The 108,373-nt window shown below is 51.7% G+C and overlaps 1 pseudogene; it reads left to right on the forward strand.

The window, feature by feature from the left end:
* Positions 1–759: 759 nt before the first annotated feature.
* Positions 760–83,256, forward strand: LOC143692434 (uncharacterized; annotated as a pseudogene).
* The last annotated feature ends 25,117 nt before the right edge of the window (positions 83,257–108,373 follow it).

Here is a 108,373-nt window from a genome sequence, read left to right on the forward strand (position 1 = left end):
GCAGGACTGATCAAATTCCATCCTCCCATTGTGGGATGCTCCGCCCAGGGGGAGGATCCAAGCATTCCTACCTGCATATAAGCTGAGCCTTGCAACAGCAGGAGCAGCTTGCCTACTGGATTCCCAGAGGACAAGAGCTCCAGAACCACCACTGGACCTTCAGAGGAAGACCAGACCCTTCTACAGGATCACTGCTTGGACAGAATCACGTTCATCCCTCCAACAGGACTGCAGCCACCATTTAATGGGACTGCAGCCACCAGCCTGACCAGCAGGGTGTCAGGTTGTATCCTGACTCTGTCAGTTTAAGGCAGTGTTTCTGTAGCATTGCCTTGATCTTCATTTTCTTCTTAAATTGTAATTCTGGTTTAGACCCTCCCCAGGTTTGCCTTGAAACAAGTACAAAATTGAATGTACATATCCCTTCTTTTCTTCCCGAAACAGGATTTTCCATCCCCAAAACATGGCCGGAGGGAGGAGGAGACTGTGAGGAAGAAGAAGATGCCCCAGGAGCCCCAGGCAGGTGAGGAGGAATTCAGTGGCCCTTTCCCCCTCTCTCCTGCTCCATCTCCCAGCCCAGCACAGCCCCCGGCTGCAGGACAACCCTGCTGCCAACCCCGTCCTGCTGGGGATGCACTGGGGGGATCTCCTTCCCCTTCCCTCTGCCACAGAGGCAAATTCCATCCTCTCCTTGTCCTTCCTCCAGACAAGGAGCTGAGGATGGAGACCAGAGAGGACAAATCTCTATAACAGAACCTCATGGAAGAGGCTGTTTTGAGTGACTCCAGGGCACAACGGGGAGGAAAGTCCCAGAGATCCCACAGGAGGAGGAGCTCCAAACCCAGCCCAGGGTGCTCTGAGGAGGAAAGACCCACCCTGAGCCAGGAAGGTGGACAGAGCTTCAGCCAGAGCTCAGAGGTGGTGGTCCCTGAGCAGCTTCATGATGGGGAGAAGCCCCACAAGTGCTTGGAGTGTGGGAAGAGCTTCAGGCAGAGCAGCACCCTGATCAGCCACCAGATGATCCACACCGGGGAATGGCCCTACGAGTGTGGGGAGTGTAGGAAGGGCTTCAGCTGCAGTTCCCACCTCATCATCCACACTGGGGAGAGGCCCTACGAGTGTCCCCAGTGTCAGAAGAGGTTTTACACCAGCTCTGATCTCCTCCTGCATGAGCGGATTCACACAGATCAGAGGCCCTTCCACTGCCCTGACTGCGGGATGGGCTTCAAGCACAACTCCAACCTCATCACCCACCAGCAGATCCACAGCCAGGAGAGGCCCTACGAGTGTCTGGAATGTGGGAAGAGCTTCAGCTGCAGCTCCAGCCTGATCCACCACCAGAGAATCCACACTGGGGAAAGGCCATAGAAGTGTGGGGAATATGGGATGACCTTCAGTCAGAGGTCCCAGCTGATCATCCACCAAATGATCCACACTGGAGAGAGGCCCTACGAGTGTCCCGAGTGTCAGAAGAGGTTTCAGACCAGCTCCCATCTCCTCAAGCACCAGTGGATTCACACCAAGGAGAGGCCCTTCCGCTGCCCTGACTGTGGGAAGGGCTTCAAGCAAAACTCCAACCTTGTCACCCACCAGAGCATCCATACCAGGGAGAGGCCCTACGAGTGCCCCCAGTGTGGGAAGAGCTTCACCCAGAGCTCTCACTTGACCAAACACCAACAGAGGCACTGGTAAGGGAAGCCCTGCAAATGCCCCAAGTGCCAAAGAGCTTCGTGCACCGCTCCAGCTTCATCCCCCTTGGGAGGATCCACATTGGGCAGAGCCTTGGTGACCCACATTCCCTGTGATCTGTGTTGGGAAGAGACCTGGCTGCTTATCTTTTTGCTTTGGCCCCAATTTCTTATTGATTTTTCTTTATCATTTAAAAACACCTGAAATAGGACTAAAAAAAAAGAAATTTATCTAATAAATCTAAAGTTCCATCAGTTAACAGTTCCTTGAGCAGGAATTTATGGTTTTGGGACATATTCTGGAAGATTTGGGGGATCTAGGGGGATTTCAGGAAGTGTTCTGCTTAACTTTGCACTCCAAAAGTAAAGATGGATTGACCTGTCACCTCAAAATGACTCAGTCCGACTGAAAACAAGTCAATCTTACCCTCAAGGGGCTCAATCCCACTTCAAATTGCCTGAATCCCACCTCAAAAAACACAGTCCCATGCCAAAATTACTGAATTCTCCAGCCTCCAGTGTGAGATAGCATTGGATAGAGATTGCGAGAAGTGGGATCCAAATTTGAGGGTGTGGGATTGGGATTGTGGAGGGCTGGGTGTGTGGGATGTATTTTGATAGTAAATAAAACTCTCAGAACTATTGGTTTCTGTCCCATTCATTTTCCATCAGTTCTGGTTTGTTTTTCAGAGTGCCACCTTCTCAGCTCATTGTGTTTGTGTCCTCCTTTCTCTCCTGCCTTTCTTTGCCTGCTCTGTTTCTCTCTCAGTGTCTCCCTTGACCCAGGGCAGCTCCCACCAAAGACCCTGCCCTGATTTAATTCCCCATCCAGGAGCTACAACAACCATGGGTGAAGTTATGAAGGCTGGCAGTGAAATGTCACTGTAAGATCTTGCTCCACTTGGCTTTTGGCTCCTTCTTAAGAGCTTTGCTTTCCAGGGCAGGAACATCTTTTCCTGTCTGGGAACTGGAATTCCAGCCCCTGGCAGTGTGTGCCATGGATCCCAGAGGGGCATTCCCGAGGCTCCCAGGGTGCTGCTCCTGCCGTGCCTCCCAAGGAGCTGTGCAGGGCCAGGGGACAAGGTCCAGCAGCTCTGTTGGTGCTGCAGTGCCACAAGGGCCCCTGGTTCCATGAGTTTCCCTACTGCCAGCAGCGGTTCCTTGGTTCCCGTGATGCCCTGCTGTGTCACCATGGATATTTGGTGCCATGAAGTTCTTCAGTGTCACAATGGCCTCCTTGGATGGGCAGTGTCACCATGGACCATTGGCTCCATGCAGCCCCGCTGGGTCACCGTGGACTCCTTGGTTCCATGAGACTCTGGGGGTGTCTCCATGGTCTCCTTGGATCCACAGGGTCACAATGGACCACTGGATCCATGTGGCCCTGCTGTGTCACCATGGCCCCTTGGTTCCATGGCACCCCAGGGTCACAATTGACTCCTTGCTTCCACGTCACCCCAAAATGGCCCCTTCATTCCATGAAAAATACAAAAGTTTTGTAGAAACATTGAGAAGATCCTGCTTAACACACCTGGGAACACCTGTTTGCATTCCAAAGAGAGGTTAAAGGTGAGGATGGCACCAGCAGCTTCCATCTGCAACAGAGATCCAGGGAAAGGACAGGGACAGAGAATTCAGCTGCAAGACTCAGAGAATTCTGCTCCCAGAGATCATTTCTGCTCACACTGTCCCTTGGAGAAAGGTGACACCATTCAAGGCAGCCTGGACTGAGCAGGTGGTTCCTGAGTGGGGTTTGTTGCTCAGGAAACCTGCTCAGGCTTTTCCTTTCTTTCCTCACCAACAGGAAAACTTCTCCTGGGCCTGTGTGCAGGCAGAGCCCTGAGGAGAGCAGGTGGGACACAGTGCAATGGGCTGGGACATGGAGCTGCAGAGCTCAGGGACAAGGTTCTGCTGCAGGGCACAGGGATGTCAGTGCCAGGTGGGCCATGTCAGACATGGTGAGGCTGGGGGTGAGGAGCAGCTGGTCCAAACAGGGTCAGCCCTCAAGGGGCTCATTCTTCTTTGTGTCCAGACCTCTTAAGGAGACATTCAGCATCAAGATCACCTGGGGAATGCTTCTATCTGCTCTTCTCTGACCTGTAAAATAAAAAAATACACACTTGATTAATAAAAATATCATGAGGTGCACTTTGAAATCTTCCTCCTTAACAGAACAACAAACTGAGTCCAATCAGCTGCACAAGCCCTGGAGACTTGAAGATCACTGAAGGAACAGAAAGAGCTTTTGAGGACTTTCTGCATTTTCATGATCCCCACAAGGGATTTGGGGCTGAGTCCAGGACCCTCAGGCACTGAGAGAAGACTGAAGAAGCTGCTCAAGGAGTCAGAAGCAAAACTCCAAGTCCCTTGGAGCATCACTGGGCCCCACTGAGGGCAGGGACTGCCAAAGGCTCCCCAGGGACTGCAGAGAGCAGGTCCTTGAGGCCAGGATTGCAGGGAGCCACAGGCTCTGAGCAGGGAACTGCAATGCTGAGCAAGGCCTGGGCTGCCTGGGGGAAGCAGAAAGGCCAAGCCCTGAGCCCAGCCTGGGACAGCAGGGCCTGTCCCTCACGGGTGGCTCGGGGCTCTTTGTGGAGCAGTGGGATGTGAGGGGCAGCAAGGACAAATGTCATAAACCTGTGTGACACTGCAGACCCTCATGGAACCAAGGGGCCAGTGGGACACTGTGGGAAGTTGTGGAACCAAGGGGATTATTGTGGCACTGTTGGGGCCATGGAACCAAGGGGCCAGTGGGACACTGTGGGGCCTCATGGAAACAAGAGGCCATTGTGAGCCTGCAGGGCTGGAACACCTGAGAACACTGAAATGCTGGGGGTAACCAAAGGTTCCTCTCCTTGAGTTTGGTGCACAGGAGAAACATCAACCAGATATTCTCAACATGGCCAGATGCAAAGATTATCATTGGTAGGAAGGGACCCACAATGATTATTCAGTCCAGCTCTTAAGTGAATGGCCCACACAGGGATTGAACCCACAGCCTCGGTGATACCAGCACCATGCTCTGAGCAACTGAGCTAACAGGTCAAAATGACACCAAATTTTACTAGCAAAATATAGATAATCAAGGAACTTGGGCAAAGCATTTAATACAACATCCACTTCAACATAACACTCTTATCAAATCATTAACTTCATTAACTTAGCCCATTTAACCTAAAAACCTGCACCCTTCAGATGTTAAGTTACCCAAAAATGGTTCCAGGTAAGTAGGATTAGAAGGAGAAGAAGTAGAGAACAGAAAGACAGAAGATCTATAGAAAGACAGAAGATCTATAGAAAGACACCCACATAGGTACCAACTGCTCGGGTTCCAGCATCACCAACATACCAACTCCAGGAGAAAGCAGGACCCAGACCCTAGGCTGGCCTCATGCTCCTGCTTTTAACCCCCTGGGGGTGGGATTGCCAGTTGCTTGCCCAATCAGAGTCAGAGTAGCCCCAGCTGTGCCTTTGTATTATTGATTGGCAGCTCTGCCAATCAGCAGAAAGTTAGCACCGCCCCTGCTGTGTGATTGACAGCTCAGCCAGGCCAGGGCTGGGGGCGGGGCTCTGTCCCACCACAAACCAAGGCCTGACCCGGCCCTGGCCCCACACGGGCATTCCGAGCATCCTAAGGTGTCTCGGGACATGGATCTCATCCAGCCTCTGACAGAGACCACTGTGACACTGTGGAATCTCATGGAGCCATGGGTCAGTTGTGACAATGCGGGTCCAAGGACACCACGGTGACACTACAGAACCTCTTGGAACCAAGGGTCAGTTGTGACCCCGTGGTGCCTCATGGAATCAAGGAGACCGTTGTGTTGCTCACGGGCCCTATGGATGCAAGGGTCAGTAATCAAACATTGGGGCCCATAGAAACAAGGAGCCATTGTGACACATCAGGGCTGCATGGAGCCAAGGGAACCCTGTGACTCTGTTGGCTCTCATGAAACCAAGAAGCCATTGTGACATTGCCAGACCTCATGGAATCAAGGAGACCATTGTGACAGTGTGGGGATCCATGAAATCAAGGGAACATGGAACAGGTCTGCCTGGCTTGGCCTCCTGGGGGCTGTCTGACAGGTCCCACTGAATTTGACATGCCAAGGGCCACTCCCATCTGACCGTGAAGCACTGGGGCTCTGTGCTTTACTTCCTATGGGAAAGAACTGTCTTTCTTGTCTAGGCTCACATGGCTGAAATTAGGATTCCACCTCTAAAATTCCGTATATTCAAGGGTTACTCTCCAAAAAAATCTACCAACACAGTCAAGTCTGGCCAACCTTGGCCTCTGGTGACTGCCTCTCATCTGACCTTGCACCACTGGGGCTTGCTTGTTTCCCTCCTATGGAGACCATTGTGACACTGCAGAGCATTGTGGAACCAAAGGGCCATGGTGACACTGCAGGCCCTTGTGGAACCTGTTACACTGGAACTTGTGGAACCAAGGGGAGCATTGTGACACTGCAGAGCACCATGGATCCAAGGGACCATTGTGACACTGTGGAGCCTCATGGAACCAAGGACATCTTTCTGGCTCTGTTGGGCCGCATGGTCCCAAGGGGCCAGAGCAAAGCAGAAATGTGGGAGTTAGCCCAGCTGTAACTCAGACAGATTTTACTCCGAAAGAATTGGGCATGAGTTTCAAGCCCTGGGAATCATTTGTTTAACTTAGGGTGAGCTTGAGTGCTCCCCCATAAGCCTTTAGTGTTGCTATGCTAAGTTGTCCAAGTTCCAGACCCATACTGGTTACTTGTTTCCCCTATATGGTTATTGTTCTAGAGTGTTCTACCCCCAAGTGTACATGTTGTTTCCTTTGGATCCTGCCCCTCATACTGTTCTCGACTATTCCACGTTTATTGTTTTTCACCCTGTTATTAAAGTTCCTTCTAAACAACTCCATCGATCCTGCTCCTTTTCATTTTTGCCACCCTCGCCCTGAAGTCAGGGAACCAGAGAGGTTTGTCGCAGCCACCCTCATTGTGACCTTTGGTGCCCGAACAGGGACCATGACACTCAGGGCTCCCTGTGTCAGTCACGTCAGCTGGGGTTAGCTGATGGATAGGCCAGTGCTCCCCGGGATTTTGGATTGTGCCGGGCCCGGCGGATTTATCGTTGCTTTGAGGGACCTTGCCCAGGATCAGCAGGAACAACAATGGTTTCACCTGCATAGGATTGCAGGTGGGTTTGGGGAAATGCAAGACATTTATTGCCCATTCTGCCACTATGTTTTTATAATATGCACCCATGTCCCATAATTGATTTGTGGTGTTCCAGTGGCTCTTCCCCATAAGGCAGAGAAAAATGGGCAGCCAGATGTCCAAAGTAGAAAGGAGCGTATATGGATGCTTTAATTCTCACTGATCATGACATAATATTTTCAAAGAATGAATTAAAATCAATCCTGACATGGATCATTAAAAATTTTCCAGACACCTCTGACGATAAAATCCATACCACTGAAGCTTGGGACTCAGTGGGAGTTAAATTGTACAACCTTTCGATCAAAAGGGACCCCATTGCACCCTGCATGCTCCCCATCTTCCACACCATCCTTGAGACCCTTCACCAGCAAGCAGTGTGTTGAAAACTCAATCTGTTGATCACTCCTAACTCGGGACCTCCCCTCAAACCTGCCTTTCTCAGACCTTCCACGATGGTCCAAGATGGCAATGGCCACGCTGTCTTGGAGCATCATGCCCTGGAGACTCAAGATGGAAGGAGCCTGAATGTGGCTCGGGAGCCCAACCATCCTCCCTCCATCTTGGCTCCTCCACTTCCTGCTACCACAACCTTCTCTTCCGCCCTGAACGAACCTCCAGACTCCACCCCCACAACTGTGGGTCACGCCCCCACTGTCAATCATTCCACCTCCACCCTGGGCCATGCCTCCGGAAGGCCAGCCTGGAAGTCCGCCATCCTAAATCAAGGCCCGGAACACCTGACAAAATGGCAGCGCCCTTTGCCTCACCCTCCAGCAACAATATAACCCCATGATCAAAGATACTAAGCCCAACTGTCACACTATTTCTAATCCAAATGTTTCTCCCCCAAGTTATTCTTCCTCCCCAGAAGACAGTTTGGATTCCCCAGAGCCACCTTGCCCCTCAACCCCAGAAGATCCCTAGGAAAGGATCCGGAAAGAAGCAGTTAAGGAAGGAGACTGGCAAATAACCTCGAAACTCCTCGTTGCCCCTGTATGTTATGAAAGAAGGGGGCAGAATCCCAGGTATCAGCCATTGGTTTATGGGGAATTCAAGGATCTGTGTAGGGCAGCTAAAGAACATAGGAAGAACATAAAACATACCTTGTTTTAATGGCCTAATAAGGGCCATGTTTACAGCACATGTCTTAACCCCCTATAATGTAAAATATATTATGACCACGATGTTGTCACCTACAGAACACACCCTGTGGGAAGGGGGATGGAAGTGTTTACTAAATCAATTAATGGCAGACTATGCTAATAATGAGGCAAGGGTGGAATTGACAATCAACCATCTAGCTGGAGAAGGACAACACAGCCTACCAGATGATCAAGCAGCAGGTATCCCCAGAGAAGTATAGGATGATATCAAAGAGATGGCTCTGAAAGCTTTAATCCAGGTATTGGATGGTAGCACCCCCAATTTGGACTACCTTGGGTGGCTGCAGCTAAAGCTTTAGGACAATCAGACCATCCTGGGTGCCTGTTATGTAAGCAAACCAATGCTGCCTCCCTCACATTGAGTGGCTGCTCTCAGACACAGAGACCATCAGACACACCACCTTGCAGAACAGCGATAGAGTTTTTACTCTGGGCACACGGGCATGGCTGTGTAGACTCTGAGGGCATGTGCTGCATGAACCTCTCCAGCCACAGCGAGTCAATCCACAAGAGCATTCAGGTACTGAAGGAAGGGTGCAAGAAGCTTCAAGTGGAAAACAAAGACTGGGTCAATAAACTCTTCCAATCCAAGGGACTAAAGGGTTGGATGATGTCTAGCTAAAACAGGACTATTAATTCTCTTAGTGGTTGTTGTTGTATTGTTAATTGTCCCGTGTTTGTTTGGATGCTTTTAGAAAGTCTTACAAAATTCTTTCAGTTCCATCTTTCTTGTAAAACAGAAAGGGGGAAGATACCCAACACAGGCTCCTCATGGACTCCTTGGAGGAGAGATTTGAAGGCTAGGATGGCACAAAAACCTCTCAGAGACTCAGTGTGGGAAGGAAAATCCTTGAACGTACCTAAAAGTATTCTTAATACATAAAGTACCTAGGAACTTTGAGTATCTCAAGGCATTAATGAGCCCCACTGAGTGTCAGTACAAAGCTCTCCAGGGACTCATTAAAGCAGATAATTGGGGCCATGATTGCACAAAACTCTCAGAGTCTGTATCAAAAATGAAACACCAAGTACCTTCAAGTAACTGAAGTACCCTGAAGCATTGATGAGCCCCACTGAGTGTTGTTACTGACAAAGCCTCTCCAGGGACTAATTAGAGCAGATAATTGGAGGCCATGATTGCAGAGACCTCTCAGAGACTCCAAGGCAAAAGCCAAAGCCAAAGTCCTTTGAAAAACCTGCAGTCCCTGCAGGGAGCATGAAGGAGCCCCCAGGGCCATTGCTGAGCAAGGCTCCCCAGGGACTCCTTGCAGCAGATCCTTGAGGCCACTGGGATGTGGGCTAGGGGGGGATGCTGAGGGCAGCACAAGGGGCTGCCAGTGCCCAGCCTGGCTGGGGCTGTGCCAGGAGGCCCCAGGGCCTCAGCACAAGGTGTCTCCTCCCAGCCCTTGCTGGCACAGACCCTGCTGTGCCCCAGGGCACCAAGACTTGGCTTCTCTTGGTCCCCACCTGTCAGCACTGCCTGCAGTTCTCTGCTCTGCTTGGGGCCTGGGGACACTTGCTCAGTCATGTCCCTCTCTGGGACCCATTAAAAGTCCAAGAAACTTTGGAGTTGGATTCTGCCTTGGAGTTCTGCAGAGGTTTCTTCAGCTCCCTCTCAGGGCCTGATGTTCAGGGCCTGAGCACAAAGGCCCAGAGGCTGATTAAAGTCCTTGTGCTGTGTCTGTGCTGCTGAGCTGGGCTGGGCTCCTGGCACAGAGGCAGCTCCTGCTCACCAAGAAGAGCTTCAAAAGCACATTTCTCTGGATGAGCAGCTCTTGTGCCAGCCCAGCAGGGCTGGGGCACTGCCTGCAGCCAGCCCGGGCACAGCCCAGAGGCACAGAGAGCTTCAATCAGTCAGGGCTGGGAAGGGGCTGAGAAGTGCCTGGGGCACAATCACTGCCAGCCCTTGGCACAGGAACCTCTGGCTGCAGGACAATGCAGCTGCAGCTCCTGGAGCCATCTCCTCAAGCTGCAACATCCCAATGCCTGCAGAGCCTGTGAGTGCATTCTCTGCTTGTCTCTTGTGCAGAGCAGCCAGGGGTGCCCAGGGCTGTCCTGCAGAGCAGGGTCCTGCAGCGCTGTGCTGGGGCAGGGACTCTGCTGCCTGCCAGGGACAGCTCTCAGCCAGCCCTGGCAGCTGCTCCCAGCACTGGGGGACAAGATCTGGCTGGGAGGAGACAGCTGGTGAGGCTTGGGAGTGTTCTCCTTGTGTGGGGAGGATGCTGCATTGTTCAGGGCTGCTCCCAGCATGGCATTGAACTGCAGAACATTTCCAAGTAGATTATACAGGGAGCACAGAAAGGCAGGGGCTGCATAAAATCCAGCTTTTAAATCTTCTGTTCTGGGTTTCTGGGATGAGAATCTGCATGTATATTTCCATCTCTAAGTTCAGGTAGAATAAAATAAATTTTCCCTGAGATCTGCATAAACCAGGGAGTGACAGAAATCAGCAGAGGGCCCCATAGAGCCAGCATCAGTGTTGCTTTTCCAGCCTCCTCAGGGTTGCTCTGACGTTGCCATCAGAGCCTGCAGAGCCAGAGCTGCCCCTGGGCAGTGCCTGAGCTGGGAGGGCTCTGCAGGGCAGAGCTGAGCCCCCAGGGCTGGGCTGGGCTCTGGCAGCACTGGCAGGGCCCAGCCCTGGGCACAGGGAAGCAGCTGCTGGCAGGGACAGCTCCAGGCAGCAGAGCCCTGGGCAGGCAGTGGGGGGAAAGTGCTGGGATATTTCAAGTCCTCTCCAAACCCAACTATTCCATGATTACTTTTTTTATTACAGATCCCCATGTGCAGCCCCAGCAAATGTCCAACAGGAGCTGCATCAGGCACTTCCTGCTGCTGGCATTGGCAGACACGCGGCAGCTGCAGCTCCTGCACTTCTGCCTCTTGCTGGGCATCTCCCTGGCTGCCCTCCTGGGCAACGGCCTCATCATCAGCGCCGTAGCCTGCGGCCACCACCTGCACACGCCCATGTTCTTCTTCCTGCTCAACCTGGCCCTTGCTGACCTGGGCTCCATCTGCACCACTGTCCCCAAAGCCATGCACAATTCCCTCTGGGACACCAGCAACATCTCCTACACTGCATGTGCTGCTCAGCTCTTTTTCTTTGTGTTCTTCATCTCAGCAGAGTTTTCCTTCCTGACCATCATGTGCTACGACCGCTACGTGTCCATCTGCAAACCCCTGCACTACGGGACCCTCCTGGGCAGCAGAGCTTGTGCCCACATGGCAGCAGCTGCCTGGGCCAGTGCCTTTCTCTATTCACTGCTGCACACAGCCAATACATTTTCCCTGCCCCTGTGCCATGGCAATGCCCTGGGCCAGTTCTTCTGTGAAATCCCACAGATCCTCAAGCTCTCCTGCTCCAAATCCTATATTAGGGAACTCGGTCCTCTTATGGGTAGTGGTTTTCTGTTTTTTGCCTGTTTTGTGTTCATTGTTTTCTCCTATGTGCAGATCTTCAGGGCTGTGCTGAGAATCCCCTCTGAGCAGGGACGGCACAAAGCCTTTTCCACCTGCCTCCCTCACCTGGCCGTGCTCTCCCTGTTCAGCAGCACCTCATTTTTTACCTACCTGAAGCCACTTTCAATGTCCTCCCCATCCCTGGATCTGGCCCTGTCAGTTCTGTACTCAGTGGTGCCTCCAGCCCTGAACCCCCTCATCTACAGCCTGAGGAACCAGGAGCTCAAGGCTGCACTGTGGAGACTGATGACTGGATGGTTTCAGAAATATTAATCTGCTGGCCAATTTCTGCAAATCACTTGTAATAAAAGTTATCCTTTATCCTTCTTATTGATTTAATTTTGGAGGTTCTTTTCCTTTGTTTTAGCATTTTCATATTGTCAACAAAGAAATGTCAATCTTTGTTCCATTTCTCATTTTGTTTCTCTCCACCTTCTCTGTGGCCACAGACTGTGTCAATGAGGGGTTGTGCTCTCAGTGGCTTTAAAGGAACTAAAGGATCTCCCAGCAGAGTTTTCTGCAGAGATGCCCTTGTGTTGCCTTCTGTGGAGCTGCAGCAGCAATGTCTGTGTGCAGAGCTGGGGGCAGATCAGTGCTGGCCCAGCAACTGTGCCCAGCAGCAGCAGCACTTGGTGTTGCCAGTGCTGCTGCCGTGGCCCTGCCCCGCTGCCCTGGTGGCCCTGGTGTTGCTGCAGGGCCTGAGTGCTCTCGGGGCCGGGCACAGCCCTGGGGGTGGCAGTGCTGGGGCTGCAGCAGGGACAGGCCATGGGCACTGCTGGGGCAGCGCTGACGCCTCAGGCCAGGCCCTGGGGGCTCCAGGCTCCTTGCCCAGGCTCTCTCCAGAACACGGCCAGGCCAATGCTCAGCACAGAAACCCCCGTCAGCAGCCCCAGGCTGGCCGTGGGCAGGCTGGGGGCAAACAGCATGGCTGGGGCTCTGCAAGGGCCCTGGGGCAGACGGGAAGGAGCAGCAGAGCAGGGGCTGATCCATGCCCAGTGCGCTGCACAGCCCAGGGCAGCGTCCCAGAGCGTCCTCATGCAGCTGCCAACAACATCCCCCCTCTGCAGCCCTGGCCTCTCCCCCAGCTCACACTTGTGCCCCATCCTTGCAGGCACAGACATGGCAGCACTGCCTCAGCAGCCCCTGTTTGCATTGCACACAGCAGGGCCAGCACCCCCATGCTGTTGCTGTGGGGACATGAACCTGAGGGAGCACAAATGCCATCAGCCCCTGGGGCCAGCCAGGGCTGGGGGACACCAGGGAAACCACTCAGCTTTGTCCTGGCCTCTGCACTCAGCCAGAAAGTTTGTTCCCATCAGCTGGGAGTTTCCTGTGCCACTGCAGACGCTGTTGCTCAGAGCCAGGGCTGCCTGGCAGCCACCCCCAAACTGCCCTGAGCATTTCCTTGGCTTCTCCTTTGCTTTCTTTACTCTTTCCTCATACAAATTTCTTCTAATTGCCCACCTCTGTTCCGTCCTTCTGAAGAGGAGGACCAGGGCTCATTCTGCAACTGCTCCAAGGGTGGTTTCAGAGAATCCCAGAATCAGCAAGGATGGAAAAGACCGTGGAGATCATCAAGTCCAACCTGTGCCCTAACACTGCCTTTTCCCCCCTGAGCCTCCTCTTCTCCAGGATAAACAACCCCAGCTCCCTCAGCCAATCCTCACAGGACTTGTGCTCCAGACCCCTCCCCAGCCTTGTTGCCCTTCTCTGGACACGCTCCAGCCCCTCCATGGCCTTCCTAAATTGGGGAGCCCAGAAATGGATACAGCATTTGAGGTGCTGCCCAGACAGTGCCGAGCACAGGGGAAGAATCCCTGCCCTGCTCCTGCTGGCCACACCATTCTTGATCCAGGCCAGGAACCATTGGCCTTCTTGGCCACCTGGGCACACTGCTGCCTCATGTCCAGCCTGCTGTCCATCAGTCCCTGCAGGTCCCTTTCTGCCTGGCTGCTCTCCAGCCACTCTGTCCCCAGCCTGTGGTGCTGCAGAGGTTGTTGTGGCCAAAGTGCAGGGCCTGGCACTGGGACTTGTTAAACCTCACCTTGTTGGATTTGGGCCCTGGATCCAGCCTGACCAGGGTCCTGTGCAGAGCCCTCCTACCCTCCAGCAGATCCACACTCCCAGACAACTTTATGTCACCATGGTTCCATGTGTCCCCAGTGTGTCACAAAGGTCTCCATGATTCCATGAGGCCTCCTCCCAGTGTCACAATATCCCTTTAATTCCATGGGACCCCTTGGAGTCACCAAGTCCCTTGGATCCTTGGGCCCTGCAGTGTCACAATGGCACCATAGTCCCCCATGGCCCTGCAGTGTCACAATGGATCCTTGGTTCCATGAGGTCTGGCAGTGCAGCAATGCTCTCCTTGGTTCCACTGTGTCACAATGGCCTCTTGGTCCCAAGGGCCACCACGGTGTCAAACATGTTTCCTTCATTCCAGGAGTCCCTGAGGAGCAGCACTGGCCCCTTGGATCCATGGGGCCCTGCAGTGTCACAATGGCCATCGTGACACCAGGTCCTGCTCTGTCACAATGCTCTGCATGGTTCCACAGGGCCCTGCAGGGTCACAGTGGCCTCTGTGGTTCCAGCAGGACCCAGACTGTCACCATGGACTCCTTGCTTCCATCCAGCCCCACAGTGTCACCATGGCCCCTTGGCTCTGTGCTGCCATGTTGTACACAGTGTCACCATGGTCCTCTGAGTGCCACCAGGCCCCGCAGTGTCACAATGGCCCCTTGCTTCCCCAGGGCCCTGCAGTGTCACAATCATCAGAGAATCAGCCAGGCTGCAAAAGACCTTGGAGAGCATCAAGTCCAACCTGGGACCCAACACCACCTTGTCACCCAGACCATGGCGCTGAGTGCCACATCCAGTGTTTCCTGAAACACGTCCAAGGATGGCGACTCACCCACCTCCCTGGGCAGCCCATTCCAATGCCCAATCACCCTTTGTGTGGAGAATATTTCCTAATGTCCAGCCTAAATGTCCCCTGGTGCAGCTGAAGGCTGTGTCCTCTTGTCCTGTCACTGTTCCCTGGGAAAAGAGCCCGACCCCCACCTGGCTGCACCCTCCTGTCAGGGAGTTGTAGAGAGTGATGAGGTCTCCCCTGAGCCTCCTCTTCTCCAGGATAAACAACCCCAGCTCCCTCAGCTGCTCCTCACAGGACTTGTGCTCCAGACCCCTCCCCAGCCTGGTTTCTCTTCTCTGGACTCACTCCAGCTCCTCCATGTCCTTCCTAAATTGGGGGGCCCAAAACTGGAAACAGCACATGAGGTGCTGCAGAACCAATGCCAAGCACAGAGGAAGAATCACAGCCCTGCCCCTGCTGGCCACACCATTCCTGATCCATTGGAATTCCAGGGGCTGGATGAGGGAAATGGTGGGGAGGGAGGGGGGACAAAGTCTGATTGATTATCAGCCAGGAGGGGTCTTGATTATCATATCTGTTCACACCGGATTAGAAGGTGCTGGGGGTCAATATCAATTGGACATTGATTATACCAAACCATAAACAGGAAAAGAAAACTTAACATGACAAAACACTTCTTTCTGCATTGTTTTCAATACAGTGTATTCACTTAGAATACACTTCTGAAATCTGTCTAATTATTCACAGAATAAATAAATACGTAGAATATTCCCTGTGGCTATTGTTGTTCTGGAGTTTTTGCACAAATATTTATGAGCTTTTCTCACTGAATTCCTCAACTGAAGAGCTCAAGAAAGAAGAGGCCTCTGGAGTAGCAAAATTCATCATTAACTCCAAGTGGCTGAAGATCCACCTCCATCAGAGCAGTAACGAACAGAAATGGGCACAGCTTTGTGTCTGCCCCAGCTTTGGCATGGGCCCTGGGCCTGGAGCAGGAGCAGCTCTTGAGGGCCCCAAGGCCGGGGCTCTTGTGCTGCCCTGGGCAGATGGGATGGCAGCAGGGGCTGCAGAGCTCTCAGCACCTCAGCCCCAGGGGAGCAGGGCAGCCAGGGAGCCTCCTTTGGCCTTGGCCCAGCACCTTCCCCCATGGCTGGGGCTGAGTCCTGTGGCAGCTGCAGCTGCTGCTGTGGCCTTGGCAGGGGCTGAGGCCGTGGGGCCAGTGCCCAGAGCAGCCTGGCCTGAGCAGAGCTGTGGGGCCAGAGCCGGCTGGGCTGGGCTGGGCTCAGAGAGGCCCTTGGTGCTGCCCAGAGCTCAAGGCAGCTGGCAGAGCTTGCAGGGAGCTGAGCTGGGCTCCAAGATCCTGGCCCAGAAACCATCAGTGTCCATCTCAGCCTGGCTGAGCGTGCAGGGGCCAAGAAGAGACACCTTTGCCTTGCTTGTCCCCACCTGTCATCACTGCCTCCTGTGTTCTGCTCTACCTGGAACCTGGGGACACTTTGTCTCTCTTGTGCCTCACAGGAATCTATTTAAAGTACAAGAAACTTCAGTGTTTCAGTCTAAGTTTGAGTTCCCGAGAAATTTTTGACCCCTCTCTCGGGGACTGACTCTGATGAAAAGAGCACCAAAGCCTGAGGGGGCACCTCTGTGGCCATGTCATGGAGGCACAGAGCAGCTGTGATGTCAGCAAGGGGCTGTGTGACAGCACAGAGTGGGCTGTGTGAGGTCACAGATTGGGCTATGACATCACAGAGTTTGTTGTGAGAGGTCACTGAGCAGCTACAGCATCATAGAGGGGATTCTGTGACATCACAGAGCAGGCTGTGACATCATGGCATGGCTGTATGACATCATAGAGTGGGATGTGAGGTCAAAGTGTGTGCTGTGACATAACAGAGTGTCAGTATGACATCCCAGAGAGGGTTTTGTGACATCACTGAGGGGGTTGTGACATCACACAACTGTCTGTGACATCATAGTGTGAGGCCATAGAGCAGACCTTGCCATCATAGAGGGTGGCTCTGTTACATGAGGGAGTGGGTTGTGACATCACCGAGTGGCTGTGAAACATCACAGAGCAGATTCTGACATCAAATGGTGGCTTTCTGACATCCCTGGGTCTTTTGCGACAACAGTGCAGCTGCATGACATTCCAGGGTGAAATACCAGAGTTTGCTCCGTGACATCACAAGGGTGGGTTGTGATGTCCCAGAGTGAGCTGTGGCATCACAGGCGATGTGTGACAACACAGGAAGTCTGTGTGACATCACAGGGGCTGCGTGACATCCCAGGGGCTGTGTGAGGTCCCTGGGGAGGTCACTCTGCCCCGGCCCCCCTCACAGTTCCCCCCAGAGCAGTCCAACCCTGCTCGTGCACAGCGGGGTCCCCTGTCCCCCCGGGTCCCCACGCCCCTGGCGCCGCAGCCTCCCCCAGAGGATGTTCCACGAGATCGACCCCAGAGCCTGACACGGGGACGGGGGGCCAGGGCCCTGGGGGTGGCACAGGGGGACAGGGACCCCCCGGCAGCGTCCCCGTGTCCCCCAGGGCCAGAGCCTGGGCCAGGGCTCCTTCACCCTGGTACCAACGAGGCCTTGAGAGTGCTGAAAAAATCCCCAGCAAGGGTTCAGCAAAAACCAGATTGAATATTAAGGGACAGCCCCACAAAGTTCCTTGGCAGGAGTCACTCTGCTCCTGACTGGACACTTCAGGCACACCAAGAAAACAAAGCAACAACAAAACCAAACCAAATCCAGGCAATCGAACCAGAAATGAGCCGAGAACTGTCCCTGTGTGTGTGTGTGACACAAGGACTATGAGGGCAAGGATAACAGGAATACAGCCCAAAAGGTTAACTGAGGTGAAATTTAAAAGGACTTAACCTTAACTGATACCGTCAACTTCACAATTTAGCAAAAGAACAGCACTTAACAGTACTTAACCTAACTTAAAACCAATGACTCAATAATTTTACACAGGAATAACACTTAACAAAACTTAGCTAATAACTAGAATTAAACTTAACAAGTTAAATAAAGAACAACTCTTAGCAGCATTTAACTTAGCTTAGATCTCCTGACTTAACCTTACCTACTGATATCTGACTGACTCAGCTGTCCAAGGCACTCAAACCCCTCAGAGAGCAGCATTTCTGCCACATTTCCCCAGCACAGGCACTCCTGTGTGCAAACAGACACAAAGAGTCAGTGCAAGGCACCTGGGAGAAATTCCCCTGAGGGCAGGAAAAGCTCCCTGTGCATCCTTTGGCATCTCCCCAGAGGGTGAAGGGTTGAGCCTGGAGGAGTGGGGGGGTCGGCCCAGGCTCCGTCGTTGTTGGGGATCCCCGAGTGCAGCAAACGGGAGAGTTCCCGGCTGGGAGAGGCCCCACTCAGAGGGAGTCGCTGGCCCAGGAGAGCTCCAAGGGCTCCTTTTGGAGCGCTGTTTGCAGGGCCCCAAGAGAGGGGCTTCAGTCCCAGCAATGGCTCATCCTGGCCGCACTTGGCACCAACAGCTTTCTTTGGCAGTGTGAGAACAGGGATGTTGTGCCACTGAGGGAACAAAACCAGTTCCCAGGGCAGCTCCTCCAGAAAGCAGGAGCTGGTTGGGCAGCAGTGCCTGGAGCAGACAGTGTTTGTGATGAGCTGCAGAGGAGCTGAGCCCAGGGGCTGTTGGCCAAGGCCGAGCCCCAAGGAGCATTTCTCAGCTGGCAGGGCAGCCTGAGAAGGGGAGGGGGGAATGCAGCAGCACAGGGTCCATGGAACCAAGGGAGCATTGTGATACTGTGGGGCCCTGTGAGACCAAGGGACCATTGTGACACTGTGGGGCCTCATGGAACCAGTGAGACCATTGTGGCCCTGGGAGTCCCCACAGAAACAAGAGGACCATTGTGATACTGTGGGGCCTCCTGAAACCAAGAGGCCTTTGTGACACTGCAGGGCTGCATGGAACCAAAGGTCCATTGTGACAATGCAGGGCTCATGGAATAGAGGAGTCATGTGACACTGTGGGGCCTGGGGAACACTGGAGACCATTGTGACACTGCAAGGCCCCATGGAATCATTGGGACCATTGGGACACTGCAGGACCTTCTGGAACCTAGGGGCCATTGTGACCCTGTGGGACCCCATGGAAACAAGTCACCATTAGTGTACTGTGGGGCCTCATGGATCCAAGGCATCATTGTGACACTATGGGGGTCCCACAAAACCAATGGAACACAGAACAGCTCTGGCTGGTTTGGCCCCCCAGGGGCCACCTGACTGGTTCAGCTGACCTTGGCATGTTGAGGGTCTCTTCTCATCTGCTTCTGAAACACTGGGCCTCTGTGCTTTCCTTCCTATGGAAAAGAACTGTCCCTCTTCTCCAGGCATCCTGGCCAGATTTGAGATTTTACGTCCAAATTTCCTTCTATCCAGGGATTATTCCAATAGGAATATTGTCAGGACAGGTCTGGCTGGCAACGGTTTCACAATGGTCACCTCTCATCTGTCCCCAAAACATTGGGGAAGGCTCCGTGCTTTCCTTCCTATGGGAAAGAATTGTCCTGCTTCTCCAGGTGCCCATGGCTGAGACTGGGTTTCCACTTTCAAAATTCCCTTAATTGAAAGACTGATCCCAGACAAAATCTGCAATTCTCGAGAAGTCTGTCTGGCCGTGGCCTACTTAGGCTCTCACCTGCCTTCCAAACACTGGGGCTCTGTGCTTTCCTTACCATGGAAAAGAACTGTCCTTCTTGTGGCGCCCATGGCAAGAATGGAATTCCACCTCCAACATTGCCTTACTGTGAGAGACGGGAGGAGATGTTGGCTCAAAACATTTCATGTGTGGGGGGAGGAAGGGGCAGGTCCAGCCTTGCCCTGCCCTGGAACCCCAGCCCTGCCCTGCCCTGGAACCCCAATCCCCCCAGAGCCTCTATCCCAGCCCAGCAGTGGCTGCCAGTCCCTGGCACAGCACAGGCAATGCTCCACAGCCACCTCTGCAGCCCCAGCCCAGCTCCTGAGGGACCAAATGAGCCCAAGCCCCACCTGGGGGAAGGGCCCAGGGAGACCAAGGGGTATTGAAGGCTGACCACAAGGCAAGCACACATCTTGACCCTAGATCCTCTTGGAATTTCCATCTGAACAATGCTGGAATGCAGGAGTTGGTAGCTGTGTCTGTGTGCTTCTCTATATCACATTTTTTCTCTCTTCCTGTGTCTTCTTCTATTTTTGTCCCCTTGCAAATTTTGATTAATTTAAAATTGAACAAGCTATGAGTTTGTGAAGTTGAATGGGCCAAGGTAATGCTTTGAGAAGTGTTTTGTGTTGATTGAATGTTGTATTAAACCTTTTGCCAAAGTTTCTCTGATTTTCTAAATTTGCCAGTAAAGTCTGTTTTGTTGCTTGGAGCTCCTGACAGTCCCTTGTTGGTATTTCTCCAGTGCATCCAACTCAGAGGACACAAACAACTGTAAATTCCTTTTAAATGTCTCATTGAGAGAGTTGTTTGGGGGATGGGAGTCAGGGCTTGTGTGTGCTGCTTGGCCCAGCCCAGGCAGGGCTTTCCCAGCCACATTCCACACTCCATTGCCCAGCTGGAGCCGCTGGTGCCTCTGAGTTGTGCTGCCCCAGCCCCAGGGACGCTCTCCTTGTCTGCCCATTCCCCCACGGTCTCTGGGCAGGGATGGCCTCACTGGGGGCTGCTGACATCCTCAGCAACTTGGAGGCTGCTGCTGAATTTCACTGCTCCAGAGGCTTGTTCAGCCTTCAGCTCTTGAGTGCAGGAATTCAGTGTCCCAGGGCTCATGAACATTCAGAACACCTGAACAAGCCAAGCCTCTGGGAATAATTTTGATTTTAATTTTCAAATCTTTTCTGGTTAATTAGAAAGATCTCAGTAGTATATCCACAGTGAATGCAATATATATTTAAAAAGACAGTGAGAAAAGATTTTTTATGTCCTGTTTAGGGTTTTTTTCCCTCTTAATTCATTGACATGTGCAATCTCCAATTGACACTGAATCCAAGTACCTCCTCATTCAGTTTGAATAGATATGAAAATCAAGACCCTTCATGGCTGACAATCAATCAGACTCTGTCCCTACCCCCAGCCCACCATTTCCCCCATCCAAGCCCTGGCACTCAGAGCAGCCTTGTGCAAATCTGAGCTCCCTCCAGCCCAGGCTGCACCTGCAGCTTTCAGCTCCTTGGCTCCAACTCCCACCTGCTTTCCTTGCAGAAGGAGCTGCCCGAGACACAGAGGGATGTTCATTTCTTGTCAGCCAACAAAGCCAAGGGAAGGCACAGCTCCATCAAATGCAAAAGCCATTCCTTTGCTGAATATTAAATCCACTTTACACAGCAGGCAGTGTCAGAGCAATGGAAAACACCTTCTGTGCCCAGCACAGATCCCAAGGTCCCCCCATTGGCCCAGGACAATTGGATGAGATTCACCAAGGCCAAGCGCCAGGTCCTGCCCTGGGCTCACAACCACCCCAAATCCCTGGCTCTGACCTGCCCCTGATCCCCACAGCCTGTCCTGTTTCCTTCATCCCTGCATTGCCAGGGACTCTCTGGGACAAGGGAGCTCTGCTCTGGGGATGGAGGGAGGTGCAAGTGCAGCCACTGGAGTGGGAACCACAACTCATCAGGTTTGTGTCCTTTGGGGGTCAGGAACTGGTGAGACTCAGAGGCACAGAAAGCTTCTCCTCATGGCCAACAGATCACAGTTGAACAGGACACAATTTAATAACAATCACGCTCTTCCCTGAGCCATGTGCAATGTCCCAGCAGCATCTGATGAGTCCACCATCCACAAGGGATTTCCATCCTAAAAGTATTTTTAGACAAGCATGGTTCTGTGATAGATATAAACACAATCAACTTCTTGTATCAGGATGCTCGTCCTGGAGTGGGGGAAAAACAGCTCCAACAATTCCTGATTTGCAAAGCCATCAGTGGTGGATGGAGAAGGGAGGTCAGGCTGCTCTTGGTGCTGAGGAAATGCTGAAACCAGCCTGACTCATTTCATCTCCTCCTGTCCTGGCTGATCTCCCCTCTTTCCCCTCCCACCCATTGGCTTTTGTCTCCCACCAGGCCCCCGGTGAAGAGCCTGGCTCTGTGTTCTCCATCCCCTCCTCGCTGGCACTGCCAGGCTGGGATGAGGAGCCCCTCAGCCTTCCCTGCTCTGGGCTGGACAAGCCCAGCTCCCTCAGCCTCTGCTCACAGCCCAAGGGCTCCAGCCCCACCTTGGAGGCCCTTCCCAGACCCTGCTCCAGCTGCCAGACATCTTTCCTGCCCTGGGCAACCCAACCCAGGCCACAGTGACCTGGGTAATCCCCATCCTTGATGTCCTGGTCACACAGCCCTGGCCCCTTGTCCCCATGTCAGGCTCTGGGGTGGATCCTGTGGAACATCCTTTGGTGGAGGCTGTGGCTCCAGGTGGGCCGGGGGGATCCCGGGGGACAGGGACCCCGCTGGGCATGGACAGCATTGGACTTGTTGGGAGAAACTGTGAGGGGGAGCTGGGGCCGAGTGACCAACCCAGTGACCTGACACAGCCCTGCTGGGATGGCACACAGCCCCTCTGGGATGTCACAGCCTGCTCTGGGATGTCACAGCCATTCTCTAATGTCACACAGCTGGTCTCTGATGCCACAGCCAATTCAGTGATGTCATAGTCTGCTCTGTGATGTCAGATGTCTGCCCTGTGATGTCACAACCTACTCTCTGACCTCATATTACCAGATGATCAATTGCCTACACCAGGTGAGCTGACACCTGGAGCTTGTTCTCCACATCCCCAGGCCTATGGAAACCACACAATGCCCATTGTGTGAGAAGGGGAACTGGAAGTTCACCAGCCTCAGGGTCCTGCCAGCTCAGCCAGGCCCACTGGAACATTGGGGTCCACGACCACCAGGGACCACCAGAGAGACCCCCAGGACAGAAGAACACATGCGTAAAGGGAAGGGGAAATATGTTAATGATTTTGGGAATTGATTATCATATGTATGTTTAGTCCAGGACAATCAATGAATATGTGTGCAAAATACAGAAAATAAACAGAAACTTCCCTGTACTCAGCATGCAGGGCTTTGGGAGGAGCTCTCCCCTGTGCATCCAGCTGAATAAAGAATGCTGCTTCTTAATGCTTCACTGGTGTTAAGAAGTTTTCTGTTTCACTGAATTTTTGGTAACACTCCCACTGCCAAGGAAAGCTCTGTCTGCTGCTGTTCACAGACAGAGAAGGGCTGGGGGCAGATGTGGGGCTCAGAGGCTGCCTGGGGCACAGTGACCATGAAATAATCAAGTTTTCAATGTTCTGTGAAAGAAGGAGAGGCAGCAACAAAACTTGTGCACTGGAATTAGGAAGGGCAGACTTTGGCCTATTTAGGATGCAGATTTGGGGAATATAAAATCAGGTACTTTTTTAAAGAGAAAGAGCCCTTTAAATCAAAGGGGTCCAGGAAGGATGGACACATTTCAAGAAAGTAATCTAAAGGAGGAAGGAGCAGCCTGTCCCAGTGTGGCAAAAGATGAGCTGGTGAGGAAAAGGACTGGCCTGGCTCCACATGGTGCTTTTCTGGGAACTCGGGAAAGAAAAGGATGCATGAACTTTTGACAGAATGTCAGGCAACATAGGAAGTGTTTAAGGATGTTGTCAGGTTATGCAGAAAGAAAAGTTGAGATGTGAAAGCTCAATTAGAGCTTAACCTGGCCACTTCTGTGAAAAACAATAGAAAATATTTCTATACATAAATTAATATCAAATGATAAGGTATGAAGAACCTCTACCCTTTTTTGAGTGCAGTGGGGAATACAGTAACTAAAGATAAGGAAAAGGCTAAGCTACTTTACACTTTTTTGTCACAATTTTCAATATAGGACAGATTTCCGTCAGGACAAGTGTTCTCCTGAGCTGGTAGATGGGCACAGGGAGCAGAACAGCCCCCTGGAATCCAGGAGGAAGCAGCTGGGGACCTGCTGAGCCACTCAGATGCTCACAGGTGTATGGGATCAGATGGGATCCATCCTAGGGTGATGTGGGAGCTGTGGATGAGCTCCCCAAGCTGCTCTCCATCATTTACCATCAGTCCTGGCTCAGCAGGGAGGTCCCAGAGCACTGGAGGTGCCAGTGTGAGCCCATCCCCAGGAAGGGCTGGAAGGAGGAGCTGGGGAACTCCAGGCCTGTCAGCCTGACCTGGGTGCCCGGCAAGGTTATGGAACAGATCACCTTGAGTGCCATCCCAGGGCACCCACAGGATGGCCCAGGGATCAGAGCCAGCCAGCATGGATTTAGGGGTGGCAGGTCCTGCCTGACCAACCTGGTCTCCTTTTATGCCCAGGTGACCCACCTGTGGATGGGGGAAAGGCTGTGGATGTTGTGTGCCTGGACTCCAGCAGAGCCTTTGACTCTGTCTCTGACAGCATTCCCTGGAAAAGCTGCAGCCCACGGCTTGGGCAGGTTCCCTCCTGGCTGGGAGATTTAAGAGCTGGCTGGAGGCTGGGCCCAGAGAGTGGTGGGGATGGTGCTGCACCCAGCTGGTGTCCAGGCACTGGTGCTGTCCCCAGGGATCTGTGCTGGGCCCAGCCCTGTTTAATATCTTCACTGATGGTCTGGGTGAGGGGATCGAGTGCAGCATTCACAAATTGCAGATGGCACCAAGCTGGGTGTGAGTGTGGATCTGCTGGAGGGCAGGACAAGAAGACCCAGCCTTAAGCTGCACCAGGGGAGGCTCAGGCTGGACAATAGGAAGGAGTTCTTCACAGAAAGGGTGAGTGGGAACTGGAATGGGCTGGCCAGGGGGGAGGTGGCAGAGTCACTGTCCCTCTCCAGTGGCATTCAGTGGCATGGTCTGGGTGACAAGGCAGTATTAGGGCATTGGTTGGACTTGATGATCCCAAAGGTCTTTTCCAGCCTATTTGATTCTGTCATTCTCTGATGATTGGGACACTCTGGGGCCGTTGTGACACTGCAGGGCCTCCTGGAACTAAGAGGACCAGGGTGACACCGTGCAGCCCCACAGAACCCGGGGTCCATGGTGGTGCTGTGGGGCCAAATGGAACCAGGGAGTGCCCCGTGACACTCTGGGCCCTCGTGGAACCACAGAGGCCATTGTGACACTGCAGGGCCTCGTGTAACCAAGGGGTTTCACCATTTTGACACTGCAAAACCAAGGGGACCATTGGGAGACTGCAGGGCCCAGTGGAACCAAGGGGCCATTCTGACACTGCGGGGCCTCATGGCACCAAGGGGACATTGTGACACTGCAGGATCCTGTGTAACCAAGGGGCCACTGTGACACAATGGGGCCTCAAGGGATCTGGAGTAATGCTGTGACACTGTGTGGCCTTGTGGAAACAAGGAGTCCATTGTGACACTGAGGGACTTGTGGAACCACAGAGACCATGGTGACAGTGTGGGACCTCATGTGACCATGGGGCCATTGTGACACCCTGGGGCCCCATGGAACCAAGGGGCCACTGTGAAACTGCAGCACCAATGAGAACATTGTGACACTGTGAAGCCCCATGGAACCAAGGAGAACACTGTCACATTTTGGGACCCATGGAACCAAGGAGACCAGTGTGACAGTGCAGGGCCTGGTGTAACCAAGAGGCCATTGTGACACTGAGGGGCCCCTTGGAACCAAGGACTTCTTTGTAGATGTCAGCAAGCTGGATGTGAGTTTTGACCTGAGAGAACATAGGAGTGGTCTGCACAGGGACCTTGATAGGCTGGATCCAGAGGATGAATCCAACAAGGTGAGGTTTAACAAATCCAAGTGCCAGGCCCTGCTATTTGGCCCCAGTGCTACAGGCTGGGGACAGAGTGGCTGGAGAGCAGCCAGGCAGAAAGGGACCTGCAGGGACTGATGGACAGCAGGCTGCACATGAGGCAGCAGTGTGCCCAGGTGGCCAAGAAGGCCAATGGCTCCTGGCCTGGATCAGGAATGGTGTGGCCAGCAGGAGCACAGCTGCTGTGCCAGCACTGATCTGCCCCAGCTCTGCACACAGACATTGCTGCTGCAGCTCCAGAGAAGGGAACACAAGGGGATCTCTGGAAAAAACTTTGCTGGGAGATCCTTTAGTTTCTTTAAAGCCACATGGAGTGCAGCCCCTCACCGACACAATCTGTGGCCTCAGGGAAGATGGAGAGAAACAAAATAAGAAATGGCAAAACCAATGGCTTTTCTTTGTGGACAATATTAAAAAACTGAAACATGGGGAAAAAAAGGAACAAACCCATAACCAAACCCAAAAGAATTATCAAAGGTGATTTATATTACATGGCCTGTCCCTGCTGCAGCCCCGGCACTGCCACCCCCAGGGCTGTGCCCGGCCCCGAGAGCACTCAGGCCCTGCAGCAACACCAGGGCCACCAGGGCAGCGGGGCAGGGCCACGGCAGCAGCACTGGCAACACCAAGTGCTGCTGCTGCTGCTGCTGCTGCTGGGCACAGCTGCTGGGCCAGCACTGATCTGCCCCAGCTCTGCACACAGACATTGCTGCTGCAGCTCCAGAGAAGGCAACAAAAGGGCATCTCTGCAGAAAACTCTGCTGGGAGGTCCTTTAGTTCATTTAAAGCCACCGAGAGCGCAGCCCCTCATTGACACAGTCTGTGGCCACAGGGAAGGTGGAGAGAAACAAAAGGGGAAATGGCAGAAACATTGACATTTCTCTGTGGACCATATAATCAGGCTTGACAGTTTGCTTACAAGCAAAGCTGAGTTAATAGATGAAATAACAATTGATGATTTTAGAGTGTATCCATCAAGAAAGAAGACAAGGCATTAGCATGGGAATAGACTAGAAAAGATACATGTAAATTTTTGTTAGGTAGACTAGAGGCATAAGTAAATGTGTATGCATAGCTTATAAACTTTCTGTAAAACTTTTGACAATTATATTGATACTAATAGCTTTGTTCTTATTAATATAATAAGTTATTGTGATCTAATTAATGACTTTAAATGATATTTTCTTAAAAGTATATAAACTAGAGAACATGAAATATAAAAACATTTACTTCTTTGACCCTAATCATGTGTGAGTAGGTCACATCCAATCTAACAGTATCCGACAAGATAAATAAAGTAAAACAAAGAAAAAGAACCTCCAAAATGAAACCAACAAGAAGTATCAAAACCAACTTTTATTACAAGTGATTGACAGAAATTGGTCAGCAGTTTAATGTTTCCAAAACCATCCAGTCATCAGTCTCCACACTGCAGCCTTGAGCTCCTGGTTCCTCAGGCTGTAGATGAGGGGGTTCAGGGCTGGAGGCACCACTGAGTACAGAACTGACAGAGACAGATCCAAAGATGGGGAGGACATGAAGGGGGGCTTCAGGTAGGCAAATGTGCCTGTGGTTACAAACAGGGAGACCACAGCCAGGTGAGGGAGGCAGGTGGAAAAGGCTTTGTGCTGTCCCTGCTCAGAGGGGATCCTCAGCACAGCCCTGAAGATCTGCACATAGGAGAAAACAATGAACACAAAACAGCCACATGATAAAAAAAGGCTAACCACAATGAGCCCAATTTTCCTGAGATTTGAGTGTGAGCAGGAGAGCTTGAGGATTTGTGGGATTTCACAGAAGAACTGGCCCAGGGCATTGCCATGGCACAGGGGCAGGGAAAATGTATTGGCTGTATAAAACAGAGCAATGAGAAAGGCACTGGCCCAGGCAGCTGCTGCCATGTGGGCACAAGCTCTGCTGCCCAGGAGGGTCCCGTAGTGCAGGGGTTTGCAGATGGACACGTAGCGGTCATAGCACATGATGGTCAGGAGGCAAAGCTCTGCTCCCATTAAGAATAGAAAGAAAAAGAGCTGAGCAGCACATCCAGTGTAGGAGATGTTGCTGGTGTCCCAGAGGGAATTGTGCATGGCTTTGGGGACAGTGGTGCAGATGGAGCCCAGGTCAGCGAGGGCCAGGTTGAGCAGGAAGAAGAACATGGGCGTGTGCAGGTGGTGGCCGCAGGCTACGGCGCTGATGATGAGGCCGTTGCCCAGGAGGGCAGCCAGGGAGATGCCCAGCAAGAGGCAGAAGTGCAGGAGCTGCAGCTGCCGCGTGTCTGCCAATGCCAGCAGGAGGAAGTGCCTGATGGAGCTGCTGTTGGACATTTGCTGCGGCTGCACATGGGCACCTGTTCATGGAGAAAGGACAGTGAAGAGTTAGAGGAGATACCAGTAAAGAAAATCAAAGCCTTTTCCCATACACCTACCCTGGAACACACATAGATACACTTCTGTTTTTAAGAATTCTGGTGTTTACTTTAAAGCTTCCCCATACCTCTGCTGGTGTTCTTGAATATCAGAAACCCTCACCATTTCTACTGCCCTTAGGGAATAGAGAGCATGTTCTGAGAGGCAAAGTGATAAGTGGAGAGCTAGTGGACATCGTCTGTCATTCTGACCTGTTCAGAATTTCGCTGGGGTTTAACCTTTGCCAGTTGGAGGGTGATCACCTCCCCATGTTTCCATTTAAAATTCCCCCAGGTACAGTTAGAGCAGATGTTTCCACCACAGCCCAGCTTCACATTTGTAGCCAAGGACTCACGTTGTTCATTTCACCAACCCAGCAGCATTTTCAGTCTCACAACACCTCTGCCTTTCCCCATCAATCTCATAACTCAGAGATGCTCTAGGACAGGTTTGCACCCTTGATTGAAGCTCCCAGCTTGGACTGAAATCTCAGGGAGACTTCCAAGTGTCCTTCTGATGGCATTGGATTGTGGGAGATGCAGCTCCTTCCCTGGCTGCCCTGACAGCATTGCCCAGAGCCGGGCACTGGGGACAGCGTCACCCTGAGCCAGCTGTGCCCCCTGCCAGAGCCCCCAGGGCCGGGCAGCTGCTCCCAGCCCTGTGCTCTGCAGAGGGAACTGGGCCCGGGGCTGCAGAGCTGCCCCACGGCTCTGCTGCAGCTCTGCCTGCACAGGAGGGGCTGCATGCCTTGGAGCCCCGGCCCTGAGGGCAGAGGCTTGGCTGGGGCACAGGAGGGAGGGGGCTTCTTCAGAGGGAGGGGCTGCACTGCAGGGGCTCCTGTGGGCATCTCTAAACTCTCCCTGCCACAGCATTGCTGGGCTTTGTTTTCTCTCATTGCCTGATCTTCTCTCTGCTTCCTGCAGATTTCCCTCCTGCAGGTGTTTCCCTGTGCCTGATCTCTCCCTGCCAGCACTCACAGACCCCAAATCTCTGTGCACTCTCCTTGGCCTGACAGAACCCTGCCTGTTTGCAGGGCACTGGCTGGGGGCAGGTTCTGTTTGCAGCTTGGAGAAAGGACAGCTCAGACTGAGCCTGATGGCTCCAGCAAAGGTGATGCTGCTGCTGTGCATGGGCAGAGTGGCTGAAAGCACATTAGGGATCTCCTGTGAACCTATTGGTCACTGAAAGGAACAGTTCAGATGTCTTAGACACTTGTAAAATATCATAACTAATAATTCATCATTAATCTTTAATAATAATCCCCGCACTCCCTGCCATGCTCCAATATTAGGAAACTGAATACAAAGTCTTTGGAAATGTCCTAATTTTTAATGAAATCCTTGTCTTGGAAATATTCCACGACTGATCAGCATCCTACAGCATGTCAGAGATTCATGAGCATTTCACCTCCCGTGCACCAGAAATACCCAGAGAATGTACTCACAGGCTCTGCAGGCATTGGGATGTTCCAGCTTGAGGAGATGGCTCCAGGAGCTGCAGCTGCATTGTCCTGCAGCCAGAGGTTCCTGTGCCAAAGGCTGGCAGTGATTGTGCCCCAGGCACTTCTCAGCCCCTTCCCAGCCCTGACTGATTGAAGCTCTCTGTGCCTCTGTGCTGTGCCCGGGCTGGCTGCAGGCAGTGCCCCAGCCCTGCTGGGCTGGCAGAAGAGCTGCTCATCCAGAGAAATGTGCTTTTGAAGCTCTTCTTGGTCACCAGGAGCTGCCTCTGTGCCAGGAGCCCAGCCCAGCTCAGCAACACAGACACAGCACAAGGACTTTAATCAGCCTCTGGGGCTTTGTGCTCAGGGCCTGGACATCAGTCCCTGAGAGGCAGCTGAAGAAACCTCTCCAGAACTCCACGGCAGAATCCAACTCCAAAGTTTCTTGGACTTTTAATGGGTCCCACTGAGGGACACGACTGAGCAAGTGTCCCCAGGCCTCAGGCAGAGCAGAGAACTGCAGGCAGTGATGACAGGTGGGGACAAAGAGAAGCCAAGTCTTGGTGCCCTGGGGCACAGCAGGGTCTGTGCCAGCAAGGGCTGGGAGGAGACACCTTGTGCTGAGGCCCTGGGGCCTCCTGGCACAGCCCCAGCCAGGTTGGGCACTGTCAGCCCCTTGTGCTGCCCTCAGCATCCCCCCCTAGCCCACATCCCAGTGGCCTCAAGGATCTGCTGCAAGGAGTCCCTGGGGAGCCTTGCTCAGCAATGGCCCTGGGGGCTCCTTCATGCTCCCTGCAGGGACTGCAGGTTTTTCAAAGGACTTGGGGTTTGGCTTTGGCCTTGGAGTCTCTGAGAGGTTTGTGCAATCATGGCCTCCAATTATCTGCTGTAATTAGTCCCTGGAGAGGCTTTGTCAGTAACAACACTCAGTGGGGCTCATCAATGCTTCAGGGTACTTCAGTTATTTGAAGGTACTTGGTGTTTCCCTTTTGATAGAGACTCTGTGAGAGGTTTGTGCAATCATGGCCCCAATTATCTGGTTTAACGAGTCCCTTGAGAGCTTTGTACTGACACTCAGTGGGGCTCATTAATGCCTTGAAATACTCAAGGTTTTTTAGGTACTTTATGGATTTAAGTATACTTTTAGGTACTTTTAAGGATTTTCCTTCCCACACTGAGTCTCTGGGAGGTTTTTGGGCCATCCTGGCCTCTAATTCTCTCCTCCAAGGAGTCCATGAGGATCCTGTGTTTGGTATCTTCCCCCTTTCTGTTTTAAAACAAAGACGGAACTGAAAGAATTTTGTAAGACTTTCTAAAAGCATGCAAACAAACATGAGACAATTAACAATACAACAACAACCAATAAGAGAATTATAAGTTCTGTTTCAGCTCGACATCATCCAACCCTTTAGTCCCTTGGATTGGAAGAGTTTATTGAACCAGTCTTTGTTTTCCACTTGAAGCTTCTTGAACCCTTCCTTCAGTACCTGAATGCTCCTGTGGATTGACTCGCTGTGGCTGGAGAGGTTCATGCAGCACATGCCCTCAGAGTCTACACAGCCATGCCCATGTGCCCAGAGGAAAAACTCTATTGCTGTTCTGCAAGGTGGCATGTCTGATGGTCTCTGTGTCTGAGAGCAGCCACTCAATGTGAGGGAGGCAGCATTGGTTTGCTTACTCAACAGGCACCCAGGATGGTCTGATTGTCCTAAAGCTTTAGCTGCAGCCACCCAAGGTAGTCCAAATTGGGGGTGCTACCATCTGATACCTGGATTAAAGCTTTCAAAGCCATCTCTTTGATGTCATCCAATCCTTCTCTGGGGATACCTGCTGCTTGATCATCTGGTAGGCTGTGTTGTCCTTCTCCAGCCAGATGGTTGATTGTCAATTCTGCCCTTGCCTCATTATTAGCATAGTCTGCTATTAATTGATTTAGTAAACACTTCCATCCCCCTTCCCACAGGGTGTATTCTGTAGGTGACAACAACATGGTCATAATATATTTTAAATCATAGGGGGTTAAAGCATGTGCTGTAAACATGGCCCTCATTAGGCCATTAAAATAAGATGAGTCCTTTCCATGGTCTTTAGCTGCCCTACACAGATCCTTGATTTCCCCATAAATCAATGGCTGACACCTGGGATTCTGCCCCCTTCTTTCATACAGGGGCAATGAGGAGTTTTGATGCTGTTTGCCAGTCTCCTTCCTTAACTGGAGGCATGGCCCAGGGTGGAGAGTATGATTGACAGTGGGGGAGTGACCCGCAGTCGTGGGGGTGGAGTCTGGAGGTTCGTTCAGGGCAGAAGAGAAGGCTGTGGTAGCAGGAAGTGGAGGAGCCAAGATGGAGGGAGGATGGTCGGGCTCCCGAGCCACATTCAGGCTCCTTCCATCTTGAGTCTCCAGGGCATGATGCTCCAAGACAGCGTGGCCATTGCCATCTTGGACCATCGTGGAAGGTCTGAGAAAGGCAGGTTTGAGGGGAGGTCCCGAGTTAGGAGTGACCAACGGATTGAGTTTTCAACACACTGCTTGCTGGTGAAGGGTCTCAAGGTTGGTGTGGAAGATGGGGAGCATGCGGGGTGCAATGGGGTCACGTTTAACTCCAACGGAGTTCCAAAATTCAGTGATATGGATTTCATCAGCAGAGGCATCTGGAAAATTTTTAATGATCCACCTCATGATTGATTTATTGATTTTAATTCGTTCTTTGAAAATATTATGTCATGATCAGTGAGAATTAAAACATCCATGTATGCTCCTTTCTACTTTGGACATCTGACTGCCCTTTTTTTTTTCTCTACCTTATGGGGAAGAGCCACCAGAACACCCCAAATCAATTATGGGATGTGGGTGCATATTGTAAAAACACAGTGGCAGAATGGGCAATAAATGTCTTGCGTTTCCCCAAACCCACCTGCAATCCTATGCAGGTGAAACCATCGTTGTCCCTGCTGATCCTGGGCAAGGTCCCTTGAAGCAACGATGAATCCACCGGGCCCGGCACAATCCAAAATCCCAGGGAGCACTGGCCTATCCATCAGCCAACCCCAGCTGACGTGACTGACACAGGGAGCCCTGAGTGTCATGGTCCCTGTTCGGGTGCCAAAGGTCACAATGAGGGTGGCTGTGACCAAACCTCTCTGGTTCCCTGACTTCAGGGCGAGGGCGGCAAAAATGAAAAGGAGCAGGATAAATGGAGTTGCTTAAAAGGAACTTTAATAACAGGGTGAAAAACAATAAACATGGAGAAGTCGAGCACAGTATGAGGGGCAGGTTCCAAAGACCCAAGACAAAGGGGAGCAACAACATGTACACCTGGGGGTAGCACACTCTAGAACAATAACCCTATAGGGGAAACAAGTAACCAATAGGGGAATAGAACTTGGACAAGTTAGCATAACAACACTAAAGGCTTTTTGGAGAACTTTCAAGCTCACCTTAATTTAAACAAATGATTCCCAGGGCTTGAAACTCATGCCCAGTACTTCTGGGGTAAAATCTGTCTGACTCTGAGTTACAGCCGGGCTAACTCCCACACCGCTGCTTTGCTCTGGCCCCTTGGGACCATGAGGCCCAACAGAGCCACAATGATGTCCTTGGTTCCACGAGGCCCCACAGTGTCACAATGGTCCCTTGGATCCATGGTGCTCTGCAGTGTCACAATGGCCCCTTCATTTCACAAGGCTCCCAAGTGTCGCATTGGTCTCCATAGGAAGGAAACCACGGAGCCCCCATGTTTCAGGAGCTGAATAACGGCAGCCACCAGAGGTTTTTCCAGGACTTTGAGACAGGTAAGAATTTACCGAAGTTTGAAATAGATTAGAGGGTAGTATAGCATTTCACTAGGGTGAGAAATTTAGGTTTTGGGATTTCTAGTATGGTGTAGATAGGAAGCAAGATGGAGGAATTGGGGTATAGTCCCTGTCTTCTTCTTCATCTACTCCATTTTCTGCAGTGTTGGTGGCACAGGGTGATTTGTCAAGGAAAGCACAGTGCAGAGGTTATGTGGACAGTCAAGGGATGAGTTATTGGTTGATAAGTAGAAATAACGTATGTTTTAAGAGTTGATTGGATGAGACAACTTTAAAAGACCTTAAAACCATACATTTTGGGGCCATTTTGCAGTGCTTTTCCAGCGTGCTGAGCCTGGTGTGCACAGCAATGCAGAACTTTAGATCAGATAACAATAAACAAGAAGCTGAAGACTGAAAAAGTCCCATGCATCTCCTTTTACTTGGCACAGAACTGCTACTGGAGGGTTTCTCCCCCCCCAGAAAGGCTCAACATGAAACAAACATCAATAACTGGTGCCCCAACAATGTTTGAAATAAGTTGGCTTCTTTACAGAAAGTTGTTTACTGAAGGGTGTTGTCTTAATTGGCCAATCATGTGAAATGTGTTGATTAAATGACCAATGAGGTCCACCAGTAGCAAACCAAGATATAAAAGAAGGGGATTGAAAAAATGGGTGACTTTTAGCCCTTAGCCTTCTGATCTCAGTCTGTGTCATCTCTGATTCAACAGTGAAATTTGGGAATCTGTGGGGGCTGCTGGGGATCCTTTCTGCACCTCATGACCCAACAGGAGCGTCTCTAATAAACTTTGCCTGAAGCTCCCACTGTGCCCATGACAGGAACCCCTGAGAGTGTCTGGGACATCCCGGCTCTTTGGCAGCCTGGGCACTCCTGGGATGTCACCGTGGAGCCCCCGTGAGTGCCTGTGACAGATGGGTGCCTTTGCAGCCCAAGGTGCCCTGGGATGTCACCATGGAATGGCTGTGACTGCCTCTGACCACAGGGCTCTTTACCATCCCCAGAAAGCCCTGGGAGGGCTCCATGGAGCCCCTGTCTCTGCCTGTAACATTGCAGCTCTGGAACAGCCTGGAGACTCTTGGAAAGTCCCCATGGAACCCCTCTGAGGGCCTGTGACAAATCTGATCCTTAGCAGGCAACCATCACCAGGACCCTGTTGCTTTGGTCAGTTTCCATGGCAACCATCACCAGCCCCCTGTTGCTATGGTCAGTTTCCATGGCAACCATCACCAGCCCCTGTTGCTATGCTCAGTCCCTTGGCAGCTCCATGGAGACCCCATGCCAGGGGTGGTTGGCATGGACACCAGCTCAGGCCTGCAGAAGCTCCTGTTGGGTCACGAGGTGCAGAAAGGATCCCCAATAGCCCCCACAGATCCCCAAATGTCACCTTTGACTCAGAGATGACACAGACTCAGATCAGAAGGCTAAGGACTAAAAGCCACTTGTTTTTTCAATCCTCTTCTTCTATGTCTTGTTTTGCTACAGGTGGACCTCACTGGTCATTTATTCAACACATTTGACATGATTGGTCTATTAAGACAACACCCTTCAATAAACAACTTTATGGAAAAAAGTCAACCTATTACAAACGTTGTAGGGGCACCAGTTATTGAGGTTTGTTCTATGTTGGGCCTTTTTGGGGGCTCCCTGGATGGGGGAAACCCTCCTGTAGCAGTTCTGTGCCAGGTAAAAGGAGATGCACTGGACTTTTTCAGTCTTCAGCTTCTTGCTTATTGTTATTTTATTGAAAGTTTTGCATTGCTGTCCACACCAGGCTCAGCATGCTGGAAAAGCACCGCAAAATGGCCCCAAAATGTACGGTTTCAAGGTCTTCTATAGTTGTCTCATCCAATTAACTCTTAAAACATACATTATTTCTACTTATCTACCAAAACCTCTCCCCTTGACTGTCCACATGACCTCTGCACTGTGCTTTCCTTGACCAATGACCCTGTGCCACCAACACTGCAGAAAATGGAGTAGATGAAGAAGACAGGGACTACACCCCAATTCCTCCATCTTGCTTCCTATCTACACCGTACTAAAAATCCCAAAAACTAAATTTCTCACCCAAGTGGCATGCTGTACTACCCTCTAATCTATTTCACACTTTGCTAAATTCTAATCTATCTCAAAGTCCTGGAAGTCCATTCCATTGGCAAAGGTTAATGGCAGTGTTTCTGTGGGGGTCCGGATTCCTCAGAGCAGACAGAGAAATATTCCCTGTACCCTGGATTCCCACACATTAAACCTAAAAAACTTGAAAGATTTTGGGTTACCCAAAAATGATCCAGGTGAGTAGGATTAGAAGGAGAAGAAATAGAGAAAAACAGCAAGACAGAAGATCATAGAAAGACACACACATGGGTACCAACTGCTCAGGTTCCAGCATCACCAACAGAGGAACCCCAGCAGAAGGCAGGATCCACACCCTGGGCTGGCCTCGTGCTCTGGCTTTTAACCCCCTGGGCCTTCATGGCCCCGCCCCTGGGGTGGGACTGCCAGTTGCTTGTCCAATCAGAGCCAGGGTAGCACCAGCTGCTGGTGTGTGATTGATTGACAGCTCAGCCAATCAGATCTGGGTTAACATCACTCCCTGCTGTGTGATTGACAGCTCTGCCAGGCCAGGGCTGGGGGTGGGGCTCTGTCCCACCACAAACCAAGGCCTGACCCGGCCCTGGCCCCACATGGAACAGGTCTGCCTGGTTTGGCCTCCTGGGGGCTGTCTGACAGGTCCCACTGAATTTGGCATGTCAAGGGCCACTTCCCATCTGACCATGAAGCACTGGGGCTCTGTGCTTTTATTCCTATGGAAAAGAACTGCCTTTCTTGTCTAGGCACCCATGGCCAAAATTGGGATTCTGCATCTAAAATTCCCTATATCCAAGGGTTACTCCCACACAAAATCTGCCCATACAGTCAAGTCTGGCCAGCCTTGGCCTCTGGTGACTGCCTCTCATCTGCCCCTGCACCACTGGGGCTCACTTGTTTCCTTCCTATGGAGACCATTGTGACACTGCGTGGTGTTGTGGAACCAATGGGCCATGGTGACACTGCAGGCCCTTGTGGAACCTGTTACACTGTAGGAACTTGTGGAATCAAGGGGAACATTGTGACCCTGCAGGGTACCATGGATCCAAGGGGCCACTGTGACACTGTGGAGCCTCGTGGAACCAAGGACATCCCTGTGGCTCTGCTGGGCCGCATGGTCCCAAGGGGCCAGTGTGAAGCAGCAGGGCTTTGTGGAACCAAGAGGCCACTGCTGCATTTCCGGGCCTCCTGGAGCCAAAGGGCCGCAGCGATCCTGCAGGGCACCTTGGATCCATGGAGAGCATTGTGGCATTGCAAGGCCCCATGGAATCATGGAGACCATTGTGACACTGTGGGGCCCCATGGAAGGAAGGGGCCATTGTGACACTATGGGAACTTGTGGAACCAAGGGAATCATTGTTGCATTACTGGGCCCCATTGTTGCACCAAGGGGCCATTGGACACAGCGAGGCTTCATGGAACCCAAAGGCCATTATTACACTGTGGGGCCTTGTGGAACTATGGCGACCATTAAGATCCTTAAGGACTTGTGTAATCAAGGGGCCATTATGACACCTGAGGGCCTCATGGGAGCAAGGAGCCATTGTGACACTGCAGGGCCATGTGGAACCAAGGGAACATGAAATAGGTGTGGCTGCCTTGACCTCCCAGGGGTCACATGAGAGGTCTGGCTGACCTTGGAATGTGGAAGGCCACTCCCATCTGCCCCTGAAACACTGGGGCTCTGTGCTTTCCTTTGTCTGGAAAAGAACTGTCCATCTTTTCCAGGTATCCATGGCCAAAATTAGGATTCCACCTCCAAATTTCTGTGTATGTAAAGATTGCTGCCAGACAAAAGCTGCAAGGACAGACAGGTCTGGCTGATCTTTAAATCCTGAGTGCCAGAACTCACCAGTTTTCTAAACACTGGAAAGGGCTCTCTGCTTTTCTTTTTATGGAAAAAATCATCCTTCTCCAGGCACAAATGTCTGATATTAGGACTCCACATTCATAATTTCAAATACCCAAGGGTTGCTCCAAGCAAAACTTCTAGGACAGACAGGTCAGGCTTGCCTTGGCCTCTGGTGGTTGCTGTTCATCAGCTCCTGAAACATGGGGGCTCCGTGGTTTCCTTCCTATGGAGACCAATGTGACATTTGGGAGCCTTGTGAAATGCAGGGGCCATTGTGGCACTGCAGAGCACCATGGATCCAAGGGACCATTGTGACACTGCGGAGCCTCATGGAACCCAGGACATCCCAATGGCTCTGTTGGGCCACATGGTCCCAAGGGACCAGTGCAAAGCAGTGGTGTGGGAGTTAGCCCGGCTGTAACTCAGTCAGCCAGATTTTACCCCAAAAGAATTGGGCATGATTTTCAAGCCCTGGGAATCATTTGTTTAACTTAGGGTGAGCTTGAGAGTTGCTCCATAAGCCTTTAGTGTTGCTGTGCTAAGTTGTCCAAGTTCTCCTCCCCTATTGGTTACTTGTTTCCCCTATAGGGTTATTGTTCTAGAGTGTTCTAGCCCCAAGTGTACATGTTGTTTCTTCCCCTTTGTCTCAGGTCTTTGGATCCTGCCCCTCATACTGTTCTCAACTTCTCCATGTTTATTGTTTTTCACCCTGTTATTAAAGTTCCTTTTAAACAACTCCATTGATCCTTCTCCTTTTCATTTTTGCCACACTTGCCCTGAAGTCAGGGAACCAGAGAGGTTTGTCACAACCACCCTCATTGTGACCTTGAGCACCCAAACAGGGACCATGACACTCAGGGCTCCCTGTGTCAGTCACGTCAGCTGGGGTTGGCTGATGGATAGGCCAGCGCTCCCTGGGATTTTGGATTGTGCTGGGCCCAGTGGATTCATCGTTGCTTCGAGGGACCTTGGCCAGGACCGGCAGGGACAATGACGGTTTCACCTGCATAGGATTGCAGGTGGGTTTGCGGAAATGCAAGACATTTATTGCCCATTTTGCCACTGTGTTTTTACAGTATGACCCCATGTCCCATAATTGATTTGGGGTCTTCAGTGGCTGTTCCCCCTCAGGTGGACACAGAGAAAAATGGGCAGCCTGATGTCCAAAGTAGAAAGGAACATATATGGATGCTTTAATTCTCACTGATCATGACAAAATATTTTCAAAGAACAAATTAAAATCAATTGTGAGGTGGATCATTAAAAATTTTTCAGATGCCCCTGCTGACGAAATCCATACCACTGAATTTTGGGACTCAGTGGGAGTTAAACTGTACAACCTTTCGATCAAAAGCGACCCCATTGCACCCCGCATGCTCCCCATCTTCCACACCAACCTTGAGACCCTTCACCAGCAATCAGCGTGTCGAAAACTCAATCTGTTGCTCACTCCTTACTCAGGACCACCCCTCAAACCTGCCTTTCTCAGACCTTCCACGATGGTCCAAGATGGCAATGGCCACGCTGTCTTGGAGCATCATGCCCTGGAGACTCAAGATGGAAGGAGCCTGAATGTGGCTCGGGAGCCCGACCATCCTCCCTCCATCTTGGCTCCTCCACTTCCTGCTACCACAGCCTTCTCTTCCGCCCTGAATGAACCTCCAGACTCCACCCCCGCGACTGCGGGTCACAGCCCCACTGTCAATCATTCCACCTTCACCCTGGGGCATGCCTCCAGTTAAGGAAGGAGACTGGCAAATAACCTCGAAACTCCTCGTTGCCCCCATATGTTATGAAAGAAGGGGGCAGAATCCCTGCTATCAGCCATTGGTTTATGGGAAAATCAAGGATCTGTGTAGGGCAGCTAAAGACCATAGGAAGGACTTACCTTGTTTAAATGGCCTAATGAGGGCCATGTTCACTGCACATGTCTTAACCCCCTATGATTTAAAATACATTATGACCCTGTTGTTGTCACCTACAGAATACACCCTGTGGGAAGGGGGATGAAAGTGTTTACTAAATCAATTAATAGCAGACTATGCTAATAATGAGGCAAGGGCGGAATTGACAATCAGCCATCTAGCTGCAGAAGGACAACACAGCCTACCAGATGATCAAGCAGCAGGTATCCCCAGAGAAGTATTGGATGATATCAAAGAGATGGCTTTGAAAGCTTTAATCTAGGTACTGGATGGTAGCACCCCCAATTTGGACTATGTAAACATAAGACAAAAACCTGGAGAGCCCTACATGAAATTTATTTATCACCTTAAACAGGCACTAGAGAAACAAGTCCAGGATAAAAAGCTCAAAATGAATTACCAAAATCATTGGGAGTTGTCAATGCCAACCTAGAATGTAAGAAAGTGCTGTGTGCCCTTCCACTAGAGCTGGAACCCACACTCCTGCAGATGACTGAGGCCTGTAATCGCCTCAGAACAACAGAACACACAGCAGCTGTACAAGCCCAGGCATCGGGCAAGGAGTTGCAGAAGCCCTAGGGGCCATGTATTTCCCCTTTAAGGGGCCCCAGCAACATCTACAGGGCCCAAAAATTTGTTTCCAGTGTTGTCAACAAGGACATTTTAGAAAAGATTGTCTCCAGAGGGGAAGGGACTATCCAGTCCCTAACAGAAATCAACATCAAATTAGGTGGAATTTCTCAAAAGGTAACTACATCAAGCAGCCATTAAAAAAACTACCACCAGAGCACAAGGCAGCCTCACACTCTGACACAAATGTTCAAATCAATGATGCCTACAACTGACGACGGTCAAGTAGCACAAACACCCATTACAGACCATGGAGCACTGAACTCCAGCACCTCGTCTCCCAGTTGCCAAACACCACCAGGGGCAAAATTTGTCTCGGGTCTTGGTGAGTGTGAAGTCTGTTGTTTTAACTGACTATTTTGCCCATGCAATATTGACAGGACAGCTGGGGTCTGAAGATTGGCCCTGTGAACTATTAATCTTAGGAAACTGCCAATTGAGGACTGAAGGATTTTTCGTATTGCCATCCGTACTATCAGTGGCCTCACAAAAAGAAATGACAGTGCTGGCCCTGTCTCCCAACCCACCTTGTTTTATACCCTAAGAAATAACAATTGCCCAAGCAGGATGCTAATGACACTTCACTAGGGATGTGGACCCAGGTGATAAATCACGATCAACCAAAAATCACCTGCACTCTGGAACTTAAGAATGAAAAGATTGTTTTGACAGGGCTTGTGGACATGGGAGCAGATGTGACAGGTATCTCACAATCCAAGTGGGCTCCTAACTGGGTGTTCACATCTACTGCAGGAATATTGTCAGAGATCAGAGGTGACAGTGACAGTCTCCAAAGTGCAGGACTTATTAGCATCAAAGGACCTGAAGACCGAATTGCCACAATGAGACCATTTGTGATAAAGGACCTTGGTGTATCCCGGATAAGAACATCAAGCCCTACCTGTAGCCACTGAATGTTGATTCTGCAAAGGAACCCCCAAGTCTACCCCAAGACAAAACCCACCAGACAGTGACTCTAGCACCTGGACTAGACAATTCTCTTGAAGATGACACATAAGAAGCTTCTACTCACATGCCTCAGCCTGTTTGCAACCATGCTCCTCACAAGTGGATGGGCAGCCCTCAAAAACACAAAGCACAGTGTACGGATAACTCTAGCAAAGCCATGAAACAAGACACCCTGTGCCTGTCTGTCACTAGCCCTGACGACCCCTTCTCCACCTGCCTACTGGGGTTGCCTACAGATGTCTGGCCAATACCTGAGGGTGCCATTTGCAGTATGCCAGGTGACAATCCTGACGGCAAATAGAAGTGCAACCCTGTCGGTGCTTGGGACTACTGGACCCAGAAGCTCCTGCATGCACCACTCGAACTCAGGGGTTAGAAATTCTCAGCTCTGTAAAAATGGACTTTTGTGTAAGGTTTTATTACTGTCTGAGATGGGAAGAGGGTGAAAGACACAAAATTACAAGAAAAAAAGAAACTATCAGGAGAGACATCTCCCCATACCATCCCACTTACAAAAACCAGACCTGATGGTGTAATTACACTTCTTCCATAATTTCTTGGTCCAGTAGCTACCCACTCAACTTGCTGCAGGGTGTGTTTCTTATTTGCAAGGATAGAGCATGGCCTGGTGTCCCTTCAGACATCAAAGGCAGGTCTTGTAACTTGGGGAGGCTTACCTTGCTGGCACCAAACACAAAAATGATTAATGGCCAGAGAAACAGAGCAAAAAGATCTACACACTACTTTGAATCTGATTGCAAAAATAATGTCATGTATTGGAGTCAAAACAAGAGAATAGCAGCCTCCATGTTACTACCTTGGGTGGTTGCAGCCAAAGCTTTAGGACAATCAGACCATCCTGGGTGCCTGTTGAGTAAGCAAACCAATGCTGCCTCCCTCACACTGAGTGGCTGCTCTCAGACACAGAGACCATCAGACACGCCACCTTGCAGAACAGCGATAGAGTTTTTACTTTGGGCACATGGGCATGGCTGTGTAGACTCTGAGGGCATGTGCTGCATGAACCTCTCCAGCCACAGCGAGTCAATCCACAAGAGCATTCAGGTACTGAAGGAAGGGTTCAAGAAGCTTCAAGTGGAAAACAAAGACTAGGTCAATAAATTCTTCCAATCCATAAGACTAAAGGGTTGCATGATGTCTAGCTAAAACAGGACTATTAATTCTCTTAGTTGTTGTTATAGTGTTGTTAATGGTCCCACGTTTGTTTGAATGTTTTTAGAAGGTCTTACAAAATTCTTTCAATTCCATCTTTGTTGTAAAACAGAAAGGGGGAAGATACCCAACACAGGATCCTCATGGACTCCTTGGAGAAGAGAATTGGAGGCCAGGATGGCACAAAAACCTCTCAGAGACTCAGTGTGGAAAGGAAAATCCTTAAAAGTACCTAAAAGTATCCTTAAATGCATAAAGTACCTTAAAAACCTTGAGTATTTCAAGGTATTGATGAGCCCCACTGAGTGTCAGCACAAAGCTCTCAAGGGACTCATTAAAGCAGATAATTGGGGCCATGATTGCACAAACCTCTCACAGAGTCTGTATCAAAATGGAAACACCAAGTACCTTCAAATAACTGAAGTACCCTGAAGTATTAATGAGCCCCACTGAGTGTTGTTACTGACAAAGCCTCTCCAGGGACTAATTACAGCAGATAATTGGAGGCCATGATTGCACAAACCTCTCAGAGACTCCAAGGCAAAAGCCAAACCCAAAGTCCTTTGAAAATCCTGCAGTCCCTGCAGGGAGCATGAAGGAGCCCCCAGGGCCATTGCTGAGCAAGGCTCCCCAGGGACTCCTTGCAGCAGATCCTTGAGGCCACTGGGATGTGGGCTAGGGGGGGATGCTGAGGGCAGCACAAGGGGCTGACAGTGCCCAGCCTGGCTGGGGCTGTGCCAGGAGGCCCCAGGGCCTCAGCACAAGGTGTCTCCTCCCAGCCCTTGCTGGCACAGACCCTGCTGTGCCCCAGGGCACCAAGACTTGGCTTCTCTTTGTCCCCACCTGTCATCACTGCCTGCAGTTCTCTGCTCTGCCTGGGGCCTGGGGACACTTGCTCAGTCGTGTCCCTCAGTGGGACCCATTAAAAGTCCAAGAAACTTTGGAGTTGGATTCTGCCGTGGAGTTCTGGAGAGGTTTCTTCAGCTGCCTCTCAGGGACTGATGTCCAGGCCCTGAGCACAAAGCCCCAGAGGCTGATTAAAGTCCTTGTGCTGTGTCTGTGCTGCTGAGCTGGGCTGGGCTCCTGGCACAGAGGCAGCTCCTGCTCACCAAGAAGAGCTTCAAAAGCACATTTCTCTTGAGGAGCAGCTCTTGTGCCAGCCCAGCAGGGCTGGGGCACTGCCTGCAGCCAGCGCGGGCACAGCCCAGAGGCACAGAGAGCTTCAATCAGTCAGGGCTGGGAAGGGGCTGAGAAGTGCCTGGGGCACAATCACTGCCAGCCCTTGGCACAGGAACCTCTGGCTGCAGGACAGTGCAGCTGCAGCTCCTGGAGCCATCTCCTCAAGCTGGAACATGCCAATGCCTGCAGAGCCTGTGAGTACAACTCTGAGTATTTCTGGGGCAGGGGAGGTGAAATGCTCATGAATCTCTGACATGCTGAGGGGTTCTGGTCAGTCACAGAATATTTCCAAGACAAGGACTTTGTAAAAAATGAGGAAACTTTCAAAGACGTTGTATTCAGTTTCTCACTATTGGAGCATGGCAGGGAGGGGGGGATAAGTATAAAGGTTGATTATGAATTATAATTATGAATTTTGACAAGTGCCTGAGACATCTGAACTGTTTCTTTTTAGTGATCAGTAGGAGATCCCTAATGTGCTTTCAGCCACTCTGCCCATGGACAGCAGCAGCATCACCTTTGCTGGAGCCATCAGGCTCAGTCTGAGCTCTCCTTTCTCCAAGCTGCAAACAGAACCTGCCCCCAGCCAGTGCCCTGCAAACAGGCAGGGTTCTGTAGGGCCAAGGAGAGTGCACAGAGATTTGGGGTCTGTGAGTGCTGGCAGGGAGAGATCAGGCACAGGGAAACACCTGCAGGAGGAAAATCTGCAGGAAGCAGAGAGAAGATCAGGCAATGAGAGAAAACAAACCCAGCAATGCTGTGGCAGGGAGAGTTTAGAGATGCCCACAGGAGCCCCTGCAGTGCAGCCCCTCGCTCTGAACAAGCCCCCTCCCTCCTGTGCCCCAGCCAAGCCTCTGCCCTCAGGGCCGGGGCTCCAAGGCGTGCAGCCCCTCCTGTGCAGGCAAAGCTGCAGCAGAGCCGTGGGGCAGCTCTGCAGCCCCGGGCCCAGTTCCCTCTGCAGAGCACAGGGCTGGGAGCAGCTGCCCGGCCCTGGGGGCTCTGGCAGGGGGCACAGTTGGCTCAGGGTGATGCTGTCCCCAGTGACCAGCTCTGGGCAATGCTGTCAGGGCAGCCAGGGAAGGAGCTGCATCTCCCTCAATCCAATGCCATCAGAAGGACACTTGGAAGTCTCCCTGAGATTTCAGTCCAAGCTGGGAGCTTCAATCCTGGGTGTAAACCTGTCCTAGAGCAGCTCTGAGTTACGAGATTGATGGGGAAAGACAGAGGTGTTGTGACACTGAAAATGCTGCTGGGTTGGTGAAATGAGCAATGTGAGTCCTTGGCTACAAATGTGGATCTGGGCTGTGGTGGAAACATCTGCTCTAACTGTACCTGGGGAATTTTAAAGGGAAACATGGGGAGGTGATCACACTCCAACTGACAAAGTTTAAAGCACAGAGATATTCTGAGCAGGTCAGAATGACAGACAATGTCCCCTAGCTCTCCACTTATCACTTTGCCTCTCAGAACATGCTCTCTATTCCCTAAGGGCAGCAGAAATGCTGAGGGTTTCTGATATTCAAGTACACCAGCAGAGGTATGGGGATGCTTTTAAAGAAAACACAAGAACTCTTAAAAATAGAAGTGTGTTTGTGTGTGTTCCAGGGTAGGTGTATTGGAAAAGGCTTTGGTTTTGTTTACAGGTATCTCCTCTAACTCTTCACTGTCCTTTCTCCATAAACAGGTGCCCATGTGCAGCCCCAGCAAATGTCCAACAGCAGCTCCATCAGGCACTTCCTGCTGCTGGCATTGGCAGACACGCGGCAGCTGCAGCTCCTGCACTTCTGCCTCTTGCTGGGCATCTCCCTGGCTGCCCTCCTGGGCAACGGCCTCATCATCAGCGCTGTAGCCTGCGGCCACCACCTGCACACGCCCATGTTCTTCTTCCTGCTCAACCGGGCCCTCGCTGACCTGGGCTCCATCTGCACCACTGTCCCCAAAGCCATGCACAATTCCCTCTTGGACACCAGCAACATCTCCTACACTGCATGTGCCACACAACTCTTTCTGATTTACTTCTTCCTTGGATCAGAGTTTTATCTGCTGACCATCATGTGCTACGACCGCTACGTGTCCATCTGCAAACCCCTGCACTACGGGACCTTCCTGGGCAGCAGAGCTTGTGCCCACATGGCAGCAGCTTCCTGGGCCAGTGCCTTTCTCACTGCTCTCATGCACACAGCCAATACATTTTCCCTGCCCCTGTGCCATGGCAATGCCCTGGGCCAGTTCTTCTGTGAAATCCCACAAATCCTTAAGCTCTCCTGCTCACACTCAAACCTCAGGGAACTGGGGCTCATTGCTGTTAGCTCCTGTTTATCATTTGGCTGTTTTGTGTTCATTGTTTTCTCCTATGTGCAGATCTTCAGGGCTGTGCTGAGGATCCCCTCTGAGCAGGGACGGCACAAAGCCTTTTCCACCTGCCTCCCTCACCTGGCTGTGGTCTCTCTGTTCATCAGCACGGTTATCTTTGCTCACCTGAAACCCCCCTCCATGTCCTCCCCATCCCTGGATTTGGCCCTGTCAGTTCTGTACTCGGTGGTGCCTCCAGCCCTGAACCCCCTCATCTACAGCCTGAGGAACCAGGAGCTCAAGGCTGCACTGTGGAGACTGATGACTGGATGCTTTCAGAAACACTAAACTGCTGGCGAATTTCTGCAAATCACTTGTAATAAAAGTCGTCTTTGATACTACTTGTTGGTTTCATTTTGGAGGTTCTTTTATTTGCATTATTTTTATTCATCTTGTCCACAAAGAAATGTCATTCTTTGTGCTATAATTAATTTAGTTTCTCTCCACCTTCCCCGTGGCCACAGACTGTTTCAATGAGGGGCTGCACTCTTGGTGGCTTTAAAGGAATAAAGGATCTCCCAGCAGAGTTTTCTGCAGAGATGCCCTTGTGTTCCCTTCTCTGGAGCTGCAGCAGCAATGTCTGTGTGCAGAGCTGGGGCAGATCAGTGCTGGCCCAGCAGCTGTGCCCAGCAGCAGCAGCAGCAGCAGCACTTGGTGTTGCCAGTGCTGCTGCCGTGGCCCTGCCCCGCTGCCCTGGTGGCCCTGGTGTTGCTGCAGGGCCTGAGTGCTCTCAGGGCCGGGCACAGCCCTGGGGGTGGCAGTGCCGGGGCTGACAGCAAGGCCAGGCACACACAAGCAATTGTTGAGCATGGCCTGCGCTGGCCAGGCCTGACTGTGCCAAAGGCAGAGCTCAGCTGTCCTTGGCGGCTGCAGCAACACTCCAGAGCCCAAAGAGCCTCCATGGCTGGGCTGGAGACCAAGGCTGCAGGAGGGAAATGCAGGGCTGCTGCGGGATGGGGAGGCCATTGAATTCCAGCACACACCTCAGCTCTCTGATGATCCCGGCACCATGCTGGACCCTTTTTCACACTGGAGCAGAGCAGATGTTTATGGGACAGGAGCCCTGTGGGGCTGTCAGGGACCTGCAGCTTGCAAGGTGCTCTGCCTCTCCCTCAGGTGTTCTCAGAGAGATCCAATCCCAGCTGGGCCACTCAGGGCACAAGTGGCACTGCCTGTAATGGGCACACAGCTGATGTCAGCCTGGATGGGGCACAGGTGTTAATGCATGTTAGTTTCATAATATACAAGAAAATCATTATTATCTAGGTAATCTGAGTTCTTTTGAGAAATGGCAAAGTTTTCCCATCAGGAACAGGAATTTTCTGGATCTACTGGATTGTTCTACTAAAGGCAGGAGAAGAAATGCTGGTGATTCCATCTACTTGTGTCACCAATATTCAGTCTATTATTTAATCTCCTTTTTTCATCAGGTGTTTTTAGCTCTCCTGTTGAAATGGCCATGTCTAAGTGGCCATCTCTTCACTAGACTTGCTGGATCTATGTCCTTTCCATTGCTCCCAGATTTCGTCCTCCAGATGCTCTCTGTCATTCAAGTGCCTCTCAACTGACTGGTTTCGTGCTTTAAGCTCCCGAAAGTTGCCCAGTCTTTCTGATGTTAAAATAAATACCATATTAGTCAACATCTTAATTGTGTTTATATCTATCACAAAATTGTGTTTTCTTATGTCCTTGTCTAGAACTTTTCCTTTTTGGAAATTCCCTGGGGATCTGGGCATGTCAGATGCTGCTGGGACATCCCGGAGAGCAGCTGAGGGAAGAGCTGTGATGGTTATTAAACTGTTCAAATGTTCAACTCGTGTTTGTTGGAAGGAAACCTTTCTGTGCCTCTGAGTGTCACAAGTCCCTGAGCCCAAAGGACACAAACCTGATGAGTTGTGGTTCCCACTGCAGGGGCTGCACTTGGACCTTGGCTCTGCACAGGAGAGCTCTTCATCCCCTTTCTCTCTTTTGCTCCCTCTGGGCATGGAGGGAGCTCCTGACTTCAGCCTGTGACTCGTGTGTGCAAAGAGCAAATCTGGGCAGAATCGGGGCAGGGAGGGTTTGGGGGGACCTTGGGATCTGTGCTGGGCACAGAAGGTGTTTTCCATTGCTCTGAGACTGTCTGCTGTGCAAAGTGGATTTAATATCCAGCAGAGGAATGACTTTGGCATTGGATGGAGCTGTGCCTTCCCTTGGCTTTGTTGGCTGACAAGAAATGAACATCCCTCTGTGTCTCAGGCAGCTCCTCCTCCAAGGAAAGCAGGTGGGAGTGGGAGCCAAGGAGCTGAAAACTGCAGGTGCAGCCTGGGTTGGAGGGAGCTCAGATTTGCACAAGGCTGCTCTGAGTGCCAGGGCTTGGATGGGGGAAATGGTGGGGTGGGGGTAGGGACAGAGTCTGATTGATTGTCAGCCGTGAAGGGTCTTGATTTTCATATCTATTCCAACTGCATGAGGAGGTACTTGGATTCAGTGTCAATTGGAGACTGCACATATCAATGTATTAACATGAAAAAACCACAACTAAAAAGGACCTAAAAATCTTTTCTCGCTGTCTTTTTAAATATCATGTATTCAGTTTCAATACACTACTGAGATCTACTTAACTACAAATGATTTGGAAACTGAAATCAAATGATTCCCAGAGGCTTGGCTTGTTCAGGTGTTCTGAATGTTCATGAGCCCTGGGACACTGAATTCCTGCACTGAAGAGCTGAAGGCTGAACAAGCCTCTGGAGCAGGGAAATTCAGCAGCAGCCTCCATGTTGCTGAGGATGTCAGCAGCCCCCACTGAGGCCGTCCCTGCCCAGAGACTGTGGGGGAATGGGCAGACAAGGAGAGCGTCCCTGGGGCAGCACAACTCAGAGGCACCAGCGGCTCCAGCTGGGCAATGGAGTGTGGAATGTGGCTGGGAAAGCCCTGCCTGGGCTGGGCCAAGCAGCACAGACAAGCCCTGAAACCCATCCCCCAAACAATTCTCTCAAGGAGATATTTAAAAGGAATTACAATTGTTTGTGTCCTCTGAGTTGGACTCACTGGAGAAATACCAACAAGAGATCATCAAGAGTTCACAAGAAAACAGCCTTTACTGGGAACATTAGAAAATCAGAGAAATGTTGGCAAAAGTTTTAATATGACATTCAATCAACAAAAAAACACTTCTCAAAGCATTAACTTGGCCTATTTGTCTTCACAAACTCTCAGCCAGCTCAGTTTTAAGTTACTCAAAATTTTGAAGAAGTGGGAATTGCAAGACTGCACAGAAAGCGAGAAAGACAAAAAAGATACAGAGGAGCACACACACAGCTACCAACTCCTGGATTCCAGCACTGTTCTCTGATGGAAATTCCAAGAGGAGGTAGGGGCAAGATGTGTGCTTGCCTTGTGGTCAGCCTTCAATACCCCTTGGTCTTGCTGGGCCCTTCCCCCAGGTGGGACTTGGGCTCAGCGCTCTCAAGGCCTCTTTGGTAAGGGGTGAAGGAGCCCTGGCCCAGGCTCTTGCCCTGGGGGACACGGGGACGCTGCCGGGGGGTCCCTGTGCCCCTGTGCCACCCCCAGGGCCCCGGCCCCCCGTCCCCGTGTCAGGCTCTGGGGTCGATCTCGTGGAACATCCTCTGGGGGAGGCTGCGGGGCCGGGGGCGGGGGGACCCGGGGGGACAGGGGACCCCGCTGTGCACGAGCAGGGTTGGACTGCTCTGGGGGGAACTGTGAGGGGGGCTGGGGCAGAGTGACCTCCCCAGTGACCTCACACAGCCCCTGTGATGTCACACATCCACCTCTGATGTCACAGTGCACTCTGGGATGTCATATAGCACCCCTGTGATGTCACAGAGTCAAATCTGGGATGCCACCCTGGAATATCATGCAGCTGCACTGTGATGTCACAGTGATGTGATGTCACCGTGATGTCAGAAAGCCACTCTGTGATGTCACTGTCTGTTCTGTGATGTCACATACTGCTCTGTGGTGTTACACAGCCAGCCAGTGATGTCACAACCCACTCTCTGATATCACAGAGCCACCCTCTATGATGGCAAGATCTGCTCTATGGCCTTACACTATGATGTCACAGACAGCTCTGTGATGTCGCAATCCCCTCAGTGATGCCAGAAAACCCTCTCTGTGATGTCATACTGCAACTCTGTAATGTCACAGCATACACTTTGACCTCACAGCCCCCTCAATGATGTCACACAGCCCTGCCATGATGTCACAGCCTGCTTTGTGATGTCACAGAATCCCCGCTATGATGTTATAGCTGCTCGATGACCTCACACAAAGAACTCTTGGATGTCATAGCCCAATCTGTGACCTCACACAGCCCACTCTGTGCTGTCACACAGCCCCTTGCTGACATCACAGCTGCTCTGTGCCTCCATGACACAGCCACAGAGGCGCTGCTGTGACACAGCCCCCTCTGGGACATGCCACAGCCCCTGCCAGTGCTGAGCCCCTGGGAGCTCTGTCTGTGCCCTGCTGGTGTCCCTGAGGGGCCCTGGCAGTGGCCCAGCCCTGCTGGGCTGTGCACAGGAGCTGCTCCTGGCCAGAGCTGTCTCTCTGCAGCTCTGCTGCCCTTGCCAGGAGCTGCCTCTGGGCCAGGAGCCTGGCCCAGCTCAGCAGCACAGACACAGCACAAGGACTGTAATGACCCTCTGGGGCTTTGGTGCTCTTTGTGTCTACCGTGGCCAAAGTGCTGCCCAAGTTGGCTCTGTCAGGGCTGTCTTGCAGCTGCTGCCCATCCCTGTGCCCTGTGCAGCCCAGGCTGTCCTACGGTGTCCCTGCCCTGCGCCTCTGTCCCTGCAGGCTGTTGGCATCCCCCGGCTGCCCCACCTGGCTGGGCCCTTCCTTTGCTGACAGCTCTGCCTCCTGCCTGCCCCTGCCTGCCCACACAAAGCCTTGGGCTTGATACCAAAAGGGTTAATTCAATTTTTACTGTGCCTGTGAACTTTTAGCACAGGAACAAGGCATGCAGGGGCTGCTTTCCCAGCAAGGATGTCTGGAAGACAGGAAGACATCTGGCTCAAGAGTGTAGTGGCAGAAAAAAGAAGGACTGAAACTGGGAACTTGGAGTGGGTTTTATGGTAATGAGTAAATTGTAATACACATTTAGCGACGCTGATAGAATTACATGTCCACATAAGATTGGGGCTATCCCTCACTAGACCTCAGGCCTGAATAAATGATACACTCTTAAATAGGAAATTAGTGTTACGGAGACTTATTCTGATATTTCAGAGACTTGGTGACAGCAAGGCCTCACAGAACAAGAGTCAGCTGTGGGACTGTGCAAACCAATGGAACAAAGGGTCCATTGTGACTCTGCAAAACCCCATTGAACCAAAATCCATTTTGGCACATTGGGGCTACATTGAACCAATTGTGATACATCACATTGTGATACTGAAGATCCAAGGACACCATTGTGACCCTGAGAAACCTCTTGGAACCAAGGGGCCATTCTGACTCATCAAGGCCTTGTGGAATCATGGGTCCATTGTGACACTGCAGAACCAAGGAGATGCTGTTGGCTGTGTGAAAGCTCATGGAACCAGAAATCCATTGTGACACAGCAAGGCCTTGTGGAACCAAGGGTCCCTTGTTAAACTCTGTGGCCTCATGGAATCATGAGCCATTGTGACACAGTGTGGCCACATGGAGCCATGGGGCCACTGTGACACTGCAGATCCAAGGAGACCATTGGGACTGAGGAACCTCATGGAACCGAGCGTCCATTGTTACACTGTGGGGCCGGTGGAACCAAGGGGAGCACAGTGACTTTGTGGGGCCTCATGGAACAATGGAGACTGTTCTGACACTTTGGGACCCACTGGAACCCACTGAAATAAGGGGCCATTATAGCATGGCAGGGCCTCATGGAATCAAGGGGACTACAGTGAACCCTGTGGGTCTCCATGGTATAAAGGGTCCAAGGAACCAAGGATACCATTGTGACACTCTGGGGCATCATGGAACCAAAGGGCCATTGTGACACAGCAGGGCCTTGTGGAGCCAAGGGGACCACAGTGACACTGCGGGGCTCAGTGAAAGCAATGGTCTGTTGTGACACTGCAAGGCCTTATGGAATCATGGAGACCATGGTGACACCAAAGGCCTCATTGAAACACGGGGCCATTGTATCACTACAAGGCCTCTTGGAAGCAAGGAATCATTGTGGTACCATGGAGCGTTGGCAGGCCAAGGGGCAGTTGTCACACTGTGTTGCACCAAGGAGTCCATTGTGACACTACAGGGCCCCATGGAACTTAGGATTAATGGAACAGTGCTGGAACACATGGAACCAAAGGTCCATTGTGACACTGCGGGGCCTCATGGAATCCTGGAGGCCATGATGACACTTTGAGGCCTTGTTGAATCAAGGGGTTCTGCAGGGCCTCATGGAACCAAGGAGCCCCTTCTGACACTGTGAGTGCCCATGGAACCAAGGTCCAGTGTGACGCCATGGAACCACGGAGACTGTTGTTGTCTGGTTTTGGCAGTACAAAAGCTCATGGAACAAAAAGTCCATTGTGACACTGTGGGGCCTCATAGAACCAAGGAGACTGATATGACACTTAGGGACCCACTGGAACCAAGGGGCCATTGTGACACCACAGGGCCTCACAGAACCAAGGAGCCATTGTAGCATGGCAGGGCCTCATGGAATCGAGAGGATCACAGTGACCCTATGGGGCTCCACAAGGGGCCATGGGGCTCTATGAGACCATAGGGCTGTTTTAACTGTGGAACCAAGGATACCATTGTTACACTATGGGGCATCATGGAACCAAGGAGGCCATTGTGAATAAGCGGGGGAACCTGCTGAGACCATTGTGACACTTCAAGGGCCATTGTGGAGCTGCAGGGCCTTGTGGAACCAATGAGACCATTGTGACATGGCACGGCCTCATGGGAGCAAGGGGACACTGTGACACTATGGGGCCTTGTAGAGCTGAGGGGCCCTTGGGACCCTGAGTGGCACCATGGAACCAAGGAGAGCACTGTGACACTGCAGGGCTCCGTGGAACTGAGAATTCCTGTGACAGTGAGGAGCCCAATGGAACCAAGCGTCCATTCCGTACTTCAGGGCTTCACGGAACCAAGGTGCCATTGTGATTCTGTGGAACCAAAAGAGACCATTGTGACACTGAGGGGCTTCATGGAACCAGTGAGACCATTCTGACACTTTGAGTCCCCATGGAACCAAGGGGCCATTGTGACACCAAAGGGCCTCATAGAACCAAGGCAGCCACTGTGACACTGCAAGGTTTCATGGAAGCAAGGGGCCATTGTGTCACTGTGGGTCCCCATGGAAGCAAGGGACCAGTGTAACACATCCAGGTCTGCTGGAACCAAGGGGCCATTGTGATCCTGGGGAACCCAATAGAACCAAGGGGCCATTTTGAGACTCTGTGACCTCATGGAACCAAAGGGCCATTGTGGCATTGCGCAGACCCATGGAAACAAAGAAACCACTGTGACACTGCAAGGCCTCATGGAAGCAAGGGGCCATTGTGCCACTGTGGAGCCAAGGAGACCATTGTTATATTGCTGGGCCTCATGGAAACAAACATCTGTTGTGATCCTACAGAGCCTCATGGAACCAAGGGGCCATTGTGATGCTGCAGGGCCCCAAGGATCCAAGAACATGGAACAGGTCTGGCTGGCTGGGCCTCCTGAGGGCTGCCTGACTGGTCCAGATGACCTTGGCATGTTGAGGGTCACTTCTCATCTGCCCCTGAAACCCTGGAGTTGTGTGCTTTCCTTCCTGTGGGAAAGAACTGTCCTTCTCCTCTAGGGGTTCATGGCTGAAATTGGGATTCTTCCTCCAAATTTGATTATATCCAACGATTATTCCCATATGGAAGCTGCCAGGACAGACAGCTGTGGCTGGCCTTGGCTTCTTGGGGGCCACCTCTTTTCTGCCTTCAAAACACTGGGGGCCTGTGCTTTTCTTCCCATGGAAAAAAACATCTTTTATGTCCAGGCATCCATGGCCAAAATTGAGAATCCACCTCCAAAATTCCTTAAATCCAAGGATAGCTCCCAGACAAAAGTTTCCAGGACTGTTTAGGTTCCCTTGGTTTCCAGAGGCCCAGCTCTCATCTACCTTTGAAACTCTGGGGTTCCACACTTTCCTTCCTATGGAAAGGAACTCTCCTTCTCATCCAGATCCCCATAGACAAAAGTGGGGTTTGGCCTCCCTAATTCCGTCTGTCCAAGGATTCTTCCCTGACAAAAAGTCTGGCTGGCCTTGGCCTCCTTGGGGCAGCCTCTAATCAGCCTTTGAAACACTGGGACTCCATCCTTTCCTTCCTATGGAGAACTGTCATTCCAATCCAGGAACCCGTGGCTGAAATGGAATTCCACCCCCAAAACTCCCCATATATCCAAACGCTGCTTTCAGTCAAAAGCAACAAGAACAGACAAGTCTGGCTTGCCTTGGCCTCTGGTGACTGCTTCTCATCTGCCTTCAAACCCTGGGGTTCTGTGGTTTCTTTCCTATAGAAAAGAACTGTCCCTCTTGTCCAGGTGCTCATGGCCTCAAGCAATTGACCACTCTATAGGGACACAGGAGCTCTGTGCTCAGTGGGGTGGAGACTCAGGAAAGCAGAGGAGAGCCCTGGGAGGGATTGAAGGGTGGTTTCAGAGATGGTGGATGCTTTTGACATAGTAGAGAACAGCCAGAGAAATTAAGAATTAATTACAAGGGCAGCTGAGGACTCCCAGAGTGGACACCAGGAGAAAGGAATTTCCCTGCCAGGGCAGGGCTGTGGTGCAGCACGTCCCCCAGCAGGAGCCTGGAGCAGCCCAAGGCTTTGTGTGGACAGGCAGGAGGCAGAGCTGTCAGCAAAGGAAGGGGCCAGCCAGGTGGGGCAGCCAGGGGATGCCGACAGCCTGCAGGGACAGAGGCGCAGGTTTGCTCAGCACCAGAGACACCTTTGCCTTGCTTGTCCCCACCTGTCATCACTGCCACCAGTGTTCTGCTCTACCTGGAACCTGGGGGCACTTTCTCAGTCCTGTCCCTCAGAAGGATCTATTTAAAATATGAGAAACTTGAGTGTTTTACCCTCTTTTTGAGTCCCTGAGAAGTTCTTTGAGCACACTCTGAGGGACTGAGTCTGATGTACAAAGAGCACCAAAGCCCCAGAGGGTCATTAAAGCCCTTGTGCTGTGTCTGTGCTGCTGAGCTGGGCCAGGCTCCTGGCCCAGAGGCAGCTCCTGGCAAGGGCAGCAGAGCTGCAGAGAGACAGCTCTGGCCAGGAGCAGCTCCTGTGCACAGCCCAGCAGGGCTGGGCCACTGCCAGGGCCCCTCAGGGACACCAGCAGGGCACAGACAGAGCTCCCAGGGGCTCAGCACTGGCAGGGGCTGTGGCATGTCCCAGAGGGGGCTGTGTCACAGCAGCGCCTCTGTGGCTGTGTCATGGAGGCACAGAGCAGCTGTGATGTCAGCAAGGGGCTGTGTGACAGCACAGAGTGGGCTGTGTGAGGTCACAGATTGGGCTATGACATCCAAGAGTTCTTTGTGTGAGGTCATCGAGCAGCTATAACATCACAGAGGGAACTGTGTGACATCACAGGGCAGGCTGTGACATCATGGCATGGCTGTATGACATCATAGAGCAGACTGTGAGGTCAAAGTATGTGCTGTGACATTACAGAGTGGCACCATGATATCACAGAGAGGGTTTTGTGACATCATTGAGGGGGTTGTGACATCACAGAGCTGTCTGTGTAATCATAGAGTAGGGTGTGAGGCCATAGATCAGATCCTGACATCATAGAGGATGGCTCTGTGACATGAGGGAGTTGGTTGTGACATCACTGGTGGATGTGCAACAGCATAGAGCAGGCTGTGACATCACAGAAAAGATTCTGACATCACATGGTGGCTTTCTGACATCAGAAAGTCTTCTGGGACATCACAGTGCAGCTGTATGACACCACAGGATGACATCACAGAATTAACTCTGTGACATCAGAAGGGTGTTGTATGATGTCCCAGAGTGGGCAGTGACATAACACTAGGTTGTGTGACATCACAGGGGCTGTGTGACATCCCAGGGACTGTGTGACATCACATGTGTGTCATGGTTTAACACTGGCACAATGCCAGTGCCCCCCATGAAGATACCTTCTCCCTGGTTTCTGCTGTGAGATGTGACCAGGAATAAGCAAAGCAGGCTCCTACTTAGGGAAAAAAGAACTAGAACTTTATTAACTACTCTACAACTACAGATAAAGTGAAACACACACACAGGGAAAATTAAAACCTCACAAATGCATTTCCTCCTCCCCCCACCAAATTTCCACACAATACATTTGATCCTCAAATCACCAACTCTCGGTCCAGCAGCACCTTTTAGACAATCAATCCTCAGTTCATCAAGAGGAGAGGAGTCCTTCTTGTGCCATGGGCTTCCCCTGGAAACACAATCGAAGCCTCATGTGTTCCTGTGTCACTCATGGCACCGCCCGGAGTCCATCTGCCGTCGTGACTTCTTCCTTTTCATGCCCAGTGCTCTCACCACTGAACACGGACCAGAACTGCTTCTAGGGTTGTCTTTTAAGGATGCTCTGTCCCGATCCAAAAAAGGCACAGTCTCTCCTTTGGGACACCTGTCCCCACAATCTCTCCTTTGGGACACCTGTCCCCCCCATATTTTTTCACCCCCTGGGGCCGAGGGGCATCAACACTGAACCCTCTTGGCTCTGAGGCCATTGCCTCCCCCTAGAATGCAGTCTCTGTGTCACAAGGAACTTGGGTCTGTCCATCTCTCTTTTGGGACACCTTGCCCCACAATCTCTCCTTTGGGACACCTGTCCCCCCCATATTTTTCACCCCCTGGGGCTGAGGGGCATCAACACTGAACCCTCTTGGTTCTGAGGCCGTTGCCTCCCCCTAGAATGCAGTCTCTGTATCACAAGGAACATGGGTCTGTACATCTCTCTTTTGGGACACCTGTCCCCACAATCTCTCCTTTGGGACACCTGTCCCCCCATATTTTTTCACCCCCTGGGGCCGAGGGGCATCAACACTGAACCCTCTTGGTTCTGTCCATGGCTATACAAAAAGAGTCCAGCAAAAGCTACTCCATCATCTCTTCCCACTAGGATTCTTCTCTACTCTTCTACTATCTCTCGCTTGCCCAGACCTCTCTCACACTGGCCCATTTTCTTCCTCATCTTCCACTCTGTCTTCTAGGAAAGGTCAATGTTCTGTAAAGTTCTCATTCTCCAAAAAGGGGTTAAAAGCTCCTACAAGCAGCCAGCTGAACCCCCCCCCCCCCCCCACCTTCTCCGTCCCAGCCGTGCTGCCGGCACAGGCCCATGTTTATCCAGTTTCAAGGTCACAGTCTCAGGCAGCGGCTCTTTCTCTCTCTCTCTCTCTCTCTGTCTCTCAGGGGGGGCTGCCTGATGGCTCCTGGTGTCTCTCTCTCTCTCTCTCTCTTCCACCCTTCCACCCCCGGGCTCAGGCCTACCTCTCTCGGCCACATGGCTTTTCCCCTCTCCCTGCCCAGCCAGCAGCTGGGCCGGGGGAGAGACCCGAACTCTTTCCCGCCGGAAACCCAAGAGGCCCTCCCAGGGGAGAGCTCTGCTTTTAACCCCGTGTTCTCAGAGGCGTGTCCATGTCCCAATGGCCAGGTTAAATGCCAATATTAAAGTCTGAATATCCATTGGCCAAAAACACAGCATCCCAAAAAACACATTTCCTGTCAAACCACCACACATCACATGTGGCTGTGTGACATCACTGGGGCTGTGTGACATCACTGGGGCTGTGTGAGGTCACTGGGGAGGTCACTCTGCCCCGGCCCCCCTCACAGTTCCCCCCAGAGCAGTCCAACCCTGCTCGTGCACAGTGGGGTCCCCTGTCCCCCCGGGTCCCCCCGCCCCTGGCGCCGCAGCCTCCCCCAGAGGATGTTCCACGAGATCGACCCCAGAGCCTGACATGGGGACGGGGGGCCGGGGCCCTGGGGGTGGCACAGGGGGACAGGGACCCCCCGGCAGCGTCCCCGTGTCCCCCAGGGCCAGAGCCTGGGCCAGGGCTCCTTCACCCTGGTATGAATGAGGCCTTGAGAGCGCTGAAAAAATCCCCAGCAAGGGATCAGCAAAAACCAGATTTAATATTAAGGGACAGCAGCACAAAGTTCCTTGGCAAGAGCCACTCTGCTCCTGACTGGACACTTCAGGCACACCAAGGAAACAAAGCAACAACAACAACCAAACAAAATCCAGACAATCAAACCAGAAATAAACCAAGAACGGTCCCTGTGTGTGTGTGACACAAGGACAGTGACAGCAAGGATGAAAGAAAAATGGCCCAAAAGCTTATCAGAGCTCGATCTTAACAGGATTTAACTTATACCTTAACCTAAACTGATACCTTCAGTTTCACATTTTAGCAAAAAAGAGCTTTTAGCAGGATTTAATCTAACTTGTAACCTATGACTTTGCAATTTAACAGTGGAGAAACATTTAACTGTATTTAACTCAGCTTATAACTTATATTAAACATAACTACTTAGGAAAACAATAACTCTTAGCAGTGTTTAACTTCACTTAGACCTTGTGACTTACCCTTACCTACAGGCAATGTAAGTAAGGTTAAGTCATCCTGGCCACACTTGGCATCAACAGCTTTCTTTGGCAGTGTGAGAGCAGGGATGTTGTGCCACTGAGGGAACAAAACCAGTTCCCAGGGCTGCTGCTACAGAAAGCAGGAGCTGGTTGGGCAGCAGCAGTGCCTGGAGCAGACAGTGTTTGTGATGAGCTGCAGAGGAGCTGAGCCCAGGGGCTGTTGGCCAAGGCCGAGCCCCAAGGAGCATTTCTCATCTGGCAGGGCAGCCTGAGAAGGGGAGGGGGGAATGCAGCAGCACAGGGCCCATGGAACCAAGGGAGCATTGTGACACTGTGGGGCCCTGTGAGACCAAGGGACCATTGTGACACTGTGGGGCCTTGTGACGCCAAGGGACCATTGTGACACTGTTGGGCCCTGTGAGACCAAGGGACCATTGTGACATTGTGGGGCCCTGTGACACCAAGGGACCATTGTGACACTGTTGGGCCCTTTGAGACTAAGGGACCATTGTGACACTGTGGGGCCTCGTGGAATCATGGAGAGCACTGTGACATTGCTGGGCCTCCTGGAACCAAGGGGACCATACTGACGCTGTGTGGCACCATGGAATGCAGGGATCATTGTGACACTGAGAGGCCCCATTAAACCAAGGGTCCATTGTGACACCACAGGGCCTCATTGAACTGTGGAGACCATTGTGACACTTTGAGGTGTCATGGAACCAAGGGGCCATTGTGACACTGCGAGACCCCATGGAGCCAAAGGTTCATTGTGACATTGCAAGGCCTCATGGAACAACGGAGACACCATTAAGACACTTCACAGCCTCATGGAACCAAGGGGCCATTGTGACACTGAGGGGACTCGTGAGATCATGGAGACCATTGTAACACTGTGAGGTCCCATGGAATAAGCAAAGCACTGTGACACTGTGAGGTCTCATGGAACCAGTGAAACCATTGTGACCCTGGGGGTCCCCACAGAACCAAGAGGACCATTGTGATTCTGCGGGGCCTCATGAAACCAATAGGCCTTTGTCACACTGCAGGGCTGCATGGAACTAAAGCTCCAGGGTGACACAGAAGAGCCTCCTGTCATCAATGGTCCATTGTGACAGTGTGGAGCCAAAGGAGACCATTGTGACACTGCAAACCCCCAGGGTCCAAAGGTCCATTGTGACATTGCAGGGCTCATGGAACAGAGGAGTCCTGTGACATTGTAGGTTCCTGGGGAACCACTTGTGATACTTGGTGGCCTTCTGGAACCTAGGAGATATTGTGACACTCTGGGACCCCATTGAACCAAGGGGACCACGGTGATAATGCAGGGCATCATAAAACCAATGGAACATGGAACAGGTCTGGCTGGTTTGGCCTCCCATGGACTGCCTGACTGGTCCAACTGACCTTGGCATCTTGGGGGTCTCTTCTTATCAGCTGCTGAAACACAGGGGCTCTGTGCTTCCTTCCCAATGGAAAAGAACTCTCCTTCTCCGCCAGGCACCCATGGCCAGAATTGGGATATCACCTCCAAATTTCCCTATATCCAGGGATTGTTCCCAAAGGATTATTGCCAGAACAAGTCTGGCTGTTAATGGTTTCACAAGGGTCACTTCACATCTGTCCCCAAAACTCTGGGGAAGGCTCTGTACATTCCTTCCTATAGAAAAGAACTGTCCTGCTTCTCCAGGCATTCATGGCCGAGACTGGACTTCCACCTCCATAATTCCCTACATCCAAAGATAGCTCCCAGACAAAATTTGTCATTCCTGACAAGTCTGGATGGCCTTGGCCTACTGAGGCTCTCACCTGCCTTCCAAACACTGGAGCTCAGTGCTTTCCTTCCTATGGAAAAGAACTGTTCTTCTTGTCCAGGTGCCCATGGCCAGAATTGGGATTTCACCTCCAACACTGCCTGTTGTGACAGACTGATGGAGATTGTGGCTCAAAGGAGTTTGTGTTTGGGGGAAGAAGGTCCAGCCTTGCCCTCCCCTGGAAGCCCAGCCCTGCCCTGCCCTGGAACCCCAATCCCCCCAGAGCCTCTATCCCAGCCCAGCAGTGGCTGCCAGTCCCTGGCCCAGCACAGGCAATGCTCCACAGCCACCTCTGCAGCCCCAGCCCAGCTCCTGAGGGACCAAATGAGCCCAAGCCCCACCTGGGGGAAGGGCCCAGGGAGACCAAGGGGTATTGAAGGCTGACCACAAGGCAAGCACACATCTTGACCCTGCATCCTCTTGGAATTTCCATCTGAACAGTGCTGGAATCCAGGAGATGGTAGCTCTGTGTGTGATTCCCTATATCTTTCCTATTCCCACTTCTTGTAAAATTTTGAGCAACTTAAAATTGAACAGACTTAGAGTTTGTGAAGTTGAATGAAACAAATTAATGCTTTGAGAAGTGTTTTCTGTTGATTGAGTATCATATTAAACCATTTGTCAAAGTTTCTCTGATTTTCTAAAGTTGCCAGTAAAGGCTGTTTGGTTGTTTTGAGCTTCTGAGAATCTCCTGTTGGTATTTCTCCAGTACATACTACTCAGAGGACACAAATAATTGTAATTCCTTTTAAATGTCTCCTTGAGAGAGTTGTTTAGTGGATGGGGGTCAGGGCTTGTGTGTGCTGCTTGGCCCAGCCCAGGCAGGGCTTTCCCAGCCACATCCCACACTCCATTGCCCAGCTGGAGCCGCTGGTGCCTCTGAGTTGTGCTGCCCCAGCCCCAGGGACGCTCTCCTTGTCTGCCCATTCCCCCACGGTCTCTGGGCAGGGATGGCCTCACTGGGGGCTGCTGACATCCTCAGCAACTTGGAGGCTGCTGCTGAATTTCACTGCTCCAGAGGCTTGTTCAGCCTTCAGCTCTTCAGTGCAGGAATTCAGTGTCCCAGGGCTCATGAACACTCAGAACACCTGAACAAGCCAAGCCTCTGGGAATAATTTCATTTAATTTTCCAAATCACTTGTTCAGCCTTCAGCTCTTCAGTGCAGGAATTCAGTGTCCCATGGCTCATGAACATTCAGAACACCTGAACAAGCCAAGCCTCTGGGAATCATTTGATTTCAGTTTCCAAATCATTTGTAGTTAAGTAGATCTCAGTAGTGTATTGAAACTGAATACATGATATTTAAAAAGACAGCGAGAAAAGATTTTGTAGGTCCTGTTTAGGTTTTTTTTTCCCTGTTAATACAATGATATGCACAATCTCCAATTGACATTGAATCCAGGTAAATCCTCATGCAGTTTGAATAGATACGAAAATCAAGACCCTTCATGGCTGACAATCAATCAGACTCTGTCCCTACCCCCACCCCACCATTTCCCCCATCCAAGCCCTGGCACTCAGGGCAGCCTTGTGCAAATCTGAGCTCCCTCCAGCCCAGGCTGCACCTGCAGCTTTCAGCTCCTTGGCTCCTACTCCCACCTGCTTTCCTTGCAGAAGGAGCTGCCCGAGACACAGAGGGATGTTCATTTCTTGTCAGCCAACAAAGCCAAGGGAAGGCACAGCTCCATCCAATGCCAAAGTCATTCCTCTGCTGGATATTAAATCCACTTTGCACAGCAGTCTCAGAGCAATGGAAAACACCTTCTGTGCCCAGCACAGATCCCAAGGTCCCCCCAAACCCTCCCTGCCCTGACTCTGTCCAGATTTGCTCTTTGCACACACGAGTCACAGGCTGAAGCCAGGAGCTCCCTCCATGCCCAGAGGGAGGAAAAGAGAGAAAGGGGATGAAGAGCTCTCCTGTGCAGAGCCAAGGTCCAAGTGCAGCCCCTGCAGTGGGAACCACAACTCATCAGGTTTGTGTCCTTTGGGCTCAGGGTCTGGTGACACTCAGAGGCACAGAAATGTTTCTTGCCAACTAACACAAATTGAACATTTGAACAGTTTAATAACCATCGCTGCTCTTCCCTCAGCTCTCTGGGATGTCCCAGCAGCATCTGACATGTCCACCATACCCAAGGGATTTGTGTACAGGAACAGTTGTAGACAATGATGTAAGAAAACGTAATTCTTTGATAGATATAAATATAAGTAAGGTGCTGACTAATGTGGTATATATTTTAACTTCACAAAGATTGGACAACTCCCTGAAGTTCAAAGCATGAAACCAATCAGTTGAAAGGCAGTTGAATGACTGGAGAGCATTTGGAGGACAAAATCTGGGAGCAATGGAAAGGACATAGATCCATCCGGTCTCCTGAAGAGATGTCCTTAGACATGGCCATTTAAACAGGAGAGCAGGAAACACTTGATGGGAAAGGAAGATGATATAATAAATAGAATATTGGTGATGCAAGTGGAAGGAAAGATCAGTATTACTTTTACTAACATCAGTACACTTCCAGGAAATTGCTGTTCCTAGTGGGAAAACGTTGCCATTTCTTAAAAGTACTCAAATGACCCAGATAATAAAGATTTGCTTGCGTATTATAAAATAAATGGGTATTAACACCTGTGCCCCTTTCCAAGCAGATATCAGCTGTGTGCCCATGAACAGGCAGTGCCACTTGTGCCCTGAGGTGCCCAGCTGGGATTGGATCTCTCCCAGAGCACCTGAGGGACAGCAGAGCACCTTGCAAGATGCAGGTCCCTGACAGCCCCACAGGGCTCCTGTCCCATCAACATCTGCTCTGCTCCAGTCTGAAACAGGGCCCAGCATGGTGCTGGGACCATCAGAGAGCTGAGGTGTGTGCTGGAATTCAATGGCCTCCCCATCCCGCAGCAGCCCTGCATTTCCCTGCTGCAGCCTTGGTCTCCAGCCCAGCCATGGAGGCTCTTTGGGCTCTGGAGTGTTGCTGCAGCCCCCAAGGGCAGCTGAGCTCTGCCTTTGGCCCAGTCAGGCCTGGCCAGCGCAGGCCATGCTCAGCAATTGCTTGTGTGTGCCTGGCCTTGCTGTCAGCCCCGGCAGCGGCTGCGTGGCCCCTTTGTGGCCCTGTGCTGGCCCAGCCATGGTGGCCCAGCCCCTGTGCAGGCCCAGCCCAGGCCAGGAGCATTGCGGCTGGGAACGGCCCCTGTGCCGTGGTGCCCACAGCAGCCTTGGGGCTCTGTGCCCCATGGCCTCCCTGCTGGGCAGCCTCTGCCAGCTCCTGCAGAGCCTGTGGCACCTGTGGGGCTGCACAGACAGCCCTGCCCTGGGCTCTGCCGGCCTCTGGGCCAGCAGAGAGGCAGCCAGGGCTGGCCATGGCCGGGAACAGGCCCTGAGCCCCGCAGGAGGATGGAGCTGGGCCACAGCCAAACTCAGCCCAGGCCAAAGCTGGGCTCAGCAGCCAGGCCTGCCAACGCATGGGCACAGAGGCTGGCACTGACAAATGTCCTGGGCCCCCTCCCTGCTCTGTCCATGCCACCAAGGGCACAGAGCAGCCTCCTCTCTGGGCCACTTGCCTGTTTGCAATGCCTTGCACAGGCGCTGGCCCTGCCCCACAAGGCCTGGCCTGAGTCCTGCCCCTGCACGCTCAGCCAGGCTGAGATGGACACTGATGGTTTCTGGGCCAGGCTCTCGGAGCCCAGCCCAGCTCCCTGCAAGCTCTGCCAGCTGCCCTGAGCTCTGGGCAGCACCAAGGGCCTCTCTGAGCCCAGCCCAGCCCAGCCGGCTCTGGCCCCACAGCTCTGCTCAGGCCAGGCTGCTCTGGGCACTGGCCCCACGGCCTCAGCCCCTGCCAAGGCCACAGCAGCAGCTGCAGCTGCCACAGGACTCAGCCCCAGCCATGGGGGAAGGTGCTTGGCCAAGGCCAAAGGAGGCTCCCTGGCTGCCCTGCTCCCCTCGGCCTGAGGTGCTGAGAGCTCTGCAGCCCCTGCTGCCATCCCATCTGCCCAGGGCAGCACAAGAGCCCCGGCCTTGGGGCCCTCAAGAGCTGCTCCTGCTCCAGGCCCAGGGCCCATGCCAAAGCTGGGGCAGCAGCCACAAAGCTGTGCCCATTTCTGTTCATTGCTGCTCTCATGGGGATGGATCCTCAGCCACTTCGAGGTTGCTGAAGAATTTTCCTACTCCAGAGGCCTTGTCTTTCTTGAGCTCTTCAGTTCAGGAATTCACTGAAAAAGGAAGCTCATAAACATTTGTTCAAAACGCCTTAAGAAGAAAAGCCCTTGGGAAAAATTTAGGTTTTCAATTCTTCTGTGGCTAATTAGTCAGATTTCAGAAGTATATTCGAGGTGAAATAAAATATTGAAAACAATGCAGAGAGAACTGTTCTGTCCTTTTACCTTCTCCGGTTTATGGATTGATATCAGCAATGTCCAGTTGATATTTATCCCTAGCACCTCCTCATGAAGTTTGAACAGGTATGAAAATCCAGACTGGTATGAAAATCCAGACCCTTCATGGCTTACAATCAATCAGACTTTGTCCCTACCCCCACACCACCATTTCCCTCATCTAATCATCCAATCCCTGCCACTCAGAGCAGCTCAGAAATGGAGTCACATTCAGGGTTGTCCCCACGGCTCAGGGTTGGGGCCTGGTCAGTTCAATCTCTTTATTGCTGACACTGCAATTAGGAAGGGCAGACTTTGGCCTTTTTAGGATGCTGATTTGGGGAGTACCGAATCAGGTACTGATTCTTTTAAGGGAAACAGCCATTAAAAAAAAGGGGTCAAGGAAGGATGGACACCTTTCAAGAAAGTAATCTTAAGGGGGAAGGAACAGTCGGTCCCAGTGTGGCAAATGATGAGCTGGTGAGGAAAATGACTGTCCTGGCTCCACATGGAGCTTTTGTGGGAACTCAGAGGATAAAAGGACCATTAACTCAGAAAGTGTTTAAGGATGTAGTTAGGTTATACAGAAAAAAAAGTTGAGAGGTGAAAGCTGAATTAGAAATTAACCTGGCAGCGTCTTTAAAAAAAAATTAAGTAGTTTTTATATAAAATTTAATAGCAAAAAGGAGGGAGAAGGAGAACCTCTACTCTTTATTGGATAAAGGGGAGAAAATGGTAACTAAAGACAAGGAAATGGCTGAGCTACTTAACACCTTGTTTGTCTCAATTTTCAATATTAGGACAGGTTGTCCTCAGGACAAGTGTTCTCCTGAGCTGGTGGATGGGCACAGGGAGCAGAACAGCCCCCTGGAATCCAGGTGGAAGCAGTTGGGGACCTGCTGAGCCACTCAGGTGCTCACAGGTGTATGGGATCAGATGGGATCCATCCCAGGGGGATGAGGGAGCTGTGGATGAGCTCCCCAAGCTGCTCTCCATCATTTACCATCAGTCCTGGCTCAGCAGGGAGGGCCCAGAGCACTGGAGGTGCCAGTGTGAGCCCATCCCCAGGAAGGGCTGGAAGGAGGAGCTGGGGAACTCCAGGCCTGTCAGCCTGACCTGGGTGCCTGGCAAGGTTATGGAACAGATCACCTTGAGTGCCATCACAGGGCACCCACAGGATGGCCCAGGGATCAGAGCCAGCATGCATTTCAAGAACTGCATTGATGATCTGGATGAGGGGATAGAGTCCATCATCGTCAGCAAATTAGCAGATGATACCAAGCTGGACAGGCTGGATCCAGGGCCCAAATCCAACAAGGTGAGGTTTAACAAGTCCAAGCACCAGGTCCTGCATTTTGGCCACAACAACCCCTGAAGCACTACAGGCTGGGGACAGAGTGGCTGCAGAGCAGCCAGGCAGAAAGGGACCTGCAGGGACTGATGGACAGCAGGCTGGACATGAGGCAGCAGTGTGCCCAGGTGGCCAAGAAGGCCAATGGCTCCTGGCCTGGATCAGGAATGGTGTGGCCAGCAGGAGCAGGGCAGGGCTTCTTACCCTGTGCTGGGGACTGGTTGGGCATAACCTCAAGTGCTGTGTCCAGTTCTGGGCCCCGCAATTTAGGAAGGCCATGGAGGGGCTGGAGCGTGTCCAGAGAAGGGCAACAAGGCTGGGGAGGGATCTGGAACACAAGTCCTGTGAGGAGTGGCTGAGAGAGCTGCTGGGGTTGTTTATCCTGGAGAAGAGGAGGCTCAGGAGAGACAAGGCAGCGCCAGGGCACAGGTTGGACTTGATGATCTCCAAGGCCTTTTCCAAACTTCCTAATTCTGGGATTCCCTGAAACCACCCTTGGAGCAGTTGCAGGATGAGCCCTGGGCCTCCTCTTCAGCAGCTCCAGCAGCCCAGGTCCCTCAGCTTCTCCTGCCAGCCCCAAAGCCCATCCTGTCAGTCCTGCAGAGCCTCTGCAGCTCCTCCTCATTGCCCAGAACAGGGAGCCCCAGAGCCAGACACAGCAGCCCAGATGTGCCCCCCTGGCCTGGGGTGCCTCTGGCAAGGGAGCAGCAGCAGGCACTGCAGGAGCCTGCAGCCAATTCCTGCAGCACTTGTAGGATGATCCTGCTGCCCAAGGGACGTTCCCATGGTGCCAAGTCAGGAACTGCAATGGGGAGTGGGGCCAGAGAGGAAAGGGCAAACAGGGATGGGCTGTTTGCAGGGGAGGGAACCGGGCTGGGCAGTGGGTAGAAATTTGAAGCAGGAAGAGTAAAGAAAGCAAAGGTGAAGCCAAGGAAATGCTCAGGGCAGTTTGGGGGTGGCTGCCAGGCAGCCCTGGCTCTGAGCAACAGTGTCTGCAGTGGCACAGGAAACTCCCAGCTGATGGGAACAAACTTTCTGGCTGAGTGCAGAGGCCAGGACAAAGCTGAGTGGTTTCCCTGGTTTCCCCCAGGCCTTGCTGGCCCCAGGGACTGATGGCATTTGTGCTCCCTCAGGTTCATGTCCCCACAGCAACAGCATGGGGGTGCTGGCCCTGCTGTGTGCAATGCAAACAGGGGCTGCTGAGGCAGTGCTGCCGTGTCTGTGCCTGCAAGGATGGGGCACCTGTGTGAGCTGGGGGAGAGGCCAGGGCTGCAGAGGGGGGATGTTGTTGGCAGCTGCATGAGGACGCTCTGGGACGCTGCCCTGGGCTGTGCAGCGCACTGGGCATGGATCAGCCCCTGCTCTGCTGCTCCTTCCCGTCTGGCCCAGGGCCCTTGCAGAGCCCCAGCCATGCTGTTTGCCCCCAGCCTGCCCACGGCCAGCCTGGGGCTGCTGACGGGGGTTTCTGTGCTGAGCATTGGCCTGGCCATGTTCTTGAGAGAGCCTGGGCAAGGAGCCTGGAGCCCCCAGGGCCTGGCCTGAGGCGTCAGCGCTGCCCCAGCAGTGCCCATGGCCTGTCCCTGCTGCAGCCCCGGCACTGCCACCCCCAGGGCTGTGCCTGGCCCCGAGAGCACTCAGGCCCTGCAGCAACACCAGGGCCACCAGGGCAGCGGGGCAGGGCCACGGCAGCAGCACTGGCAACACCAAGTGCTGCTGCTGCTGCTGCTGCTGGGCACAGCTGCTGGGCCAGCACTGATCTGCCCCAGCTCTGCACACAGACATTGCTGCTGCAGCTCCACAGAAGGCAACAAAAGGGCATCTCTGCAGAAAACTCTGCTAGGGGAGATCCTTTAGCTCCTTTAAAGCCACCGAGAGCACAGCCCCTCATTGACACAGTCTGTGGCCACAGGTAGGTGGAGGGAAACAAAATGAAAAATGGCACAAAGATTGACATTTCTTTGTGGACAAGATTAAAAACCTAAAATAAAAGATACAGAACCTCCAAACTGCAGCCAACGTGTACTATAAAAGATGAGTTTTATTACAAGTGATTTGCAGAAATTGGCCAGCAGTTTAATGTTCCTGAAACCATCGAGTCATCAGTCTCCACACTGCAGCCTTGAGCTCCTGGTTCCTCAGGCTGTAGATGAGGGGGTTCAGGGCTGGAGGCACCACCGAGTACAGAACTGACAGGGCCAGATCCAGGGATGGGGAGGACATGGAGGGGGGCTTCAAGTAGGCAAATGTCCCAGTGCTAATAAACAGGGTGACCACAGCCAGGTGAGGGAGGCAGGTGGAAAAGGCTTTGTGCCGTCCCTGCTCAGAGGGGATCCTCAGCACAGCCCTGAAGATCTGCACATAGGAGAAAACTATGAACACAAAACAACACAATGAAAAACTGCTAGTAACCACAGTGAGCCCCAGTTCCCTGAGGTTTGAGTGTGAGCAGGAGAGCTTGAGGATCTGAGGGATTTCACAGAAGAACTGGCCCAGGGCATTGCCCTTGCAAAGGGGCAGGGAAAATGTATTGGCTGTGAGCATGAGAGCATTTAGGAAGCCACTGGCCCAGGCAGCTGCTGCCATGTGGGCACAAGCTCTGCTGCCCAGGAGGGTCCCGTAGTGCAGGGGTTTGCAGATGGACACGTAGCGGTCGTAGCACATCACGGTCAGGAGATAAAACTCTGTTAGAGCACAGAAAACAAAGAAAAAGACCTGTGCAGCACATGCAGTGTAGGAGATGTTGCTGGTGTCCCAGAGGGAATTGTGCATGGCTTTGGGGACAGTGGTGCAGATGGAGCCCAGGTCAGCGAGGGCCAGGTTGAGCAGGAAGAAGAACATGGGCGTGTGCAGGTGGTGGCCGCAGGCTACGGCGCTGATGATGAGGCCGTTGCCCAGGAGGGCAGCCAGGGAGATGCCCAGCAAGAGGCAGAAGTGCAGGAGCTGCAGCTGCCGCGTGTCTGCCAATGCCAGCAGCAGGAAGTGCCTGATGGAGCTGCTGTTGGACATTTGCTGTGCCTTGGAATAGGGATCTGTAAGAAAAGTAATCATGGAATAGTTGGGTTTGGAGAGGACTTGAAATATCCCAGCACAGGCTGGGGGCACTTTCCCCCCACTGCCTGCCCAGGGCTCTGCTGCCTGGAGCTGTCCCTGCCAGCAGCTGCTTCCCTGTGCCCAGGGCTGGGCCCTGCCAGTGCTGCCAGAGCCCAGCCCAGCCCTGGGGGCTCAGCTCTGCCCTGCAGAGCCCTCCCAGCTCAGGCACTGCCCAGGGGCAGCTCTGGCTCTGCAGGCTCTGATGGCAACGTCAGAGCAACCCTGAGGAGGCTGGAAAAGCAACACTGATGCTGCCTCAAAAGACTGATTTCTTTCACTGAATGGTTTATTCAGAACTCAGATAATTTATTTTCTTTCCTCAGCCTTACCTGAGGGATGAATATCTATGTACACTTTCCCATCCAGGCAACAAAGAGCAGTAGAATGAAAAGCAGGATTTCCCTTTTTATGCAGCCCCTGCCTTGCTGTGCTCCCTATATAATCTAAATTCTGCAGTTCAATGCCATGCTGGGAGCAGTCCTGAACAATGCAGCATCCTCCCCACACAAGGAGAACACTTCCAAGCCTCACCAGCTGTCTCCTCCCACCCAGATCTTGTCCCCCAGTGCTGGGAGCAGCTGCCAGGGCTGGCTGAGAGCTGTCCCTGGCAGGCAGCAGAGTCCCTGCCCCAGCACAGCGCCCTGGGCTGCAGGACCCTGCTCTGCAGGACAGCCCTGGGCACCCCTGGCTGCTCTGCACAAGAGACAAGCAGAGAATGTACTCACAGGCTCTGCAGGCATTGGCATGTTCCAGCTTGAGGAGATGGCTCCAGGAGCTGCAGCTGCATTGTCCTGCAGCCAGAGGTTCCTGTGCCAAGGGCTGGCAGTGATTGTGCCCCAGGCACTTCTCAGCCCCTTCCCAGCCCTGACTGATTGAAGCTCTCTGTGCCTCTGGGCTGTGCCCGCGCTGGCTGCAGGCAGTGCCCCAGCCCTGCTGGGCTGGCACAAGAGCTGCTCATCCAGAGAAATGTGCTTTTGAAGCTCTTCTTGGTGAGCAGGAGCTGCCTCTGTGCCAGGAGCCCAGCCCAGCTCAGCAGCACAGACACAGCACAAGGACTTTAATCAGCCTCTGGGGCTTTGTGCTCAGGCCCTGAGCATCAGTCCCTGAGAGGCAGCTGAAGAAATCTCTACAGAACTCCAAGGCAGAATCCAACTCCAAACTTTCTTGGACTTTTAATGGCTCCCAGAGAGGGACACGACTGAGCAAGTGTCCCCAGGCCCCAGGCAGAGCAGAGAACTGCAGGCAGTGATGACAGGTGGGGACAAAGAGAAGCCAAGTCTTGGTACCCTGGGGCACAGCAGGGTCTGTGCCAGCAAGGGCTGGGAGGAGACACCTTGTCCTGAGGCCCTGGGGCCTCCTGGCACAGCCCCAGCCCCTTGTGCTGCCCTCAGCATCCCCCCCTAGCCCACATCCCAGTGGCCTCAAGGATCTGCTGCAAGGAGTCCCTGGGGAGCCTTGCTCAGCAATGGCCCTGGGGGCTCCTTCATGCTCCCTGCAGGGACTGCAGGTTTTTCAAAGGACTTTGGCTTTGGCTTTTGCCTTGGAGTCTCTGAGAGGTTTGTGCAATCATGCCCTCCAATTATCTGCTTTAACGAGTCCCTGGAGAGCTTTGCACTGACACTCAGTGGGGCTCATTAATGCTTTGAGATACTCAAGGTTTTTAAGGTACTTCATGGATTTAAGAATACTTTTAGGTACTTTCAAGGATTTTCCTTCCTACACTGAGTCTCTGAGAGGTTTTTGTGCCATCCTGGCCTCCAGTTCTCTCCTCCAAGGAGTCCATGAGGAGCCTGTGTTGGGTATCTTCCCCCTTTCTGTTTTACAACAAAGATGGAACTGAAAGTATTTTGTAAGACTTTCTAAAAGCATCCAAACAAACATGGGACAATTAACAATACAACAACAACCACTTAGAGAAATTATAGTCCTCTTTTAGCTAGACCTCATCCAAGCTCTTTAGTCCCCATGTTTGGAAAAGTTTTTTGACCCAGTCTTTGTTTTCCACTTGAAACTTCTTGAACCCTTCCTTCAGTACCTGAATGCTCTTGTGGATTGACTCGCTGTGGCTGGAGAGGTTCATGCAGCACATGCCCTCAGAGTCTACACAGCCATGCCCATGTGCCCAGAGTCAAAACTCTATTGCTGTTCTGCAAGGTGGCGTGTCTGATGGTCTCTGTGTCTGAGAGCAGCCACTCAATGTGAGGGAGGCAGCATTGGTTTGCTTACTTAACAGGCACCCAGGATGGTCCGATTGCCCTAAAGCTTTAGCTGCAGCCACCCAAGGTAGTCCAAACTGGGGCTGCTACCATCTGATACCTGGATTAAAGCTTTCAAAGCCATCTCTTTGATATCATCCAATACTTCTCTGGGGATACCTGCTGCTTGATCATCTGGTAGGCTCTATTGTCCTTCTCCAGCTAGATGGTTGATTGTCAATTCCACCCTTGCCTCATTATTAGCATAGTCTGCTATTAATTGATTTAATAAACACTTCCATCCCCCTTCCCACAGGGTGTATTCTGTAGGTGACAAAAACATGGTCATAATATATTTTAAATCACAGGGAGTTAACACATGTGCTGTAAACATGGCCCTCATTAGGCCATTAAAACAAGCTAAGTCCTTCCTATGGTCTTTAGCTGCCCTACACAGCTCCTTGATTTCCCCATAAACCAATGGCTGACACCTGGAATTCTGCCCCCTTCTTTCATACCATACTGGGGCAACAAGGAATTTTGAGACTATTTGCCAGGCTCCTTCCTTAACTGCTTCTTTCTGGATCCTTTCCTAGGGATCTTCTGGGATTGAGGGGGGTGGTGGCTCTGGGGAGTCCAAACTGTTTTCTGGGGAGGAAGAATAACTTGGAGCAGAAACATTCAGATTAGAAATAGTGTGACAGTTGGACTTAGTATCTTTGATCATGGGGTTATATTGTTGTCAGAGGTTAAGGCAGAGGGCGCTGCCATTTTGTCAGGTGTTGGGGAGGAAGGGCCTTGATTTAGGATGGCGGACTTCCAGGCTGGCCTTCTGGAGCACGGCCCAGGGTGGAGGTGGAATGATTGACAGTGAGGGCGTGACCCGCAGTTGTGGGGGTGGAGTCTGGAGGTTCATTCAGGGCGGAAGGGAAGGCTGTGGTAGCAGGAAGTGGAGGAGCCAAGATGGAGGGAGGATGGTCAGGGGCATCTGGAAAATTTTTAATGATCCACTTCATGATTCATTTTAATTTGTTTTTTAAAGATATTTGGTCATGATCATTGAGAATTATCTTAAAGCATCCATATACACACCTTTCTACTTTGGACATCTGGCTGCAGATTTTTCTCTTTCTCTGCCTTTGCTGGAACAGCCACTGGAACGCCCCAAATCAGTTATGGGATGTGGGTGCATATTGTAAAAACACAGTGGCAAAATGGGCAATAATTGTCCTGCGTTTCCCCATCCCACCTGCAATCCTATGCAGGTGAAACTGTCGTTGTCCCTGCTGATCCTGGGCAAGGTCCCTCGAAGCAATGATGAATCTGCAGGCCCAGCACAATCCACAATCCCGGGGAGCGCTGGCCTATCCATCAGCTAACCCCAGCTGACATGACTGAATGTCAGGGCCCCTGTTCGGGCACCCAAGGTCACAATGAAGCCCTGTGACAAACCTTTCTGGTTCCACAACTTCAGGGCAAGGGTGGTGAAAATGAAAAGGAGCAGATGCTGGGGAAGATGAAACAGGAAAGCCTTATACATATGATGTCCTGGCAAAAAAATTTGAGAATATGGAAACTATAAGTGAGATTAAAATGAAAGCAAGGTTTGAGATACCAAGCCTTAGTTACTGAACAACTGGAAAACAATGATATGGCCGGCTGAAGGTAATCTTCTTTTGAAGAAACAAAACCTTCTGCTTGCAGACAGGTCCAAGGGTCAGAGCAGACCCTACTAGCTTGGCAGAAGGGGTGCAAAGAGTAGTTTTTAGGGTTTAAAATGTAACACAGTATGGTAATGTAATGAGTCTTATAGGCTGTATGTAAATGCTATAAGATTTGTATCTTGTACCAGATTGGTTAGTGAAAATTAGAATATGCAGCACAGAAGAAGATTTCTTGTACTGTAATGGGAACTCCCCTCCTCTTTCCGGCATCCATTTTGGGCGCCTCTTTCGAGCTCCTCTCTCGGGCCTGCTCCGAGCTGTGGCTGGCAGCTCCAAACAAGGCCCCTGCACCCACACCCTTTGCAATAAACCACAAGTTCCAAGACCTGGCTTCAGAGATCTCTCGTCTCCGTCCGTCCCAACTGTCCTACACCCTGACGCTCCTACAAGCAGGATCAATGGAGTTGCCCAAAAAGAACTTCAGTAACAGGGTGAAAAACAATAAACATGGAGAAGTCGAGCACAGTACAAGCGGTGGGTTTCAAAGACCTGAGATAAAGGCGAAGCAACAAAATATACACTTGAGGATAGAACACTCTAGAACAATAACCCTATAGGGGAAACAAGTAACCAATAGGGGAGGAGAACTTGGACAACTTAGCATAACAACTCTAAAGGCTTATGGGGGATCTCTCAAACTCACCCTAAGTTAAACAAATGATTCCCAGGGCTTGAAACTCGCACCCAGTTCTGCTGGGGTAAAATCTGTCTGACTCTGAGTTATAGCCAGGCTAACTCCCACACCGGTGCTTTGCTCTGGTCCCTTGGGACCATGTGGCCCAACAGAGCCACAATGATGTCCTTGGTTCCATGAGGCCCCACAATGTCACAATGGTCCCTTGTACTCTGCAGTGTCACTATGATGCCTTGCATTTCACAAGGCCCCAAAGTATCACAATGGTCTCCATGGTTCTTCAAGGCCCAACAGTGTCACAATGGCCCCATGGATCCATTGTACCCACAGTATCACAATGATCCCCTTGGTTCCACAAGTTCCTAGAGTGTAACAAAGCCCTTTGGCTCCACAACACCACGCAGTGTCACAATGGTCTCCATAGAAGGAAACAAGTGAGCCCCAGTGGTGCAGCACAGTCACCAGAGAGGCAGTCACCAGAGGCCAAGGCTGGCCAGACTTGACTGTATTGGTAGATTTTTTTGGAGAGTAACTCTTGAATATACATAATTTTAAAGGTGGAATCATAATTTCAGCCATGTGAGCCTAGACAAGAAAGACAGTTCTTTTCCATAGGAATAAAAGCACAGAGCCCCAGTGCTTCATGGTCAGATGGGAAGTGGCCCTTGACATGCCAAATTCAGTGGGACCTGTCAGACAGCCCCCAGGAGGCCAAGCCAGGCAGACCTGTTCCATGTCCCCTTGATTTCATGGGTGCCCACACTGTCACAGTGTAATCCTTGATTCCATGAGCTCTGGCAATGTCACAATGGCTTCTTCGTTTCATGAGCCCCAACAGAGTCACAAGGGTCCATTGGCCCCACGCAGCCCCGCTGTGAAACAATGGCTCCTTGTTTCTATTTTAAATCAATCACAATCAAACCTCAGTTTGATCATTGATCCTTGCTTCCATAGGGCCCATGATTTGCACAATGGTCTCCTTGATTCCATGATTCCTGGATTCCACAGTCTCACCATCGTTTCCTTGGATCTCCATTGTCACAACTGGCACATGGCTCCATGAGGTTCCGTAGTGTCACCGTGGTCGCTGTCAGAGGCTGGATGAGATCCATGTCCCGAGACACCTTGGGATGCTCGGAATGCCCGTGTGGGGCCAGGGCCGGGTCAGGCCTTGGTTTGTGGTGGGACTGAGCCCCGCCCCCAGCCCTGGCCTGGCAGAGCTGCCAATCACACAGCAGGGGGCGGTGCTAACCCAGCTCTGATTGGCTGAGTTGTCAATCAATCAATCACACACCAGCAGCTGCTGCCTACCCTGTCTCTGATTGGACAAGCAACTGGCAGTCCCACCCCAGGGGCAGGGCCATGAAGGCCCAGGGGGTTAAAAGCCAGAGCACGAGGCCGGCCCAGGGTCTGGCTCCTGCCTTCTGTTGGGGTTTCTCTGTTGGTGATGCTGGAACCTGAGCAGTTGGTACCCATGTGTGTGCCTTTCTACGGATCTTCTGTCTTTCTCTTGTTCCCTATTTCTTCTCCTTCTAATCCTAGTTACCTGGAACATTTTTGGGTAACATCACATGTTAAGGGTTAAAGGATTTTACATTAAATGTGTGGGAATCCAGGGCACAGGAATATTTCTCTGTCTGCTCTCAGGCATCCTGTCCCCCAGAGAAACACTGCCTTTAACCTTCACCCATGGAGAGGACTTTCAGGGCTTTGAGACAGATTAGAATTGACCAAAGTGTAAAATAGGTAATACAGAGTACTATACTATGTCCCTTGGGTGAGAAATTTAGGTTTTAGGATTTTTAGTATGGTCTAGATAGGAAGCAAGATGCAGGAATTGGGGTGTAGTCCCTGTCTTCTTCACCTACTCCATTTTTTGCAGTGTTGGTGGCACAGGGTGATTGGCCAAGGAAAGCACAGTGCAGAGGTTATGTGGACAGTCAAGGGATGAGTTATTGGTCGATAAGTAGAAATAATGTAGGTTTTAAGAATTAATTGGATGAGAAAACTTTAAAAGATCTTGAAACTGTACATTTTAGGGCCATTTTGAGGTGTTTCCCCAGCGTGCTGAGCCTGGTGTGCACAGCAATGCAAAACTTTAGATAAGATAACCATAAACAAGAAGCTGAAGTCTGAAAAAGTCCCGTGCGTCTCCTTTTACCTGGCACAGAACTGCTACTGGAAGGTTTCCCTCATCCATGGAGCGCCCAGAAAGGCCCAACATAAAACAAACCTCAATGACTGGTGCCCCAACAATGTTTGTAATAAGTTGGCTTTTTTCCATAAAGTTGTTAACTGAAGGGAGTTGTCTTACTTGGCCAATCATTTGAAATGTGTTGATTAAATGACCAATGATGTCCACCTGTAGAAAACCAAGATATAAAGGAAGAGGAATAAAAAAAATGGGTGGCTTTTAGCCCTTAGCCTTCTGATCTGGGTCTGTGTCATCTCTGATTCAATGGTGAAATCTGGGGATCTGTGGGGGCTATTGGGGATTCTTTCTGCACCTCGTGACCCAACAGGAGCTTCTCTAATAAACTTTGCCTGAAGCTCCCACTGTGCCCATGGCAGGAACCCCTGTGAGTGTCTGGGACATCCCGGCTCTTTGGCGGCCTGAGGACTCCTGGGATGTCACCGTGGAGCCCCCGTGAGTGCCTGTGACAGATGGGTGCCTTTGCAGCCCAAGGTGCCCTGGGATGTCACCATGGGATGGCTGTGACTGCCTCTGACCACAGGGCTCTTTACCATCCCCAGAAAGCCCTGGGAGGTCTCCATGGAGCCCCTGTCTCTGCCTGTGACATTGCAGCTCTGGAACAGCCTGGAGACTCTTGGAAAGTCCCCATGGAACCCCTCTGAGTGACTGTGACAAATCTGATCCTTAGCAGGCAACCATCACCAGCCCGCTGTTGCTATGGTCAGTTTCCATGGCAACCATCCCCAGCCCCCTGTTGCTATGGTGGGTTTCCATGGCAACCATCACCAGCCCCCTGTTGCTATGGTCAGTTTCCATGGCAACCATCACAGCCCCCTGTTGCTATGCTCAGTCCCTTGGCAGCTCCATGGAGACCCCATGCCAGGGGTGGTTGCCATGGACACCAGCTCAGGCCTGCAGCCAGAGCCCGTTGCCATGGCAACCATTGGCAGCCCCATCCCCAGGCTGATGGGATCCCAGAAGCACAGAATCGGCTGAGCTGGGAGGGACCCATCAGGATCCTCCAGTGCAGCTGCTGGCCCTGCACAGGACACCCCAACAATGCCAGCCTGGGCCTGGCAGCGCTGGCCAAACGCTGCTGCAGCTCAGAGAGCCCTGGAGCTGGGACCCTTCCCTGGGGAGCCTGGCCAGGGCCCCAGCAGCCTTTGGCCAAAAACCTTTTCCTGACATCCAAGCTGAGCCTGCCCCGACTCAGCTGCAGCCGCTCCTTCCTCTCCTGTCCCTGGGCACCAGAGGGAAGAGGTTCCCACAGCCCCAGCCAGGGACCCACTCCCAAGGCTGCTGCCATGGCCACCAGGGCTGGCACCAGCTGGGATGCTCGGTTTCCACGGGCCGGGCTTCAGCAATGGGATTCCCCAATTTCCTGCTCCCGCTAAAACCGCGCTGCCCTCGCTGCCCTCCCGCCTCCCATGGAAAGCACAAAAGGCAAAGATCCCGGGCTGGGATAAGAACAATTTATTGGGAACAGCAACCAGATAAGGAACAAACCGGAATAAAAACAATATTGTCAACAGAAAGGATAAGTAAAACTATTTACAGGGAAAAATACAACATCAACAACAGTCTGCCTGGCCACGTATTTCCTCCTGTCTGGAAAGGACACCCTTCTCCTCAGGGGGAGAGAGTCCCTTTCCTGCCCCTGGCAATGAACTGAGGTAGGAGTGCATGTAATGACATGGCCATGGTCAGTCCCTCATGTTCTTCCATCCCACATCAGGTCATTGGCAGGGGCAGGAAAAGGGACAGGTGTCTTCCCAGCATGGATCACGGGGAACATGGATCACCAGGGCTCTTCCCAATGTGTATTCTCCCATGGGGGATGAAGCTGGAGTGGTGCATGAAGCTGCTCCTGCAATCGAGGCATTTGCAGGCCTTCCCTTACTGGTGGCTCCGTTGGTGTTTTGTCAAATGAGAGCTGCTGGTGAAGCTCTTCCCACACTGGGGACACTCGTAGGGCCTCTCCCCAGTGTGGATGCGTTGGTGGATGAAGAGGTCAGAGCGGCAGCTGGAGCCCTTCCCACACTCCCCACACTCATAGGGCCATTCCGCAGTGTGGATCATCTGGTGGCTGATCAGGGTGCTGCTCTGCCTGAAGCTCTTCCCACACTCCAAGCACTTGTGGGGCTTCTCCCCATTGTGAAGCTGCTCATGGACCACCAGCTCTGAGCTCTTGCTGAAGCTCTGTCCACCTTCCTGGCACAAGGTGGGTCTTTCCTCCTCAGAGCACCCTGGGCTTGGTTTGGAGCCCCTCCTCCTGTGGGATCTCTGGGGATTTTCCTCTATGTCAGAATTCTGCACCATGGAGCCACTCAAAATGGCCTCTTCCACATGGTTCTGTTTTGGGGATTTGTCCTCCCTGGTCTCCATCCTCAGCTTCTTCCCTGGGGGAGGAAGGACAAGGAGAGGATGGGATTTGCCTCCATGCCAGAGGGAAGGGGAAGGAGATCCCCCCAGTGCATCCCCAGCAGGACAGGGTTGGCAGCAGGGTTGTCCTGCAGCCGGGGGCTGTGCTGGGCTGGGAGATGGAGCAGGAGAGAGGGGGAAAGGGGCATTGACTTCCTCCTCACCTGCCTGGTTATCCCAGGGCTCCTTCCTCTTCCTCGCAGCATCCTCCTCCATCCAGTCAAGGTTTGGGAATGGGAAATCCTGTTCTGGGAACCAAACAAAGGGTGCACACATCGTCTTTTTACAGGATTTAAGGCAAACCTGGGGGAGAGTTTAAACCAGAATTACAATTTAATAAGAAAATGAAGATCAAGGCAATGATGCAGAAACACTGCCCTAAACTGACAGAGTCAGGATATAACCTGACACCCTGCTGGTCAGGGTGGTGGCAGCAGTCCCATTAAATGGTGGCTGCAGTCCTGTTGGAGAGATGAACGTGATTCTGTCGAGGCAGTGATCCTGTAGAAGGGTCTGGTCTTCCTCTGAAGGTCCAGGGGTGGTTCTGGAGCTCTCGTCCTCTGGGAATCCAGTAGGCAAGCTGCTCCTGGTGTTGCAAGGCTCACCTTATATGCAGGTAGGAATGCTTGGATCCTCCCCCTGGGCGGAGCATCCCACAATGGGATGATGGAATTTTATCAGCCCTGCAGTGACACTCAATGGCCCATTCCCAGAAGATCTCTCCCCTGGAGGGCATTATCAGGGCTGAGTCATGGAAGAGATCAAGAACACTGCCCCACCTGTTGATAGCAGTTGATGAAGATGGGCATTGAAAACATGCATTTGGTTCCATCTTACACTGCAGCCTGGAACAGTGGGGGAATCCCTGCTCAGGGGGTGAACAACACCCCCCTTACCCAAACTGGCTCAGGTGTGAAACCCCCACCCTGGGAAGGCCACACACACAGGGGACAATGTCACACTTGCCCTGCCCCAGGGGAGGTCTCTGTCCCTGTCACTGCCTTGCTGTCCCTCCCCTTTTTTCTTTCTTTCCAACTCTCTCTCTACCTCCCATTTACTGTTTAATAAAATCCACCTTGGATTTGGTCTTGTTAGCACCTTAATTGAGGTGGAGGCGTCTCTCCGTAAATTTTCTTATCCAGATTGTGAGATTATTTTGGCACAGTGAGTTTAGGGCACTGTTCTCTGACCCCAGGTGCCTTTGACAACAGCATGGTTCCCTTCACTGAGGAGGTTGTGGCTCTTTCTGGAAGAACTCTCAGAAACTTGTACACAGTCCCTCCTTCCTCTTGGGGAACTTATGGAAGAACTGATGAGGAAAATGGCTGTTGTGGGTGGCCAGTGAAAAAGAAAATATTTTGTTGTCCTTCCTTGAAAAGTTTGTTAAAATCACTTTTTTGTGGAGGAAAGGGAGCAAATGATACCAGCGAGACTGACAGGGTTCATCCACCCCATGGTGAGGAAGACAAGGCTGCTAAAAGTCCCAGAGGAAGCCCAGCTCAAGTAGTTAAATTCCCAAATAACTCCAACCAGGGGTCTCCGGGAGGATTTTTTTGGAGAGTGTTTGGAGCGAGCAAAGGGGAGGAAGAAGAAGCCGCAGTTTGTTTTCATACACTGCACTCACTCCTCCACATTCCGGCTCCTGGATGGACAGAGAGCGGGACAGAGCTCTCCTTTGCTTTTAGTTAGTTTTTAGCTCTCTGAGGCAGAGAAGTTCCTCCAAATGTGTTTTTTCTTTTTCTTTGGAGCTGTTTAAACCTGCTCTGGACTGAACACCCAGAACACCACCGGCAGCTCCCACCTGTGACCCACCGGGCTGAGCCTGGGCCGGGGCCTTTCCAGTGCTGGAGGGACTGATAAGAGACTGATAAGAGACTAAGTGAGCCGAGCTAAAGCCCAAGGAGAGACTTGCAGAGTTTGTCATCTCTTTTGGAGCAGCAGGAGGTTTTATTGCTTAATATTGTTCAATTTTTGTGCTGGTGAATGCTTTGCCTGTTAAATAAAAAGTTTATTTCCACTTTTCTCCAAGGAAATATTTTCCCAAACTGACCGTGGGAGGGGCTGCTGAATCTGCATTCTTGAGGAAACTCCTTTTGGAGGTTTTCAACCAAATTTGCCCTAAACCAGGACAGGGTGGTGGAAAGAAGGGGGAAGCCCAAGTGGCTGGATTGAAAGGAGGCTGGAGAGGGGGACCCTGGGACTCCAGAATCCCTAAGCAGGATCCTGGAGAGGGGGGATCCCCAGGACCCATGGCATCCCTAGTCCTGAGATGGGGGACCACCAGAACCCCAGAGGGATGAGACTGGAAATGGGAAACTCCTGGTGGCTTTTTTTTTTATTCACTCTTGATTTTTGAAGGTTTTTATGGACATCAGGTGACTTCTAGAGATGGACTTGGGCAAGAGGAATCCCCAACCCAAGGCATTCACACCTTGTTTCTCCCCAAATCAGTATTTTCCCCAAACCTTCCCACACTGACATCCCCTCCTCTCCTTCTCTGGGTGAGCTCAGTCCCAAACCTGACCCTGATCCTGGTCTCAATCTCACTCCATGTTCAGACACACTCACTGTTCTGTATTAAATCCCATCCTAGTCCCAGACTCATCTAGCCCCAGACCCAATCCCAACCCCAGCCCTAAAGCCAATCCCATGTCTAGACTTAACCCCAATCCCAGCTCTAATCCAAATCTCAGCCCCAACTCTAAGCCCAGCCCCAATTCCAGCCCCTTCCTAAATCCTCAGCCCCAAACCAAATCCCAGGTTCAGCCCTTCTGGGGCTTTGGGGGTGTCTCTGTCCCTGTGAGCCCGGTGATGTTTGGGTGGGGTCCCAGCAGGGCTGAGAGGGACAGAGACCCCCCCAGGCTCCCCAGGGGTGAGAAGGTGGCAGAGCCCCCCCAGCCCCGAGCAGCCTCAGCGGTGAGAGGGACACAGAGCCCCTGGTGCCCAGCCCTGCACAGGCATTGCCTGAGGCCAGAGGGATGGAGACCCCCCCGAGCATCCCCCAGGGCCAGGGGACAGAGAGCCCCGAGCATCCCCTGGGCTGAGAGGGACAGAGACTGCCCCGAGCACCCCCTGGCACAGGGGAGAGAGGGAGGGAGACCCCCCCAGGCATTCCCTGGGGTGAGAATGATGGAGACCCCTGGGGAATGGCCTGGGATGACAGGGACACCCCTGGGGAATGGCCTGGGGTGAGAGGGACAGGGACAACCCTGGGGAATGGCCTGGGGTGACAGGGACAGGGACACCCCCTGGGGAATGGCCTCGGGTGACAGGGACAGGGACAAACCCCCCAAGCCCCTCCCCAGCATTCCCCAGGTCAAGAGGCACAGAGATCCCTTGAGCGTTCCCTGGGCACTGGACAAAGTAAAATTGTTTCTCGTCAGAAATCAAACTTAACCCTACAGAAAATGCCTTGAAGTTGCTCTTCCCCAAGGACAATTGTGATGGAAATGCAAACAAATCCCAAACATTAATAAACTGACAGTACAAGCAATTTTGTGGCAATTGCAAGTTTCATTGGTTCCTGCACAGCTCCAGCTCAGCTGCTGGCACATTCTGATAAAAAAAAAGTAGAAATTCAGCCCAATATAGATTATGAAAAGGAAGGGAAAGCTCTGTGTAGCTGTCACAAAGGGGACAGGGACAATGAGAAAAATGATTCTCACATTTGGCAAAGAACCCAAGCCTGGGAATTCAGGAGTTATTTGGGAATTTAGCAACTTGAGCTGGGCTTCTTGTGAGACTTTTAGCAGCCTTGTGTTCCTCACCATGGGGTGAATGAACCTTGACAGTCTCCATGGTATCTTTTGCTCCCTTTCCTCCAGTGATTTTAACAAACTCCTCAAGGAAGGACATAAAAATATTTTCTTTACACCGGCCACCCACAACAGCCATTTTCCTCATCAGTTCTCCCATAAGTCGTTCAGACGAAGCTGCGTCCAAGTTTCCAAGAGTTCCTCCAGAGAGAACCACAACCTCCTCAGAGAAGGGAACCATGCTGTTGTCAAAGGCACTTGGGGACAGAGAACAGTGCCCTGAACTCATTGTGCCAAAATAATCTTGCAATCCGGTTAAGAAAATCATAACAGAGATGCCTCTGCCCCAATTAATGTGCAAATGAGACCAAATCCAAGGTGGATTTTATTGAACAGTAAATGTGAGGTAGAGAGAGAGATGGAAAGAAAGAGAAAAGGGGGGGACAGCAAGGGAGTGACAGGGACAGAGACCTCCCCTGGGGCAGGGCAAGTGTGACATTGTCCCCTGTGTGTGTGGCCTTCCCGGGGTGGGGGTTTCACACCTGAGCCAGTTTGGGTAAGGTGGGTGGTGTTCACCCCCTGAGCAGGGATTCCCCCACTGTTTCAGGCTGCAGTGTAAGATGGAACCAAATACATGTTTGCAATCCCCATCTTCATCAACTGCTATAAACAGGTGGGGCAGTGTTCTTGATCTCTTCCATGACTCAGCCCTGATAACGCCCTCCAGGGGAGAGATCTTCTGGGAATGGGCCATTGAGTGTCACTGCAGGGCTGATAAAATTCCATCATCCCATTGTGGGATGCTCCGCCCAGGGGAGGGTCCAAGCATTCCTACCTGGACATAAGCTGAGGCTTGCAGCACCAGGAGCAGCTTGCCTACTGGATTTCCAGAGGACAAGAGCTCCAGAACCACCACTGGACCTTCAGAGGAAGACCAGACCCTTCTACAGGATCACTGCTTGGACAGAATCACGTTCATCTCTCCAACAGGACTGCAGCCACCATTTAATGGGACTGCTGCCACCACCCTGACCAGCAACAGGGTGTCAGGTAATATCCCGACTCTGTCAGTTTAAGGCAATGTTTCTGTATCATTGCCTTGATCTTCATTTTCTTATAAAATTGTAATTCTGGTTTAGACTCTCCCCCAGGTTTTCCTTCAAACCAGAAAAAAAGACAAGGTGTGCACCCTTTGTTTGGTTCCCAGAACAGGATTTCCCATTCCCAAACCTTGACTCAATGGAGAAGGAGGCTGCGAGGAAGAGGAAGGAGCCCTGGGAGCCCCAGGCAGGTGAGGAGGAAGTCAGTGCCCCTTTCCCCCTCTCTCCTGCTCCATCTCCCAGCCCAGCACAGCCCCTGGCTGCAGGACAACCCTGCTGCCAACCCCGTCCTGCCGGGGATGCACTGGGGAGATCTCCTTCCCCTTCCCTCTGGCACGGAGGCAAATCCCATCCTCTCCTTGTCCTTCCTCCCCCAGGGAAGAAGCTGAGGATGGAGACCAGGGAGGGCAAATCCCTGTGGCAGTACCTCATGGAAGAGGCCATTTTGAGTGGCTCCACAGTGCAGAATTCCAACAGGGAGGACAAGTCCCAGAGATCCCACAGGAGAAGGGGCTCCAAACCAAGCCCAGGGTGCTCTGAGGAGGAAAGACCCAGCCTGAGGCAGGAGGGTGGACAGAGCTTCAGCCAGAGCTCAGAGCTGGTGGCCCATGAGCAGCTTCATGATGGGGAGAAGCCCCACAAGTGCTTGGAGTGTGGGAAGAGCTTCAGGCAGAGCAGCACCCTGATCAGCCACCAGATGATCCACACTGGGGAATGGCCCTACAAGTGTGGGGAGTGTGGGAAGGGCTTCAGCTGCAGCTCTGCCCTCATCATCCACCAACGCATCCACACTGGGGAGAGGCCCTACGAGTGTCCTGAGTGTCAGAAGAGGTTTCAGACCAGCTCCACTCACCTCTGCCACGAGCGAATTCACTCAGAGGCGAGGCCCTTCCGCTGCCCTGACTGTGGGAAGGGCTTCAAGCACAACTCCACCCTCATCACCCACCGGCGCATCCATGCTGGGGAGAGGCCCTACGAGTGTCCCCAGTGTGGGAAGAGCTTCACCAGCAGCTCTCATTTGACCAGACACCAACGGAGCCACCAGTAAGTAAAGCCCTGCAAATGCCTCGATTGCAGGAACAACTTCATGAACCAGCTTCATCCCCCATTAGAGGACCCACATTGGGCAGAGTCCTGGGGATCCATGTTCCCCACGATCCATGCTGGGAAGACACCTGTCCCTTTTCCTGCCCATGACATGATGTGGGATTGAAGAACATGAGGGTCTGGCCATGGCTATGATATTACATTCACTCCCACCTCAGGTCATTGCCAGGGGCAGGAAAGGGACTCTCTCTCTCTCTCCCTGAGGAGAAGGGTGTCCTTTCAGATAGGGGAAATTGTGGCTGGGAAGAGACAGTTAGTTGTGTTTAGTTTTCCCTGTCAAAGTTTAATTTATCCCTTCTGTTATCAATGCTGTTTCCGTTCCATTTTTTCCTTATCTCGTTGCTGTTCCCAATAAATTGTTCTTATCCCAGCCCAGGATCTTTGCCTTTTGTGCTTTCCATGGGAGGCGGGAGGGCAGCGAGGGCAGCGCGGTTTTAGCAGGAGCAGGAAATTGGGGAATCCCATTCCTGAAGCCTGGCCCATGGAAACCGAGCATCCCAGCTGGTGCCAGCCCTGGTGTTCATGGCAACCACCCCTGGCATGGGGTCTCCATGGAGCTGCCAAGGGACTGAGCATAGCAACAAGGGGCTGGTGATGGTGGCCATGGAAACTGACTACATCAACAGGGTCCTGGTCATGGTTGCCTGCTAAGGATCAGATTTGTCACAGGCCCTCAGAGGAGTTCCATGGGATCTTTCCAAGAGTCTCCAGGCTGTTCCAGAGCTGGAATGCCACATGCATGGACAGGGGCTCCATGGAGACCTCCCAGGGCTTTCTGGGGATGGTAAAGAGCCCTGTGGTCAGAGGCAGTCACAGCCATGCCATGCTGACATCCCAGGGCACCTTGGGCTGCAAAGGCACCCATCTGTCACAGGCACTCACAGGGGCTCCTCGGTGACATCCCAGGAGTCCCCAGGCTGCCAAAGAGCCGGGATTGCCCAGACACTCACAGGGGTTCCTGTCATGGGCACAGTGGAAGCTTCAGGCAGCTTTTATTAGAGAAGCTCCTCTTGGGTCACGAGGTGCAGAAACGAGCCCCAATAGCCCCCACAGATCCCCAAATGTCTCCATTGAGTCAGAGATGACACAGACTCAGATCAGAAGGCTAAGGGCTAAAAGCCACCCATTTATTCAATCCTCTTCCTTTTGACCTTGATTTTCTACTGGTGGATCTCTTTGGTCATTTAATCAACACATTTCACATGATTGGCTGATAAAGACAACCCCCTTCAGTAAACAACTTTATGGAAAAAACAACCTATTTCAGACACCACCTGTCGATAATTTACAATTCTTTCTCTCCAGCTTCCTAATGGTTCCCAATCTAATTAATGGGAAAACTCTCTTGCTTTCTGTGTCTCTGACCAGACTCTCATATTCACAGAAAAATACCCCCAAGGACCTCCAGGCTTTGTAATCTCCTTCTGTGAGAGGAGCCTTGGAGCAGCTGGCTCCAATCCCAGCCTCAGACTTTTACAGAGTTCATGGGTAAAGAATTATCAAGGTGAAATTTAACCTTTAGCATTTGTCCCACAGGATTAAGGATGACAAAGCATATAGATTTGTAAAAAATTTCTATTATCTATTATGGTAAAAATTAGACAGAATTATCTTAATCAGAAATATTTAGTCCAAGGAATAAGAGCTGTAACCTATTATATTATATTATGTTATATTATATTGTATTATATTATATTATATTAATTTATAGAAAGCACTCAGAAGGGATTTCAAAGCAATTTTATTAAAGAAAAAGAAGCTGTTTTTAAGGAGAGATTGATGTCACTCCCACAGACCAATGACCACGGGCAAATCCCTTTGGCTCAGCCTGAAGCAGTGACCTTGAAGGGTGTCCCGATGGGAGGAATCTCCACACCCCCCAGGAAGGGAAATATCAGGGGATGCTGCCATTAAAATTTGAGATGGGGCTTTTCTAGTCTGAGGTGCTGCCCTGTCAGTCAGGTGTGCCCAGGCTGGGCCAGCTCAGCAGCTCTGCAGAAGCTCTCAGTGGTGTCACTTGGTTGTTCCTTGCTCTGGGGATTTTCCAGCACTGTCACAGCTTCAGCTCCCTCTGAGGATGTTGAGCTTTGGGATGGAGGAGTCAGGCTGGTTTCTGCAATATTCACCCCAAAAGCAGCATGACCCCTCCCCTCCTTCATTTCCCACTGGGGGCTTTGCAAACAGGGCCTTGCTGGAGCTGTTGGAGGCCATTGCAGGCAGAGCCTCCTGCTCCAGCAGGAACTGCCTTTCCTGTGCCATCAGCAGGGCAGGTCCCGCTGCAGGAAAAGCCCCAGGCCAGCCCCAGCACAGCGAAGGCCTCGGGCACAAGGGCAGAGTGCCGTGCTGGGAGCTGTGCCAGGGAGAGCCTGAGGCACCAAAGGCACCTTGGCAGCAGCAGCTGCTTGCAGCCCATGGCCAGAAGCCTCCCTTTGGCAGCCCGGCCTGGTGGCCACCACTGCAGAGCTGCTGCCTCAGGGCTCATTCCTGGCTGGCCTCTGAAAAGCCACTGCTGCTCCAGGAGCCTGACTGGGAAGCCATTGGCCCAGCACCCTGGGGACAAGATATCAATGACAAAACTCTTCATGCCAGCAGAGCCAAGGCAGGGGCAGAGGAAAGGGCAGAGCCAGGCCCAGGGGACAGGGCTGCCATGGTGATGGCTGTGAGGGCACTGCCCCTGCAGCAGCCTGGCTGCCCTCAGCAGACATTCTGGCCAGAAGCGTTGTGAGGGCACCCAGCACATCAGAGAACCCACACTACAGGAATTCTGTCCTTGGGGAGGGCAGGGGGTTTCAGAAGAGCAGGTTGGACAAAGCTCATGCTCTTGGACCATTCCTGGGATGGGGCATCCACTTCTTTGGAATAACTGTTGCAGTTTTGTGCCGCTCTTATAATTCTAAAATTTTTCCTCTTTCTAACAAATGTAAATCTGCCCTAATTCAGTTTAGAGATATTGACCCTTCTTCCGCCACTGCAAGATTTGGGAGAAAATACCTTTGACCACAATTTTTCCATTTTCACAGACCTTATTTTTTTTCCAAAAATCTCCCACAATGGGGTTTGGAGGCCTCATCACAAAACCAGCAGGGAGAGGCTGAGGGCTCTGTGCTCAGTGGGGTGGAGACTGAGGACAGAACAGGAATAGCCTGGGCAGGATTGGAGGGTGGTTTGAGAGGGGCTGGAGCTTTTCTTCCTAGTGGGAATGAGCCTGAAGAAGACATAATAGCACCAAAGGCAGCTGGGGAGGCGCAGAGTGGACACCAGGAGAAAGGAATTTCCTTGCCAGGGCAGGGCTGTGGTGCAGCACGTCCCCCAGCAGGAGCCTGGAGCAGCCCAAGGCTTTGTGTGGGCAGGCAGAGGCAGGCAGGAGGCAGAGCTGTCAGCAAAGGAAGGGGCCAGCCAGGTGGGGCAGCTGGGGGATGCCCACAGCCTGCAGGGACAGAGGCGCAGGTTTGCTCAGCACCAGAGACACCTTTGCCTTGCTTGTCCCCACCTGTCATCACTGCCACCAGTGTTCTGCTCTACCTGGAACCTGGGGACATTTTCTCAGTTGTGTCCCTCAGAAGGATCTATTTAAAGTATGAGAAATTTCATTGTTTCAGCCTCTTTTTGAGTCCCTGAGAAGTTCTTTGAGCCCACTCTGAGGGACTGAGTCTGATGCAAAGAGCACCAAAGCCCCAGAGGGTCATTACAGTCCTTGTGCTGTGTCTGTGCTGCTGAGCTGGGCCAGGCTCCTGGCCCAGAGGCAGCTCCTGGCAAGGGCAGCAGAGCTGCAGAGAGACAGCTCTGGCCAGGAGCAGCTCCTGTGCACAGTCCAGCAGGGCTGGGGCACTGCCAGGGCCGCTCAGGGACACCAGCAGGGCACAGACAGAGCTCCCAGGGGCTCAGCACTGGCAGGGGCTGTGGCATGTCCCAGAGGGGGCTGTGTCACAGCAGCTCCTCTGTGGCTGTGTCATGGAGGCACAGAGCAGCTGTGATGTCAGCAAGGGGCTGTGTGACAGCACAGAGTGGGCTGTGTGAGGTCACAGATTGGGCTATGACATCACAGAGCTTGTTTCGTGAGGTCATCGAGCACCTACAGCATCATAGAGGGGAATATGTGACACCACAGAGCAGGCTGTATGATATCATGAAGCAGGTTGTGAGGTCAAAGTGTGGGCTGCGACATTACAGAGTAGCAGTACGACATCACAGAGAGGGCTTTGTGGCATCAATTAGGGGGTTGTGACATCACACAGCTGTCTGTGACATCACAGTGTGAGGCCATAGAGCAGACTCTGCCATCATAGAGTGTGGATCAGTGACATCAGAAAGTGGGTTGTGACATCACTGGGTGGGTGTGTAATATCATAGAGCAGGCTGTGACATCACAGAGACTTCTGTGACATCACAGAGCAGTTGTATCACATCATAGGGTGACATCTCATAGTTGACTGTGTGACACCACAGGGCAGCTCTGTGACATCACAGTTGGCTGTGTGACATCACAGTGGCAGTGTGAGGTCACTGGGGAGGTCACTCTGCCCCGTCCCCCCTCACAGTTCCCCCCAGAGCAGTCCAACCCTGCTCGTGCACAGCGGGGTCCCCTGTCCCCCTGGGTCCCCCCGCCCCCGGCGCCGCAGCCTCCCCCAGAGGATGTTCCACGAGATCGACCCCAGAGCCTGACACGAGGACGGGGGGCCGGGGCCCTGGGGGTGGCACAGGGGGACAGGGACCCCCCCCGGCAGCGTCCCCATGTCCCCCAGGGCCAGAGCCTGGGCCAGGGCTCCTTCACCCTGGTACCAACGAGGCCTTGAGAGCGCTGAAAAAATCCCCAGCAAGGGAACAGCAAAAACCAGATTGAATATTAAGCAACAGCAGCACAAAGTTCCTTGGCAAGAGTCACTCTGCTCCTGACTGGACACTTCAGGCACACCAAGGAAACAAAGCAACAACAAAACCAATCAAAATCCAGGCAATCAAACCAGAAATGAGCCAAGAACTGTCCCTGTGTGTGTGTGACACATGGACAGTGAGGGCAAGGATAAAAGGAATACAGGCCACAAGCTTAACAGAGCTCAAATTTAACAGGACTTAACTTATACATTGACCTAGTCTGATACCTTCAACTTCACAATTTAGCAAATGAACAGCACATAAGAGTACTTAACCTAACTCACAACCTATGACTTAATGATTTAATGGTGGAATAAAAATGAAACAATATTCAACTTAGATTATAACATATTAAACTTTACTTTGGAAAAAAAAGGTCTTAACAGCATTTAACTTATTCCTCATGATGTAACCTCACTTACAGGACTGACTGACTCAGCTATCCAAGGCACTCTAGCCCCACAGAGAGCAGCATTTCTGCCACATTTCCCCAGCACAGGCACTCCTGTGTGCACACAGACACAAAGACTCAGTGCAAGGCACCTGGGAGAAATTCCCCTCAGGGCAGGAAATGCTCCCTGTGGATCCTTTGGCATCTCCCCAGTGGGTGAAGGGTTGAGCCTGGAGGAGTGGGGGGATCGGCCCAGGCTCCGTCGTTGTTGGGGATCCCCGAGTGCAGCAAACGGGAGAGTTCCCGGCTGGGAGAGGCCCCACTCAGAGGGAGTCGCTGGCTCAGGAGAGCTCCAAGGGCTCCTTTTGGAGCGCTGTTTGCAGGGCCCCAAGAGAGGGGCTTCAGTCCCAGCAATGGTTCATCCTGGCCACACTTGGCACCAACAGCTTTCTTTGGCAGGGTGAGAACAGGGATGTTGTGCCACTGAGGGAACAAAACCAGTTCCCAGGGCTGCTCCTCCAGAAAGCAGGAGCTGGTTGGGCAGCAGCAGTGCCTGGAGCAGACAGTGTTTGTGATGAGCTGCAGAGGAGCTGAGCCCAGGGGCTGTTGGCCAAGGCCGAGCCCCAAGGAGCATTTCTCAGCTGGCAGGGCGGGCTGAGAAGGGGAGGGGGGAATGCAGCAGCACAGGGCCCATGGAACCAAGGGAGCATTGTGACACTGTGGGGCCCTGTGAGACCAAGGGACCATTGTGACACTGTGGGGCCTCATGGAACTGTGGAGACCATTGTGACACTTTGGGGTATCATGGAACCAAGGGGCCATTGTGACACTGTGAGACCCCCATGGAGTGTAGGGATCATTGTGACACTGGGGAGCCCCATCAAACCAAGGGTCCATTGTGACACCACGGGGCCTCATTGAACTGTGGAAACCATTGTGCACTTTGGGGTGTCATGGAACAAAGGGGTCATTGTGACACTGCGAGACCCCATGGAGCCAAAGGTTCATTGTGACATTGCAGGGCCTCATGGAACAATGGAGACACTGTTAAGACACTTGACAGCCTCATGGAACCAAGCGGCCATTGTGACACTGAGGGGACTCATGAGATCATGGAGACCAATGTGACACTATGAGGCCCCTGGAATAAGCAAAGCATTGTGACACTGTGAGGTCTCATGGAACCAGTGAGACCATTGTGACCCTGGGGGGTCCCCACACAACCAAGAGGACCATTGTGATACTGCAGGGCCTCATGAAACCAAGAGGCCTTTGTGACACTGCAGGGCTGCATGGAACCAAAGGTCCAGGGTGACATTGCAGGGCCTGATGTCATCAGTGGTCCATTGTGACCTTGTGGAGACAAAGGAGACCATTGTGACACCGTAGGGCTTCATGGAACCAAGAGGACCATGTTAACATTCTGGAACCCCATTGAACCAAGGGTTCATCGTGACACTGCAGGGCTGCATGGAACCAAAGGGTGACACAGAGGGGCCTCCTGTCATCAATGGTCCATTGTGACTCTGTGGAGCCAAAGGAGACCATTGTGACACTGCAAAACCCCAGGGTCCAAAGGTCCATTGTGACATAGCAGGGCTCCTGGAAGAGAGGAGTCCCGTGACATTGTGGGGGGCTGGGGAACCACGGAGGCCATTGTGATACTTGGTGGCCTTCTGGAACCTAGGAGGAATTGTGACACTCTGGGACCCCATTGAACCAAGGGTCCATTGTGACACTGCGGGACCCCATGGAACCAAGGGGACCACAGTGATAATGCAGGGCGTCATAAAACCAACAGAATATGGAACAGGTCTGGCTTGTTTGGCCTCCCATGGACTGCCTGACTGGTCCAACTGACCTTGGCATGTTGGGCGTCTCTTCTTATCAGCTGCTGAAACACAGGGGCTCTGTGCTTTCATTCCCAATGGAAAAAAACTGTCCTTCTCCTCCAGGCACCCATGGCCAGAATTGGGATATCACCTCCAAATTTCCCTATATCCCGGGATTGTTCCCATTGGAATATTGCCAGAACAAGTCTGGCTGTTAATGGTTTCACAAGGGTCACTTCACATCTGTCCCCAAAACTCTGGGGAAGGCTCTGTACATTCCTTCCTATAGAAAAGAACTGTCCTGCTTCTCCAGGCATTCATGGCCGAGACTGGGCTTCCACCTCCAAAATTCCCTAAATCCAAAGATAGGTCCCAGACAAAATATGTCATTTCTGACAAGTCTGGATGGCCTTGCCCTAGTGAGGCTCTCACCTGCCTTCCAAACACTGGGGCTCCATGGTTTACTTCCTGTGGAAACAAACTGTCCTTCTCAGCCAGATGCCCATGGCCAGAAATGGGATTTCACCTCCAACATTCCCTGTTCTGACAGACTGAAGGAGATTGTTGGCTCAAAACATTTCAAGTGTGGGGGATGAAGGGTCAGGTCCAGCCTTGCCCTGCCCTGGAACCCCAGCCCTGCCCTGGAATCCCAATCCCCCCAGAGCCTCTATCCCAGCCCAGCAGTGGCTGCCAGTCCCTGGCCCAGCACAGGCAATGCTCCACAGCCACCTCTGCAGCCCCAGCCCAGCTCCTGAGGGACCAAATGAGCCCAAGCCCCACCTGGGGGAAGGGCCCAGGAAGACCAAGGGGTATTGAAGGCTGACCACAAGGCAAGCACACATCTTGACCCTGCATCATCTTGGACCTTCCATCTGAACAGTGCTGGAATCCAGGGCTTTGTAGCTGTGTGTTTGCTTCTTAGTATCTTTTTTGTCTTTCTCTCTTTCTGTGTATTCTTCTTCTGTTTCTGTGCTCCTGCAAATTTTGATTAACATAAATTGAACAGGCTTAGAGTTTGTGAAGTTCAATGGGCTAAGTCAATGCTTTGAGAAGTGTTTTTGGTTGCTTGAATGTTTGCTGTAGTTTGGCATGAGAAGAATTTTAAAAAGTAATACAAAACTTTTTGTATCACTGACAATCTGTTAAACCACTGAGATTCTGAACACGCCTCTGTGAAACACAAATGTTAAAGATGAAAAAACCCAGGAACCTCCTCTTTCTTTCCCAGTCAACAAAGAAGCAGCGGGCCCTGACCCCGGCCCCCATCTCAACCAAACCAAACCAAACCAAACCAAACCAAACCAAACCAAACCAAACCAAACCAAGCAACCCTGCCGTGGGCTGATTTTCCCCCCTCCCCAGGCCACCCCCCACCCCCATCGGCCCCATTCTGACCAAACCAAACCCCAACAACTCCCAAACAGGAAAACAAAAGAGGCTACAAAACCCCAACCAGAACAAAGCCAGCCACAGCTATTAAAATATTACCAAGTCCCCTCCCCGCAACACAACTAAAACCAAAAACTCCTACAACCTACAACCATGCAAAATAACCCAACAACTAAAACACAAAAAACCCTGAAACCAACCATAAAACCAATCCTAAAACAACCCAACCGCAACTTCCACCACACATTGCCAGTAGGTCAGGTGTTAACTCTTTCAATACTTCAATCCTCCCATGAGTAAAAGAAAAAAAACAAAATGCAAGCCTATCAAAAAACCAATATAAAACCATCAAAGTAAGTAAAGAAGAAATTAAATCCTAAATAAAAAAGAATAAGAAATATGTTACTCTTAAAACTAAAATCCTCTTATAAACTATAAAGAAAAAACTCTTTTTCATTATAACACAAAAAAATATTTAAAAAAATTTAAATTATTATCAAAAAAACCCATCCATACTAAAATAAGCAAATGTTAAAATAACTTTAATTTCATAAAATGCTTAAACATGGGAAAAAAAAAGTAATCCAGTATCTCCAAGAGAAGATCTCTATTCCCGGAGTAAAAATATTTTTTAAAGTAAATAATAAAAACTTATACCTTTAAATAACTCATCTTTAAAACAATACCCCATAAGTCAACATGGCCCATCAACAAGCTGTGAAAAAGCTTGTAGCAATAAAAACAACTTCACAAGAACAAAGTTCCCCAGACAGGTGTTATCCATGAAAAAATTAGGAGCCAGAAAAAAAATATTTTTTCCTCTTGTAAAAAAATCTCCACAACCTTAAGAAGAAAAACTTCTCTCCCTAAGTAAACTAAATAAAGACAATTCTATAAATAGTAAACTAACTAGAAATTTTAAGTTTACTTTCTTTACATTGTCAGTAAAAAACGTTGTAAAGAAAAAACAGGGTTCTAAATAATTTATTATTTATTTTAATTCTTACTACCTTTTCTCTTTATAAATTTATTTTAAATAAAATTTTCTATATAGCCTTTTAAAATTTTAGGCCTACTTTACTATTCTCATAATACAATCTCACAATAAAATAAATAGATAAATAATTAACTGACACTAAACCCCCCCATACTCATCAATCCATTAAATAAGAACTCTCAAGAATAGAAAAATCTTAAATTAACAAACCAAAACCACTACAATGTCATAATAAACCTTTTGCCAAAGTTTCTCTGATTTTCTGAACTTCCCAGGGAAGGCTGTTTGGTTGTTTTGAGCTCCTAGAATCTCTTGTACTGGTATTTCTCCAGTGCACCTAACTCAGAGGGCACAAACAATTGTAATTCCTTTTAAATGTCTCCTTGAGAGAGTTGTTTGGGGGATGGGAGTCAGGGCTTGTGTGTCCTCCTTGGCCCAGCCCAGGCAGGGCTTTCCCAGCCACATTCCACACTCCATTGCCCAGCTGGAGCCGCTGGTGCCTCTGAGTTGTGCTGCCCCAGCCCCAGGGACGCTCTCCTTGTCTGCCCATTCCCCCACGGTCTCTGGGCAGGGATGGCCTCACTGGGGGCTGCTGACATCCTCAGCAACTTGGAGGCTGCTGCTGAATTTCACTGCTCCAGAGGCTTGTTCAGCCTTCAGCTCTTCAGTGCAGGAATTCAGTGTCCCAGGGCTCATGAACATTCAGAACACCTTAACAGGCCAAGCTTCTGGGAATAATTCCATTTAATTCTCCAAATCACTTGTTCAGACTTCAGATCTTCAGTGCAGGAATTCAGTGTCCCATGGCTCATTAACATTCAGAACACCTTAACATGCCAAGCCTCTGGGAATAATTTGATTTCAGTTTTCAAATCATCAGTGGTTAATTACACAGATCTCAGGAGTGTGTTCAAACAGGATATATTCTATTTACAAAGACAGTGAGAAAACATTTTGTAGGTCCTATTTAGGTTTTTTCCTAATCATAATTCAATATGTGTAGTCTCCAACTGACACTGAATCCAAGTACATCCTCATGCAGTGTGAATACATACGAAAATCAAGACCCTTCCTGGCTGACAATCAATCAGACTCTGTCCCTACCCCCACCCCACCATTTCCCCCATCCAAGCCCTGGCACTCAGAGCAGCCTTGTGCAAATCTGAGCTCCCTCCAGCCCAGGCTGCACCTGCAGCTTTCAGCTCCTTGGCTCCAACTCCCACCTGCTTTCCTTGGAGAAGGAGCTGCCCGAGACACAGAGGGATGTTCATTTCTTGTCATCCAAGAAAGCCAAGGGGAGGCACAGCTCCATCAAATGCAAAAGTCATTCCTCTGCTGGATATTAAATCCACTTTGCACAGCAGACAGTCTCAGAGCAATGGAAAACACCTTCTGTGCCCAGCACAGATCCCAAGGTCCCCCCAAACCCTCCCTGCCCCGATTCTGCCCAGATTTGCTCTTTGCACACATGAGTCACAGGCTGAAGTCAGGAGCTCCCTCCATGCCCAGAGGGAGCAAAAGAGAGAAAGGGGATGAAGAGCTCTCCTGTGCAGAGCCAAGGTCCAAGTGCAGCCCCTGCAGTGGGAACCACAACTCATCAGGTTTGTGTCCTTTGGGCTCAGGGCCTGGTGACACTCAGAGGCACAGAAAGGTTTCTTCCCAAAAACCCAAAAAGAACATTTGAACAGTTTAATAACCATCACAGCTCTTGCCTCAGCTCTCTGAGATGTCCCAGCAGCATCTGACATGTCTCCCATCCCCAAGGGATGGAGCTGGGCCACAGCCAAACTCAGCCCAGGCCAAAGCTGGGCTCAGCAGCCAGGGCTGCCAAGGCATGGGCACAGAGGCTGGTGCTGACAAATGTCCTGGGCCCCCTCCCTGCTCTGTCCATGCCACCCAGGGCACAGAGCAGCCTCCTCTCTGGGCCACTTGCCTGTTTGCAATGCCTTGCACAGGCGCTGGCCCTGCCCCACAAGGCCTGGCCTGAGTCCTGCCCCTGCACGCTCAGCCAGGCTGAGATGGACACTGATGGTTTCTGGGCCAGGCTCTCGGAGCCCAGCCCAGCTCCCTGCAAGCTCTGCCAGCTGCCCTGAGCTCTGGGCAGCACCAAGGGCCTCTCTGAGCCCAGCCCAGCCCAGCCGGCTCTGGCCCCACAGCTCTGCTCAGGCCAGGCTGCTCTGGCCACTGGCCCCACGGCCTCAGCCCCTGCCAAGGCCACAGCAGCAGCTGCAGCTGCCACAGGACTCAGCCCCAGCCATGGGGGAAGGTGCTTGGCCAAGGCCAAAGGAGGCTCCCTGGCTGCCCTGCTCCCCTCGGCCTGAGGTGCTGAGAGCTCTGCAGCCCCTGCTGCCATCCCATCTGCCCAGGGCAGTGCAAGAGCCCCGGCCTTGGGGCCCTCAAGAGCTGCTCCTGCTCCAGGCCCAGGGCCCATGCCAAAGCTGGGGCAGCCACAAAGCTGTGCCCATTTCTGTTCATTGCTGCTCTGATGGGGATGGATCCTCAGCCACTTCGAGGTTGCTGATGAATTTTATTACTCCAGAGGCCACTTTATCCTTGAGCTCTTCAGTTGAGGAATTCAGTCACAAACGATCAAAAACATTTGTTCGAAACCCCCAAACAAGAAAAGCCCATGGGAATAATTGAAGTTTTCAATTCTTCTCTAGTTACAAAGACATATTTCAGAATTGTATTCAAAGTGAATATACTATATTGAAAACAATGCAGAGAGAATTGTTTTCCCCGTTTAAGTTTTCTTTTCCTGTTTATTGATAGATATCAGCAATGTCCACTTGATAGTGACCGCCAGCACCTCCTAATGCAGTTTCAACTGATTTGAAAATCAAGACCCTTCATGGCAGACAATCACACTTTGTCCCTACCCACACCCCACCACTTCCCTCATCCAACCCCTGGCACTCAGAGCAGCTGAGGAATGGAGTCACATCCAGGGGTGTCCCCAGGGCTCAGGATTGGGGACAGATCAGTTCAATCTCTTTATTGCTGATCTGGACGAGGCCATCGAGGGCACCCTCAGTCAGTTCCCAGGTTCCCCAAGCTGGGTGGGAGTGTGGCTGTGCTGGAGGGCAGGAAGCTCTGCAGAGGGATCTGGACAGGCTGGAGCCATGGGCCCAGGACAATTGGATGAGGTTCACCAAGGCCAGGGGCCAGACCATGGCCTGGGCTCACAACCACCCCAAATCCCTGGCCATGCCCTGCCCCTGATCCCCACAGCCTGTCCTGTTTCCTTCATCCCTGCATTGCCAGGGACTTTCTGGTACAAGGGAGCTCTGCTCTGGCTATGGAGGGACGTCCAAGTGCCACCACTGGAGTGGGAACCACAACTCATCAGGTTTGTGTCCTTTGGGGGTCAGGAACTGGTGAGACTCAGAGGCACAGAGAGCTTCTCCTCATGGCCAACACACCATGGTTGAACAGGACACAATTTAATAACAATCTCACTCTTCCCTGAGGTATGTGCAAAGTCCCAGCAGTGTCTGATGTGTCCTCCATCCACATTTCCATTCAAACATTAATTTCACACAAATGTGGTTCTGTGACAGATAAAAACACAATTAAGTTCTTGTATCAGGATGCTCATCCTGTAATGGGGGCAAAACAGCTCCAACAATTCCTGATTTGCAAAGCTGTCAGTGGTGGATGGAGAAGGGAGGTCAGGCTGCTTTAGTGCTGAGGAAATGCTGAAACCAGCCTGAGTCATTTCATCTCCTCCTGTCCTGGCTGATCTCCCCTCTTTCCCCTTCCACCCATTGGCTTTTGTCTCCCACCAGGCCCCCGGTGAAGAGCCTGGCTCTGTGTTCTCCATCCCCTCCTCGCTGGCACTGCCAGGCTGGGATGAGGAGCCCCTCAGCCTTCCCTGCTCTGGGCTGGACAAGCCCAGCTCCCTCAGCCTCTGCTCACAGCCCAAGGGCTCCAGCCCCACCTTGGAGGCCCTTCCCAGACCCTGCTCCAGCTGCCAGACATCTTTCCTGCCCTGGGCAACCCAACCCAGGCCACAGTGACCTGGATAATCCCCATCCTTGATGTCCTGGTCACACAGCCCTGGCCCCTTGTCCCCATGTCAGGCTCTGGGGTGGATCCTGTGGAACATCCTTTGGTGGAGGCTGTGGCTCCAGGTGGGCCGGGGGGATCCCGGGGGACAGGGACCCCGCTGGGCATGGACAGCATTGGACTTGTTGGGAGAAACTGTGAGGGGGAGCTGGGGCCGAGTGACCAACCCAGTGACCTGACACAGCCCTGCTGGGATGTCACACAGCCCCTCTGGGATGTCACAGCCTGCTCTGTGAGCTCACAGCCCCTTCTCTAATGTCACACAGCTGGTCTCTGATGTCACAGCCAATTCTGTGATGTCATAGTCTGCTCTGTGATGCCATCGCTAATCAATGATCTCACATTACCCACTTTGTGATGTCATAGCCCACTCTGTCCCCTCATGTTACCAGATGATCAATTGCCTACACCAGGTGAGCTGACACCTGGAGCTTGTTCTCCATATCCCCAGTCCTATGGAAACCACACAAGGCCCATTGTGTGAGAAGGGGAACTGGAAGTTCAGCAGCCTCAGGGTCCTGCCAGCTCAGCCAGGCCCACTGGAACATTGGGGTCCACGACCACCAGGGACCACCAGAGAGACCCCCAGGACAGAAGAACACATGGGTAAAGGGGAGGGGGGAATATGTTAATGATTTTGGGGAAATGATTATCATATGCATGTTAAGTCCAGGACAATCAATGAATATGTGTGCAAAATGCAGAATATAAACAGAAACTTTCCTGTACTCAGCATGCACAGCTTTGGGAGGAGCTCTCCCCTGTGCATCCAGCTGAATAAAGAATGCTGCTTCTTAATGCTACACTGGGGTTAAAAAGATTTTTCTGTTTCACTGAATTTTTGGTGACACTCCCACTGCCATGGAAAGCTCTGTCTGCTGCTGTTCACAAACAGAGAAGGGCTGGGGGCAGATGTGGGGCTCAGAGGCTGCCTGGGGCAGAGTGACCATGAAATAATCAAGTTTTCAATGTTCTGTGAAAGAAAGAGGGGCAGCAACAAAACTTCTACATTGCAATTAGGAAGGGCAGACTTTGGCCATTTTAGGATGCAGACTTGGGGAGTAGCAAATCAGGTACTGATTTTTTGAAGGGAAACAGCCCTTAGGAAAAAAGGGGTCCAGGAAGAATGAACACACTTAAAGATAGTAATCTTAAGGAGGAAGGAGCAGCCTGTCCCAGGATGGCAAAAGATGAGCTAGAGAGGAAAATGACTGTCCTGGCTCCACATGGAGATTTTGTGAGAACTTGGAGGGAAAAAGGACCAGGAACTCAGGAAGTGTTTAAGGACATCCTTAGGTTATACAGAAGGAAAATTATAGAAGTCAAAGCTCAATTAGAACTTAATCTGGTGGTTCCTGTAAGGAAAAAAAAAAGAGTTTTTATAAAAATTCATAGCAAAAGTTAGGAGAAGAACATCTACTCGTTGTTGGATGCAGTGGAGAATATAGTAAGAAAAGAAAAAGAAAAGTCTGAGCTACTTAACACCTTGTTTGTCTCAATTTTCAGTATTAGGGCAGGTTGTCCTCAGGACAAGTGTTCTCCTGAGCTGGTAGATGGGCACAGGGGGCAGAACAGCCCCCTGGAATCCAGGAGGAAGCAGCTGCTGACCTGCTGAGCCACTCAGATGCTCACAGGTGTATGGGATCAGATGGGATCCATCCCAGGGGGATGAGGGAGCTGGTGGATGAGCTCCCCAAGCTGCTCTCCATCATTTACCATCAGTCCTGGCTCAGCAGGGAGGTCCCAGAGCACTGGAGGTGCCAGTGTGAGCCCATCCCCAGGAAGGGCTGGAAGGAGGAGCTGGGGAACTCCAGGCCTGTCAGCCTGACCTGGGTGCCCAGCAAGGTTATGGAACAGATCACCTTGAGTGCCATCCCAGGGCACCCACAGGATGGCCCAGGGATAAGAGCCAGCCCGCATGGATTTCAATATCTGCATTGATGATCTGGATGAGGGGATTGAGTCCATCATCAGCAAATTTGCAGATGACACCAAGATGGGTGTGAGTGTGGATCTGCTAGAGGGTAGGAGGGCTCTGGACAGGGCCCTGGACAGGCTGGATCCAGGGCCCAAATCCAACAAGGTGAGGTTTAACAAGTCCCAGTGCCGGGTCCTGCACTTTGGCCACAACAACCCCTGCAGCACTACAGGCTGGGGACAGAGGGGCTGGAGAGCAGCCAGGCAGAAAGGGACCTGCAGGGCCTGATGGACAGCAGGCTGGACATGAGGCAGCAGTGTGCCCAGGTGGCCAACAAGGCCAATGGCTCCTGGCCTGGATCAGAAACGGTGTAGCCAGCAGGAGCAGGGCAGGGATTCTTGCCCTGTGCTGGGCACTGGTTGGGCAGCACCTCAAGTGCTGCGTCCAGATCTGGGCCCCCTGGGGTGGGCAAGAGGAAGAAATTTGTGCAAGGAAAGAGTAAAGAAAGCAAAGGAGCAAAGGTTCATCCAAGGAAATGCTGAGGGCAGTTTGGGGGTGGCTGCCAGGCAGCCCTGGCTCTGAGCAACAGCGTCTGCAGTGGCACAGGAAACTCCCAGCTGATGGGAACAAACTTTCTGGCTGAGTGCAGAGGCCAGGACAAAGCTGAGTGGTTTCCCTGGTGTCCCGCAGGCCTTGCTGGCCCCAGGGGCTGATGGCATTTGTGCTCCCTCAGGTTCATGTCCCCACAGCAACAGCATGGGGGTGCTGGCCCTGCTGTGTGCAATGCAAACAGGGGCTGCTGAGGCAGTGCTGCCGTGTCTGTGCCTGCAAGGATGGGGCACCTGTGTGAGCTGGGGCAGAGGCCAGGGCTGCAGAGGGGGGATGTTGTTGGCAGCTGCATGAGGACGCTCTGGGACGCTGCCCTGGGCTGTGCAGCGCACTGGGCATGGATCAGCCCCTGCTCTGCTGCTCCTTCCCGTCTGGCCCAGGGCCCTTGCAGAGCCCCAGCCATGCTGTTTGCCCCCAGCCTGCCCACGGCCAGCCTGGGGCTGCTGACGGGGGTTTCTGTGCTGAGCATTGGCCTGGCCATGTTCTTGAGAGAGCCTGGGCAAGGAGCCTGGAGCCCCCAGGGCCTGGCCTGAGGCGTCAGCGCTGCCCCAGCAGTGCCCATGGCCTGTCCCTGCTGCAGCCCCGGCACTGCCACCCCCAGGGCTGTGCCCGGCCCCGAGAGCACTCAGGCCCTGCAGCAACACCAGGGCCACCAGGGCAGCGGGGCAGGGCCACGGCAGCAGCACTGGCAACACCAAGTGCTGCTGCTGCTGCTGCTGGGCACAGCTGCTGGGCCAGCACTGATCTGCCCCAGCTCTGCACACAGACATTGCTGCTGCAGCTCCAGAGAAGGCAACACAAGGGCATCTCTGCAGAAAACTCTGCTGGGACATCCTTTAGTTCCTTTAAACCCATCAAGAGCGCAGCCCCTCATTGACATGGTCTGTGGCAACAGGGAAGGTGGGGAGAAACACAGTGAGAATCAGTACAAACAGTGACAATCTTTTGGACAATATTAAAACATAAAACAGAGGAAAAACTACCACCACAACCAAACCAACAAGAAGTATTAAGATGGTATTTATTTCAATGATTTGCAGAAATTGGCCAGTAGTTTAATATTTCTGAAACCATCCAGTCATCAGTCTCCCCACTGCAGCCTTGAGCTCCTGGTTCCTCAGGCTGTAGATGAGGGGGTTCAGGGCTGGAGGCACCACCGAGTACAGAACTGACAGGGCCAGATCCAGGGATAGGGAGGACATGGAGGGGGGCTTCAGGTAGGAAAACATTGCAGTGCTGAGGAACAGAGAGACCACAGCCAGGTGAGGGAGGCAGGTGGAAAAGGCTTTGTGCCGTCCCTGCTCAGAGGGGATCCTCAGCACAGCCCTGAAGATCTGCATATAGGAGAAAACAATGAACACAAAACAGCCAAAAAATAAACAGGAACCTACAGTAAGAAGTCCCAGTTCCCTGAGGTGGGATTTGGAGCAGGAGAGCTTGAGGATCTGTGGGATTTCACAGAAGAACTGGCCCAGGGCATTGCCATGGCACAGGGGCAGGGAAAATGTATTGGTCGTGTGAATCAATGAAAAGACAAAGGCACTGGCCCAGGCAGCTGCTGCCATGTGGGCACAAGCTCTGCTGCCCAGGAGGGTCCCGTAGTGCAGGGGTTTGCAGATGGACACGTAGCGGTCGTAGCACATGATGGTCAGGAGGAAAAACTCTGCTGAGATGAAAAACACAAAGAAAAAGAGCTGAGCAGCACATCCAGTGTAGGAGATGTTGCTGGTGTCCCAGAGGGAATTGTGCATGGCTTTGGGGACAGTGGTGCAGATGGAGCCCAGGTCGCTGAGGGCCAGGTTGAGCAGGAAGAAGAACATGGGCGTGTGCAGGTGGTGGCCGCAGGCTACGGCGCTGATGATGAGGCCGTTGCCCAGGAGGGCAGCCAGGGAGATGCCCAGCAAGAGGCAGAAGTGCAGGAGCTGCAGCTGCCGCGTGTCTGCCAATGCCAGCAGCAGGAAGTGCCTGATGGAGCTGCTGTTGGACATTTGCTGGGGCTGCACATGGGCACCTGTTCATGGAGAAAAGGACAGTGAAGAGTTAGAGGAGATTCCTGTAACCAAAATCAAAGCCTTTTCCCATACACCTACCCTGGAGCGCACACAGATACACTTCTGTTTTTAAGAATTCTGGTGTTTTCTTTAAAGCTTCCCCATACCTCTGCTGGTGTACTTGAATATCAGAAACCCTCAGCATTTCTGCTGTCCTTAGGGAATAGAGAGCATGTTCTGAGAGGCAAAGTGATAAGTGGAGAGCTAGTGGACATTGTCTGTCATTCTGACCTGTTCAGAATTTTGCTGGGCTTTAACCTTTGCCAGTTGGAGGGTGATCACCTCCCCATGTTTCCCTTTAAAATTCCCCAGGTACAGCTTAGAGGAGATGTTTCTACCACAGCCCAGCTCCACATTTGTAGCCAAGGACTCACGTTGCTCATGTCACCAACCCAGCAGCATTTTCAGTGTCACAACACCTCTGCCTCTCCCCATCAATCTCATAACCCAGAGCTGCTCTAGGACAAGTTTGCACCCTGCATTGAAGCTCCCAGCTTGGACTGAAATCTCAGGGAGACTTCCAAGTGTCCTTCTGATGGCATTGGATTGAGGGAGATGCAGCTCCTTCCCTGGCTGCACTGACAGCATTGCCCAGAGCCGGGCCCTGGGGACAGCGTCACCCTGAGCCAGCTGTGCCCCCTGCCAGAGCCCCCAGGGCCGGGCAGCTGCTCCCAGCCCTGTGCTCTGCAGAGGGAACTGGGCCCGGGGCTGCAGAGCTGCCCCACGGCTCTGCTGCAGCTCTGCCTGCACAGGAGGGGCTGCACGCCTTGGAGCCCCGGCCCTGAGGGCAGAGGCTTGGCTGGGGCACAGGAGGGAGGGGGCTTGTTCAGAGGGAGGGGCTGCACTGTAGGGGCTCCTGTGGGCATCTCTAAACTCTCCCTGCCGCAGCATTGCTGGGCTTTGTTTTCTCTCATTGCCTGATCTTCTCTCTGCTTTCTGCAGATTTCCCTCCTGCAGGTGTTTCCCTGTGCCTCATCTCTCCCTGCCAGCACTCACAGCCCCCAAATCTCTGTGCACTCTCCTTGGCCCTACAGAACCCTGCCTGTTTGCAGGGCACTGGCGGGGGGCAGGTTCTGTTTGCAGCTTGGAGAAAGGACAGCTCAGACTGAGCCTGATGGCTCCAGCAAAGGTGATGCTGCTGCTGTCCATGGGCAGAGTGGCTGAGAGCACATTAGGGATCTCCTGTGAACCTATTGGTCACTAAAAGCAACAGTTCAGATGTCTTGGGAACTTTCAAAATTTCATAAATAATAATTCATAAGCAAAATTTACCAGGTCAGATATTACAGGCAACTGTCAAAATTTATAATCATCCTTTAATATTTATCACCACCTCCCTACCATTCTTCAATAGTAGGAAACTGAATACAAAGTCTTAAGAAATTTCTTATATTTTATCAAAATCCTAGACTTGGAAATATTCTATGACTGACCAGAACCCTTGAGCATGTCAGAGCATCATGAACCTTTCACCTCCCCTGCCCCGGAAATACTCAGTTGTACTCACAGGCTCTGCAGGCATTGGCATGTTCCAGCTTGAGGAGATGGCTCCAGGAGCTGCAGCTGCATTGTCCTGCAGCCAGAGGTTCCTGTGCCAAGGGCTGGCAGTGATTGTGCCCCAGGCACTTCTCAGCCCCTTCCCAGCCCTGACTGATTGAAGCTCTCTGTGCCTCTGGGCTGTGCCCGCGCTGGCTGCAGGCAGTGCCCCAGCCCTGCTGGGCTGGCACAAGAGCTGCTCATCCAGAGAAATGTGCTTTTGAAGCTCTTCTTGGTGACCAGGAGCTGCCTCTGTGCCAGGAGCCCAGCCCAGCTCAGCAGCACAGACACAGCACAAGGACTTTAATCAGCCTCTGGGGCTTGGTGCTCAGGCCCTGAACATCAGTCCCTGAGAGGCAGCTGAAGAAACCTCTGCAGAACTCCAAGGCAGAATCCAACTCCAAACTTTCTTGGACTTTTAATGGGTCCCAGAGAGGGACACGACTGAGCAAGTGTCCCCAGGCCCCAGGCAGAGCAGAGAACTGCAGGCAGTGATGACAGGTGGGGACAAAGAGAAGCCAAGTCTTGGTGCCCTGGGGCACAGCAGGGTCTGTGCCAGCAAGGGCTGGGAGGAGACACCTTGTCCTGAGGCCCTGGGGCCTCCTGGCACAGCCCCAGCCAGGCTGGGCACTGTCAGCCCCTTGTGCTGCCCTCAGCATCCCCCCCTAGCCCACATCCCAGTGGCCTCAAGGATCTGCTGCAAGGAGTCCCTGGGGAGCCTTGCTCAGCAATGGCCCTGGGGGCTCCTTCATGCTCCCTGCAGGGACTGCAGGTTTTTCAAAGGACTTTGGCTTTGGCTTTTGCCTTGGAGTCTGAGAGCTTTGTGCAATCATGGCCTCCAATTATCTGCTGTAATTAGTCCCTGGAGAGGCTTTGTCAGGAACAACACTCAGTGGGGCTCATTAATGCTTCAGGGTACTTCAGTTATTTTAAGGTACTTGGTGTTTCCCTTTTGATACAGACTCTGTGAGAAGGATTGTGCAGTTGCAGCCCCCAATTATCTGCTGTAATTAGTCTCTTGAGAGCCTTTATCAGTAATGACACTCATGGGCTCATTAATGCTTCAAGGTACTTCAGTTATTTGAAGGTATTTGGTGTTGCCCTTTTGATACAGACTGTGAGAGGTTTGTGCAATCATGGTCTCAATTATCTGCTTTAATGAGTCCCTTGAGGGCTTTGTACTGACACTCAGTGGGGCTCATTAATACTTTCAGATACTCAAGGTTTTTAAGGTACTTTGGATGTTCCTTTCCACTCTGAATCTCTGAGAGGTGTTTTTTCCAATTCTGGCCTCCAGTTCTCCCCTCCCAGGAGTCCAGGAGGAGCTTGTATTGGGGATGGACCTCAGAGGGACCCATTCATGCTTTGAGATACTCTGAGTTTTTCCTCTGACTTTGACTGCTGGAAAAGTTTCTGCAATCTCAGGCCCAGAGGTTCCAGGGCTCAGCTCCAAATGCACCACGGGGCTCATTAGGGTCAAGCAAGTCCTGACACACCATGGCTCTGCCTTGATTTCCCTCGCCTCTGGAGCGTTTATTAGGCAGATTTCCTTTTACAGTTGTGAAGAAATATTTCAATGACCTTCTAAGAAATAAGTAATCCTATTTTCAAGAGTGTATTTTATTACTGTTCTCTTCAGAGAAGAGCTGATTGCAGCTTTCTGTGATTTATATTGATGTAGGGCTGCTCCTAAGGAGGGCTCACCAGGTCAGAGAAGTTGTACCTTGAGAGTTGACCCAGTGTAGACAACCTTGCCCCACATTCCCCAACCTCATGTGAGAAACCATTTTCACTTTCAAAAATTTAAAATATTAAGATCTTATCAAAATACAACAGAAGACTGAATAAAGAAAATAACACAGTGAGAGAAGCAAAGGATTCAGTCAGGATGTGCTCATCTACAAAATGGATGTTCTGTCTTTTATACCTCTGGCCCCTCCCAAAGTCTTGTCAATCAACTCCCTCTTCACTGTCCAGTGGTGGAGATCACTGTCTCACACCTTGATTGGAGGTCAGGTATCGCAGACATCTTTTCATGAAAAATCCTTTCTTTAGGCTGTTTCCTCCTGAGAAGCTGAGAGGCCTCAGGAACAAAATGTAAACAATGGTTATCTGCTGCTGTGGAACGCAACAGGTGGATCTGTGATTGGTCTCATAGAGTTGTTTCTAATTAATGGCCAATCATGGTCAGCTGGCTTGGACTCTCTGTTTGAGACAGATGCTTTTGTTATCATTCCATTCTATTCTTAGCTTAGCTAGCCTTCTGATGAAACCTTTTCTTCTATTCTTTTAGCATAGTTTTAATGTAATATATATCATAAAATAATAAATAAACCTTCTGAAACATGGAGTCAACATTCTCATCTCTTCCCTCATCCAAGAACCCTTGTGAACATCACCACAGTCAGGTGCTGCCATAGGAACAAGCCAACCCTCCCAAATGCCCCAAATACTGAGGCCATCCTGTGATAGCAATGCAAGGGGGAGGGGAAGGATAACCATACAGCTACAAAACTTCTCCTAACATGTATTTAATATCCAGCCCTTAATTGTGAGAGTCAACCATAGGATTACGCATCTATAACAAGCCCCCTTTTTCTTTTTCTAGAAGTCATTTTGCTCAAACAGTTAAGTAAAAAATTTTCTTTTTCTCTTGAATGAGTCATACCACCATCTGTGGATGTGGGCAAGGACAGTGGGAACAGGAGAAAAAAATCTCAGGTTTTCCTTAGACACACTTATTTGGAATGGACAAAAGGGCATCCCAGAGGTCCAGTATGGCTTTGACTCCCATCTACCGTGCCTGTGTGGCTGCTACCCATAGTTGGTGCATCTTAGGGGTGAGCACAGAGGCCAACTCAGTCCTGTCCTCCAGTCCCTGTTGAATTAAAAGACAACTGAGGAATTACAGAGGTCCGGTCTGGCCTTTTGTCCCTACCTTACCATGCCTATGAGGTTGCTACCCACAGCAGGGCTATGGAGCCTTCTTGGTAGCAAACAAAGGGGCCAACCCGGTCTTGCCTTCCTTCCTTTGTCTTATTTTCTTAAAGAAGCTGTCCCATTACCTTTTACAGTCCCTTGTGTGTTTCCCCTCAACAGATGCTGGTAATTCTCTCCCATGAAAACAGGAAGACAGTTCTCGAGCTGGTTGTTGGATGCTTGACTCTACATTTTGGGTGTCTCTGTGTTTTCCTCGTTGTCTTTCAGTCTCTGCTTGAGAGTCAATCTCTTTTTCCCCGGCCTGGATATTATAGTCCACTCTTTGGGTTCTTCTCCTGGGCCTTCGACTCTGTTGCCATGAGTCCATCCCCGCTCTGCAGCTCGCACGGCCGATTCGGTGCTGAGCAGTACCTGAAAGGGACCTTCCCACTGAGGAGTTAGAGGCTGATCTCTCCATGACTTAATCATCACTCAATCCCCGGGATTAATATTATGGATTCTGAAATCCAGGGTGGTAGTTTGAGGAACTGCCCCTTTATGTCTTAGCCCTTCTAAGGTTTGTGCTATAGACATCACTTATTTCTCGGCATTGGCTTCCCCTTCCTCATAGGTGGCAGCCTTCTGGGGTGAGGTCAGGAAGGGAAACCCAAACATCATTTCATAGGGTGACACCCCCAGATCTGACCAGGGTTTGGTTCTAATTCTTAATAAATCCAAAAGGGAGACATTTTATCCATGACATTTGGGTTTCAATCATTACCTTCACTAGAGCTCTTCACAGTGGGTACCCCCTCTACCCAATGAGTCAAGTTGTGGAGGGATAGAATGTAAAAAAATAAAGATAGTGCAGAAGGTTATCTCACCCCTGAGGAGTTGCAGCTGTACTAATTACCAGAGATTAGGAACAGGCCTGCCCTTAACAGGCCACAGCTGGGTCCAATGAGGATGAAAGCTGTAAAAGAGGGGGTTAGCTGCTTGAGGGAAGTGGTGGAGTTTGTTTGCTGTGCTGTGGAGGGGGTTTGTTGGCTGTACTGTGGAGAGGGATGGAGTTTTTTTGTCTGTACTGAGAAGAAGGAGTCAGTGCTGCAAGGAGATGCCCATGAGAAATCACTGAGAAGGTATGGAACTTTTGCAATTCGATGATATCAATTGGTGATCCCGACATGATTCTGATGTCATTTTGTGGTGGTTTGGGAAAAAGGACTTAAATATTAAACTGATGTGATCCTGTGGAGATTTGGGCAGAGAACTGGTGAGAGAGCAGTAAGGAGGTGATCCTGTGGTGGTTTGGGAAAAAGGGCTTAAATATTAAGCAATGAGATCCCAAGGTGATTCAGGGAGATGACTGCATAAGAGAAATAAGATGGTGGAGTCAGGCAGGCCAAGAGCCTGAGAGCCTAAAAATCCAGATGAGCTATAACCAGGCAGACCTGGGAGCCTAGAAGTCTGGACAATGCATGAGACAGCACCCCAAGAAGAAGAGTGTTGGACATGAGGAGCAGATGCTACATGCTTTGCTTACTTGGTGCATTGGAGCAAGCCCCATGCCCCTGCCAAGGTATGGCCACAGTCCAGAGGGGGCCCAGGACGGTGCCGGGTGCCCCCTGAATGGCAGCGTGTGCTGCAGGACACAGGAGCGGCGTGATAGAAGTGGCAAATGGCATGGCCACAGCAGCAGCCAGTGCCTCAGCAATAGCATGGCCCCTGAGGAGTACAGGGGCAAGTTTGCTACACGAGCACTGGAACAAAAGCAACATGGAGCTCTAAGAGGCAGAGTCAGAGCTGCACAGACAACATGTAAGAGAAGCTCTCTAAAACTGTATAGTGGCTATCTCTACAGGAACCCAATGTGATTTGGGATTGGGCTGTAGATGGAGGTGCAGCTGGAGATGGAGCCCAGCATAGCCTTGAGAGCAGCAGGGGAGGCTGCCTGCTCTGGACCTGATAGAATTTGACACCTGGAGCACAAGTGAGCCACTCGGGACACATTGAAAAATGACTCATCAAGTGAAGAGATTGTTTTGTCTGCATGGAAAACAGAGTAGAGCAAGAGAGGCTTGCAGTGGCCGACTAATACAACAAAGAACTGTAAAAGGAAGAAGTGAATTATTTAAACAGCAGCTGGGAGCTGGGGACAGAGTATCTCTATCATTCAGTATAGTGTATTTGTTTGCTGATGAAACATGTGCATTTTGTTTGTGAATTGCAGCTATTAATCTTTGATTAGGCATAAGTGTAAAAGTTTATATTCCATAAGCACAAGTACACTCGACAAATACTGGATCAATGTTGTTCAAGTTGTAGAGCAATTGATAAAATTATGTAACTGTTGAATTGTTAATATCCTAATGTTGAACCTTTAAATTGTTCTTGTGAATTGCCTTATCAAGCTATTGATATTGTCAATATTCTAGAAGTTAGTATAAGAGTTTCTGATAATATGTAATCTAAGTTT

Source organism: Agelaius phoeniceus (genome assembly GCF_051311805.1).
Source record: "Agelaius phoeniceus isolate bAgePho1 chromosome W unlocalized genomic scaffold, bAgePho1.hap1 SUPER_W_unloc_1, whole genome shotgun sequence".
Taxonomy (NCBI): domain Eukaryota; kingdom Metazoa; phylum Chordata; class Aves; order Passeriformes; family Icteridae; genus Agelaius; species Agelaius phoeniceus.